The 126,854-nt window shown below is 41.8% G+C and overlaps 2 protein-coding genes across 4 annotated transcripts; both read left to right on the top strand.

The window, feature by feature from the left end:
* Window positions 1-21,777: 21,777 nt before the first annotated feature.
* On the top strand, window positions 21,778-23,190 carry and2 (actinodin2). The gene is made up of 3 exons (XM_060919081.1): window positions 21,778-22,002; window positions 22,120-22,273; window positions 22,418-23,190. The coding sequence occupies exons 1-3, from the start codon at window positions 21,778-21,780 to the stop codon at window positions 23,188-23,190; spliced, it is 1,152 nt and encodes a 383-aa protein (XP_060775064.1).
* A 6,155-nt stretch (window positions 23,191-29,345) lies between these two features.
* Window positions 29,346-119,312, top strand: lrrcc1 (leucine rich repeat and coiled-coil centrosomal protein 1). 3 transcript variants are annotated; one of them, XM_060932234.1, is made up of 21 exons: window positions 29,367-29,398; window positions 44,739-44,796; window positions 47,632-47,748; window positions 53,104-53,309; window positions 53,433-53,498; window positions 53,580-53,747; window positions 58,012-58,181; window positions 62,614-62,793; window positions 63,480-63,667; window positions 79,661-79,826; window positions 79,988-80,136; window positions 88,592-88,796; window positions 90,756-90,895; window positions 91,271-91,472; window positions 95,749-95,934; window positions 98,148-98,322; window positions 100,687-100,850; window positions 100,930-101,138; window positions 111,765-111,902; window positions 111,992-112,127; window positions 119,160-119,312. In XM_060932234.1, the coding sequence occupies exons 3-21, from the start codon at window positions 47,702-47,704 to the stop codon at window positions 119,268-119,270; spliced, it is 3,006 nt and encodes a 1,001-aa protein (XP_060788217.1). In that variant the 5' UTR covers window positions 29,367-29,398; window positions 44,739-44,796; window positions 47,632-47,701; the 3' UTR covers window positions 119,271-119,312. The 3 variants fall into 3 exon arrangements, with proteins under 3 accessions (XP_060788227.1, XP_060788217.1, XP_060788234.1); XM_060932244.1 differs by lacking the exon at window positions 47,632-47,748 and having other exon boundaries at window positions 29,346-29,398; XM_060932251.1 differs by lacking the exon at window positions 47,632-47,748 and having other exon boundaries at window positions 29,383-29,398; window positions 44,736-44,796.
* Window positions 119,313-126,854: the final 7,542 nt, after the last annotated feature.

Raw genomic sequence — 126,854 nt, 5'->3', positions numbered from 1 at the left:
GCTTGACAAATCAAAGAGATTTTCAATCTAGACTAAAAGACTGAGACTGTATTTGAGCCCTTAGCACAAATGAAAGTTTTTCCATAGCTGGGGGGCTTTAAAGGAAAAAGCTCTGCCTCCTGCTGTAGTCTTCATTATACCATATGTTCTAATAAACAGTCTACACCTTTTGATCAATGTAGGCATCGCAGATCATAATAGGCTAATGTTTCTCCCACATAATTGGTTGCCAGACCATTTAGTGCTTTTTTTGGTCATTATTAGTATTTTATTATCAGTCTAAAATTTTACTTGGCGCTAGTGCAATGAAGTTAAGACAGGGGTGATATGATCATTTTTGACCTTTGATCCTTTGGCAGGCTAAAAAACTGAAATTCACCAAGAGTGATGAATTATGCAGACACATTTCTATTTTTAATATAGAAACATTTCATTGTGGCACTTTAATTAAATTTAAGGTGAGGTCAGGCTTCCTATGTTGTCTTAAAGCAATTGCCTGTGGGGTGCATGCTTGCAGAGGACTTCCAACCAGATTTCATAGTGATGTATAATAATCACTATAAATACCACCATCATACAGTCACTTCCTTTCTCTGCATGTAAGTCTACATTTACACAGTACGCAGCTATCTGGTTTGGAACTACAGATGTCCTGTCCTCCACTTTTCTTCTGGACATTCAAAGCATTCCTAACAGAACACCTACTTCACAGGGTTGGGGGTAGTGTGGTGGCACAGGAGAACTGGAAGTGATGGTGTTGCATCAAGTCCTGAAGCTCGTCTTGTCAGTTCTCATAAGTTGCTACATGCTGGTCCCAGAGAACATCGTCGTCGGCTGTCCATCACTAGTGATGATGACTGCTTCATTAGGATGTGTAGAAATGCAGATGGGCCGTGAGGCCCGCACCAGAGTGACAGAGTTGCCTGCAGCAGTGGTACGAACGGCCCGGCCAAGCTGCCACAGAATGTCTGGCCTCGTGAGTTTTCACATACTATTCTCCTCTCCTAACGAAGTGCCTTGCACAGTAAGGTAAGACAAACAATGTCATGCTCCCATCGTGTTGTCTCTCTGGACCACCAGACCTGATGCCAAGGGGTGAACAAAAGTGCCACAGACCTGATGGATATGGAAGTTGCCCGGCAGTGACAACTGACTTGCCAAGTGATGCCATCCGTTAGCCATTTAAGTGGCTCTTCCACATGTCATCTGGTGGTGTGCCATTGACCCTGTTGGGTTCATCTGCCACATTGCACCAAAAAGCGCCCTGCTGCCAGTGCCTTATTAGTGATGTACTATTTAACCCACAACTGGAACCCAGGCAGGTGCTACCACTCCAGGCCAGAGTGGATCTGGGAGCAATGGTAATTAAGGGGTAACTCCACTTTCCCCAATACTCAAGTCCTCCCGGACCTGAGACTCACCACTGGTTGCAGTTTAAAGACATACCCAGGACTACCCAGAGAACATGATCAGCTACTGTAGATCAACCATCAGGGCAGCATGAGGTTGAGTGACCCTCTCTGCTATCCACTGAATCCTCTCAGGTGGATCACCCATGACCTGCCTCCCTGAGAGCAACTCATCTGCTGGACAGGGAGAAGAATGGGACAGGATGCCCTGGTAAAAAGCTGGCTTCATCACTTGTTTTATGTTTTTCATTCTCTATGGTGGGGCGGCACGGTGGTGTAGTGGTTAGTGCTGTCGCCTCACAGCAAGAAGGTCCTGGGTTCGAGCCCCGGGGCCGGCGAGGGCCTTTCTGTGTGGAGTTTGCATGTTCTCCCCGTGTCCGTGTGGGTTTCCTCCGGGTGCTCCGGTTTCCCCCACAGTCCAAAGACATGCAGGTTAGGTTGACTGGTGACTCTAAATTGACCGTAGGTGTGAGTGTGAATGGTTGTCTGTGTCTATGTGTCAGCCCTGTGATGACCTGGCGACTTGTCCAGGGTGTACCCCGCCTTTCGCCCGTAGTCAGCTGGGATAGGCTCCAGCTTGCCTGCGACCCTGTAGAAGGATAAAGCGGCTAGAGATAATGAGATGAGATTAGATTCTCTATGGTTGGTTTCCTCTTCCCACTCTATGCAGGATTCAGCAACTATTCCACACAGTCATATTTGTGGCCCCCAAACCTTGGTTCATACCAAGGTTTCAAGCTTTCTTTCAAAAGCTTTCACCAGCTTTTGAAAGACCTTGGTGGCTTCCTCCCTGAACAAATCTGCTGAACCAGTTGGATGGTGAAATTTGGTCAGCTCATTCAACACATGATTCAAACTCAGAAAAACTCACAGAAATACTAAAAAAAATGGTATCAAATCCTTAAAAGCATTCTGAATGTTTTTGTTTTACAATATCATGAGAATTAAGAATTGATCCATCTATTATCTACACCACTTATCCATGATGGTCGTGGGGGAAGCTGGAGCCAGTTCCAGCTGACTTCAGGCGAGAGTCTGGGTACACCCTGGGCAGGTTGCCAATCTATCACAGAGCTAACATGGAGAAGAACAACGATTCACATTCACGCCTATGGGCAAGTTAGAGTAGCCAGTTGATCAGAGCACCTGGAGGAAACCCATGCAGGCACATGGAGAACATGCAAACTTCAGACAGACTCAGACCCCCCAGTTGGCTGTGAGGTTCAAACCCAGAACCATCTTGCTGTGAGGTGACAATGCTAACCACTGCATCATCATGCTGCTGAGAATTGATCCTTATTTTATGATTTCTACATTATTGAGTTAACTGCGAGTCGGCCTAGTGGTTAGTGTGTCCACCTCTTGATCGGGAGATCGCGAGTTCTACTCGTGGTTGGGTCATACCAAAGACCATCATAAAAATGCCACCTGCTGCCATCTGGCAAGGCACGCTGCAATACAGATGTGAGTGGGGGGTCAAACTCTTGTGGTTACTAGAGGACCGGACCCCCATTGTAACCCTAGCTATGTAATAGGCAAAAGGCCAAGGGCTACAGAGATTGGCGCCACCTTATGCACCATACGGTGCAGGAAGGACTTTAGCCTTAGACATTATCGAATTAAAACATTTTAGAGTTCCAAATGTTCATTTTCCAGCACAAAATTAAATGTTACAGAAAAAAAATTTGTATCTGAGCAGCATATTACATAAGAGCACACTTTTCAGATTAAAAAAGAAAACATAATGAAGGCTGCTGGGTTTCGCTGCAAAATGAAGAAGCAAGTGTGACAGTCAAAGTGTCCAGAAGAACTGTGGCTGGTTCTGTAAGATGCTCAGTAAAACCTACAGCTCATTTCCTTATAAAACTGCACTCATTGTATCTGATACTACTATTTTTATTTTAAAGCAAAGGATCGCCTCACAGCAAACACTGACTTTGTTTCATTTATTATGGCTTACTGCTGTTTATAGTATTTTTTTAATGTTGAAATATTTCATTTCATTATTTTTTAATCCACTTTTGGTCTCCAGCATTTCTTTACATGTGCCTAAGACTTTTACACAGTACTGTATGTATTACCTTCAACCTCACAATTAAAAAACAGACATGCCATAAACATACTGTGAGGGAGCCTACAGAAACCAACTTTTATTAGTGGGACCTTTCTGACTCGCTGCTCCTGCCTTTGACTTTACACAAGAATCCAGCAGTTGAAGGATCGTCAAAGTGTCCAGAACTGTGGCTCTTTTACATAAATCTTTGAGGACACAGAAATAAGTGTTTGGTTTCATAGAATATGCATAGAAAACTGCACATTGAAATTCTTATGGTAGCTCCTGTGATAAAGACTGGACATGCGTACTGTATATTAACAAATAACATCTCCTAAACAAAATATACAAATGTAAACATACCAATGTAAATGCAATATCATGTGTTAAAGAATATTTGTATAAAAAAATCCACTGGATGTGCAATTACTGCATTACTGCTTGTAGAAGAAGTTTATTTATCACGCATACACTTAAGCACAGTGAAATTCAATTACATCACACAATCCTAGTTTTGGTTCTTGCATATTTTTGTCGGCGAAGCTGCCTAATTGTTATGAGTTAAATGTATAAATTCAGGGAGACACAAAGAAAGCTGTTCATGCTTGTTTGAAGTACAACCCTGTAAATGTTCCCTACGTGTGGGTGGAGCACAGAGGACGGCAGGACAGAGATCGGGGTAAATAACGGCTTTATTGCCAACTTTTCAGTCTAACAATACTTTTAACACACACATAGACACACGCACTAGCGTCTCGTTCAGGGAACAGCTCTCCTCTGCTCTCAGCTCTCCCTCTTAAATCGGGTGCGGTCACTGGGAAGACACACAAACACAGGTTAATTGCTCTCAGGTGTAGTGATTCTGCCACTTACCTTCCCTGACTCCGCCCTCCTGTCCCAGACCGGCGCTTGACCACGCCCCTGCTGCCACATACCCCCACCGCCCGACTCAGGCCAGGCGGCCGTCCGGCCTGCAGCCGCCCCCCCCCCCCCCGACGGTTGACGGGAGAGGAAGTCTGCCACGACCATCTGCGCCCCCGGCCTGTGGACCACCTTGAAATTAAAGGGTTGGAGTGCCAGATACCAACGGGTGATCCGCGCGTTGGCATCTTTCATGCAGTGGAGCCACTGGAGGGGCGCGTGGTCCGAACAGAGGGTGAAAGGGCGCCCCAGCAGGTAATAACGGAGGGCGAGGACCACCCACTTGATCGCCAGACACTCCTTTTCAATGGTGCTGTAGCGCCCCTCACGCACTGACAGCTTCCTACTGATGTAGAGGACAGGGCGGTCCTCCCCCTCCACCTCCTGGGACAAAACTGCCCCCAGCCCTCTGTCCGACGCATCGGTCTGTAACACAAAGGGGAGAGAAAAGTCAGGGGAGTGTAAAAGTGGCCCCCCACACAGTGCAGCCTTTACCTCTGAGAAAGCCCGCTGGCATTGCTCCGTCCACTGGACCGGATCTGGTGCCCCCTTTTTAGTGAGATCAGTCGGCGGGCTGGTGACGTCCGAATAATTAGGTATAAACCTACGGTAATAGCCGGCCAGCCCCAGGAACTGTCTCACCCCCTTTTTGGTCTTGGGCCTCGGGCAGGCCGCAATCGCTGCCGTCTTATTAATTTGGGGACGCACCTGCCCGTTGCCCAAGTGGAAGCCCGGATACCGTACTTCCACCCGCCCAATCGCACACTTCTTTGGGTTGGCTGTGAGCCCCGCTCGCCTCAGCAACCTAAGGACGGCCCTCAGATGTTCCAGGTGCCTCGGCCAGTCATTACTATAGATAATTATATCATCTAGATATGCGGCCACATAAGTGGCGTGGGGGCGGAGGACTCGATCCATCAGCCGCTGAAACGTCGCGGGTGCCCCAAACAGCCCAAACGGAAGTGTGACGAATTGGTGTAAACCAAACGGTGTGGAAAAGGCCGTTTTTTCTCGGGATAGCGGAGTCAAGGGGATCTGCCAATATCCCTTCGTCAAATCCAGTGTTGAATAAAAGCGAGCCGTGCCGAGTCGATCAAGCAACTCATCAATACGAGGCATTGGGTACGCGTCAAATTTAGACACCGCGTTGACTTTTCTATAGTCCACATAGAACCGGACCGACCCGTCGGCCTTGGGTACCAAGACCACCGGGCTGCTCCAGTCACTGTGGGACTCCTCGACGATGCCCATTTCGAGCATAGTCTCAAGTTCTTCCCGAACGACCTTTTTTTTGTGTTCAGGTAGCCTGTAAGGGCGGCTACGCACTACCACCCCCGGGGGCATCTCTATGTGGTGCTCTATGAGGTTAGTGTGGCCGGGCAGGGGCGAGAACACATCCGAAAACTCGGTCTGCAACTGGGCAACCTCCGCGAGTTGTGTTGGGGAGAGGTGGTCTCCACAGGGGACCGGAGAGGTACGTGATGCCAATGCCCCTTTTTGAACCTCTGGCCCCAGCTCCGCCTTCTCCGGAACCACCGACACCAACGCCACGGGGACCTCCTCATTCCAGAGTTTAAGCAGATTGAGGTGGTAAATCTGTAGCGCCCCACCCCTGTCCGTTCGCCTCACCTCATAGTCGATGTCCCCGACTCGCCGTGTGACCTCAAAGGGTCCTTGCCACTTGGCGATCAATTTGGAGCTCGACGTGAGCAACAGTACGAGTACCTTATCTCCCGGTGTGAACTCTCTAAGGCGCGTACCCTTGTTGTACAGGCGGGCTTGCCGTTCCTGGGCCTGCCGCAAATTCTCCTGAGTTAGGTGGGTGAGCGTGTGGAGTTTTGCGCGCAGGTCCATAACGTACTGAATTTCGTTCTTGCTTTGTGAAGGTCCCTCCTCCCAATTTTCCCACAGCACATCTAGGATGCCGCACGGCTTACGCCCATATAATAATTCGAACGGGGAGAACCCCGTGGAGGCTTGGGGGACCTCTTGCACTGAGAACAACAAGGGTTCGAGCCACTTATCCCAATTACGTGCGTCCTCACTTACGAATTTTTTAATAATATTTTTGAGGGTGCGGTTGAACCATTCCACTAAACCGTCCGTTTGTGGGTGATACACGCTGGTGCGGATCGGCTTAATCCCCAATAACCCATACAGTTCGCGCAGTGTTCGTGACATAAACGTAGTGCCTTGATCAGTCAGAATCTCTTTCGGGATTCCAACTCCGGAGATGACGCGGAAGAGCGCCTCTGCAATACTGCGTGCTGAGATATTGCGCAGAGGCACTGCTTCTGGGTATCGCGTTGCATAGTCCACCAGAACTAATATAAAGCGGTACCCTCATGCTGACCGATCTAATGGCCCGATGAGATCCATCCCAATTCTCTCAAATGGGGTCTCGATTAATGGAAGAGGGCGCAAAGGCGCTTTTGGAATGGCCGCTGAATTTACTAACTGGCATTCGCGGCATGCTGTACACCACCTACGGACATCGCCACGAATCCCCGGCCAATAGAATCGGGCCATTATTCGGGCTAGTGTTTTATCCTGCCCCAAGTGTCCAGCCATGGGATTAAAGTGAGCCGCCTGGAATACCAATTCCCGGCGGCTCTTCGGAATTAAAAGCTGCGTGACTCGCTCTTTAGTTTGAGTGTCCTGCGTCACTCGGTATAATCTATCCTTCATAATCGCGAAGTAGGGGAAGGACGGGGTGGCGTTCGGCGGGAGCGTTTGACCATTGATTACTCTCACTTGGTCAAACGCATGCCGCAGAGTCTCGTCTCGCGACTGCTCTAATGGGAAATCCGCGATGGATTCCCCAATAGAGAGAGGAGGAGCTGGCGGCTCCTCACCCTGACGCGGAGATGACTTAGACGGCTCTGTGACAGCTGCTCCTGCCAAAGCGACACCAGGACCTCCCCCTGTCAAATGGCAGGACCCACTCTTTACTAGGCGTGTCATTAAACCCCGAAATCCCGGCCAATCAGTCCCCAAAATTAAAGAGTGGCTAAGGCGAGGATTAACCGCCGCCTTCACTATAAATCTTTCCCCTCTGAAAATAATGTGGACCGACACCAAAGGGTAGCGGTGAACATCCCCATGCACACACAACACCTTCACCCCTTGTGCTCCCCCCAATGCCTCGTTTTGAACCAGGCTTTGGCGAATTGAGGTCTGATTACAACCAGAATCCACCAACGCCTGATATGTAGCCCCTTGGATACTCACCGGTATGCGATACGCTCCGGCCCGATCGAGGGCGGCCTCTGGCGCGTTGGGGATCCGAACCACCGCGCCCACTTCCATTGCCGTGCACTGCTGTTGAAGATGGCCCGGCTCCCCGCAGCGCCAGCAAACCGGCCCGGGCTTTCCCTCTGCACCGGTGTTCTGGGGCTCACTCACCTGAGGTGGGGGAGAGACAGACACAGAAGGGAGAAACGGGAGGGCACCGCGGGTGCGGCGGGCCGGCTGGGGTGGCACCGGCCCCCGTCTCCGTGGTGGGGGAATGGGGCAAGGACGGGACACAGAAGGAGGGGGAGAGAGAGAGAGAGAGAAGAGGAGAGAAGAGAAGACGCCATCTGCTGTCCTGCTGCTGGAACAGCCGCCAAATGATCCTCCGCCAGCTCAACTGCCTGATCCAGCGACGCCGGGTGGTGGCACTGGACCCACTCCGCGGTTCCTGCTGGTAAGCAGGCGATGAATTGTTCCAGCACCACCTGGTCGATGATCCCCTCGGCGTCGCGGTCGTTGGCCCTCAGCCACCGCCAGCAGGCGTCCCGGAGCTGCTGGCCGAACGCGAACGGCCAGCCGACTTCCTCCAATCGCAGAGCGTGGAAGCGCTGGCGCTGTTGCTCCGGCGTGCACCCCACACGCTGGAGGACGGCCCGGCGGAGGTCTGCGTAGGCCAGCCGGCGGTCGGCGGCGAGCTGTAGCGCGGCCAGCTGTGCCTCTCCCATTAGGAGGGGGAGGAGGCACGCCGCTCCATCGGCCACCCCGAGGCTTCTGCGACCTGTTCAAACAGCGTGATGAATGCCTCGGGGTCATCCTGCGGGCCCATCTTGGTGACGGTGAGGGGGGACGGGCCCATGGCCGGAGCACTGTGGACCCCGCCGACACGAGGAGGTGCCGGAACGCCTCGCGGTCTTCCTGCTGGGCCAGCACCAGGGCTTTGAAGCGCCGCTCTTGTTCCTTCCGGAGCGTGACGAGCGCCTGGTGCTGGCTTTGCTGGGCTGTGGCGAGGGCGTGGACCAGGTCGGCGAATGGGGAGGATTCCATGGGGCTGCTAGGTTGGTGCTCCACTCTGGATCCCGGGTTTCAGCACCACTGTAAATGTTCCCTACGTGTGGGTGGAGCACAGAGGACGGCAGGACAGAGATCGGGGTAAATAAAGGCTTTATTGCCAACTTTTCAGTCTAACAATACTTTTAACACACACACAGACACACACGCACTAGCATCTCGTTCAGGGAACAGCTCTCCTCTGCTCTCAGCTCTCCCTCTTAAATCGGGTGCGGTCACTGGGAAGACACACAAACACAGGTTAATTGCTCTCAGGTGTAGTGATTCTGCCACTTACCTTCCCTGACTCCGCCCTCCTGTCCCAGACCGGCGCTTGACCACGCCCCCGCTGCCACAAACCCCAATTACAAAAAAGTTGGGATGCTGTGTAAACTGTAAATAAAGACAGAATGCGATAATTTTCAAATCATGGAAAGCCTATATTTCATTGAAAATAGTACAAAGACAACATTTCACATGTTGAAACTGAGAAATTTTATTGTTTTTTTGAAAAATATATGCTCATTTTGCGGCACGGTGGTGTAGTGGTTAGCGCTGTCGCCTCACAGCAAGAAGGTCCGGGTTCGAGCCCCGTGGCCGGCGAGGGCCTTTCTGTGCGGAGTTTGCATGTTCTCCCCGTGTCCGCGTGGGTTTCCTCCGGGTGCTCCGGTTTCCCCCACAGTCCAAAGACATGCAGGTTAGGTTAACTGGCGACTCTAAATTGACCGTAGGTGTGAATGTGAGTGTGAATGGTTGTCTGTGTCTATGTGTCAGCCCTGTGATGACCTGGCGACTTGTCCAGGGTGTACCCCGCCTTTCGCCCGTAGTCAGCTGGGATAGGCTCCAGCTTGCCTGCGACCCTGTAGAACAGGATAAAGCAGCTAGAGATAATGAGATGAGATGAGATGCTCATTTTGAATTTGATGTTAGCAACACGTTTCAGAAAAGTTGGGACAAGGGCATGCTTACCACTGTGTTGCATCACCTCTACTTTTAACAACACTCTGTAAATGTTTGGGAACTGAGGAGACCCATTGCTATAGTTTTGAAAGAGAAATGTTGTCATGTTTTTGCCTGACATACAATTTCGGTTGCTCAACAGTTCAGGATTTCCTTAGTCATAGTTTCTGTTTCATAATACACCAAATGTTTTAAATGGGAGACAGGTCTGGACTGCTGGCAGGCCAGTTTAGCACTTGGACTCTTTTATGACAGAGCCATGCAGTTTTAAGATGTGCAGAAAGCGGTTTGGCATTGTCTTGTTGAAAGAAGGAAGGCCTTCCCTGAAAACGATTTTATCTGGTTGGCAGCATATTACTCTGAAACATGTATATATTATTCAGCATTATATGCCTTCCCAGTTGTACAAGCTACCCATGTCATGTGCACTAATGCACCATCATACCATCACAGATGCTAGTTTTTGAATTGTGCACTGATAACAAGCTGGATGGTCCCTCTCCTCTTTAGCCTGGAGGACGTGGTGTCCATGATATCAAAAAAGAATTTCTACTTTTGATTCATCAGACCTCGGGATAATTTTCCACTTTGCCTCAGTCCATCGTAACAGAGCTCGGACCCAGAGAAGGTGGCAGTGTTTTTGGATATTGTTCATATCTGGTTTTAACTTGCATGTGTGGATGCAGTAATGAACTGTTTTCACAGACAATGGCTTTCTGAAGTGTTCCTGAGCCCATTCAGTGATTTCCACTCCAGACACGTGTCTGCTTTTAATGCAGTGTCCCCTGAGGGCCTGAAGATCACAGGCATCCAATGTCAGTTTTCAGCCTTGTCTCTTGCATACAGAGGTTTCTCCAGATTCTTTGCATATTTTAATGATATTATGTACCATAGATGATGTGATCCCCAAATTCTTTACAATTTTATATTGAGGAATGTTATTCTTAAATTGTTGAACTGTTTGCCCATGCAGTCTTTCACAGAGTGGTGAACCCCTCCCCATCTTTACTTCTGAGAGACTCCACCTTTCTGGGATGCTCTTTTTATACCCAATCATGTTACTGACCTGTTGCCAATTAAGCAAATTAGTTTTTTTTAGCATTACACAAAGTTTTCAATCTTTTGTTGCCCCTGTCCCAACTTTTCTGAAACGTGTTGCTGACTTCAAATTAAAAATTAGCATATATTTTTCAAAAAACAATAAAATTTCTCAGTTTCATCATTTGATATGTTGTCTTTGTACTATTTTCAATGAAATGTAGGGTTTCCATGATTTGCAAATCTTCACATTCTGTTTTTATTTATGTTTTACACAGTGTCTCAACGTTTTTGGAAAATGGGGTTGACAGATACATTCTTAAGGTTGGTACATTGATGAACTTTATCCTTGTGAGAATTAGTGTCTGGGTGTGGGTTTGTCTCCTCAGGGTTGTGGGGTGTGGATGTTGGAGTACAAGTTATTGACTGACTATGTTATTCCCCCTCACTTTCAAAATGGCAGCTATGGTCCTGTCTACCAACTTTCATTTGTTTTTGCATTGTACTTTGTACAGCCAGAACTTCATCTAGCACAGACACTTCACGGTGGAAGGGCAGCACATTGGTGTAGTGGTTAGCACTGTCGCCTCACAACAAGAAGGTTCTGGCTTCGAGCCCAGTGGCCGATGGAGGTCTTTCTGTATGGAGTTTGCATGTTCTCCCTGCGTCTGTGTGGGTTTCCTCTGGGTGCTCCAGTTGCCCCCAAAGACATGCAGGTTAGGCTAACTGGTGGCTCTAAATTGACTGTAGGTGTGAATGGTTGTGTGTCTCTATGTGTCAGCCCTGTGATGATCTTGTCCAGGGCATACCCCGCCTCTCACCCATAGTCAGCTGGGATAGGCTCCAGTTTGTTATAGTCATGTTGTCTGTTGTTGCCCAAATGAGGATGGGTTCCCTTTTGAATCTATCCCTGCACAGGATAACTGGTTACGGATAATGGATGGATGGATTTCATGGTGGAAGCTAATATTTCTTTAAACAAATCAAATGACATGTTCAGAAGCCAAGAGATTAATAATGTAGAAATGCTTTGCTTTGTCAAGTCAAGTTTATTTGTATAGCACTTTTAACAATAAACATTGTCGCAAAGCAGCTTTACAGAATTTGAACAACTTAAAATATGAGCTAATTTTATCCCTAATCTATCCCCAATGAGCACACCTGTGGTGACGGTGGCAAGGAAAAACTCCCTCAGACGACATGAGGAAGAACCCTTGAGAGGAACCAGACTCAAAAGGGAACCCATCCTCATTTCGGCAACAACAGACAACATGACTATAACATTAACAGTCCTAACATAAAGTCAGCTTCATTGATGCTATAAACCCCCCACCGACGGAAACCCGAGCGCAAAACCGTTCACGACAACCGCAGTCCCAAAGTCAGTAAGTCAACTGCAGTCCTAAAGTCAGCAAGTCAACTGCAGTCCCCAGCCACAAAAGCACCACTGCAAGAGTCCAGAGTGTCCTCCAGGCGCGACCCCCAACTGTCCACATGGGGCCGCCCTCTACAGGAGCGATGTGATGAGACTACAACCAGACACAGGGCACCAGGATGGATCAGGCAGGTCCAAGGAGCAGAAGAGGTCAGCATCTCGATCCCAGGACCGACATGTAACTCAGAGGGACAGATTGGGGGGGGGGGAGGAAAAAAAACACAGGTTGTTAGGTATGCCCAATGTCACCTGAATAAGTAGGAACAGTATACATATTGCACTGAGTACAAGCAGGGACTCCGGCAACTAACTATGACAGCATAACTAAAAGGGGAGAGCCAGAAGGTAACACAGGCATGAGGGAGCCCCGGGACATAAAGCAGCCAGCCACTACACCGTCAACAAACTCGAGTGAGCAAGTGAGTGGGGGACTGACAGCATCCATACATCCCAGTTTACCAAAACTCTCTATGTCTGAGGACCCTCCAGATCTACACCTTTATCTCATAAACACCATTAACAAAAGGCTTGACTAAACAGATATGTTTTCAGCCTAGACTTAAACACTGAGATTGTGTCTGATTCCTGAACACTACTTGGAAGGCTGTTCCATAACTGTGGGGCTTTGTAAGAAAAGGCTCTGCCCCCTGATGTAGCCTTCACTATACGAGGTACCAGCAGATAGCCTGCACCTTTTGATCTAAGTAGGCGTGATGGGTCATAGATGACCAGAAGTTCACTCAGGTACTGTGGTGCGAGACCATTCAGTGCTTTAAAGGTCATTAGTTGTATTTTATAATCAATACGATCACTTGATCACTTAGTCTTCAAGTGTTCTTGGGTTCCAGATGTTTCACAGCTCTGAGAATCTTTGGCATTTCATTTCATGAGCGATGTTAAAATTATGAGCCTACATTATCTTTCTGCATTTGACTGCTTCCAGGCTGGATTACAGGTTTGCATTCTGGACAAAACACCTGTTTTCTGCATATATTGTAGTATAATTACCGGTATATATGGAATAGCAGAGCAGCTGGTCCAACTTTCAAGAAATGCAAAAATGATGACATTTGATGAATGGGTCTTCAGCAAAATTTACGTAAAGTGTCCTCTTACAAGACAGAAAAAAAACAGCCCTGGGTTCCTCTTGCTCTACACAAAAATCTCCACGTGTCTAAGATTTACAGTGTCACATTTGAATGTTTAACCTGTTGTTCCATGAAGTATTCCTATATGATACAGTATATAGTATGTTGATTCAAAAAATATTTGTACAACCCCGATTCCAAAAAAGTTGGGACAAAGTACAAATTGTAAATAAAAACGGAATGCAATAATTTACAAATCTCAAACTGATACTGTATTCACAGTAGAACATAGACAACATATCAAATGTCGAAAGTGAGACATTTTGAAATTTCATGCCAAATATTGGCTCATTTGAAATTTCATGACAGCAACACATCTCAAAAAAGTTGGGACGGGGCAATAAGAGGCTGGAAAAGTTAAAGGTACAAAAAAGGAACAGCTGGAGGACCAAATTGCAACTCATTAGGTCAATTGCCAATAGGTCATTAACATGACTGGGTATAAAAAGAGCATCTTGGAGTGGCAGCGGCTCTCAGAAGTAAAGATGGGAAGAGGATCACCAATCCCCCTAATTCTGCCCCGACAAATAGTGGAGCAATATCAGAAAGGAGTTCGACAGTGTAAAATTGCAAAGAGTTTGAACATATCATCTACAGTGCATAATATCATCAAAAGATTCAGAGAATCTGGAAGAATATCTGTGCGTAAGGGTCAAGGCCGGAAAACCATACTGGGTGCCTGTGATCTTCGGGCCCTTAGACGGCACTGCATCACATACAGGCATGCTTCTGTATTGGAAATCACAAAATGGGCTCAGGAATATGCACCAAATTCGAGTGTTTTTTTTTTAATTAAAGAAGTATGCTGTACATTCTGCCATATATATATATATATATATATATATATATATATATATATATATATATATATATATTGTTGTTCAGTATTCTCCTGATGGTGGACTCATGAACATTAACATTAGCCAATGTGAGAGAGGCCTTCAGTTGCTTGGAAGTTGCCCTGGGGTCCTTTAATGGCCTCGCCGACTATTACACGCCTTGCTCTCGGAGTGATCTTTGTTCGTCGACCACTCCTGGGGACGGTAACAATGGTCTTGAATTTCCTCCATTTGTACACAATCTGTCTGACTGTGGATTGGTGGAGTCCAAACTCTTTAGAGATGGTTTTGCCATCTTTTCTAGCCTGATGAGCATCAACACTTTTTCTGAGGTCCTTAGAAATCTCCTTTGTTCATCCCATGATACACTTCCACAAACATGTGTTGTGAAGATCAGACTTTGATAGATCCCTGTTCTTTAAATAAAACAGGGTGCCCACTCACACCTGATTGTCATCCCATTGATTGAAAACACCTGACTCTATTTTCACCTTGAAATCACTGGTTCATCCTAGAGGTTCACATACTTTTGCCACTCACAGATATGTAATATTGGATCATTTTCCTCAATAAATAAATGACCAAGCATAATATTTTGTCTCATTTGTTTAACTGGGTTCTCTTTATCTACTTTTAGGATTTGTGTGAAAATCTGATGATGTTTTAGATCATATTTATGCAGAAATATAGAAAATTCTAAAGGGTTCACAAACTTTCAAGCACCACTGTATATACACATACACACACACCCTGGTGAAAAAAAAAATGTACTTTATTGTATTTAAAGTATATTCATATTTTCAATAGTATATTGAAAATGTACTTACACAAATTGTACTTTTTGTAAATATATAAAAAGGATACTAACATCACGCTTTCACGCAAACACTTTTAACACACTTTAAAATAATTATACTATATTACACTTTATAGAAATGTATTATACTAAAATATACTTTAAGTGATAGTTATGTGTAATTTCTAAAGTGTACTAATTTTTAAGGTACTTATAATACAAACAAAGTACTAATTAAGCATATATTAGTATATATAAAGTCATATACTTAAAGTATACAAAATATACTTTAAGTTGTTCCACTTTAGCACATAAAAGTACACTAAATACACTTCAAGTTGCACTTTTCTACAATTTAATTACAATTAAAATATATTTAATACAAAATTAGTTGTTCCAAAATAGCATGCCTAAAGTTAACTAATCATAAACACCCGAAGTATATTGATGATTAGTGTGGCTTCAAGTACACAAAAGTATGCTAAATTTTAGTACACTTAGTACATTTATTTTTCACCAGGGTGTGTGTGTAATATATATATATATATATATATATATATATATATATTAGTGCTGTCAAAAATGTCGCGTTATTAACGCGTTAACTTGACTCAATTTTCATCTCATCTCATTATCTCTAGCCGCTTTATCCTTCTACAGGGTCGCAGGCAAGCTGGAGCCTATCCCAGCTGACTACGGGCAAAAGGCGGGGTACACCCTGGACAAGTCGCCAGGTCATCACAGGGCTGACACATAGACACAGACAACCATTCACACTCACATTTGACTCAATTTTAACGGCGATAATTTTTTTATCGCGAGATTAACGCTCTGTGACATGATGCCACGCCCCGCACAGCCAGAGTCCTCTGCCCTCCCCCGAAGAGCCACGGTGCTCGGCTTAGGTTTCGTTTTCCCATCGGCGGCTCCAGCCCGACTTTGCAGTGGCTGTGACAAGACGTGTTATGCTCTGCAATAAAAAAAAAACATTGGTACAACCAGTGTTCGAACTATGCCGATATTTTCGGGGGGTCCCTTTTTTTTCCCTTGGGGGGGGTGCTTGCACTTGTCTCAGAGCGCGGATCTCCATCGCGCGCTCACTTCGGATATGCAAATGCTTCCCGTTACACACGATTGCTGTGTCAATAAACATCATTTTGCCAATATTTTAGAGACCCCCCAACATTTCCCAAATCATGTTTTCAAGGGATCTCATGTCTGTTTCAGGGGATCTCGGATCCCCCGAGTACCCCCGTAGTTCGAACGGTGAGCAAGCCCATTCACTTTTTTATGCTGATAAGAGAATTACAATGGTTTTTCATGTGACAAAAATGTGCGATTAAATTGCGATTAATCGCGAGTTAACTATGACAGTCGCGACATTAATCGCGATTAAATATTTTAATCGCTTGACAGCACTAATATATATATATAGTGGGGCAAAAAAGTATTTAGTCAGCCACCAATTGTGCAAGTTCTCCCACTTCAAAAGATGAGAGAGGCCTGTGATTTTCATCATAGGTACACTTCAACTATGAGAGACAGAATGGGGGGAAAGAATCCAGGAAATCACACTATAGGATTTTTAATGAATTAATTGGTAAATTCCTCGGTAAAATAAGTATTTGGTCACCTACAAACAAGCAAGATTTCTGGCTCTCACAGACCTGTAACTTCTTCTTTAAGATGCTCCTCTGTCCTCCACTTGTTACCTGTATTAATGGCACCTGTTTGAACTCGTTATCAGTATAAAAGACACCTGTCTACAACCTCAAACAGTCACACTCCAAACTCCACTATGGCCAAGACCAAAGAGCTGTCAAAGGACACCAGAAACAAAATTGTAGACCTGCACCAAGCTGGGAAGACTGAATCTGTAATAGGTAAGCAGCTTGGTGTGAAGAAATCAACTGTGGGAGCAATTATTAGAAAATGGAAGACATACAAGACCACTGATAATCTCCCTCGATCTGGGGCTCCACGCAAGATCTCACCCCGTGGGGTCAAAATGATCACAAGAACGGTGAGCAAAAATCTCAGAACCACACGGGGGGGACGTAGTGAATGACCTACAGAGAGCTGGGACCAAAGTAACAAAGGCTACCATCAGTAACACACTACGCCGCCAGGGACTCAAATTCTGCAGTGCCAGACGTGTCCCCCTGCTTAAGCCAGTACATGTCCAGGCCCGTCTGAAGTTTGCTAGAGAGCATTTGGATGATCCAGAAGAGGATTGGGAGAATGTCATATGGTCAGATGAAACCAAAATAGAACTTTTTGGTAAAAACTCAACTTGTCGTGTTTGGAGGAGAAAGAATGCTGAGTTGCATCCAAAGAACACCATACCTACTGTGAAGCATGGGGGTGGAAACATCATGCTTTGGGACTGTTTTTCTGCAAAGGGACCAGGACGACTGATCCGTGTAAAGGAAAGAATGAATGGGGCCATGTATCGTGAGATTTTGAGTGAAAACCTCTTTCCATTAGCAAGGGCATTGAAGATGAAACGTGGCTGGGTCTTTCAGCATGACAATGATCCCAAACACACCGCCCGGGCAACGAAGGAGTGGCTTCGTAAGAAGCATTTCAAGGTCCTGGAGTGGCCTAGCCAGTCTCCAGATCTCAACCCCATAGAAAATCTTTGGAGGGAGTTGAAAGTCCGTGTTACCCAGTGACAGCCCCAAAACATCACTGCTCTAGAGGAGATCTGCATGGAGGAATGGGCCAAAATACCAGCAACAGTGTGTGAAAACCTTGTGAAGACTTACAGAAAACGTTTGACCTCTGTCATTGCCAACAAAGGGTATATAACAAAGTATTGAGATGAACTTTTGTTATTGACCAAATACTTATTTTCCACTATAATTTGCAAATAAATTCTTTAAAAATCAGACAATGTGATTTTTTTCTGGATTTTTTTTTCTCATTTTGTCTCTCATAGTTGAGGTATACCTATGATGAAAATTACAGGCCTCTCTCATCTTTTTAAGTGGGAGAACTTGCACAATTGGTGACTGACTAAATACTATTTTGCTCCACTGTATATATAATTAATTAGATACGGATAAAACAAGCAATACACAATCTGAGCTATTGTGCAACAAAATATGATTGCTTTAGAAATACTTCAGTGGTATAATAATACCCAAACAGAAGTACATCAAGGAACCTTCTCCATAGGATACAAGTGGTGAAACCCACAAAATAAATGGTTCACATGTTGTAGTATTTAACTATTTTTATCTTCAGAGAGGAAATTCATGATTACTGAGAGATCAACCATGCTGTTGACTCAGTGTAACATGAGTCATACACATGAATTATTACTTAACCACAACTAACAAATTGCTTTTGGTACAACAACAGTTAACAGGCATTTTTGAAATCATCTAATCTTTCATTTTTGTGAAGTTGCAACATACAGAAGAGGTCCAGATTGTCACACAAGGCAAGGCACTCCTGGAAGAAGGACTGTGCTAATAATAATCTACATATAGGAAATCTGACCATGTAATAAATCTTTATTAGAGCCCCACTTCATGAGTTTACACAGCAACAGAAGACGTGGCATGTCTAAACAACAAACAATTCATCAAACTGGCCTTTTTTCTATTATTTTTATGCACTTTCAGTGTTGCCAGGTAGCGTTACAGCACCTGGATTGGTTGCTGAGTCTGTTTTGTGTGAGCCAATCCCACTGAGGATAGAGGCAAGCCCCTACCATATGCCATGCCTTTCTGATTTTTAATGATCATGGACCTCTTTAAAAATGCTGCTCTCCACTGCCCATAGGTTCTTTAGGGGAGAAAAGAGATTGGATATAGAGGTGATTACGTTCCCCCTGCCTGCCAGAAACATCAACCACTTGGGCTGAACCAGGTAAGAATGCAGTCTCCACAGCTTTTAATGAGGTACAAGCATTTAATGCATTCTGTAAGAAATCTGAATTACTATGACAAATATCTATGACTGATTTGCAAATAAAATTTCACTACAGCTGTTTGCACAGATAGATAACAAAAATCAAGGTTTTTGCATTGGTTTTGCAAAACAATTTTGCAGTTAGATTCTTTATATTACTGCATAAACTGATGCCAATGAACTAAATATATTTTCAGATGGACTCAATACAACTATTGCCAAACACTTACCAAAGAAGCATAATCTAGACATCCAGTCAATCATTTTACGCTATAATATAGATATTTATGATCTCCTTCAATAATATTCATTCATATTCTTCATACTACTTCTGGAATTTATTGTTGTTTTTAACACTATCAATCAAATTATACACTATGCTCAAATAATCTTGGAAACGTGACTGGTGTCTCGAACTTTCTTAAATTGATATATATTGAACTTAAAGGCATAATATTGTTTATGGTGCGTCACAGGGCTCTGTACTTGGACCATACTTTTCTTGTTACATATCGACAACAAATTATAGTCAAATTATTGCAAACTTGTGTTGCCGTACCATAGTCATATATCTGTAGTGGCTGATGATACTAGTGCTTTCAATCAGCCACTAATTCGTCCCACTAGTTTTGTAGTTATATTTGATGTGAAAATAGAAACTCTTAGGTGGTGTAGTGGTTAGCACTGTCGCCTCACAGCAAGAAGGTCCGGGTTCGAGCCCCGTGGCCGGCGAGGGCCTTTCTGTGTGGAGTTTGCATGTTCTCCCCATGTCTGCGTGGGTTTCCTCCAGGTGCTCCGGTTTCCCCCACAGTCCAAAGACATGCAGGTTAGGTTAACTGGTGGCTCTAAATTGACTGTAGGTGTGAATGTGAGTGTGAATGGTTGTTTGTCTCTATGTGTCAGCCCTGCAATGATCTGGTGACTTGTCCAGGGTGTACCCCGTCTTTCTCCCGTAGTCAGCTGGGATAGGCTCCAGCTTGCCTGCGACCCTGCACAGGATAAGCGGTTATATTAGGTTATAAGTTATAAGTCAGGTTAACGTGGGGCGGCCTTGGGCTGAAGTGCCCTTGAGCAAGGTACTGAACCCCTGACTGCTCCCTGGGCGCTGTGTGTCGCTGCCCACTGCTCTGGGTGTGTGTGCGCATGTGTTCACTGCTTCAGATGGGTTAAATGCAGAGGATGAATTTCACTGTGCTTGAAGTGTGCATGTGACAAATAAAGGTTTCTTCTCTATGGATGGATGGATGGAATAGAAACTCTTCCTACTGTTAATGAGCACGGTTAGAAAATGGGAATAAATGAATAAACCTCAGATTCCACATTTATACATTCCAGGCATTTAACAAATGCTCTTATCCAGAGCAATGTATAACATATCCGGAGCAGTTGGCGTGCTTTTGCTCAAGGGCACTTCAGCCATTCCTGCTGGTCCAGGGAATCAAACCAGCAACCTTTTGGTCCCAAAGCTGCTTCTCTCAACATCAGGCCATGGCTTTCCCTACTGTTGCTTAATTTCACTGTACAACTCATCTCATCTCATTATCTGTAGCCGCTTTATCCTGTTCTACAGGGTCGCAGGCAAGCTGGAGCCTATCCCAGCTGACTACGGGCGAAAGGCGGGGTACACCCTGGACAAGTCACCAGGTCATCACAGGGCTGACACATAGACACAGACAACCATTCACACTCACATTCACACCTACGCTCAATTTAGAGTCACCAGTTAACCTAACCTGCATGTCTTTGGACTGTGGGGGAAACCGGAGCACCCGGAGGAAACCCACGTGGACACGGGGAGAACATGCAAACTTCGCACAGAAAGGCCCTCGCCGGCCACGGGGCTCGAACCCGGACCTTCTTGCTGTGAGGCGACAGCGCTAACCACTGCACCACCGTGCCGCCCCTTCACTGTACAACTAAATATGTAAATATGTACTTTCTTCATGCGCTCTAATTCTGGGGTGAAATGGTAATATTTAGATAGTAAGTATTTGACTCTTTTCACATTTTCTGCACGTTTCACATTGTCATAATAACCTCCCGGTTATTATCAGTGAAATACTGTATGAACACTTAGTCCAGATGATCGACACCTTCAGAAGGTTTTCTTCTTTTCTGTATTCATCACTTCATGGACTCCAAATGGTTCATTCCTAGGAGCTGTAAACATGGCCAGAATCAAGTTGTCTTTGCTGTTTTCTGGTATTGTGCTTGCAATCATCTTAATGCCAGGTAAGGACAAACCTCATCGTAATGTATCTTTCATTAATGATATTATTCAGCACTTCATATTTAGCCAATTGTTTTAAGCCGATTGCTTAAAACACATTTTGTCATATCAGATGATATTCATGTGTAGTACACATGCACTTCTTTACTGTACTGAAACAACAGGCCCCAGAAGTCTTCTCATGATCAGCTGACTGTGCTTTTCCCCAAGCCATAAAGATCTAAAGGGACCAACTGGGGGTGCAGATGCATGGCACACATAATGTCATAATGTTAACTGTCAAGACCATTTTGATCCCCTTCATCTTCTTTTACAACAGCATGGCAATTAAAGTCGCAGCTTTCAGGAGCACAGCCTGTGCTCTTTGTAGTTTAACAGGTGCCGTGTAGGGAGCCACAGTTGCAATAAGCCCCTTCTGACAGTGCTAAAAGCCTCCTGCATAGGGGAATAGAACATTAATCTGTAGGACATGGCTCAGCCTCCACAAGCAGGGAAAGTTCTTGCATTTAAGTGCTTATTAATGGATCAGCATTTTCCCTCTTTTGAGACATGGCACATCTGGTTCTTGACAAATACATTTTATTTTTAATGATTATCAGATTTTCTTTGGGCTGGTCCAGTGAGGCACCCAGAAAAGGAAGAAGGTGAGTGGCTATTTTAAAGCTAAATGTGGACTCATTAGTGACTGATCACAATCCTTATATAGAAATATATTAGATACAAGATCATGTTTTATCCCAAACATCATGGATGCTGTCACTGCCATCATATTTGCATTTGATGCCAACGTGATGAATCATTTAATGAACAATATCTTTGTGGGTTCAGTAGCTGAGCTTGCTGAAGAGAAGCCAGCCAGCTCATTAGCCCTGAAGAAGCTGACACGTAATAAGAGGAACGCTGTTGCACACTACCAACGCTTGCCTGAATCCTGGTACAAGTACTACGTGGATACCCACAACCAGGAAGGAGTGAGTAATCACATACAATACATAAATCAACTGATATGGCTGGAGTTGAAAGATTACTGTCAGGCACAAATCACTCTCACCCTTAAGAGCCATTCATCTCTGTTTTCACGTCTACAGATTGAGAGTTTAGATCAGCTCTACTTGATCTACCTGCAGAATAAGCGCCAGGCTGAGGGGGACAATTCCTACAAGCATTACCTCGCCCGCCTGAGTGAAGTCTACAAGACCTGTGCTAAATCAGATGACCCTGACTGCATTCCAGAATATACCAGTAAGCCTACAGCTAAGATTGTTTTGCCTGCTGCCATGAAGCAAGCCGCAGTTACTGTGTGCAACCCATACCTTGATCCCTACTGTACCTTTTCTGTTGATCTTCAAGCAGCACCTGAGGACCCTCTTCCTGTTTCTATTTCAGGTAAATCTCCTAGTCCCATTCTACTCCCAATGCGTATAAAATCTCCATCTGGATACCATTATTATGCCCCAGCACTGGAGTCTTTTCTCTCAAATGAACAGAGAGCTGAGCTGCTCCGGATCTGTAGCCCTTCTGATGTCGAATGCTTGCAGTATCACTTGCGTGCTGCTTATGGTTATAGACCTGCTCTTACCCCAGTGCCTTCCTATGCCTACCTGGGATGTGACCCCTATAAAGACCCTCATTGCACGCCCACAATGATAGCCCAGACTCCATCAGGTCTGTATCATGTATACCCTCATTGTAACCCCACTGTTGACCCTCTCTGTGTCAGTAATATAGCCCCAGCTGCCCAAAGTGCAGTGGACGCTCCTAAGGAGCAGTACTGCAACCCGCTATTTGAAAAAGGATGCAACCCGCTCACTGCTAACAGACTGGTCACACGTAAGACTCCTGTGCTGCAGTATGCCACGCCAAAATGCCATCCATATGATCCCAACTGTAGCAAGTTTTCCCCTCCGGCTTCCGTTGAGGCAGTCAAGAACACACAGGATGGCATTATCTTCCCCCATCCTGACTGTGATCCTGAGATTGACTACAATTGCCGTCTGCGCCGTGCAGAACAACAAACAAAAGCCAACAAAAAGACAGCTGAGGAACCCAAGGATGAACTGGAAAGTGGTGATACCAGAAAGACCAAAGCAGCACCACAGTACCAGTTCCCACGATTTGAGGATTTCCTGAGGGGATACCTGGGTCACTATAAGAAATAAGAGGACATGCCATGATCTGAAAAGCTTTAAATACTCAACCCAGTTGTAGTGCTTCAAAAGGAACTAAAAAAAAAAAAATACTAAAGTGTTCAGGTCAACAGAGACCTCCTGGTAATGAAGCTAGAACTCACACTTCAGAACAGGTGAAGTGGCCTGTGCTTTATAGGGATCATTTCAAATCAGTACTTTCTGAATTTAGGTGTACAGCAACATCAGAAGAGTTTATTTAAACATGAGCGATACACTTTGATTTTCTAGTCATACTCGTATTTTTCTGTTTTGTACATTGTAATTCTAAGTCCGTGCTCCCCACAATGAAGTGTAAGATTGGCTCGTCAGAACTGGAATTCTGTTTATTCCTTCAGAATTTTTGCACAACCAATGTTTGAATTGTGAATAATACTTCATTACAACACTTTGAAAATGCTCTTTTAAAAAAATATCACTTCCTGCATGAATAAAATTATTAAATCAATATGGTGTGGTTGCTGATAAAAATGTTTTCAGTTTTGTACCGTATAAAGGACCTGGTTGAAAAATATACTCATGTCAGTATTTTCATCTGTGACATATCCTTTTGAACATCGTTCATTCTAAAATAAAATTGGACATAAAGGTATAAAGAAATAATTTCTCAGCAAATAATACAGTGTCCGTCAATTTTAGTTGCACACATGACAAGAAGTTAGCAATACTGGAGTGTTATGCAAATATTAACATTCATGACAAAATCTCAGTCCTCCAAAACTATCACACAATTCTTCTAATCATTTAGTATTTTTGCTAATTCTGTCTCTAACATGCTCATGGATCCCCTGAATTCATAAAATAACACATATAACTTTTTAAGGTACTAAGAAGTGTTGATCATGATTCCATTCAGCTAGCATGATCTTGAACGAATTGAACACGAAAAGCCAGCCAATATATTATAGATACACACTCTCTTCATATCAGCATTCTCAAAGGCCAACGCTAGCTTACCTGCAACTCGACGCTGTTAATGCGGCAGTCCCTTTACCTTCCAGCCGGTGTAGCAGTAATGTTATCAAAAGCCAACGCTAGCTTACCCGCTACTCGGTGCTGTTAGCGTGGCAGTCCTTTTACCTTCCAGCTGGTGTAGTGTTAGTGAAGGCCAGTGCTAGCGCAGTCAAGCCAAATATTATTATTATTATTATTATTATTAGGGGCGGCACGGTAGTGTAGTGGTTAGCGCTGTCGCCTCACAGCAAGAAGGTCCGGGTTCGAGCCCCATGGCCGGTGAGGGCCTTTCTGTGCGGAGTTTGCATGTTGTCCGCGTGGGTTTCCTCCGGGTGTTCCGGTTTCCCCCACAGTCCAAAGACATGCAGGTTAGGTTAACTGGTGACTCTAAATTGACCGTAGGTGTGAATGTGAGTGTGAATGGTTGTCTGTGTCTATGTGTCAGCCCTGTGATGACCTGGCGACTTGTCCAGGGTGTACCCCGCCTTTCGCCCGTAGTCAGCTGGGATAGGCTCCAGCTTGCCTGTGACCCTGTAGAACAGCATAAAGTGGCTAGAGATGATGAGATGAGATTATTATCTCATTATTATTATTATTATTATTTTCCCTGTGTAATTTAGTTAGTTAATTTTAAAATCAACATCGACAACTACACACAACAGAGCGACCTGGCAGCCAAAATTCTCTCAAAATCTTCTGTATTTAACAAAGCAAACCTGGCGGCCATGTTTGCTTACAAAGTGTCACAGTCACTAGCTAGCATGAAAGTTTTACATCTCCGACGTGTCTCTTCCAGTTTTTCGATGTCTGTTGGTATGTTTTTCTCTTGTAAATATGCGTGAAGAATATCTAATGAAGTTTTGGTAGCCTTTTGGGTGTTCAGTGCATCTTCGGTTTCAGTTTTTAGTTTATTTATTTAGTGCTTAATCCGAGCAGTAGCATTGGATTAGCCTTGTCTTCTTTCTTTCCTGGCGGACAAAGAAATGATTCTGTGCATGCACAGCAGAAAAGTTTTGTCATTGGATATTCACATGAGCTCTGACATGTGATGTCGTGTTGTCTTGACAATGTGCAATATTGTAACAATATTGCACACTCAGTCTCCATTGGGGAGAGCGGCGTAATACATGGAGGATAAGTGATATGATAATATTGCATGCTATCAATAAACCCACTAGAAGGGAATAGAATGCATGTTTTTATTCCATTGAAAAAAGTGTCCTGTATTATATTATATTCCACTTGAATGTGCACTGCATGCTCAGATTAGTAGGCCTGTGTCTACACCAGCGTTTCTCAACCTTTTTTCAGTCGTGGCACCCTTCAGAAGTATGCAAATTCTCAAGGCACCGCCATATAAAATATACGCAGTCATGCTGACCATACGCTGACCCCGGCAGTGACGTTGTGACATGGGAAAGGGGGCCGTGAGACAAATTTTGATGATGCATGAAGCAGCGATGATCTGCATTAGTGTAACTGTCGTTTTTTGGAATTTTAATTCATTTTATTTATTTCAGTGTTAGAATATATAATTTTTTGACGGCACCCCTAACGAAGCCAGATGGCACCCCAGGGTGCTGCGGCACCCCAGTTGATAAAGGCTGGTCTACACCATTCCACCACCTCACTCTACTTAAAGGGGTCGACTCACCCTTCCCACAAGCTTCTGAACCAAGTGGTGAGTCACCATTTTCGGATCCATGGATATTTCAATGTTTGAAAAACAATCTGCAACAATCCGGCAACATCTTAATCAAATCAAATCAAATCAAGTTTATTTGTACAGCGCTTTTAACAATAAACATTGTCGCAAAGCAGCTTTACAGAATTTGAACGACTTAAAACATGAGCTAATTTTATCCCTAATCTATCCCCAATGAGCAAGCCTGTGGCGACGGTGGCAAGGAAAAACTCCCTCAGACGACATGAGGAAGAAACCTCGAGAGGAACCAGACTCAAAAGGGAACCCATCCTCATTTGGGCAACAACAGACAGCCTGACTATAATATTAACAGTTTTAACAGGTATAACCCTCAACTGTCCTCATGGGGCCGTCCTTCACAGGAGTGGGGCGATAAAACTCCGACCAGACACAGGGCACCAGGATGGATCAAGCAGGTCCGAGGGGCAGAAGAGGCCAGCATCTCAATCCCAGGATCAACATGTAACTCAGAGGGACAGATGGGGGGGGGGGGGGGAGAGAGAAAGAAAACACGTTGTTAGGTATGCCCTAAAAAGCCATTAAAAAGCCCTTAAGCCATAGGTCAAAAATTGTAATGTGAAATTTTAAAAATAAAAACACATGAGATTCTATATAAAATCAAGAAGTTTGGCCCAGTCTATTAGGGCTGTAATGTTCACATCAGAGGCAATTTTAAAACATTTGATTAGAGATAGATTTATTTCAGCTTTAATTCACTAGATCATAATTTCAGTTCATTGACATACACTAAAAGTCTGAAAGACTCCAGAAATTGATGTAATGTGATAAAGGTAAAGGAACCCATTCGTTACGTGACAAGCCTGAAGTTTTTTACTCAAGCTCCTCTTTTCACATTAAATGATTACAGACACAACACATCACCTGTAGAGGGCACTCATTCCTTCCGTCTTCTCTCTCTCTGGACAAGTTGCCAAGTCATCGCAGGGCCACAGAGAGACAAACAACCATTCACACTTACGGTCAACTTAAAGCCACCAATTAGCCTAACCTGCATGTCTTTGGACTGTAGGGGAAACCGGAGCACCTGGAGGAAACCCACACAGATACGGGGAGAACATGCAAACTCCACACAGAAAGGCCCTCGTCAGCCACTGGGCTCGAACCCAGAACCTTCATGCTGTGAGGCGACAGTGCTAACCACTACACTACCATGCTGCCCACATATTGCTGTCTATATTGTGATATTAACACCTTTGTTTCCATCCATTCATTATCTGTAGCCGCTTTATCCTGTTCTACAGGGTCGCAGGCAAGCTGGAGCCTATCCCAGCTGACTATGGGCGAAAGGCGGGGTACACCCTGGACAAGTCGCCAGGTCATCACAGGGCTGACACATAGACACAGACAACCATTCACACTCACATTCACACCTACGGTCAATTTAGAGTCACCAATTAGCCTAACCTGCATGTCTTTGGACTGTCGGGGAAACCGGAGCACCCGGAGGAAACCCATGCAGATACAGGGAGAACATGCAAACTCCACACAGAAAGGCCCTCGTCAGCCACTAGGCTCAAACCCAGGACCACCTTGCTGTGAGGTGACAGTGCTAACTAGGGCTGCGTACCTAAACGTAACATCAGGTACAGGTACCGGTACAGAGGTTTAGGTACAGGTCTGGACCTGTACCTGAACAATTTGACAAATTAACATGTGTTCTTCTGAACTTCTTCAATAATGACAGAAACATTAATAAACTGTTGACAACTTGTCAGTATCTTTATTCAAAGAAAACTGAACATAACTAGGTTTCCTGCCTCACTTCTCAGTCACCCTCTCAGTCTCACACTTAGTTAACTTTGGACAAAAAGTCATAAGTTGTCTCACAGCAAGACAACTTGCGTTGTGGCCCCCTGAAAGCTTTGTTACGTGATCCCAGACCTTACTGGTCTTCCCATGTGGCATGACAAACAAATTCACTCCGCGCAGTCCGCGGCCTTTAACTTCTCATCTCACTATCTCTAGCCGCTTTATCCTGTTCTACAGGGTCGCAGGCAAGCTGGAGCCTATCCCAGCTGACTATGGGCGAGAGGCAGCGTACACCCTGGACAAGTCGCCGGGTCATCACAGGGCTGACACATAGACACAGACAACCATTCACACTCACATTCACACCTACAGTCAATTTAGAGTCACCAGTTGACCTAACCTGCATGTCTTTGGACTGTGGGGGAAACCGGAGCACCCGGAGGAAACCCACGCGGACACGGGGAGAACATACAAACTCCGCACAGAAAGGCCCTTGCCAGCCACGGGGCTCGAACCCGGACCTTCTTGCTGTGAGGCGACAGCATTAACCACTACACCACCGTGCCGCCAGCCTTTAACTTACGCGGCAAAATTACACAAAGCAACAAAGGCCGCCAATGCCAGCAAAGGAAAAAATGGCTGACCTCCTTTTGAGTCTTTTTGACCAATCAGAACGCTGGATCAGCCAAGCTCTCGCAATGTCTCGTGAGACTGTGGCGAGAGGATCTCAAATCAAAGATGGATCTGCTTTCAAGTTTCAGCGTGGCATTTTACGTCTTTTCCAGTGCTAAATTTTCGCCTTTGTGGTAGGATTTACACATCTTCAGTCACAAAATAAGCATATACTTGGTGTAAATTTATATTGGTACAGTCCCGGTACTTCATGATCCGGTATTTTGGACCTGTACCGAATCGATTTTCACGGTACAGTACCGGTACACAGCCCTAGTGCTAACCACTACACCACCGTGCCACCCCTAACACCTTTGTATTTAAAAAAATAAATAAATACAAACTAAATGAAATTGAATGGCACCAAATGATGTTCAAAATCCTTTTGAAATTGTATTATTTCAGTGTTCGAATGTAACTTTTGTAGTTTAACCTTTCTTCATTTATATCGGTTTAATGCAGCACTCCTATTTTTTTCCAGCAGTTTGTTAACTAAATTATATATCGCAAATTACATTTTACATATCATACAAATGGGTGGCACGGTGGTGTAGTGGTTAGCGCTGTCGCCTCACAGCAAGAAGGTCCTGGGTTCAAGCCCCGGGGCCGGCGAGGGCCTTTCTGTGTGGAGTTTGCATGTTCTCCCCGTGTCCGCGTGGGTTTCCTCCGGGTGCTCCGGTTTCCCCCACAGTCCAAAGACATGCAGGTTAGGTTAACTGGTGACTCTAAATTGACCGTAGGTGTGAATGTGAGTGTGAATGGTTGTCTGTGTCTATGTGTCGGCCCTGTGATGACCTGCCGACTTGTCCAGGGTGTACCCCGCCTTTCGCCCATAGTCAGCTGGGATAGGCTCCAGATTGCCTGCGACCCTGTGGAAGGATAAAGCGGCTAGAGATAATGAGATGGGATGAGATATCGTACAAATGTTTTCAAATATCGCGATATGATTGTTTTGTCGTATCGCCCAGCTCTATCACCGTATATCGAGTTAAAAAGCTGAACCGGAAGTGACGCTTTCTACAGCCCAAAGCGGGTGGTTCAAAGTAAGATGGCGATACGTGTGTAGCAAAGTACAGCAGGGTAGGTTTCATTACACCTGTTCACAGCACTGAAATGCATATATTTACTTGCTAATGTTATCATAATTGTATGAGTATAGTTTATTAATGGTATATCATATATTAATACAGCTTGCACGTATAGTAAAGTAGCGGGTTGGAGAGTTGTAGCTAAGCTAAGCTAAGCTAGCAGCATTCACAGCTACAGCTGACTGAACAACATGGAGAGCAGTAAAGATGCTAGCTGGCTCTGCACAGAGAGACTATGAACAACACAAAGACTGACTATAATTCTTAAAAACAAGTCCATATGTGATTTAAATGTATGAAATAAATGGCTAGTTATCTAACAGTAAACACAGCACAGACCTGCTGCACCATGGAAACGGCTCAGTATGTTGCTCATAAACACTGATGCTTTCACAGTAGAGCTTTACTGGAGCTAAAATGTTTCCAAAATCATCTAGTCTGCTAATCAACATTCATATAATTATAAACTACCTGACCTCGATCCTTCCAGAGCTTCTTCATATAGCTTCACAATATGATCAACAAGTATTTAATCAGCTCATCAAACCTGCCTGCCCGCCCATATATACAGGTGCTGGTCATATAATTAGAATATCATGAAAAAGTTGATTTATTTCAGTAATTCTATTCAAAAAGTGAAACTTGTGTATGAGTGATTCCACGCTTATGGGTACTGAAATGGGGACATGAACTTATTTTTAAAAATTCACCTAAAACCATTTCTTTTTTTACCATCAGGTCACAAAACATGTAATCTTTAATGAATGATATGTTAAAAGATGACTTTAATTTTCTGAGATGTAATAAAAACATATTTATATGCCAAAGTCAGAACGTAACAGAAGTGTTGTGGACATATATATTCTCAATTTTAACAATATAATATAATGAATAAACATGTGTAGTAGAATAAACGTACACATTCTTTCAATAAGATTAACATGGTATATAGCTAGATTGTAATTAATTTGTAACAGACGCGAGATGGACAATCGTAACAGAAGTAATGTAACAGACATCGTTTTGGAACTCATAGGCTTGACTTTGGCATATAAATATGTTTTTATTACATCTCAGAAAATTGAAGTTATCTTTTAACATATCATTCATTAAAGATTACATGTTTTGTGACCTGATGGTAAAAAAAGAAATGGTTTTAGGTGAATAAGTTCATGTCCCCATTTCAGTACCCATAAGCGTGGAATCACTCATATTATATTCATTCATTACACACAGACTGATATATTTCAGGTGTTTATTTCTTTTAATTTTGATGATTATAACTGACAACTAATGAAAACCCCAAATTCAGTATCTCAGAAAATTAGAATATCGTGAAAAGGTTCAATATTGAAGACGCCTGGTGCCGCACTCTAATCAGCTAATTAACTCAAAACAACTGCAAAGGCCTTTAAATGGTCTCTCAGTCGAGTTCTGTAGGCGACACAATCATGGGGAAGACTGCTGACTTGACAGTTGTCCAAAAGACGACCATTGACACCTTGCACAAGGAGGGCAAGACACAAACACTACGTTCACACTGCAGGCTGAAGTGACTCAAATCCGATTTTTTCGCCCATGTGTGACCTGTATCCGATCTTTTATTGACAATATGAACGACACAGATCCGATTTTTTCAAATCCGACCCAGGCCGTTTGGATATGTGGTCCTAATTCCGATTCCTATCCGATCTTTTCATATGCGACTTCAGTCTGAACCGCCAGGTCGCATTCATCCGACTTACACGTCATCAACAAGCCACAAACGTCACTATTCTGCGCTGAAGTAGGCGGCGGGTCTCTCAAAAAAGTTACAACAACATGGCTTTGATGTTCCTTTGAACGGAGGTTGCAGTCACTACCCCACAGAACGCCTGAGCCAAAACCCTTGCCCTCTTCCTTCTCAACCTCCTCCTTAACATCAGGCTATTGTGCATGTTCTGGCTCCGTCGCAACAACAACTGCATCATCGCCAGGTACTCCATGCTGGCTACTGTCATACACAGGAAACTTTAGGTTACTTCCGTAAACGCTGGCCATGCTCACTGCGTGTGACGTCGTCGTATCCTGCAATGCGCATGCGGAACACTTTTAGTTCGCTTTTCGTTCATACTGAGGATCACATACAAGTCGCGTATATTTGTTAATGTGAACGACCTCACAAAAAAATCGGATTTCACAAAAAAATCGGAATTGAGCATTAAGCCTTGCAGTGTGAACGTAGTGTAAAGGTCATTGCTAAAGAGGCTGGCTGTTCACAGAGCTCTGTGTCCAAGCACATTAATAGAGAGGCAAAGGGAAGGAAAAGATGTGGTAGAAAAAAGTGTACGAGCAATAGGGATAACCGCACCCTGGAGAGGATTGTGAAACAAAACCCATTCAAAAATGTGGGGGAGATTCACAAAGAGTGGACTGCAGCTGGAGTCGGTGCTTCAAGAACCACCACGCACAGACGTATATGCAAGACATGGGTTTCAGCTGTCGCATTCCTTGTGTCAAGCCACTCTTGAACAAGAGACAGCGTCAGAAGCGTCTCACTTGGGCTAAAGACAAAAAGGACTGGACTGCTGCTGAGTTGTCCAAAGTTGTGTTCTCTGATGAAAGTAAATTTTGCATTTCCTTTGGAAATCAAGGCCCCAGAGTCTGGAGGAAGAGAGGAGAGGCACAGAATCCACATTGCTTGAGATCCAGTGTAAAGTTTCCACAGTCAGTGATGGTTTGGGGTGCCATGTCATCTGCTGGTGTTGGTCCACTGTGTTTTCTGAGGTCCAAGGTCAACGCAGCCGTCTACCAGGAAGTTTTAGAGCACTTCATGCTTCCTGCTGCTGACCAACTTTATGGAGATGCAGATTTCATTTTCCAACAGGACTTGGCACCTGCACACAGTGCCAAAGCTACCAGTACCTGGTTTAAAGTGCTGATGACACGTTTTTGACATCTTTGGCGATGTTTTATAACATAAAAAGTAATTCCCGATGATCCATATATTAATTCACGAAGGCGCCTATTTTACAAGTTATGATAAACGCGGCTATTTGGGCAAATTTGACGGGGCTGCAGCACCCAGGAGACGAAAGAGGAGGAGGAGCTATATGACGTCAGCGAAAGAACCTTCCTCCTAACTTACCAGTTTGTTGTTGATGCGACAGGTGTTCAGTTTGTCATTATTAGTATTATTATTATACATTATTATTATATATATATATATATATATATATATATATATATATATATATATATATATATATATAGTTATTATGCCTTCGCGTTGTGTTGCCGGCTTTTGCTCCAAAACCTACAAGGATGGGGTAAGTTTATTCAAGTTTCCCAGAGATCCCGAGCTGCATGCGAAGTGGGTGAAGCAAGTCAGGCGCACTCGTGACAAGTGGGAGCCCTCACCAACATCCGTCCTGTGCTCTGAACACTTCGATTTGGATTGTTTTGACACCCTTCCCAGCTTAAAAGAATCTCTTGGGTGTTCAGTTCAGCACAAACGTGTGTTACTACCATCAGCAGTGCCGACACAGTGTTGCCAGATTGGGAGGTTTCCCGCCCAGTTGAGCGGTTTCAAGTGCGTTTTGGTGGGTTTTGAACATATTTTGGGCTGGAAAACGTCAGCAGTATCTGGCAACAGATACAGCTGAAGTTTTCCAGCCCAAAATATGTTCACAATGCACTTGAAACCACCCATTCTGGGCGGGATTCCTCCCAATCTGGCAACACTGCCAGTATTCCGGAGGGGGTCTACTAGTAGCTATGCCGGATCCAAAGACAGTCCTCCTGTCAGAACATGTGTTGTGAAATGACATAAGATAAAGGTACGTAGAGCTATAGATTCTACATGATAATCATAAATGTAATCATAAAGTCGGCGTGATATCAGTCATGTATTTGCTTGTGAAAGCTTGCAGCTTTCATGTAACTGCCGCCTAGCAACGAGAGGCAAAGGGTAAAGAGGGTAGGCTATCATAGATTCTGTTCGGAAGAGATCAACACAATTCTAGACTCCCAGAAGAGGAAGAGCTAGCACTAGAGAGTTCACCGGCGTTTTCATGCACCATTTCCATTGAGTAGAACAGCCAGTGAACCGCAGCGTGTTCTCCCGCTGACGTCACAACATGGCCGCGAGCCACGGACCCAGTTTTCTTGCGCTGTGCAATTAAAAGTTGGATATTCGCGTAACAACAGCTTCTTTTCACGTAATTATAACAGAAATCTAACATGTTTGCCATGCTGTATAGTTTATTTAAGAAATTGCATAGAGTCATGTTCGTGTCATCAGCACTTTAAGGACCATGGTATCCCTGTTCTTAATTGGCTAGCAAACTCGCCTGACCTTAACCCCATAGAAAATCTATGGGGTATAGAGATCTTGCAGTCATGTGACCGGAAAGTACACAACCCCCATCTTGTCGGTCAAAAACACAGCTGAATACTGCTGCACTCGTGTACAGAATGGATCAATTTCAACCGACGGACTACACGGCTCATTTTTCTAATGAACAGATAACTAGATATATGTCTAAAATAAACGATCTACAGATTTGTGACCCTTATGGCTTTCCGGACGGAGTTTTCACGACCGGATTTTGAACTGCCAGCGGAATACCCGGACGTGTATAATTACCTCATTAACTTTCCCTTGCTGTTCAGTGGTGAAGCACTGCGTGCTTATAAATCTCTGGACAGTTTTCTTTACAGAAATTCAGGATTTGTCAGCGACTCAGATGTGGCATCTTGTAAACAAGAAAATAATCCTCATTGGACGGGTGAGTCACTTAAGTATTGAGTATAGCACTGACCAGCCGATTATAGAATAGAATAAGGTAATTCCAAATTGTCCGTCTTGTTTACATGGATCTGGCGTTGGAGAGGTAGAGGCTTGGCAGTGGAGGTTTGAGTAGCTGTTTTCTGAGCTTAGTCAACAGGCCGGCTCTGCCTGCAGCCTCGCTTTTGCTTCCGCTCCCGGCGCCGCCTCCTTCGCTTTGCTTCCGATAACAATCCACGGAGACCCCGCTGGTCTCGCTGTCTCGTCCGGAATGTTATTATTATTTTTTTTCTCATCCGGAATGTTGTGCATGCGATGGAAATCGCTACAAACCGTCATTTTCTGCTGGAAACCAATGTCCAGTAAGTCCATACGGTTGTAGTGGATATTGAAGTCCGGTACAGACGAACAACACGCAAAAATACACACAAAAAACATAAAAAACGTGCACAGGTAGGGAGAGCTTGTAGCCGCAGCCGTTGTAGTAGAATTGTATATAGTAGGGTTTTCCAGAAGAGAAGGTAGAAGTAAAAGTAGAAGTAGAAGGCGGAATATGGCGTTTGACCGACACGATGGCGTCTGTCACAATCTGGATCGGCTGTGACGTCACATGCAAGTGCTCCATTGTGAAGAGGAAGATGCGATACGCCAGACCCAACAATGCAGAAGAGCTGAAGGCCACTATCGGAGCACCCTGGGCTCTCATAACACCTGAGCAGTGCCACAGACTGATCGACTCCATGCCACGCCGCATTGCTGCAGTAATTCAGGCAAAAGGAGCCCCAACTAAGTATTGAGTGCTGTACATGCTCATACTTTTCATGTTCATACTTTTCAGTTGGCCAACATTTCTAAAAATCCTTTTTTTGTATTGGTCTTAAGTAATATTCTAATTTTCTGAGATACTGAATTTGGGATTTTCATTAGTTGTCAGTTATAATCATCAACATTAAAAGAAATAAACATTTGAAATATATCAGTCGGTGTGTAATGAATGAATATAATGTACAAGTTTCACTTTTTGAATGGAATTACTGAAATAAATCAACTTTTTCGTGATATTCTAATTATATGACCAGCACCTGTATGTCTTCTTCTTTTGGCTGCTCCTGATTAGGGGTCGCCACAGCGGATCTTTCGTCTCCATTGCTCCCTGTCCTCCGCATCCTTCTCTACCACTTTCACGTCCTCTCTCACCACATCCATGTATCTCCTCTTTGGCCTTCCTCGTTTTCGTTTGCCTGGCAGCTCCATCCTCAACATTCTCCTTCCCACATGCTCTGCATCTCTTCTCAGGATGTTCCCAGACCATCTCAGTCTCATCTCTCTCAGCTTCATTCCCAAGCTCTCCACATGTGCTGTCCCTCTGATGTGCTCGTTCCTTATCCTGTCCAACCGGCAGACAGTGCTGCTAAAGGAGCCCTGAATGAAGACATTTCTCAATGCCAAATCCCTGTCTCTGACATTAAAGGGGAACAGAGGGCAATATATAGAGTAAATATAACAATAAAACACACATTAACGAACCTTATTCAAGACTTACAAAAGTTTTTTGTTCTAAGGTTGGAAAGTTATAGTGTTTTGAAAGTAGCTCGAGCAAACTATTTCCGCAGTTTGAACAGCCCGCCATGATATTAATTTTATCCAATCAGAATGCACGTTCATTTTCTCTGCATAACACTCATGACGTATGTATGTGCCCAGTTGTGTTGGCTCATTGAGGTTGGGAATAGCACGTGTGAATCGGAAAGTAGGATGAATTGTAAGTGACCGGCTACACAATGCCACAGTGTGTTGCTTTCGGGTGTAATAACAGGACCGATGGAAAGCATAACGATCCTCCAGACGTGTCTTTTCACTCGTTTCCGCTGAAAAACACCAAGCGAGTTCGAGCTTTCTTCTCTTCTTTCGTCATCACCGGAGTCGAGAGTACCTCTCCTAGGTTCAAACTGGTACCCTTCTAAGCCATAGCCTGCTTGCAGTGTGTCTTGCGGGATCTCTTCGTACGATTCGACAGAGCTGTCGCTTTCACTTGATGCGCCCGACGCCATGATTACACGCTTCTCTCCTAGTGCAGTGGGTAGCGCTGACGTCACGGTCTTTTAAAAATGGCGACTCTTGTGCCGTTTAGCGTACCGACTATTATATTTACAATTACCAAGATATTTCGTTGTTTTCTAGTATATAAATTTGATAGAATACTTAAGAATACGTTACTTTGTCACATCAGCAACTGTATATACTATTTGGTACCCCTTTAAACCTGTGCTTTGTTCTTACATAAGTGATATATGGCAAGCCGAATGGGATGAATGTGCTGGAAATAAGCTGCATGACACATGTGAAACAAGTGATAACCCAGTCATTTTCATGCAGACATGATCATGTTGTGTACACAAGGTGTAGAATTGGACATTCTTGACTCACCCATGTTTTTTTATTAACTGGAGGTGAACCCCCCCCCTTTGTGATCTTTGTGGTAGTCTCTTATCAATTAAGCATATTTTATCTTGCTCTGCCCTTAGAGTAAAAAGACAGACATTTTTTAAAGAAGATACTATATTTGAGATTTTTAATAAGGTCCCACCTTTAAAGGTTTTAAACTTTTTAAAGTGTATTGATGTGAATAAACTTCTCATCTCATTATCTGTAGCCGCTTTATCCTGTTCTACAGGGTCGCAGGCAAGCTGGAGCCTATCCCAGCTGACTACGGGCGAAAGGCGGGGTACACCCTGGACAAGTCGCCAGGTCATCACAGGGCTGACACATAGACACAGACAACCATTCACACTCACATTCACACCTACGCTCAATTTAGAGTCACCAGTTAACCTAACCTGCATGTCTTTGGACTGTGGGGGAAACCGGAGCACCCGGAGGAAACCCACGCGGACACAGGGAGAACATGCAAACTCCGCACAGAAAGGCCCTCGCCGGCCACGGGACTCAAACCCGGACCTTCTTGCTGTGAGGCGACAGCGCTAACCACTACACCACCGTGCCGCCGTGAACAAACTTATTTAATGTGTTTATTTATTTGATTGTTGGTTTTGAATATGTCAAGTTAAATTTATTAAGGACTCCCTAAAGTGAATGACGCATGAAATGGAATGACGAATGACAGGTAGTAAATTTGAACAATAAATGGTCCCTTGTCATTCAGGTTCTTACAAATGGAATAACGATTTAAATCTTTAGTTTTAGACCTCCCTAGGATAAGATAAATGGGTGCTTGGTGGGATATCAGCTTTTACAAATGGAATGACAGGGTTTCTATATGTATTGACTTACTTTGAGCTAATGTTGTCAGTGATCTCACCTTTTACAAATGGAATGATAAGGTTTCTAGGTGGAATGACATACTTTGAGGCAATGTTATCAGTGATATCAAATTAACAAATGGAATGACATTGTTTCTAGGGTTAGGGTTAGGTTATAGGTGATATCACTGATAACATTGCCTCAAAGTATGTCATTCCACCTAAAAACACTGTCATTCCATTTGTAAAAGGGGATATCACTGATAACCTAAAAGTATGTCATTCCACTTAGAAACAATGTCATTCCATTTCATGAGCTGAAAGCATGTCATTCCACCTACATTTCAATCGTTATTCCATTTATAAGAATCTGAATGACAAGGGACCATTTATTGTTCAAATCACTAGCTGTCACTCGTCATTCCATTTCATGCGTCATTCACTTTAGGGAGTCCCGTTTATTACCTGTATTTGCCATGAAATAGCCACAGCTGCTTAACTGGCAATAAACGAAAACAAACAAACAAAAAATCCTGTCCAACCTCCCATCGCAAACCTTAACGTCCTCAACTCCGCCACCTCCAACTTTGCCTCCTGTCTCTTCGTTAAGGGTACGGTCTCCAATCCATACATCACAGCTGGTCTCACTACTGTCTTATACATCTTACCTTTCACTTTTGCTGGGACTTTCCTATCACAAATGACTCCCGAACTCCTTCTCCAACTGCTCCACCCTGCCTGCACTCTTTCTCACCTCACTATCGCAGCTCCCATTTTCCTACACAGTTGATCCCAGGTACTTGAATTCACCAACTTCCTTTACATCTCCTCCTTGCATCTTCACTACACTCTCATCCCCGTTCTCAGTGATGCACATGTATTCTGTTTTGCTCCTGCTCACCTTCATTCCTCTTCGTTCCAATGCATACCTCCATCTCTCCAAACCCAACTCAACCTCCTTTCTACTTTCACAGTCCTCAGCATAAATGAGTATACCTCCTTTGAAAAGATTAGATTAGATAAAACTATTGATCCCTTTGGGAGGGTTCCCTCAGGGAAATTAAGATTCCAGCAGCATCATTACAGGATAAACAGAGACTAGAAAATAGAGAAAAAACTTCTAGATAAATTAAATTAAGTATTTGCATATAGAAAGGGAACAAGATATGGGGCAGAGAGGAAGGGGGGCAGCAGGAGAGATATTGCACTTTATATTACACATAATATTGCACATTGTCCGGTATTGCTTATTGTCAGGCTAGGCTACTGCTCCTTCCCGTCCTCTGTCCTCCTGCCCCCCCCCCCCCCCCCCCAGAGAGGAGTTGTACAGTCTGATGGTGTGAGGTACAAAGGAGTTTTTAAGTCTGTTAGTCCTGCACTTGGGAAGGAGCATTCTGTCACTGAACAGACTCCTCTGGTTGCTGATGACGGTGTGCAGAGGGTGACGGGCATCGTCCATGATGTTCAATAGTTTGTCCATAGACCTCTTCTCTGCCACCATCACCAGAGAGTCCAGCTTCATGCCGACCACAGAGCCGGCCTGCCTGATCAGTTTGTCCAGCCTGGATGTGTCCTTCTTGGATGTGCTGCCCCCCCAGCGCACCACGGTGTAAAACAGGACACTGGCGACCACGGACTGATAGAACATCCACAGGAGTTTCCTGCAGATGTTAAAGGACCGCAGCCTCCTCAGGAAGTACAGCCTGCTCTGTCCTTTCCTATATAAGTGTTTGGTGTTACAAGTCCAGTCCAGCTTGCTGTCCAGCCACAGCCCGAGGTACTTGTAGGAATCCACAGCCTCCACCTCGACTCCCTCGATCAGAACTGGTCGTGACCTTGGTCTGGACCTCCCAAGGTCAATGACCAGCTCCTCGGTCTTCGAGGTGTTGAGCTGCAGATGGTTCCTGTTGCACCACACAGCAAAGTCCCTCACCAGGCTCCGATACTCCTCCTCTCTATCGTCACTGATACACCCAACGATGGCTGTGTCACTGGCAAAAAGTAACATTTTGAACAATATCTCAATGAACACAATTTCCAAAATGTTGAAAAGACAAAGTTTAATATCACATCTGTTTAACTTATAACGGGAAAGTAAGGTTAATAATATAACTTAGATTACACGTTTTTCAGTTTTACTCAAATTCGGGTGGTGCAAAAATGAGTACACCCCACAACAAAAACTACATCTAGTACTTTGTATGGCCTCCATGATTTTTAATGACAGCACCAAGTCTTCTAGGCATGGAATGAGCAAGTTGGCGACATTTTGCAACATCGATCTTTTTCCATTCTTCAAGATGATCAGCAAAGCTTTACTTATCAGTCAGAATACTGTCGCAAAAGTGGTACAAAAATTTAAGAAATATGGAACTGCAACCATCTCACAGAGACGTCCAGGTCGTCCACGGAAGTTAACACCGACAGGAGCGTCTTCTGATGAGAAGGGTTGAAGAAAATCAGCATGCAAGTTCACTGCAGTTATCTAAAGAAGTAGAAAGCCAAACTGGGGTGACTATTTCCCGTGACTCAATACGGCGTACACTGCAGAGGAATGGCATGCTTGGATGCCATCCACAAAAGAAGCCTCTCCTAAAGCCCAGGCGCAATAAAGCCCACCTAGAGTTTGCCAGGACCCATGCTGACAAAGATGAAGACTACTGGGACTCTATACTCTGGAGTGATGAGACCAAGATAAATGTTTTTGGAACTGATGGCTTCAAAACTGTATGGCGTCGCAAAGGTGAGGAATCCAAAGAAAAATGCATGGTGCCTACAGTGAAACATGGTGGTGGCAGTGTCCTTATGTGGGGCTGCATGAGTGCTGCTGGTGTCGGGGAGCTGCATTTCATTGATGGCATCATGAATTCACAGACGTATTGCTCTATACTGAAAGAGAAGATGCTACCATCACTCCGTGCCCTTGGTCGTCATGCACTTTTCCAACATGACTAAACACACATCTAAAGGCCAATTTATGCTGACAACGCAGTCCTCTCAGATGGCATCTGTGAAGCCCCCCCCCCTTCGCAGACGCTCTGCGCGCACCTCCCAAAAATTGTGACCACCGCAGACAGCGTCGCAGACAAGAGGGCTCTGATTGGTTCACTCTACATCCGCTGTACACGCACTTCCGCTTCCCTACTTTCCCGGTTTGTTTTGTTTTCACGACCGCCATTTTTAAAAACACGAGCGAAGATGGAGCAGCACGAAGAGCGGTTGATCGAGGAAGTGAGGAAGTATGTACATCTATACGACTCCAGTTCTAGTCATTATAAGTAACCGGAGGATAAACACTCCACTAACCACACCCACCAACTACTCCTAGCGATTTCACGACTTCGCGCCCCCTTTGCGTTGTGGCGGTGAATAACATCGCACACGCCTATTACTCCCCGCTCAACGATAAATTACAACTGTCTGCGAAAGCTATTTGCGAAAGCCTTGTCGCAAGAGCATGCAGAGGCCCTAAGGCCACTGTTGGATTTCTGAAGAAGAACCGGGTGAAAGTGATTCAGTGGCCAAGTATGTCTCCTGATCTGAACCCAATCGAACACCTATGGGGAATTCTGAAGAGACAAGTTAAGCATCACTCTCCATCCAGCATCCAGTCACTAAAAGAGGTCATTGTTGAAGAATGGAAAAAAGATTGATGTTGCAAAATGTCGCCAACTTGTTCATTCCACGCCTAGAAGACTTGGTGCGGTCATTAAAAATCATGGAGGCCATACAAAGTACTAGATGTAGTAGTTTTTGTTGTGGGGTGTACTCATTTTTGCACCACCCTTATTTGAGTAAAACTGAAAAATGTGTAATCTAAGTTAGATTATTAACCTTACTTTCACGTTATAAGTTAAACAGATGTGATATTAAACTTTGTCTTGACAACATTTTGGAAATTGTGTTCATTGAGATATTGATTTAAAATGGTACTTTTCAAAGGGGGTGCACTCATTTACGCTCAGCACTGTGTGTGTGTGTGTGTGTGTGTGTGTGTGTGTGAGAGAGAGATATATATACACAACCCCAATTCCAAAAAAGTTGGGACGCTGTGTAAACTGTAGATAGTCAGAATGCGATAATTTGCAAAACATGGAAACCCTATTTTTCATTGAACATAGTACAAAGACAACATTTCACATGTTGAAACAGAAATTTCATTGTTTTTTGCAATATATGCGCTCATTTTGAATTTGATGTCAGCAACACATTTCAAAAAAGTTGGGACAGGGGCACGTTTACCACTGTGTTGCATCACATCTACTTTTAACAACACCCGGTAAATGTTTGGGAACTGAGGAGACCAATTGCTGTAGTTTTGAAAGAGAAATGTTGTTCCATTCTTGCCTGATGTACAATTTCAGTTGCTCAACAGTTCGGGGTCTCCTTTGTCTTATTTTGCACTTCATAATTCACCAAATGTTTCAATGGGAGACAGGTCTGGACTGCAGGCAGGCCAGTTTAGCACCTGGACTCTTAATACAGAGCCATGCAGTTTTAATATGTGCAGAAAGCGGTTTAGCATTGTCTTGCTGATAGAAGGAAGGCCTTCCCTGAAAAAGATTTTATCTGGATGGCAGCATATTGTTCTGAAACATGTATATATCATTCAGCATTAATGATGCCTTCCCAGATGTACAAGTTACCCATGCCATGTGCACTAATGCACCGTCATACTATCACAGATGCTGGCTTTTGAACTGTGCACTGGTAACAAGCTGGATGGTCCCTCTCCTCTTTAGTCTGGAAGACGTGGTGTCCATGATTTCTAAAAAGAATTTCTACTTTTGATTCGTCAGACCTCGGGACAAGTTTCCACTTTGCCTCAGTCCATCGTAAAAGAGCTTGGGCCCAGAGAAGGCGCTGGTGTTTCTGGATATTGTTTATATCTGGTTTTAACTGGACGCAGTAATGAACTGTTTTCACAGAAAATGGTTTTCTGAAGTGTTCCTGAGCCCATCCAGTGATTTCCACTACAGACACGTGTCTGCTTTTAATGCAGTGTCCCCTGAGGGCCTGAAGATCACAGGCATCCAGTGTCAGTTTTCAGCCTTGTCTCTTGCATACAGAGATTTCTCCAGATTCTCTGAATCTTTTAATGATATTATGTACCATAGATGATGTGATCCCCAAATTCTTTACAATTTTACATTGAGGAACGTTATTCTTAAATTGTTGCACTGTTTGCCCACGCAGTCTTTCACAGAGCAGTGAACTCCTCCCCATCTTTACTTCTGAGAGACTCCGCCTCTCTGGGATGCTCTTTTTATACCCAATCATGTTACTGACCTGTTGCCAATAAACCTAATTAGTTTTTTTTTTTTTAGCATTATACAACTTTTTCAGTCATCTGTTGCCTCTGTCCCAGCTTTTCTGAAACATGTTGCTGATATCAAATTCAAAATGAGCATATATTTTTCAAAACCAATAAAATTTCTCAGTTTCAACATTTGACATGTTGTTCTTGTCCTATTTTCAATGAAATATAGGCTTTCCATGATTTACAAATCTTCACGTTCTACAGTATCCCAACTTTTTTGGAATTGGGGTTCTGTGTGTGTGTGTGTGTGTGTTTGTTTGTTTTATATATATATAAATATGTAATACACATATGGGTCCGTCTCAGAAACTGGTCTCTCATTTGGGACATAATGGTCAAAAAATAAATTTTCTAATTTTTTTTTTTTGCATTTATCAAACACTCAATGTTTCTTTTGTCATGTTTAATAAGAATAAAGATAGCATCTTGCTTTGTCTGGCCTCCACTGTGGAACATTTTTTGATTACAGTTCAAATGCTTTTGTAAAATTAATTTCCACATAAAATAACTCCATCATGAAGAATTAAAGCCCCTCCTTCACAGATGAGTGAAAATATTGAATAAATTTCCTCTTTTTGATTGCTTGGGTTAAAAATGGCAAGTTATGATGACTGAATTGATTATTCACTTAAATATGAATAATATGATACATTTTGGGGATTTGATATGGCGAAATAGGACACAATGGAAAAATCAAGAACACACCGGAAAGATGAGAATAACGGCGCTGGTAAAAGAAGAGCGACTGTACCGGCTGAAGGTCGCGTGGGTCTCTGCTGCGGCGCGCGAGCAACGGGACATCACTACCGCACCGGACGGAGCGCGAGGCGGGGGCGGGGCAAAACGACTGGCTGTAGATTCTATCAAAAGTTCGATCTAAATTGACCATGGTTGCAAAATATTGGCCAAAAATACGCAAACACTACGAAATATGAAAGTAAGATGAAAAAGAAACATTCTATTGCCTTATACTGCAAGACTAAAACAAAATAAAACCGTCAAAACTCCCCTTTTCAGTGATAACGTCCGAACAGATCACCCGCGTAACAGAAAGACCGCAAATGGAAGCACAATCAACTTCTAACTGTTGGAGTGGAAAATTCCATTCTACACATGCAAATTGTTAATGTGTGTCCTTCCCCGCACACAAATAACACGCTACGGTAAAAAATAGACCACAACTCATTTTATAGCTCAGAAATTCATACAAGACCAGCTACCATCGTAACATATTCTGTAAGAAACATATTCTATACCGAACTTTCAGCTTCCGTTTTAAAAAACAAAATCGCAGATTTATAACTAAATGTTTATATGGCGTAGTGATTTTAAGTTCCTACTTTTGGTGAGGTAGTGACCTTGACCCTGAGGCTTTCCGTTTAGATCAAAACACACGATCGTATTGGTTTTGGGTCTGCGGAAAATGGAGTTACGACGGTGATCAAGTATTTTGCATGATGTCTTATTGCGGTTATGATTATTCTGTGAGCGCACCAATCCTTACGTGTATAAAGTTACAACTTAAAATATAATTAGTGATAACTGTAGACTTTTCAGTGGACTACAACCTTTTTAAGGGAATGGGATGGAGTCAACCATTTATCATGTCCCAGATCAAGCCGCCATTTTTCCACAAATTTGCAGAATTTTTGCCAAATTCTGAATAGAGTATTCACATCAAAGATTTAGTTTTATCTGTATTATTTCTTTCATCATTTTATTTCAAATTAAAACCAACATCACCATTCAAAACCGTATAGTTTATTGACTGTGAGTATATGTGAGTATATTTCTTAATTTCCCTGAGGGAACTTGCCCAAAGGGATCAATAAAGTTCTATCTAATCTAATCTAATCTAGTGGGGTACCCCCACAGTACCCAGTTTCTGAGACAGACCCATTTAAAATAATAGTCAATAATGTAAACTGATGGTTTGGTGTCTGTTTATGCATGTCATGAAGTTGTCCGTTGTTCTTTCAAGCAGGTGATGAACAGGTCATGGCTGATGGAGAGCTGAGTTTGATTGATAAAAACATTTCAAGGTAATTTCATGTTAATGTCATTTAATTTCACTATTACTGCCTTTGTAATACATAGGGCCAAATCACTCAATTCTGACTGGTCAATCAAGGAGGGCTTTTTTCCTTAACACGGGGCCGTATTTCTGAAATGCTATTGGCTAGTTGGTTGCTTGGTTACAGTTACAAAAATTAGCAAATTTTGTCAACAAAATGGCTTTTGTAAAGAAGTTCCAATAAATTTTTGTAAACCACTTTCAAAATCGTCGTGTCGTGTCGCCGTGCCATGATGAAAGACGCTTTAGAAACTGATTCAAACGTGCAAGATAGTCTTGTGCCCTGATTGGTTCAGAAAACGTGAATGACAAATGTTGTGAACTTGAATGGCTTCCAAAGTATGAATTTGGCCCGATGTATTATAAACAAGTAATCGTATGGTTCCTCGTAAAATTAAGGATCAGTTTCACTCATGATTTTCAAAACTTCGAAATCACTCGTGAAATTAATCCTTAATTTTACTCTGCCCCATCCGATTACCTATACATATTTGTGCTTTCTCTTCTCTTCTGATTGTTGCACTGCAATTATAATTTCCAACATCCTTTACTTCTAAATGCATTTCAAGATTCAAAGCGTTTGTCATATGCACAGTAAGGACATGCCCACGTGCACAATGAGATTCTTAGTTTACTGTCCACCATGAATGGCAGTTACAAATAAATAAATAGGCGGAAGAAGAAAAAGGCAATATAGTGCAAAAATAAAAGCAAAGAAAGCAACAAAAACAAAACACCCAGTATAGGAAAAAAAAAAAGGTAAATGTAGTGCAAAATAGGTAGTGTAATACAAAAAATAAGGCAATGATCCGACATAGCAGCAGAACGGCAGTAGTGTGCAAATGGGCAAACAATTTAACCACATGTAAACAGTCAAGGAACGGCAGCAAAAAGGGCAGTAATGTGTAAGCAGATCTAAATTTGAATGTTAGTTAAATATATATGTCTTGACGATATATATATATATATATATATATATATATATATATATATATATATATGAGTGATTCCACGCTTATGGGTACTGAAATGGGGACATGAACTTATTTTTAAAAATTCACCTAAAACCATTTCTTTTTTTACCATCAGGTCACAAAACATGTAATCTTTAATGAATGATATGTTAAAAGATAACTTTAATTTTCTGAGATGTAATAAAAACATATTTATATGCCAAAGTCAGAACGTAACAGAAGTGTTGTGGACATATATATTCTCAATTTTAACAATGTAGAATTACTTTTTGAAACATAGGAAGGTGATGTTTTAGCAAATATAATTAATAAACATGTGTAGTAGAATAAACATACACAATAAGATCTTTCAATAAGATTAACATGGTATATAGCTAGATTGTAATTAATTTGTAACAGACGCGAGATGGACAATCGTAACAGAAGTAATGTAACAGACATCATTTTGGAACTCATAGGCTTGACTTTGGCATATAAATATGTTTTTTTATTACATCTCAGAAAATTGAAGTTATCTTTTAACATATCATTCATTAAAGATTACATGTTTTGTGACCTGATGGTAAAAAAAAGAAATGGTTTTAGGTGAATAAGTTCATGTCCCTATTTCAGTACCCATAAGCGTGGAATATATATATATATAGTGGCAGCTACAATTATAGACACCTTAACGATCTTTTGGCTGTTGCAAAAGTAGAAAAGACTTTCAATGCGTAAATTGTGCATGAATAATTACTCAAACTTCCACTGGAAAAAGTGAGTTGATTCCTGATTACTTAGCGTATCAGATCACTTGACACCATACCACAATTATCGACACCTTTGTCCACAGTTATTGTCATCCAGGTGATTTATTTATTTTAAAAAATAATCTGTATATGGTATTAAAGGTCATAGGCAAGGGTTGGAGGTGGAACGTAGAATATCAACTTGATTGTCTAGAAGAACGACCCAGAAAGTGAATTCAATCTTCCTGGTGCCTAATTTGCACCCTAAAATTAAATAAAACGGTTAAAATATACTGGTTTGCGCGAGTTCCGAAGGTTTGTTTACATCTCACTTATGCGCACTTTCACCGTCAGGGGGCCGTCATCGTGACGTCATTCAAGGCAAACAGACCGGGAGCAGCTTTGTGTTTACTTGCGAACTGAGCACACGTGTACGGACTCTGGTCGTGAGAGGTTGTGTAAAATGTCTGAAAGCGATAGCGATTTTGAAGTAGGAACTCTCCAAATTGAATATCGAGAGGTGAAACCATACTGTACATGTATGAACCTATGGCCGTTGCGAAGCAATCGGTGAATGTGGCTCACTGGTTTGACCGTGCGGCCTCGGAATCGGACAGCGACTCGGCCGACTCTGATCGCGGTGACCCCGGACCTCAACAAGACTCGCGCCCAAACGATTTATCCTGGTAGTTATGATGAAGTCCTACTTTCGTCGTAATACTAAATAAGAGCCCTTTTGAAGAATAATTAAACCACACGGACGCGCACACACAATCCCTATAATATAATGTGGATTAGTTTATATTGCTAATATAATATATTGCTCATAGTAATACAAGCATTATACTATTTCTAGCCTACTCTAAGTGAGGAAATATCCCTTTGTCTTATTTCCACAATGATTGTACAGGATCCCTCAGGATTCTTGACCTGTCAATTGCAAGCAAAAGTAAAAATGTTTACCTCCGATCTTCTCCTTTTTGCTTGAGCGTTGCTGCTCCGTTTCTTCTTTGACTGCTTGATTTTGTGTTCGAATTTTGTCGGGACAGCGTCAGGTTTGAGCCTTTCCTCTCTGACACTGATACCTAAACTCTCCAACAGATGGGGATTCTTCAAAAAGTGATCGGAGCATGGAGTGGCGTATTTACCCAGCTGCCAACCCTCTCGCTTCATGCGCGCAATCCGCTCTCTCTGCCTCTTCTCCTCTCTCAGTAAAAGGTAAAAACTTCTTCCTGAACCGGTCCCGTTGTTACAGTTCACTGCACAACAATAAGGCACGGATTTTCTTTGGAAATTCCCGAACGCATGTCTGCACTCAAGCTGAACGGCAATGCAAATAAACGGAAGTGGACTCAACTCGAGCAATTTGTTTGCCATGAATGACGTCACACGCCGAGTGGTCACGGAAATCGCCGAACAGAAATTCGCCGCGATCCGCGCTAACTTATTCTAACTTATTTTAATTATTACTTATTAACAATACTTCTTGGGACCAGAAGAAAATTAGAGGGTTTTTTAACATATAAAGTTTCAAATGTGCCTAAATTGCAAACCTTTTGCTTATGACCTTTAAGTTAACAAATCAAAATCAAAGTCCTTCCCACGCCATGTGGCGCATAGGGCGGCGCCGATCTCAGTTTCCATAGCCCTCGGCCTCTTGCGTATTACATAGCTAGGGTTACAGTGGGGGGCTAGTCCTCTGGTAACCGCGAGAGTTTGACTCCCCACTCGCTTCTGTATTGCAGCGTGCCTTGCCAGACGGCAGTAGGTACCATTTTTATGAGGGTCTTTGGTATGACCCGACTGTGAGTAGAACTCGCGATCTCCCGATCTAGAGGCGGATACACTAACCACTACCCGGTGATTAAGTTAACAAAACGTAGTTTTTCTTTAAAATTTGTTTTACATAGACTTATATTTAGTACAAAAATATCTTTTCCCACACTGAACTACTGCTTTTCACAATATTTTGTTGAAAACTCGTGTCAGATGTGATTGTACAGGTAAACATGACCAAAATGATGATAGTGTTAAAAGCTCAAAAACATGAAAATCCATGCTAAGAAAGCGGTTACTTGTCAAATATGATCGAATGTACTTATTTCGCACTAAATCAATGTTCACTGTGAAGCACCTGCTTTGTACGTCTGTACAGAGACTTTCAAGGCGCTCCTGTACCAGGAAAGCTGTTGCAATGCACTCCAAGACACAAAGTATGTTCTCCCACGCTGAACAACTGCTTTTCACATAGGGCTGGGTATCACCAGATACCTCACGATACGATACTATGGCGATATTTTGCCCACGATAACGATAATATCACGGTACAGCGATTCTGCGATAATCGATATATTGCAAGAAATTTCAACCACATCACAATATCTGTGTCACTGAAGAAAATCAGAATTTATTGACCACTGTAAAATTACATTTCACATACATAACTACACACTTTTGCCAGACATATATTTGTCTCTATTCCACTGCTGGCAAAACCAAGAGTTGCTTCACTACAACTTACAGAAAATTCCCATTTCTGTGCTAGTATTCTCAACTTTTCTGTAAGCATGGACACATCAGTGCTGCTTAACAAGCAGAATCAAATTGTTTTATGAAAACTTAAAACTTGCACTGCAGACTGCACATACATTTCAGTGCTAACACTAATATCAATTTGTTCTTTGTAAACTTGAGAACATATACCGGAGAACATTTAACTTGTGCTTATTTTGCAGGAACAACACACTGTCTGGAACACATTGAAAAGTGCAGTGGGCATCTTAATTTAATTGGAGAGAAACAGGTTTTGCAAAGTGCGTACTCTTTGTCCGGCTCACTGTTTTTTTTCTCCTTTCCTTTGGAATCCAAAGTGCCTCCAAACATCTGCCTTAAAGTTCGGCGGCGTCTCTAGGTTTACGTTAACAGCCATGCTTGCCTGTTTTTTTTCCTCACTGCAACCGCCGGGGAAAAAAGAGAAGACGAAGAGTGCCTTGCAGTGAGGTAGCGGCACAGCGACACCTCGTGGATCGGAGGTGCGGAAGTCGTACTGGATTTACAACCCGTCTGAAACATGATTTATTATTTGAAAAAATATCGATATTCAAATTTTGAGTATCAATATTGAATCGGAAGACAAAGTATCGCGATATATCGCCGTATCGATATTTTTGCACACCCCTATTTTCACAGTATTTTATTGAAAACTCGAGTCTGATGTGTGGTATTAAGTTAACAGAACAGTTTTTATTTAAAATTTGTTTTACATAGACTTATATTTATTACAAAATATCTTTTATATAAATATATCGATGTCGGTGCTTACGTCCATGACGAAGTAATTCTAATGTTTGTAAGCAAAGGAACTGATGTTTAACCTGTCAGAAAATCTTTTTGTTCCACTTTCTAAGTATTTTCGTAGATCGCATTTTGCTAATCATTCGGCGTTGTTTGTATTAATTTCTAGTTTTGTAGTTTACCAATAAATGTCAACAGGCAATTGATATTGTAACCACATGAACATCTAGGTCAAAGGTTGCATGTCATTCCTCCAGCCAAAATATAAAATGTCTACTGATATTGTAATATGTGGTAGATATTTACAACAAACTGGGGAAAAAAAATTCTCAATGGAATAGAAAAACCTAAATAATTTAAGCATGTTCTTTTTTTTAATATGCTAGGAATTTAATTCTGGTCGAATTCTATTTATTGCAATAGGATTCCAGGGCTCGACATTAAGCGCTGCCCGATTGCCCAGGGCAAGTGAAACATGCATTCGGGCAAGTGGGATATGTCCCCGACATGCCCAACCGGGCAAGTTGGAATGAGCATATTTTACGAACTAGCACCACAAAAATGAGGCTTTTTGATCTTTTATTATTTCAGTTCCTAAAAGCGTCCCTCACTACGTATCCAGCATTACGTCTTGGCTGTTTTCTTAGTCTCGGTTTCATTTACTACTTTGCAAGTTATTTTCTATATCCCCGCTGGTGTAGTCTGGTACGCGTACTGTTTATAGACCCCTTGTGCATGACGTCACACATTATGTGATAATTACAGCTGGGGTCAGACAGACACCGTCTTTCATGCAAGCAGCTTAATCCGTCTTCAATATGGTTAATTTTTGCGCTGTGTTTGCTTCTTGAAACAGAGAAATAGATAAAAGGCGTTACCGTCTCCCCGCTATCAAGAAAAATGTTAACAAATAGAAGCGAATGCTTCAAGAACAACGAGGAAATGAGCGGTTAAAGAATACGAGGAGAGGAGCTCAGCCTGAAAACTCCAGAGAAATTCATGACTGTATTTATGATGTGTTTTACAAAAACAAAGTCGGAAGTGAGGATGGAAGAGTTTGCTTAAGAATCTCGTTTCATTTTTTTCTGCTCGCATTCGAGTCAGCTCCTTCATGAAAGTGTTTGATTTTCTCACAGGTGAAGCCGCTTCCTTATTCGACACAGAAAACCCAGATTGGTTTCAAACAACTCGGGCATAAAAAACTCAACAAGGAGCGACATGCGCGATAAATCCTGAAAGAACAGAACAGATTAAGAGCAGAGAGAGCTGGAGCTTTGTTTCTGTTATCAGAGGAACACAGTCCTGGGCAAAATATATTATATATAATTTTTTTTTGTTGTTATATCATCCACCTCTCGGTTAAAAAAAAAACAAAACATGCTGGATCATGACAGACTGGCTGCACTAATTCAGTTACAGGTTGCCAGGTCTGTATAAAACACCCACAAACTACACACTAAACAATTTTAAAGTCAAACATTGTCCTGTCTGTCATGACACAGCACTGTATTTTATTTATTTATTTTTTAAATCTAGAGGTGGATGATATAACAGGAAAAAAAAAAAGATGTATATAGTTTCTCAATCACAGTACTGTTCAAAAGTATTGGCACCCTATTGTTTTCTTCATACAAACTTTGTTATAGATTTCTATTTTATGATTTCTACATTATCGAGTAATAAACCTACAGTCTGAGAGAGTTCTACACAAACACGCTGAACTTTACTACAGCTGCATGCATGTGAAATGGAAATAAATCAACTAAGGCAAGAAAAACTATTTTGGATAAAATTATTGTCGTCCGTTAAAAGTAAAAAAGTAGCCAATATCCGAACTTAATAATAAACTTAATCAATAACCAAACTTCAACTCAATGTGTGATCTTCATTTTATGTTGCAATTCACAACTATTCTATGGTTTTCTTAAAAAAAAAAGTAGTGCTCGCAAAATAGGGGGCAAGTGATAATATTGGGGGGCAAGTGGAAATTAACCCCCACAGTTTAATAGAGTTTAAAAGTTAATGTCGATCCCTGGATTCCAAACACTTTATAAACATTCCATTCTGTTATGAAACAAAAAAAAATTATAAATCACAGCACTTTAAAAAAATAAAAGTACTTCATCTACTTCAACAATGTTACACAAAGATCGATCCATAACAGTTGTAAATGTCCCTTAATTCCACAGGGTGTCGATAATGGTGGACACCGGTGAAAGTGATCACTGTTATCGACACCTCACGTGATTCTCAAACGCGCGTTTAGATGCAAAATGGCGACTGTCAAATGAAAGAGTAAGAAACAAAGTAGGTTTCGACAAGGAGATCATGAAATATCGGCGAATTTGAGAAGTAAAAACACGTCCATGATCTTTCCACCATGCTTACCTGCGATGATAATGTCCGGGTTTTCCTTAAATTGCTGATCATGCTAAAAAAAATTCCATCTCTGGTAACTAGCTGTGTCATCAGACCACAAGATCAAAGGGTGGGGGTCTTCCGGTTGATTAATTAACCGATAATAACTGTTGTAACTGAAATTCACGTTTGTAAAATAGTTTTTTTATTGGTAAATCTGAAAAGGTTTCGATAATTGTAGCCGCCGCTATTAGGGTACATCAGTTGCCCTCACTTTCATAAAATCTGATGCATTTTTGTTTGGGTGTTCCTTTTCACCAATAAAGACATCCTGTAAAATGTTTTGACCATATTTAAAAGTCTAATGGTGGCACCATGAGGTTCATTTTTTGCCAAAAAACGCTTATTTTATGTTTTCGCGTAAGGTTTGAATCACAATGTTGGGCTCCATTTATTGATTTCTTGTGAGCCAGAGATCATGTTAAGAACCTTTGCAAGGGATTGAGAAGCATTAATGTGATTCATAATACATTTGTATTGTTTAAAAGTAGTTGAACAATGATTCAGTGAACAGCTAAAACTCAAACTGTGCTTGATAATATATTTAGAATATTTACTAAAAATGTGTATCTAAGATATTTGGTATACTCTATAAGGTGCCATAATGTTTCATGAAAAGTGATTGAAATTGTCATAAAAGTCATAAAATAGCAGCTTTTTCCATAACTTTGAGCTCCTGGTGCCACCATTAAACTTTTGAATTTTGTCAAAATATTTCACCCAGTGTGGTTTCTTACCAAAAGGAACATAAAAACAGAAATGCATCATGATCGGAGGAACTTTTCATTTTTAGGGAGCAACTGATGCACCCTAGCCACTATTATAGAAATCATTCCATTGTGATTTTGTTCTACTCTGCAGTTTATTTGAGGTTCCACTGAAGCCCGCTATCACATCTTTAAACCTCCACTGTAATCGACTGTCAAAGATTGAAGGGTTGACAACAGCATGGCATCTGCGGCATCTGGACCTTTCATCAAATCACATTACACATATCGAGGGCCTTGGTGGCCTTTCTTCATTGCGTACTTTGAACCTGTCTTGCAACAGCATCACCAAGGTGGAAGGTAAAGTCCAAAGAGAGTCAGTGAGTCAGTGCCCTGTATATCTGTGAATGTCAGATACATTGAAACGTCATATTTAATGTCATGTCTCATGACCGGGTTTGTTTATTTATTTATTTTTTTTAGGTCTTAATGGACTTGTAAACCTTACAAGGCTTAACTTGGCTTATAATCAAATAAACGACCTCACTGGTAGGTTCACAGGTTCCATTGTATTTTATGACGTTTTATATGTTTGATGTCGTGTTGTTAGATGATACTGTGTCCTCGTAGGTCTCTTATATCTGCATGGGACCGAATACAAATTGAAACACCTCCAGCTTCATAGCAATCGACTGGACAGCATGAACCATGTGCTGCAGTGCATGGTGGGACTGCACAATCTGAGAGATGTCACTCTCCGTATGGATGGTGCTGATAATCCTGTGTGCCGTCTACCAGGTTCGCAAATGAACTTTTCTCCGACTATTCGTAAAAAGCGGGTCTCGCACCTATTCAGCAAACCTTACGTGAGTAATTGAAGACTTGCACAGTATTCCTAACCTCATCTTCTTACACTAATGGTCTTTAGTGTACTTAGATGGGAATCCCTCAGATTTCCATGCATTTAAACCATTTTCTAGCTGGCTAGTATGTTGGGAGAGATGAGTGACTCAACTGGCTCGTCCTCCCAGCGAAGATCAGCTGCATCATCTAAGATTGCACAAGGAGCAACTGAATAATGACGTATTAGTATGAATACACAGGTGGTTATAGGAAATCGCGCGCACTGATTGGCCGAGAAGTTCGGATTATTTCTCGGTAATCTCCCTAAGCGACTCGGCAAAATGGCCCAATCGCATCGTCACCGTAAGTGAGGAAGAATTACCAATGATGAAAGAAAACGCTGTTCCTAAAAGCATTAAAGATGTGACAAAGTTTGGTTTAAAACTATTCAAACGTAAGATGGAACTGTGATTTATTTTATCGATTTCAAAACAAAGTATTTTATGCGACTTGGCATGGATAAGTGAGACAAGTCTGTGCGCCATTATTACATTTGCATGCCGCTTTCGATGTTTGAAATTATTTTTTTTAAATAATCACCTGTGTATTTATACTAAAACAGTTATTTACCTCAGGCTCGGTGAATAATAACCAAGACGAACTTACTATTAATTGTTAAATAATTGTTAAATAAAAGTTGGCCATTAATTGTCAGATAATGCACCAGTGCTACGTCATTTGAAACATACTCGGTAAAAAGCTTGAGTGAATTTTTAGATTTTTTAAAAATTCAAAGCCATCTCCTGTTTTGTGAATCCTCATTGCTTTATACACCTGTATCTGTTTTTTATTTTTAACATGTACAATTTAAATCCAGTTTTCTTTGCTTAAAGCAGATACGCAGAGCCATGGCCTCACTTTCGTTTATAAATGCCTTGAGACCTCAAGAATGGCACAGGAATAGTTTTAAGCATTAACAATAAATCTAATATAGTCATTTTTATGAATAAAGTGATTTATATAGGTAGTGGTCTGAGTGAATGACCTTGACGTCCGTAACGTCACAGCAGGAAGTCTATCGGTCTCATTGCCATTTCCGCTATACTAAAACACAGAGCTGACTGCAACTCCGATCCTCCATTTTGAGCCAGTTTATCGCCATGCCACGTAGATGTGTTGCTGGCCGGTGCAGCAACACGACAGAAGGTGGATTTCCGTTGCATTCATGGCCCAAGAATGTTCAAACTGCAAAGATTTGGATGCATTTTGCGAGAAGTTCACGGGCACGTTGGGCGCCTACGAAGTGGTCTCTCCTCTGCTCTGCACATTTTACTGAAGACTCGTACAAGACCTCTGATCTGTTGAGGAGCGTTGGCTATAAGCCCGTACTGAAAGAGGGTGCAGTACCAACAATTAAAGGAAAAGAAAACTTTTTTTTTTTTTAAGTGAGTTCAGTTGCACCAGTCATCCTGGAGCGTGAGCCGAGGGTTGTTGCTAAAACATGGAGCGGGACGGGACATATCGCTGGGGCAGTGACCTTCCTGCGGTTGTTGCTAAAACCAGTGACGTCCCTTTCCGTCCCGGGTTTTAGTAATCGCCTGAGCCGTGCAGTAATGGCGGAGTACACAGTATGGAGAGAATGAGTGGAGCAGCCGTGTGATTTCTAAACTGGATATTGCTGCCATCTCGCCCTTACGTGGAAGAAGCGAATGAACAGAGACCTGAACGAACAGCTGAAAGTCAGATTGTTTCAAAAGAATCAGCCACAAGGTCGGCCTTCAAGAAGCGAGAACACAGACGGGTAAGCTCCGACTCTCATTTGGAAACAAAACAACACATTGTTTACCTGCATTTAGATTAATCCATGTAACTTGTATTGTGTGTTTAAGTTAGTGGTATAAGATTATTTAATTTGCTTCAGAATGTGATCGTCTCAGTTCATCTGATTATTTAATTCGCCTTTTACGTTTTATCAGTGAAAATTCATGCATGTACATTGCATAAGTTATAACACCCATCCTGTTTTAACCCTTTGATGCAAAACATATGCACACCCCTTCTAATGCACAACATGGGTCAAAAATGACCCGCATTCATTTTCCAGGTTATTTCATGCTGACTGAGTTTTTCTTTGCTCTATCTTTTGAAATCAATTTATTTTATTATTGAATATTCCAAGTATTCTTTAAATATCTTGTTTTTAATTACCACAAATCATTAATTTAATTTTTTCCTTCCTACTTTATGAACAAAAATACTTTTTATATTACTACACATGGGTCATCCAAGTGTGATTTAAAATTAAATGTCTTAATACTATAATAATAATTTGTTTCAAGTAATTACTTTAGCAGTGAATGGGGCCAGTTATTTATTTATTAACTATGTAGTTAGCTAAGCCAGCTACAATAAAACTAGATAACTAAAGTAGAATATGTCAACAGCTAGGTAGCTAATAGTAATTACTTGTAACTTTCTGACGAGTAATCTAGTCACTCTCAAGGGAACCTAAACATAATCAATTTTTTTTCTAAGGTAATGTTAGAACAATTGAAAAACATTACTTGCATGTATTAGATGGGCAAAGGGCGCTGTGCTGTGCTGAGCTGTGAAATGTCTGACACAAGCACAATTCACAGTTCCCACCAAACGCTGTAGTAAATGCATGCGGGTCGGTTCTGACCCATGTGTGTAAACTTGATGTAGAATTACAAAAGCTGTGCTTGAGAAAGGAAAAATAAAAATGATGATTTGTGCTAAACAAAAACAAGATATTTACTTCATATTTGGAAAAGTAAATGACAAAATGAATTGATTTCAAAAGTATATCATAGAAACACTCAGCCATACATGAAATAACCTGGAAAATGAATGCAGGTCGTTTTTGACCCATGTTGTGCATTAGAAGGGTAGTGATACAAAAAGGGTTTTTATTCAAAAAGTAAGAAAGGAAAAAATAAAATAAGGATGTATGATGATCAAAAACAAGTTAATTGAGGAATACCTTGAATACTGAATGATGGAATTAATTTCTTGCAAAGATATAGAAGATAAAAACTCAGCCAGGTCACTTTTGACCCATGTTTTGCATCAAAGGGTTAATGAGAGTCAAATCAGTCTTAGTTGAGCGAGTCAGTAACGCTATTTCTTACTTTCAGCATAAATTTTTATTTATATGACTTTGGTCTATAGCTATAAAAGGCCTCGGCCTTAAAACTGGTTCCCGCTGTGACGTCACGCACTCAGGGCTGGCTGGCTCAGCGGGGCAGCTCCAATGCCAACTCTGCTGTCGATTTTAAAGGAACAGTCCACCGTATTTCCATAATGAAATATGCTCTTATCTGAATTGAGACGAGCTGCTCCGTACCTCTCCGAGCTTTGTGCGACCTCCCAGTCAGTCAGACGCAGTCAGACGCGCTGTCACTCCTGTTAGCAATGTAGCTAGGCTCAGTATGGCCAATGGTATTTTTTGGGGCTGTAGTTAGATGCGACCAAACTCTTCCGCGTTTTTCCTGTTTACATAGGTTTATATGACCAGTGATATGAAACAAGTTCAGTTACACAAATTGAAACGTAGCGATTTTCTATGCTATGGAAAGTCCGCACTATAATGACAGGCGTACTAACACCTTCTGCGCGCTTCAGCAGCGCATTGATACGGAGCTCCGTGACAGCGCGTCTGACTGACTGGGAGATCGCGCAAAGCTCGGAGAGGTACGGATCAGCTCGTCTCAATTCAGATAAGAGCATATTTCATTATGGAAATACGGTGGACTGTTCCTTTAACTCTCAAAAATATATATTTTTATTCTTATTTATGCAGTATACAAGAGTCAAGGATGGAGATACTATCCACTCAGAAATGTATTTAAAAATAAAGGTTCTGCGTATCTGCTTTAAACAAACACATAGGTACATAATCATAATACCGTACATTTGTTTATTATTTATGGAAGCGGTCGCATACAGCATGTCAGGCCTTTTAAAATACTCTGGAAGATTTGGCTGTACTGTCATTGTGAAATATTCACACTGTGCTTTTGATTGCCTCATCTCATTCTTTATGCATTACAGACACATACAGTTCAAAATAAATAATCGTACAAACAGCGGCATAAGTGCTCATACACATGCACTCCGACTCAGTGTCCATAGTGCAACTTGCATGTTTTTTTTTTTTTAAATTTATCTTGTGTTACGCATGTTATCTCTTCCATAGGCTACAGGGATCTGGTGCTGCAGCCTTTGCAACAAATCTCTACTCTGGATGGAGAAAATAGGTTCGGAAAACCCACTCTGTCAGGGGATGAGAGCCCAATGGACGTCCCAGGCCTGGAAGACTTTCTGGAGTTTCTGATTTCAACAGACACTTGTGTTGCTGCCGAGCCGGTGAACATTTTTTTTTTCTTTTAAGTAAATCTCAGAGGATGTTCTTTAGCCTCGGTCACAACCAGCCGTACGTGCTCATATGGCCAGTCTACGTGCAACAACCGCAAGAAACGCACGGAGGGCGCGCGTGTGACGTGCTGATTTTCGAGCCGCAGACCGGCCGCAGAGGTTCTTTGTCATGTCAAACAAACTCCACGGGTGCTTACGTTTTTTTCAGGTTGCAAGACAAACTTATGGCCAACGTGCGTCTTTCTCCATGAACAAAAAAAACACAGCGATTTGGGAAACGCCAAAAATCGCACGGCCAAAAAATCGTACGTCCAGTTGTGACCTGGGCTTTTGGTACAGTGTTTCGGTTTGGGGTGTGGAGATACACCGGAATGATGCAGTGCTGCGTGAATGAAATCTGAAGTCGATGTAAGCAATATCACAAAAGAATTCCACTTTAAAAAAAAAAAAAAATACTACACACCTTTTGAAAGAGAAAATGTATATTTCTGTTTTAACCTCCTAGGGCCTAGCGGTCACACATGTGGACAGCACTTTTTAGAAATTCAGAACAAGAATCCACATATGTGGACATACTTTTTCTCAAAAAGTACATCTTATCAAAGATGATGCTTAGTTTTTATTCTAATCAGGTTCTAATTAGCCCAAATAGCAAAAAGAAATAAAAAATGCATGTAAAAAAAAACAGCTTGGGTCTTAGGAGGTTAATTCAACAAACTATGAAAAGCCAAGAATGCTCCATCTACAGCAGGCATCACCAAATGGCGGACCTCGGTCCGGATCCGGACCCAGTGATGGTTCTGTCCGGACCCGTGACCAATGGTAAATTCATGAGATCAAGTAATTTTCATGAAGCATTATTTTGGATGGTTGTGGCTATTGACAGCGGGCGCTGCTACTCCAGTTAATATGACAACAGCTTCACTCAGTTGAGCCAATAAAATCGTTAGTTTACCCAGCACGCCACAGCAACAAGCAGAGAGGAAGAGAGTTAAGTTCAGAGACAACATGGCTTGCTCCAAAAGGTGGCGGAAAGTAGACAAGAAAAATCGTTGTTTTAAAGATGAACGGACGGAGAAATATATGTTCATTCTTCCGGCGAGCAGTTCAAAACCAGTGTGCCTCATATGCTCTGAAAACGTGGCATTAATTAAAAGCGGCAACATGAAGCGCCACTACGAAACGAAGCACAGCTCTTTTGAGCAAAGTTATCCCCTGAAGTCCGAGCTGAGGGCCGCAAAATAACCCAACTGCAAGCACAGTATGACAGGTCTACCCGACTCATCACACATACACTTACAGCCCAGCAACGTGCGAACGAATGTTCCTTAAAAGTAGCGTGGATTCTGGGGCAACATAAACACATTGGAGTGTGTTCCCTGGTCTAATCAAAGGAGCACTGCACACCTTGACTATGTTTGGATCGACTTACAGCTGCGAGTCAGCTTTTTCCACTATGAACATTGTCAAAACCAAGTACCATTCTAGGCTCAACAATGAACACCTACATATCTGCATGAGAATGGCACTCCAACCAAGATTTAAATTACTGGCAGGTCAGCCACATGCCTGTTTTTCTCATTAAGAAGAGTAAAAGAAGAATTAAACGAGAAAAGTTCAAAGAAAAATGTTCTGTTTGCATTTCCCCCCCAAAAAGCCACTTGTTTTCTGAAGATGTGGACTTTTTTTTTCTTGAAAAGTAGGCCCTCATTTTTTTTAGGCTGGGACCTCCTTATTTTAAGAACAAAGAAGAGAAAATGTGAAGTCAATGCTCTGTTTGCACTTTTTAGTTAATGTTTTCTGTGTTGACTTTTTTACTTGAAGTGTAGGCCTTCAATTCTTCAGGTTGGGACCGCTTTAATTTAAGAGAAAAAGGCAAGGCAAGTTTATTTATATAGCACATTTCATACACAATGGCAGTTCAATGTGCTTTACAGAAGTAAAAACAAAAACAGTAAACAATAGAGAAATAAAATTACATGAAATAATTTTATTTTTATTCTAAAACAATTAATTAAAAGAAAATAAGAATTAAACAATAGTAAAAATAAAATAATAAAATTAAACCCAGTTAATTAAAAAAAACCCAGCAGAATAGAATAAAGAATAAAACAGGATAAAGTTAAAGTAAATTTAAAACATGCAGAGAAGTAAAGATTATAAAGAATGTAAAGAAGACAATATTAATTATTTAACAGAAAGCATCTGAAAACAGCTTGGTCTTTAACCTAGATTTGAAGCTGCCAACAGCAGGAGCATTTTTGCCCATGTTTACATTAGACCGTATCAGCGGATCATCAGATTAACGTTTTTAAAACGATTAGTGTGCACACAGCAACACCAATACACGATTCGCGTGCACACAGCAATACCAATACACGGATACGCTCGGCTCCGCAGGCATCCTGCGCTCCAAATCACTCCGCCCTGAACAGCGAGTGCCCTCTGGAGGGTGCGCACTCCGGCCCTGCGCCGCTCACAGAGCGCGCGAGTGTAGTGCACAAGCTGTGATTCGGGACTGAGCCGCTGTGTGTGTGATCCCAGCGCATATCACTTACCACTTGCAAGTGGAAGGATGGCAAGCCTAAAGACAATCATAACTACACAATGGGCAGTATTTGCATCAGTATTTGCAGTATTTTCATACTTTTATACTCTTTAATGAAAGGTGATACAAGGTGGAAGTCCGCGCCGTTTTTCAGCAGTCGCGTCACATAACCAACGCCAGCGAATCAGGAAGGTGGATGTCACAGTGACGTTGTCCAATAACGGCGTCAGCTAGAGCTCAGCACAGCGTATCCGCGTATTCTGAATGTTTACACAGCACCGGAGCTGACACGATCTGGATTGAATACATGGACCCTGGCGGATTCCCGTTTCCAGGCGTTTCCAGGCGGTTTAATGTAAACGGACAGTGCATCCGCGAAGAAAACGAGACACATACGGTCTAATGTAAACGTAGCCATAAATGTCCTCTGGCAGTTGGTTCCATAGCTGTACTGCATAGTAGCTAAAAGCTGCTTCACCACACTTTGTTTTAACAACTGGTTTTAATAGTAAATTTTTCTGTTTTGATCTGGTAGATCTGATTAGGTTAGGCCGCTGCAACATATCAGAGAGGTAATTGGGCCCTGTACCATTTAGAGATTTGTACACCAGCAGCAATGCTTTAAAGTCAATTCTGTAGCTTACTGGAAGCCAGTGAAGGGACCTTAGAATTGGAGTAATGTGCTCTGTTCTTTTTGTTCGTGTGAGAAAAAGGAGTTATTCCACTCTGTCTGCACTTTTTTATTTATTTTATTCTGAGGTTTCTGTTTTCTTTAATCTGAAATAAAGGCCTTGAATTTATTTTCCTGGGACTACTTTTATTTATGGTAAAAGAGAGAGATAGTTGTGCACTCAGTTTATTTCCTGCATTGGAAATGAACAATAAATATTGTTGAAACCATATGAAAATGTGGACATACAGTAGGGGAAGGCTATAAGACACAAGCTGGACTTCGGTTCGGACCTTCTACTTGGACAAAATTTAATAACTGGACCTCAGTGACTTTTAATTGAATACCCCTGATCTACAGGGTCCTCTTTAAAATATTCTATTAGTTTCTGTAACCAAATAACTAAAAAGCATACGATTCTGATAATTATGACATTAGTTTAACACTCTTGAATACTGTTACTAGGGCTGGGTTCAAAAGATCGATCCACGATCCGATATCGATTCACGTTCAAAAAATACGAGATCGATTCAAAAATGTGTGGATCGATCTCTTCCAGGTGGCTATAGGCACTATTTTCTCGACCGCGCAAGGACCCGGCAAACAAAACCGAAACTTAAGAATGCGAGATGGCTGAAGCTGCACAGCTAAAATCACCTCCTGGCCTGAAAGCTGATGTATGGCATTACTTTGGATTCAAACGTTACGAGGACAGAGACGAACTCGACAGAACAAAAGCAGTGTGCAAACTGTGCCACGTTTACACAATTGCTGTGGTTGCTGAGGTGCTTTTTTTTCTTTGTGGTCAGAAACCCTGCCATGGGTATGTTATTCAATCAAAAGAGGGCCACCGAATGTCATGGTTTTGATTTAGAATTCAAATAAAACCTGGATTTTTTTTCATTCCAAAATAAATCCTTTAAATCCTTGACTCTTCTCTCTCTGTGTGTCCCTCTTACACATACACAGATACATGTACAAACACATACGGGGCTGTTCCTCTCAATAGGGACAGTTTTTACTTTAAAGTGACAATCCAGCAATATCTAAGTAGATCGATATCGGATCGTGACCTTATGAATCGGAATCGAGTCGATCCAGGAAATCTGGATCGATTCCCAGCCCTAACTGTTACACGTTTAGTTTAAGTATACACTTGTGGTGAGAATAGCGTAATAAATACATTTTTTTTTCTTTTTCCAAAGATCCAGACAGATGCTCCTCTCCCCACGCCCCGGATTGACGAGGTTCTGACACAGTTTCGGCGTCACAATCAAGTTTTGAACGCACCTGCCGAAACCCCAGGAGATTCAGCCACAGGGAACCAGATAAATGAGCTTCGTATTAAAAACTTGGAGCAGCAGGTGTCTCAACTCTTCCAGAAGGTACAACGGCATCCTATAGAAGTGTTCATTTAAATTTTGTGAGCTTTTTATACCCCCGTTCCAAACTCCAAAGGGGGCGGGAGATTTATACTGGTTGACCTCTGTCTGTCCGAAACACCGTTTTTCTCGGCAACCAGAAATCATAGCCACTTGATATTTGGTACCGAGCTTCAGCTTGGGGTTCTATACCGTGTATACCGTTTTCAGGTCTGTCGCACATCAACTTCCTGTTTACTGACTTGAATGTATTAACGAAACATATAGGGTGGATTTATACAATTTTCGTAACATTTTTCTCAGCAACTGCTTGTTATTTGGTACCAATCTTCAGGTTGGGGTTCTGTACCGTGTATACCGTTTTCAGGTCTGTCGCATATCGACTTCCTGTTTACTGGCAATGTATTTACGGAACATATAGGGTGGATTTTGACGCTATTTCAAGAAGGTAAAATGCTGTTTCAAAATGACAGTTTACCAGGATGCTATTTGAAATCCCTGGGGAGAGACACTGCTCTTTACTTACTTGTTTCAGGGTTCATTATTTGTTGAAGTTAACATTCATAATAAGCGTCCTATTCCTTCGATTGCTTGCATTCTGATATAAGCGAGAGCGGGGGGGATACGTAAGTGAGCAGTAGCGCACAGTTGATCTTGTTAATTTTGTACTGTTTGTCTGCTTGTCCTAGCCTGCAGTGGCTGATGGCGCTAGTGCGAGCGCTGCTTTGCAGTCTGTGGTACAGAAGGCAAAAAGGGACACGGATCTCACATCCGAGAGCGAATATGACAGTGCGAAAGAGAATCTGCGACACTCCAGAGTCCGCCGACCCAAAATCACAACAGCGAAGAAGCTGGTGAAAGGCAAACACTCTGACAGGTAACCATCATTTACAGTGTAGCTTGCTACAGTGTTGGTTTGATTAAGGCCATTATTAAAAAATGTTCTGTTTCCGGTCCACCGGCCGGGTGAGTGCCGTTTGTGCGGTTGAAATTTTTTTTTTTAACGCTGGTTTTTCGACATTTTTTTTGGGTTCGTAAATCTAAAATCGAACTCGACATTTCCGCATTCCCAGGGCTTTCCACTAAGGCTCATACTAGCCAGCCATGACAAATAAGTAGCCGGGGGGGGGAGTAAGCACAAAATAAACTCCTGTGCACGCAGTTCCCAGGATTAAGTGTATTTTCCACAGACCATTTATTTATTCACTTTACTCAAATACAAAGTAAAATGGCAGTAAATCTTCTTTCTTTTCTTGCGTATTGCATCATGAGGCGTTCCTGGCTTGTAAATCTCTTATTTTCGGTGCATGACACATTCACGCAGCTGAGCATGCTATGAATTAACAACGACAACGGTCTGCAGTGGGGCTACACAATTACACACTCAGCGAACATTTCTCCATTTGTGTATGCAAATACACTCCAACCACTCAGTTTGGGTTCATTTACAACCAACGGTGTCTTTTGATGCCAGCACGTAATTGAACGAGAGAAGACTGGTTTACCGGAGACAAAATAAGCGTCATCTCTGCTTCTGTTCCCTCCGACACACTACTGCCTCCGCCGAGTGCGCGCGCACTCTGAACTGAATCAGCTCTGCGCATGCGCCCTGCGGCACAAAAAAATGGCAGCCACCATGAAGGAAGGAGATCCGGAGTTTTCAAACATTTGCTTAAGTGTGAAATCGCAAAATGGTATTCTAGCAAACAACAAAATAGTAAAGATTCAGAAAAACAAATCATTCAGTGATCATTTTAATAGCGTAATTTCATCCGAACTCGGCCTAACGCTCGATTTAGAACGACAAAAAGTCCGTGTGTCGGACATTTTAAGTACCTTTTGTAAAAGTTTTGCAAATGTTGCAGTCAGCATTTAAAATGCTAACTTAAAGTTTTTGTACAAGTTTCAGTTGATTAAACTGTCATATTTTATTAAATGTGTCTGCTTTTGTAATAAAGTACTGAAAGAAAAAGCAAACAGCATTGCGATTTCTTATCCATCCAAATAGTAAAAAAAAAAATCCCTCCCTCCCGACTGAAAATTTTTTTGCTCACCCGGTGAACAGGAAACGGATTTTTTTTTAAGGATGGCCTAAAGTTATTTCTGAAATTTTGGGAAAAGAAAAACCAAACTGTTGTGCACGTTCAAAACTACTGCTTTGTGAACATTCTGAAAAGGACACAAGATGATGGCAGTTAGCTCACCACACACAGACATGCACATTGAACATGTGCTTGCTGTGGTGTAATTCATAATAAAAATATGTCCAGAAACGAGTTTGAACAGTTTTCATGTGTGTGCGCATTTCCAGTTTAGGATCTTACTCGTTCGACTATTATCAGTATTATCAGTGGACCTCATTTATCAAGCTGGATATGAAATTTTTTTTTTTATTCAGGAAATAAAGTTCATATCCTACTCATGGTCCTGAGTGGATGTACATTTACTCATAAGAAGACAAACTAACTTAAACCTCGACTTGATTGACTTCAAATCATACACTCTATGGCCAAAAGTATGTGGACACCTGCCCAGCACACCCTACGCGGTTCTTCTCGAAACAATTGCATATAATGCGTTTTTGTGCTGTAGGATTACAATTTCCCTTCACTGGAACTAACACTACGTTCAGACTGCAACCTGAAACGACCCATATCCGATTTGTTGTGAAATCCGATTTTTTTGTTAGGCCGTTCACATTACCAATTATATGAGACTTGTATGCGATCTCCAATATGAACGGAAAACGACCCAAAAGTGTCCCGCATGCGCAAATTGACACGTAATAAGCACATCTACGTAATACGTAAACAAAAAAAGCGCACTCTTCAAGTTTGCAAGTAAAGCATGGAGATGAGGCGAGACCTGGCGATATGGTTTTTGTGGCGGCGGCGGAACTCACACAATAATCTGGTATTGTGGAGGCGATTGAGATTGTTGTTGTTTTCCACCAAAGAGGCGGGATTAGCCAACGCAGAATAGTGACGTTTGTCTCTTGTTGATGACGTGTAGGTCGCATGAATGCGACCTGTCCGGTTAGACTGCAGTCGCATGTGAAAATAATGGATATGCATCGGAATTAGGACCACATATCCAAGCGGCCTGGGTCGCATGTGAAAAAAATCGGATCTGTGTTGTTCAGATTGTCAATAACAAATCGGATACAGGTCGCATATGGGCAAAAAAATCGGATATGGGTCGTTTCAGGGTGCAGTCTGAACATAGTCTAAGGGGCCCAAACATGTTCCAGTGTAGGGGTGTTCACACGGCAACTTTTACTCCAGTGTAGCACCGGGGCTGCCCTGGTAGAGTGTTCACACGATACAAAGTTATACTGGTGTAGCCCCTGAAAGCTGCTTAAACCGGTGCAAATCTAACCCTGCTTGGGAGGTGGTTTAAGAAATTTACTCCGGAGTAAATGCTAGTTTGCGGGGCAGCACCGATTATAAAATGCAGGGATGAGAGTGGGTGGTCACCAAAAAAGCAGAAAACAAGATGGTGCCTGAAGCCGGGGGTCTGGGAGGGATACTCCCCCAGGAAAATTTTGAAAAATAAGGCCTTACAAACCACTTTTCCTGCAATCTGAGCTGTAGTAGATAAAAAATCTGTTGTCTTTTTTTATATATTGACATGAAAATATGTTTCAAATCAATAGGAGTATTGTTTGAATTCAAAATAAAATCGCATTCTACATTCAAGGGTATGGTTATAATTCATGATCAACAAAAACGACAAACTAAATTCACATTAAACGTAAGTTTTATTAATTATCAAAATGTTCATATATTAAATACAATTTCTTAGGGAGAAAAGGTCAGTCACCCTATGTCCTCATTAGTTGCATATGATTTCAAAGTCTTTTGAAATATTTAAGTTTTCAAAACTGTCAGCATTAATTCAGATTTACTGACTATCATATACATGTTCAATGTAGTAAACGAATGCTAAGTTTATGGGATAATGTCTATGTACACTTTAGACAATTATTTATAGTTCACAGTCACTTCTCATTTTCATTTGATCATTTCGACTTCTTCAGCTTTTTGGCCAAAGACAAGAGCTTGTCAGTCCTCTCTCTGTTTTTTATACCAGCACCGATTTCACGTACCTTCGCTTCATCTCGCTTGTCAATTGTATTCGGCATTTTGAGTAAAAAAGCCAATACGAAAGAGAAACGTATTTTTGAAGCGCAGCGACGATGAACATGTGCAAGTTTCGATAAAATGGAACAGATGCGGGTACTTTTGTAAGAACTGTTATGATTGGCTTTTGTTCTCTCCCACACTCTTGTAATAACTGTTATGATTGGCTATCATGCTCTCGCCAGCGATGTTTTGGCCAATTACATTGTAGATAACACGTATTCTACCGCGAGACTAAAGATGGCGAAAATGTAAACATGTAACATCGTCGTACACTTGAGTATCATGAAGGAACATACCCCAACCCCCCTCAATGGAAAAAAAAATCTCAACGGATTTGGCATAATATCGATTTTTGCTCAGAAAAAGCGGAAAACTCTCTTGGGGCGTCGTGGCTCAGGTGGATAAGGTGCCATACCATAAATCCGGGGACCCGGGTTCGATTCCGACCCGAGGTCATTTCCCGATCCCTCCCTGTCTCTCTCCCACTCATTTCCTGTCTCTACACTGTCCTATCCAATAAAGGTGAAAAAAGCCCAAAAAAAAATCTTAAAAAAAAAAAAAAGTGTTTAGAAAAAGGCGAAAACTCTCATCCCTGAAAATGGGACGTCTGAACGCTACAGGGGTAGACTCGCTACGCGTGAGGAGAGTTGATTACATACGGGCATTGCATAATTTGCATCCTGGTATTTTGCGCTTCCAAAATGGCGAATATCAACAACAACAGAACTGCGTGTCTTCATCCACGTTGTTTTCCCGGCGCTTGGTGATGCCATGACAACCGGGAAAAGGAAGTACATTTTCATGCATGCGCATATTTCATTTCCGCATTATTACTATCGTATAGCACGGTCGCAAAAACTGCCGTGTGAACGCAAGTGGGGCTGCACCGGTGCTAACACGCTTCTCTCTAGGAAGCAGGTTTGTGATGTGTGAACGCTCTACAAAATTTACACTGGTGTAAGAGATATATCGCAACAAAATACATCGGTGCAGCATCAATGCAAATATGTGCCGTGTGAACACCCCTTATGACAAAGCGAGCTCCATGAAATCATGGTTTGCCAAAGTTGGTGTGGAAAAACTTGGGTGGCCTGCACAGAAGCCTGACCTCAAACCTGTTACGAGTGCCTGACCTTACTTGAATGCTGTTGTGGTTGAATGGGAAAATCCCTACAACCACATTCTAAAGTCTAGTGGAAAGCCTTTCCAAAAGAGTGGAAGTTGTTCTAAGAGCAAAAATCTGGAAAGGGATTTTCAAAAAGCACATATGGTCAGGTGTCAACAAATGTTTGGCCATATAGTGTCTAATTTACATGGATTACTGCAAATTAACCCTTTCTACTCCAGGGGGTGCTGTGTATCGTGTCTGACCCTTCGCTTTGGCTCCAACTTCCGAATAATTTCTCTGTGCTTTAATGTATATGTGACAAATAAAGGCTTCTCTTTCTTTATCTACAGCCCCAATTCCAAAAAAGTTGGGACAAAGTACAAATTGTAAATAAAAATGGAATCCAATAATTTACAAATCTCAAAAACTGATATTGTATTCACAATAGAACATAGACAACATATCAAATGTCGAAAGTGAGACATTTTGAAATTTCATGCCAAATATTGGCTCATTTGAAATTTCATGACAGCGACACATCTCAAAAAAGTTGGGACAGGGGCAATAAGAGGCTGGAAAAGTTAAAGGTACAAAAAAGGAACAGCTGGAGGACCAAATTGCAACTCATTAGGTCAATTGGCAATAGGTCATTAACATGACTGGGTATAAAAAGAGCATCTTGGAGTGGCAGCGGCTCTCAGAAGTAAAGATGGGAAGAGGATCACCAATCCCCCTAATTCTGCACCGACAAATAGTGGAGCAATATCAGAAAGGAGTTCGACAGTGTAAAATTGCAAAGAGTTTGAACATATCATCATCTACAGTGCATAATATCATCAAAAGATTCAGAGAATCTGGAAGAATCTCTGTGCGTAAGGGTCAAGGCCGGAAAACCATACTGGGTGCCCGTGATCTTCGGGCCCTTAGACGGCACTGCATCACATACAGGCATGCTTCTGTATTGGAAATCACAAAATGGGCTCAGGAATATTTCCAGAGAACATTATCTGTGAACACAATTCACCGTGCCATCCACCATTGCCAGCTAAAACTCTATAGTTCAAAGAAGAAGCCGTATCTAAACATGATCCAGAAGCGCAGATGTCTTCTCTGGGCCAAGGCTCATTTAAAATGGACTGTGGCAAAGTGGAAAACTCTTCTGTGGTCAGACGAATCAAAATTTGAAGTTCTTTATGGAAATCAGGGACGCCGTGTCATTCGGACTAAAGAGGAGAAGGACGACCCAAGTTGTTATCAGCGCTCAGTTCAGAAGCCTGCATCTCTGATGGTATGGGGTTGCATTAGTGCGTGTGGCATGGGCAGCTTACACATCTGGAAAGACACCATCAATGCTGAAAGGTATATCCAGGTTCTAGAGCAACATATGCTCCCATCCAGACGACGTCTCTTTCAGGGAAGACCTTGCATTTTCCAACATGACAATGCCAAACCACATACTGCATCAATTACAGCATCATGGCTGTGTAGAAGAAGGGTCCGGGTACTGAACTGGCCAGCCTGCAGTCCAGATCTTTCACCCATAGAAAACATTTGGCACATCATAAAACGGAAGATACGACAAAAAAGACCTAAGACAGTTGAGCAACTAGAATCCTACATTAGACAAGAATGGGTTAACATTCCTATCCCTAAACTTGAGCAACTTGTCTCCTCAGTCCCCAGACGTTTACAGACTGTTGTAAAGAGAAAAGGGGATGTCTCACAGTGGTAAACATGGCCTTGTCCCAACTTTTTTGAGATGTGTTGTTGTCATGAAATTTAAAATCACCTAATTTTTCTCTTTAAATGATACATTTTCTCAGTTTAAACATTTGATATGTCATCTATGTTCTATTCTGATTAAAATATGGAATTTTGAAACTTCCACATCATTGCATTCCGTTTTTATTTACAATTTGCACTTTGTCCCAACTTTTTTGGAATCGGGGTTGTATAACGACAACAGTGCCTGAGTGATAGAAATATTATCATGGTTCTTGCGCGGCTGATAAAGAACTTTTGTCTAAAATGTCCTCTTTCTTTTCAAATTTTGTGCAATACCACTCTTTACCCTGTTTATAAACCGACCCCTGCCTTCATGGCATGTAGGAGACACTCTTATCCAGAGCGATGTACAACGTACCCAGAGCAGCCTCTGGGGTTCGAGGCCTTCCTCAAGGGCACTTCGGCCATTCCTGCTGGTGCAGGGACTCAAACTGGCGACCCTTTGGTCCCAAAGCTGCTTCTCTAACCATTAGGCCATGGCTTCACCCAGATGGCATTTGTGCATTTGGGTGGTGAACTGTTCTCAGCACACTAGCAACAGTGCTATGGCATTTTAGTGGGTGTTGAGCTGATATTTTCAGTATGTTAGCTGCATAAAGCTTATAAAGCACGGTTATCGAGCTAAAATTTCTAAAGGTCCAGTTACATTACATTCCTTGCTTAGGAAGGATCAGAGTATCAGCCAGAATGCTCAACTGTTAGTGATTAGTTTATGGTTATAAATAAGACAATGTGACTTTTGTTCTTGGCCACTTTTGACTAGCGCTATTGATTGTGAACAGATGAGACATCGGTTTTGAATCTGACGCAAAGAAAATAAATGGACACTTCTTTGTCCAATCATCTTTAAATATTTAGTTTTACCGTTAATTTTTCTTTAACCAAGCTGTGTCTTACATTTGCTAATCAAACTAGAGAGGGCAAATAAAAAGAAAATCTGTCAAATATCCCGAAGTCACAACAGTGAAATCTGCTCGAGAAGCCACAATAGTTCATGTTCAGAAATCTAGTTACTGAACGATGACCTGGGTATTTATTTATTTCAATATTTTTATACTGAATAGGTTCATTAGTTTATTACTGAAAAAAATTCTTTGCTGGGTCCTGAATTTCTCTGGAGTTTTCAGGCTGAGCTCCTCTCCTCGTGTTCTTTAACCACTCATTTCCTTGTTGTTCTTGAAGCATTTGCTTCTATTTGTTAACATTTTTCTTGATAGTGGGGAGACGGTAATGCCTTTTATGTACAGGTAGTCGCCGACTTACGACCTATGCGACTTGCGACCGATCGACTTTACGACCGTCTGGTTATGACTGGCAAGTGTTTCCTAGCTGAGCATACGACAGTTTCCGCCTCAGCTCCCGGCAGCGCCTCTCGCCGCGTACGACAGTTTCCGCCCCAGCTCCAGGCACATGCGCAGTCTCTCTCGCACTCCCTCGCGCACTCCGTCATACAGTTTCCGCCCCAGCTCCTGGTTTATGAAACGAGCAAATGCTCCCGCCAGCCTGAGAGCTGCAACAGCTGATGACGTAGACGACCCACAGCCAAGCACCAGTGATGCCAGCGGTCACTAAATTTTGTATTTTGCTATGTTTTACATTTGTATTTTGGTATGTTTCAAACTAAAATGTTTTCTATTTTTCACACCTGTATTTCGTATCTTTTGTTTTGTACATATTAAACGAATTGTACTGTACGCAGTGTAGTATGCAGTGTTTGACTTAAACCAAATAATGAGCCAAGGTAATGAAATAAGAAAATGTTGATAAAATAAGACTTTAAGATGATTACAGTATCATTACACATCACAATATACTTACGTTCATTTAACATAGGCCGACTTACGACCAGATCGGTTTACGACCGCTCATTTGTAACCAAACGCAGTCGTAAGTCGACGACTGCCTGTATTTCTCTGTTTGAAGAAGCAAACACAGCGCAAAATTTAACCATATTGAAGACAGATTGAGCCTTGCTTACGTGAAAGACGGTGTCTGTCTGACCCCAGCTGTAATTATCACGTGATGCGTGACGTCATGTACACAGGGTCGATAAACAGTACATGTACCAGACTACAACAGCGGGGGTATATAAAATAACTTGCAAAGCAGTAAATGAAACCGAGACTAAGAAAACAGCTAAGACATAATGGCGGATACGTAGTGAGGGACGCTTTTAGGAACTGAAATAATAAAAGATCAAAAAGCCTCATTTTTGTGGTGCTAGCTCATTCCAAGTTGCCCGGTCGGGCATTTCAGAGACATGTCACTTCCTGTTTCCTGAGTTGTTCGCGCCGAGTCCTTTTTCCCGCGAGTGCCGGCGTTAATTACTAATCCTTTTTAAACTTTTTTTCTATAAATAAATTTCCAGTATCGTCTTCATTTTTATTATACTGTCGCTTTCATTTTTGTACTTTTCACTTTCGCTTTCCTTTTTCCGTTTTTTTTTTCCGGTTTTTTCTCTTTCTTTTTTCGGAAGAACGCCGAGACCGGAAGCTTTCTTTTTCTCTCCTCCTGTGTAAAGTCCACAAGCGGAGGCCATCTGATCTGCTTTAATTAATATCAACAGATCTTCATTTAAGGTACGTGAATCTTTTCATCATGGCACACCTTCAGCCTGTTCAGTGTGCTGAGTGCAGGATGTTTAGTCATTCTTCCTCCGTCACTAGCGATAGCTCTATTAGCTTTACTTGTGATAAGTGCAGATTAGTTAGCTCTCTGACGGAGAAGATTTCAGTGCTAGAAGCGCGTGTCCAGGCTTTAGAGCAGGTTAGTGAGAGTGAGAACAGTGTAGTTTCTCTTAGGGAAAGTCTGGACGCCCTAGGTGGAGTTAGCAATCCCCCAACTCCGGCATTAGAGCCCTTACAGCGGGGCGAATGGGTGACGGCTTGGCGGCATAAGCGTAGAGCCAAAGCTACTGCTGAGGCTCGCCCACGGGAGCACCACTCCTCTCCGCGTCACGTGTCGAACAGGTTTGCTGTCCTTAGTGATGCACCCACTGAGAAACCTGAAAGAGCTCGGGTTATAGGGGACTCTATCATACGGCACGTGAAATTAGCTCAGCCTTTAGGGGCACCAGCAGCTTTAGTCAGGTGTATACCGGGAGCCAGGGCGCCGGACATAGCAGGTAATCTTAGGGTCCTAGGCAAGCACAGGTTCTCAAAGATAGTTATCCACGCAGGAGCTAATGATATACGCCTTCGTCAGTCTGAGGTTACTAAGAGTAACTTTGTAGAGGTGTTTAAATTAGCGAAGGCGATGTCCGATGCTGTAGTATGCTCTGGCCCCATCCCAATGCGGCGTGGCGATGCAGCTTACAGCAGGTTATGGTCGCTGAACTGCTGGCTGTCCAGGTGGTGCTCTGAAAACAGTGTGGGCTTTATAGATAATTGGGCTAATTTTGAGGGCACTGCTGGCCTGTTAGGGCGGGACGGTATCCATCCCACTCGGGAAGGTGCTGCTCTCATTTCCTGCAGCATAGGTCATAGTCTCAGAACAGGCCTAGTTAATTTCTGACAATCCAGAGCCAAGGCCAGGGAGCAGACGAACAGGCTAAACCGACTGTCTGCTAGCTGCACAGAGTCGTCACTCAGGGCCCACTACATCGAGACTGTGTCTGTTCCCCGAGCTCAACAAAAAGGTAGAAATTTTCAGAGAGTTTGTTCCAGTAACCTAATCAATATAAAATTAGATCAGACTGACTGTACAGCTGCTGCCAGCACCTTTGATCTAAAGGTGGGGCTATTAAATATTAGATCTCTTACATCTAAAGCACTAATGGTTAATGAACTCATTACTGATCAGGAGTTTAATGTAATTTGTTTAACAGAAACATGGATTAAGCCAAATGAATATATAGCATTAAATGAAGCGAGTCCTCCTGGATACAGTTATATACACCAGCCTCGTCTAACTGGCAGAGGAGGAGGCGTCGCGGTTATTTATAACGATTATCTAGGTGTAACACACAAACCTGGTTATAAATTTAATACATTTGAAGTTCTTCATACTCATATAATGTATGTAGCCTCGAAAAATAAGTCTACCCAGTTAATTCCATTGCTTATTATTTACAGGCCCCCGGGGCCATATTCTGAGTTTCTTTCTGAATTTGCAGATTTTATCTCAGATTTGGTTATTTCCTTAGACAAAGCTTTAGTTGTCGGAGATTTTAATATTCACTTTGATAACCCAGAAGACCCTTTAAAAACAGCGTTTGTGTCCATCTTAGATTCAGTCGGGATTAAGCAGAATGTCATAGGACCGACCCATAATGGTGGTCACACCCTTGATCTAATACTAACATTCAGATTAAACGTAGACAATATAGTCATACTTCCACAGTCTGAAGTTATCTCAGATCATTGTCTCATCTCATTCAAAATATGTCTGAGTAATAATATATGCACCTCACCACGCTACTGTATTAAACGTACTTTCACGTCAACTACTGCACAGAGCTTTATAAATGATCTCCCAGAGCTGTCAACTTTGATTGGGTCACTGTCAGCCCCTGCAGAACTCGATCAGGCAACTGAATGCTTAGAGTCAACATTCCGCCATACTTTAGATAATGTAGCTCCTCTAAAAAGGAAAATGGTCAGAGACAAAAAATTAGCACCCTGGTATAATGATGACACTCGCACTTTAAAACAGACCACTCGAAAATTGGAACGTAAATGGCGTCAAACAAAATTGGTAGTGTTCAAATTAGCTTGGAAGGAAAGCTTCCTGAAGTATAGAAAAGCTCTTAGTGCTGCGAGATCAACATATTTCTCCTCCCTAATAGAAGATAACAAAAATAATCCTAGATTCCTATTTAATACTGTAGCAAAATTAACCAGGAATAAGTCCACTATCAACACATGCACACCTGCAGTATGTAGTAGCAACGACTTCATGAATTTTTTTAATGACAAAATTGAGAATATCCGACAAAAAATTCAAACTACTAATTTAAGGTTAGACAATGAAAGTGACCTTGTAGTTAACAATATAACTGTATCAGATCATCAGTTAGAATGTTTTACTCCCCTAAAAGAAACTGAATTACTTTCATTAATCTCTACATCAAAAGCCTCAACTTGCGTACTAGATCCCTTACCGACACATCTATTCAAACAGATAATGCCTGGAGTAATTGAACCGCTTCTAAAAATAATAAATTCTTCTCTTATGATTGGCTATGTACCCAAATCCTTTAAACTAGCAGTTATCAAACCCCTGATTAAAAAACCTGACCTTGATCCTTGTCAGCTGTCCAATTATCGGCCAATATCAAACCTCCCCTTTATCTCCAAGATCCTTGAAAAAGCTGTGGCACAGCAGTTATGCTCATATTTACATAGGAATAACATCCATGAAATGTATCAGTCAGGATTTAGACCTCATCATAGCACAGAGACAGCACTGGTTAAAGTAGTAAACGACCTACTGTTGGCGTCTGATCAGGGCTGCGTCTCGCTACTTGTGTTGCTTGACCTTAGTGCAGCATTTGATACCATTGATCATTCCATTCTTCTGGATAGACTAGAAAATGTTGTGGGAGTTAAGGGAATGGCCCTCTCCTGGCTCAGGTCTTATCTAACTGATCGTTATCAGTATGTTGATATAAATGGTGATATTTCTAGACGTACCGAGGTAAAGTTTGGTGTTCCACAAGGTTCTGTCTTGGGTCCACTGCTTTTTTCTCTATATATGTTACCTCTGGGCGATATTATTCATAAACATTGTATTAGTTTCCACTGTTATGCTGATGACACACAGTTGTATGTCTCTGCAAAACCTGATGAGAGACACCAGCTTAATAGAATTGAGGAATGTGTTAAGGACATTAGACACTGGATGCTTATAAATTTCCTTCTGCTTAACTCTGACAAGACTGAAGTACTTGTGCTAGGACCACACACAGCTAGAAGTAAGTTTTCTGATTACACAGTAACTCTGGATGGCCTTTCTGTTTCTTCACGTGCAGCAGTAAAAGACCTCGGAGTGATTATTGACCCCAGTCTTTCATTCGAAACTCACATTGATAACATCACCCGGATAGCTTTCTTTCATCTCAGAAATATTGCAAAGATAAGAAATTTAATGTCATTGCATGATGCAGAAAAACTAGTCCATGCTTTCGTTACCTCCAGGTTGGATTATTGTAATGCCTTACTGTCTGGATGTTCAAATAAGTGCATAAACAAGCTCCAGTTAGTTCAAAATGCCGCAGCAAGAGTCCTTACTAGAACTAGAAAATATGACCACATCACGCCTGTCTTATCCACACTGCATTGGCTCCCAATCAAATTTCGTATTGATTATAAAATACTACTATTGACCTTTAAAGCACTAAATGGTCTCGCACCACAGTACCTGAGTGAACTTCTGCTCCTCTATGGCCCGCCATGCCTACTTAGATCAAAAGGTGCAGGCTATCTGCTGGTACCTCGTATAGTGAAGGCTACATCAGGGGGCAGAGCCTTTTCTTACAAAGCCCCACTGTTATGGAACAGCCTTCCAAGTAATGTTCGGGAATCAGACACAGTCTCAGCATTTAAGTCTAGGCTGAAAACATATCTGTTTCGTCAAGCCTTTTATTAATGGTGTTTATGAGGTAAAGGAGTAGATCTGGAGGGTCCTCAGACATAGAGTGTTTTGGTAAACTGGGATGTATGGATGCTGTCAGTCCCCACTCGCTTGCTCACTCGAGTTTGTTGACGGTGTAGTGGCTGCTGCTTTATGTCCCGGGGCTCCCTCATGCCTGTGTTACCTTCTGGCTCTCTCCTTTTAGTTATGCTGTCATAGTCAGTTGCCGGAGTCCCTGCTTGTACTCGGTGCAATATGTATACTGTTCCTACTTATTCAGGTGACATTGGGCATACCTAACCACCTGTGTTTTCTTTCCCTCCCCCCTACCCCAAATCTGTCCCTCTGAGTTACATGGAGTCAACAGGAAATCTTTTGGTGGAGACGGTGGGGACCTCGACTGGCTATCGTAGCCTGCAGGGAATCGGCCGTCAGACATTCTGTCGCATGTCCCAGACCCGGTGAAATGTAATTGAATTGTCTTGGCCAGGCCTAAGGGTCCCATCTGCATCTCATCATTGCTGAGGAGTGTGCTCCCATCACCCAATCAAGCATCCAGCCAGAGCAGGTCATGATATATTTTTTTTACCATATTAACATGCCATTGTGTGTCATGCCTGATGTAAAGACTCTCGTCTCTGCGAGCCTACCACACAGATTTAATACTTGTCATTTTTAGGGCATACCTAACAACATGTTTTCTCCCCCCCCCCCCCCCCCCCCCCCCCCCCCCCCATCTGTCCCTCTGAGTTACATGTTGATCCTGGGATTGAGATGCTGGCCTCTTCTGCCCCTCGGACCTGCTTGATCCATCCTGGTGCCCTGTGTCTGGTCGGAGTTTTATCGCCCCACTCCTGTGAAGGACGGCCCCATGAGGACAGTTGAGGGTTATACCTGTTAAAACTGTTAAGATTATAGTCAGGCTGTCTGTTGTTGCCCAAATGAGGATGGGTTCCCTTTTGAGTCTGGTTCCTCTCGAGGTTTCTTCCTCATGTCGTCTGAGGGAGTTTTTCCTTGCCACCGTCGCCACAGGCTTGCTCATTGGGGATAGATTAGGGATAAAATTAGCTCATGTTTTAAGTCGTTCAAATTCTGTAAAGCTGCTTTGCGACAATGTTTATTGTTAAAAGCGCTGTACAAATAAACTTGATTTGATTTGATTTGATATCCCACTTGCCCGAATGCATGTTTCGCTTGCCCCGGGCAATCAGGCAGTCGTTAATGTCGAGCCCTGTGTCTTAGATGCAGTGTGTCCATGTGAATTAACTCTGGTTCTGTTGAGTAGTTTATTTCATATACAAATCATAAGAAACTGGCTTCTTTGCACAGAGACATGAAGGCTTTGATTTCAGTCATTAATCAAGTTAAGTAATTAACATAACTCCTCCCATTTTAAGATTCGCCCAAAAACATGAGCGATTACGCTGCCAACATGCTTGTTTGGCTTCATTGACGCAAACATAGTGACACTTGCACTCTTTTTGCATTTTAATAATGATTTATTGGGGCTGTGAAAATGCATTTCTCCTTAACCTCAGCGTCATTGTTCAAATCTAATTCCTCACATAAACTACATCTGGAATTAGACAAAGTGGTCATTGTTAAGTTTAGTTAGGTTTGCACAGTCTTTTATAATTGCGTATGAGCGAGAGTGCTGTTGTACTGAATATTAGCATGCCTGTGATTTGGCCGTAATCACGAAGCCACAGGTATCACAGCCTGCTGATATTCAGTACAACAGCGTGATTGTGTGTGCAATATTGTTTTTATACATTAAAGTGACTGCCATTTCGGACACAATATGGCATCCGCCTCATTAGTTATTCAGAACTTTAGCTGGTGGTCTACCAAAGCTCAGTTAACAAAGCGTTTGTATGGAGAAGGTGCGTTGCTCGCATGAAAAATGCCTTACGCTTGCGTTGTTCGAATCGATCAAACCGTGAAACTGATCAAAGTTTCTTCAGGGTTCCTCGTGAACTAATAAAAAAGGGTGAACGAACACAGGATTTCACAAAAAGACGTGGAGAAAGTTGGCTTTTGAACCTCTCACTGAAATCGAAGGGAGCCGAGTCGAAGCATGCTCGAGTTTGCAGTGATCACTTGGTGAAAGGTTTGTATCTCCCTCTCAGCTGTCCTTAGTGTTTTCCAAGTACTTTTCTTGCTATGTGTTGTTATTTTACGGTACTTTTTTTAGCCCCGAAGCGCTGAAGTTCCCAGCTGTTTCTTTATTTACTCCTCACAAAGTCTATATGCATGAAGGTCGCGACAAAATTCTTCCCCAGCCGTACAGTTACAATGCGCCGTGATCACTTCTCCGTCCTGTTTAACTAAGATCCAGGTCTTTAAAGGGGTTTCTGATGATCTTTGTGAATGATTTACCTGAGAGATAAGAGCCAACACAAGTGAGAATCGATCCAACTGCTGTTTGTTTACACTTCAACTTGCAGTGCTTCGCTGTAAAGATGCGAACAAAAAGCTTAAAAAAACACTTACATGGGCAAAAACAAAACAGGATTCATTGGGCAGCGACTTGATAGCGAGGTCCTTTACCCAGCCACATACAAAACACTTGTAAGCCTCCATACTCTTCCACGCTTTCATCCGTTTTGCGGGGTAGAAGGACGTCTGCAACACCAGATAGTTCGAGATGTCGGGGAACTCGACTGAAGGGTCGTTTTCGAGATCGTATGATAAATCCTTCTTTCCCAGACTGTAGGGGTCGATTCCATTGCACATAGCAATCTTCTGAATAGATCTAAAGCCAGCGGTGGCTTCTAGATTACGAGCGTACTCTGATAACTTATCACTAGTTGTTTGCACTATGGCAGCCATTTAGACCACCAGCTATTTCACTTCTGGTAAAACCGCTAAGAAAAGTGACATGACTGAAACCCAACAATATAAAGTGTTGTATGTTGCCATGGCAATGCACAGACCGACTGACAGCCCATAATAAGTATAGTAACAGTTTCTCTTGCTAGAATTGGAAATTTATGTAGTGAACATGGACTAGCAAAACAGTCAAATGTGCCAGTGTTGCTATAATAAATATCAGCACGATTGGAACACCACTTGTCCAGTGAAATTAGTGGACTGTAACTAACTGTTGTGGAAAAAAGTTCTATGTCTTCTGCTGTATTGGCAAAGACGGTTAGGAGCTTTTGTCTTGTTTGTGAAAGCATCTTTACTAGGCCATGTTTGGCTTTTGTAGCTGTTATTATGACAGATTTGTTCAGAATAATGTCTGTATTCACTGCAGTGAAGCAAGCACACAAAAGCACAGGAGTTTAAAGCTGACCGCTGGCTCTGGGCAGAGGGCAGCAGTCCAAACTGTGGGGTCGACAGAAACAGCCAAGAAAGGCCTCAGAGCACGCCAGACCACTCCAGACAAAATCTCCAATCACACACAACAGGAGACCTATAGGGTATGCAGATTAGTGTGGGCAATTCAGTGTTCTTTAAAGATTACAAAATTATCAGCAATGTAAAAGGAATTTTGAAGTGAAAAGCTACGATTTCTCTCTCTCTCTCTCTCTCTCTCTCTCTCTCTCTCTCTCTCTCTCTCTCTGTGTTTGTGTGTGTGTAGGTGATACTGGAGGAGCGGGATCAGGAGCGGGAACGGCGCTGGAAGGCAGAGCAGGCTGTGAAGAAGCTTACAGATCAGGTGAAGGGGCTGCAAACACAGGCCACAGAGGAGAAAGAACTCCAGAGCCTGGCCTTGCACACAACTGATAGGTGAGCAGGAAGCGGTTTTCCACTTTTCCACGAACAGGGAATGAGAAGACGGTGTAACCCCTGACTCCATATAATGGTGTTTGTAAATGTAGGTTCATATGCCAGAGTGTTATAGGTTACATCTTAATTTCAAATCTGTGCTTCACAAAAGGGACCAGAAAAATTAGGCATATAATGATCTATTGTGCGACGATGAATCGCGATACGTATTTATGACAATTCAAATTGATGAAACAAAAAAAATGAATGACGATTATCATCAGGCTGCATAATCTCTTAACTGTGATCGCGTTTTTTAGACAGCAGAGGGCATAGTAATGTACAGTAGCAGGAATACACATGACTTCACTCTAGGCAGAAGTAACACAGTTCTAAAGCCACGAAAACACACACTCAAGACTGAAAATGGGCAGATCAGGTGGAAGTCCAAATTGCTTGAAATGGCTGTCATTGAATTCAGAACTTAAATGCTAAGCAACACACTTTTACAGATTTAAAAATACATGTATCCGTTCTTGAGATATTACATATCAAAGATTGAAAAAACAGCTTAATTTTTAGAAAACCACCGTAATATTATGTCTGAGGATCACATGGTCCAAAATGGGCCTCATTAACCAATGAGATCAATTTTTTTTTTTCCTTAATAAATTTTGTTTTTCAAGATATTTACATGGAAATTGTCAGGCCCATAGATGGTTGTATACTGAATACAAAGTTTTTTGAACAATTATAAAAAAAAAAAAAAATTACGCAAATTAGTATTTAATTAGTATTAGTTATGCTAATTAGGTAAAAACGTTAAATCGGTACACTGTCCTTCAAAATTGCATCAAATTGCTTTATTTGTGCAATACAAAGCTGATCTTAACTCTCATTTATACATCACAAAGAAGGAGAAATCAACGTTAATTATAAAATGTGCATAAACAAGCACTGAAGGCCATTCACATCTACCATTCTCTATCAAAAGAAAAAGTAATAAAAGATTATTTCTAATACCCTCTTTGTGCTCTGCAGGCCTTTGTATTTCTAAGTAGGGCCTACTAGTGTTTTATATGAAAAAATATAAATGATTATTTTGATTAATATTCACAGCTTTCAAAGCAAACCTTGTAAAAACTGTGTTCTCCACATCCAATAAACAATTCTAATTAATTGAATTGAAATTGGCACTCGCGTTTCTGACTTCTGGGTTTGTTGGTTTTTAAATCTCATTCCGACCACTAGGATCTCAGTATTTTTCATCAAAACAACTACAGTTATATTCTAAAATAGTTATTTATTTACACGAATCAGTTTGAATTGAGAAAATAAGTAGGTAAAGCTCTGAAAACTCACCTCAAATCTCCCGTGAATCATAACATCAGAACTAGCTAGCTAGAAATTTTGCGGAATATTTCATCAGAACCAGTGAGTGCGAGAGAACATCCCTATAAAAGCTATCTGATTGATATTCACGAGTAATCCAGTCAGAAACCAATCAGAAGAGAGAGCGCCTGAGCACTTTCCTGTGACTCAAAACACACCAGCAGTTTCCCCGACATCTTGTGAGCAGAGTATTTTTACTCTGTTGTACCAACTTCAACCTGCCGTTACTCCCAAAGTACTGAACAGATCTTAACCAGATAGATTTCTTTGGAAAGCAGAGATTAGGTTTTTAATGAGAGTCTTCATGATAGAAAATATTCAAGAGTTAAGCAGTGACAGATTTGGAAACTCAGACGAGCGTCTGCATGTATAATTTTCACAGCACGGCCAGCGAGCGTCTGATACGCCTACCTAAATTGGAAAAGAGCTGTTGTGCAATTGACTGTACAAATAGTTTCAACAAGAAATCGGAGCTGTCTTTTTACAGACTGCTGAAAGTGAAAGAAAGTGGGGGGGAAGGAGGTAGTTAAAGTTTTATTAACTTTCCTAAATGTTCTTAAGGCCACACCAATTTAATTAGTTGGTTCTCGGATTTTTTCAGGAAAAATATGAAGCGAGCGTGCGAAATAAAAATAAAATAAAAAAATGCTCTGATGGTAAAATTAGTGGTGGAAATATATGGAATCAATTTTGTGCCAAAATGTTCATACAATACTTTTGAAATATCAAACAAAAACGACAAATCAAAATACAAAAAAAAAAGTCAATTTTTTTTAGACTGGCAAACAAATTATACATGTAATCGTGCAAAATATCAGTCTATCACTCTTCAGAAAACTTTTATTTTTGTTCCGCGGCTTTCTCAGTTTTGTTTCACGTCATTTATTTTGGTTGCGATTCCAGCTTTCTCGTTTGCGCTCCCTGACTTTTTGCTTGCAGTTTTGGCACAAACTTCACGTGTGGGTGGGCTGTCCAGGAACGCATTCCCATTGGCTAACTTGTGTTTGACTGACAGCTACGCTCAGCCATTCCCTACTCGGATTCTGGCGGACTGTTTGACGAGTGACCGATCCATTGACGGTAAACAAGGATCGAGTGGACTTCATTGGCGACTATGATATTGAATTAATTCAACAAAGTGTAAGTGCGGGATAAGTGTGTTGTACGTGTTGCAGTAGTACACATTATGCAGGCGTGTTTAACGTTAGCAAGACAGCTATTATATTGGGTAGTGGAGCTAAGTCTAACATTTGACTTGCCACGAAACACCTGCATAATGTGCACTACTGCAACACATACAACACACTTGTCCCGCACTTACACTTTGTTGAATTAATTCAGTATCATAGTCGCCACTGAAGTCCACTCGATCCTTGTTTACCGTCAATGGATCGGTCACTCGTCAAACAGTCCGCCAGAATCCGAGTAGGGAATGGCTGAGCGTAGCTGTCAGTCAAACACAAGTTAGCCAATGGGAATGCGTTCCTGGACAGCCCACCCACACGTGAAGTTTGTGCCAAAACTGCAAGCAAAAAGTCCGGGAGCGCAAACGAGAAAGCTGGAATCGCAACCACAATAAATTACGTCAAACAAAACTGAGAAAGACGCGGAACAAAAATAAAAGCTTTCTGAAAAGTGATACTGATATTTTGCATGATTACACGAATAATTTGTTTGCCAGTCTAAAAAAAAAATACTTTTTTTTGTATTTTGATTTATCGTTTTTGTTTGATATTTCAAAAGTATTGTATGAACATTTTGGCACAAAATTGATTCCATAGAAATCGAGGGCTTTCATAATAGAGAAACAAAACAAAGACAATACATTATTGTTACACATTTCACATGGCTCTTTTAATAGCTTATCTTATTTCCACACATATGCATTAAGGGCTAGCTCTGGCTGCACGTCTTTTATCAGGCAAACCAGTAAACAGAGAGGCTAAATAAACGATTGAATTACAGTCAATTGAACATCTACAATGCACAGAAAAAAAGATTTGACCCGCAGTAGGCTACTTCTGATGGCTAAATACTTCGAATGATTTTTTTGTTTGCCCCTCACATCAATCAATGAAATATATAAATCAAACCCACCTCCACAGAGTTGTTGTCCAAGTTGGCACATCGCAGGGTAACAATCTCACGGCATCTTGAGTACAACTGTGCAAAGTTTTCCCCCTCTTGAATTTCAACACACCTGTCAAAGATTTTACGCTTCTGTTCGCTGAATATCCTAACAATCACAAACAGGCTTTGCAGGATTCCCCTCCACAGGCATGTTTCTTCCACAAGTCTTTATCTAAAGCAGGGGTGTCAAACTCATTTTGGTTCAGGGGCCACATACAACCCATCTGATCTCAAGTGGGCCGGACCAGTAAAATAATTGCAAAATAACCTTTGTCAACTCCAAATCTTTAGCATTGTTATTTCAGTAGGCTATGCTTTATGCTTCAGCCTCCATTTGTAGCCTACATAATCACTGACCACAAGGGATCTAGATTATTACACATTTATTCACAGAGAGGCCAATGGATTTGAAATAAAATGCATTTCACTCTCAAACAACTGGTTTATTTTTATATAGTTGAGTGAATACATTTTTACAGCTGACAACCTGAACCAACTCTCCACACTAATGCTGGCAAAGGCAGATTGCTTTTCAGGGCACACGACTTCTGCAGCCTTCAGCATGCATTTTTTCCACAAGTTCACCATCGGAAAATGGCTTGGATGCTTTCACTGCTCCATCACTGACCTCACGGCTGCGAGTAAACGCAGACTGCTGTTTCTTCAGACCAGCTAACAATTTGTTTATCTTCTCTTTTCTTAATTGTCCTTACAAATTGTGAAATTTTTCTTTATGATGAGTCTCATAGTGGCGCCGAATATTATATTCTTTGAGCACTGCAACCTGTTGATTACATACCAAGCACACTGGTTTTGTATTCACCTCTGTGAATAAATAATACTCAGTCCGTTTTTCCTGGAAAACTCTGCACTCTACGTCAACTTTTCTTCTTTTTGACAAAGACATTTTGGTAATGGGGGTATCACTCTTGATAATTTTGATAGCAACTTAATAGTGGTGAGGCAAGACTGCCATTCATGGAATCAGACAGCATATCTGGGCCCGTTGCTAAAATGTGCTGTTTATTTCCTGATCTCTTATGTCAGTGCTGCTTTTTTTTTTTTTTTGGCTGCCCCTAGTGGCTGAATTGAGCATTTCGGTTATTTCTTGAAAGGTCCCATGGCATGAAATTTTCACTTTGAGTTTTTTTAACGTTAAAATGAGTTCCTCTGACCTTCTTAAGTCACCCCAGTGGCTAGAAATGTCATAATGTGTAAACCAAACTATGCCCACCCTTTGTCAACATTTGAGAATGGCGCGTCAAAATGGCGCGTTGATAGGCTCTTCCCTTTACTACGTCAGCAAGGGAGATGATCTCCACGCCCCCCCTCTGGATTCCCACCCACTGTATGGATTGCCCGCCCAGCTCAAAAGTTGCCACCAAACATGGAAGTTGCGCTGTACATGGATGTGACAACACAGAAAGGAGTCTGTTTTTACTGCCGACGGGAGAGCCCCTGAAGACGCAGTGGCTTAATTTTATTTACTCCAATAATACGCCGTCGAGTCTACCTAAGACGGTGTATGTTTATCGGAAGCATTTTCCTGATGAATGTTTCCACAGCTTGGGACAGTACAGGGCAGGTTTTGCACAGCAACTGTCACTGAAGCCTGGGTCTGTGCCAAGCATCCCTGCCGCATCAGCTACAAACAGCGAACAAGTAAGTGTATAACTGTTAAGTCGTTTTGCCGTGTTTTAAAATCGGTGCCACGTTAGCCTTGCAATGGCTACATTAGCTGTGCAGCTAACCGCTTCCTGCAGTTAGCCAGGTATTCTGCGCTACAAAACCAAAAAGCATGCAGCATGCTCTGTTATAATAGCCAATCAAAACAGTTTTTACAAAGACACCCACATTTTTTTTTAAGTCACTCGTTCATTTTATTTGTTTGTTTGTTCAGTAAAAACCCAAACATTTGTTGAATTTTTCTTTCCTCGCGTCGCACCTTAATGACGTCAGCACGCGGTATTTTTCCCTTCGCGGTTTGTTCCTTCTCTCTTGCCATAGTAAGACACCCACATCCGCTTGTTCTGACCCACTGGAGGTAGCGTCACAGTGCTGTTAGCCAATCAGAGGTAACACGTTTACATGTCATGAATATTAATGATGGCTGAAATCCTGTCGCTCTCCCGCCACCTGCTCCTCCACCAAACTAGAACAGCCTGAAACAGGAGAACCACAGCATTTTTTTCACCAAAACCAGCTCACAGGGCATTCATTCATACTAGAGACCACCACACAATTAATGAAAAAACGATGCCATGGGACCTTTAAAAATTCATAAGTCATCACAGGAATGGGCTAGAGATTTACTTTTTTTTTTTTTGACATCCTTAGAAATGTTTTCTCTACAAGCCTAGGGCCGGATTAAACCATCTAGCGGGCCGGATCCGGCCCGTGGGCCGTATGTTTGACACCCCTGATCTAAAGTGAAAGAGGCGATTTGATTGGTTTTCGACGTCACATGACCTCAACCTGCAGTCGATTTCGTTTTTTTTTTTTTTTTCCATTTTGCATTTTCTTCAAGCGGCGATTCCGAGAACCAACTAATCAAATTGGTGTGGCCTAAAGGTTCTTAACATTTTTCTTTTTTAATAAAGGGAATGTTTTAATGAATAGGCTATTCCAAGCGACTAGGTCTACTATCAGTGCACCTCATTTACCAAACTGGATATGAATAGATTTATTTACTATTATTTATTTAATTAGTTAGTTACTATCATCACAAGATCAGCTATATTGTGACATGCCTGTAGTTTTTTATCCCTCGCTGGCCGAAACACCCGAAGGGGGATCATGTCATGGCGATCTCTGTCCGTCCGTCTGTCCCAGGAAGGGTGCTCACCTTCTGAAATCAGCTCCTCTCACAATTTTTGGAAGAATTTCACGAAACTTGGCAGGATTCTTTGTTATATGCCGATAATATGCATATTGTAATTTCGTTAAATTCGGTCACATTTTACCAGAGTTACAGCCCTTGTTGAACAAAATTATAATTTGACAATTTCATGAGAGTGTGTTTTCCTTCTGAAATCAACTTCTCTCACAATTGTTGGAGGAATTTCACCAAACTTGGCAAAAGGCCTTGTTTTATGTCGGTAGTACGCATATTCTTATTTTGTTCAATTTGGTCGCATTTTACCAGAGTTGTGGCTCTTGATTAACAGCCTTGTACTTTGACAATTTCATGAAGGTGTGTTTGCCTTCTGACATCAACTCCTCTCACAATTTTTGGACGAATTTCTCGAAGCTTGGCAAAAGGCCTTGTTCTATGACAGTAATATGCATATTGTGATTTAATTTAGTTTGTGAAAATTTTACCAGAGTTTTGACCCTTGATTAAATAACTTTGACAATTTCATGAGGGTGTACGTTCTTCTGAAATCAGCTCCTCTCTCAATTTGTAGAGGAATTTCACCAAACTTGGCAAAAGGCTTTGTTATATGACAGTTATATGCAGATTGAAATTTCGTTTAATTTGGGCAAATTTAACCAGAGTTATGCCCTTGATTATGAACAAACTTGTATTTTGGCAATTTCATCAAGGCGTGCTTGCTTTCTGAAATCAACTTCCCTCACAATTTTTATCCCCCGCTGGCTGAAAGGTACAAAGGGGGATTATCTTGTAGCGATGTCTGTCCCGGGAAGGGTACTCGCCTTCTGAAATCATCTCCTCTCGCAATTTTTGGAGGAATTTCATGAAACTTGGCAGGATTCTTTGTTATATGTCGGTAATACGCATATTGTAATTTCGTTCAATTCAGTCACATTTTACCACAGTTATGGCCTAGTCGCCAGCGGGGGATATTGCACTCTCAGAGCACTCTTGTTTAGTAATTTAATTAGATGGATAACAATAAATAGGTATCGGATGGATGATTTGGTTCTTGTGATGATGAATCATAATTAAGAGAGAGATTAAAGGTGTGTTAAAGAGCATGTGGCTGTAGTCGACCATCCATCAAAACGTAACTCCCACCTCTGCAGCATTCTTCTGCTAATGAGTCTGAGTTTATGAGCCTTTTGCCTTTGTCTCAAACCAGAATAATAATAAGATTTTGTCACATACGCTTGCTTGTGTAAAACATAATTTGATACTTTAAAGGGCATATCCTGGACCAAATTCGTTTTTTTTTTTTTTAATATGAAAGTATGTCCCTTTACACACTCATCCAGGAGGGTCATTTTGCACAAGGCCATCTGTCTGCAGCAGAAAAAAATAAAATAACAAAACGTGTCTGGAAAAATCCCAAGGGAGTCTGGAGCCAGATTTGTGACGTCACCTGCGGAAGCACCAGCAGGCTGCGAGAGCTTTGCACGGTTTCAGTGCACAGCCTGTGTAGACCAAGCGCTCCCATTTCTCTCTCATTGTCCGGTCTTTTGGGAAACGATGAGTACTAATCCCATCAAGATTGGTGTTGCTACACCCTCCTACGATACATCTGTTAACCATTTTAATAATTACGCGATAACGTTGAAGAAATTTGCAGAAAACCACCAGGTCGTTTTCTCATAAACAAACCAGCGCTGACGTAGGATTCAGAGAGAGGCGTCCCACACGCGACGTCACGAAAATCAATGTTTGCCGGGAAATCCAAATGCCAAGTTTTTTCAGAGGCGGACCAATTCGCCTCAAACGGCTTGATTTCAACTGAATTTTTCTGGTATTGCGCAAGGTAAAAAAATTGTGCAAAATGTGACGGATATTTGACCAAATTTTAATATAAAATAGGAGAATTACATTGATCTTGCTCCTGAATTTACCGGTGATATGCACTTTAAGCTTTATTTGCTGTGAGTATCGGGGACCTGCCTAAACGTACTCGTCTGCTTTCAGGTTCCTAAACATGCGTATAGAGTTTGCACTAACCATCCCTTTAACCTCATGAGGAAAAAGAAATCGGATCTAACAATCGTTCTTTACCACCATCACCAATGTTTTGTTTGCTCCCAGGCTGAAGCAGTTGTTGCTGAAGGAGCGCACGGAGCGGACAGCACTGCAGGCTCGAGCGGAGGAGCTGGAGGAACGATGTGCAAATGCAGCACAACAGCTGCAGCAGCAGCACAGCCATGAGGCGAAATACAAGGAAGCACTGCACAGTTTACAGGAGAGCGTCTCCCAGCAAGAGACCCTCAGGGCCAGTCAGCAGGTGGAGGAGGTAATATTGCTCTGAAAGTTATCCAGAGCAGTTTCCGTCTAAATGGGACTCGGAGGCAAAAATGTGGTTTTTGATTTAACCAAACCACCATGGAGTGACCGAACACGTCCTTGAAACTTTGCGTTAACCTAAAGGATTTGGTCCCATAACCATTACTGTGCCAGTATGTCAGCTTTATCCAAGGTTAGGGTGTTTTTGTCCAGCAACATAAGACGTCTAAATGCACGAGTCCTCTTCCAGAGCATCTTATGGGTATTAGAGATATCAGTCACTGCCATGGAAAAGGATCAGATGTTTAGAAGTTGCTTGTGTGAGGACTTCATAGTACAGTGTTGAGCGTAAATGAGTGCACCCCCTTTGAAAAGTAACATTTTAAACAATCTCTCAATGAACACAAACAGTTTCCAAAATGTTGTCAAGACAAAGTTTAATATAACATCTGTTTAACTTATAACGGGAAAGTAAGGTTAATAATATAACTTAGATTACACATTTTTCAGTTTTACTCAAATTATGGTGGTGCAAAAATGAGTACACCCCACAACAAAAACTACTACATCTAGTACTTTGTATGGCCTCCATGATTTTTAATGACAGCACCAAGTCTTCTAGGCATAGAATGAACAAGTTGGTGACATTTTGCAACATCAATCTTTTTCCATTCTTCAACAATGACCTCTTTTAGTGGCTGGATGGAGAGTGATGCTCAACTTGTCTCTTCAGAATTCCCCAAAGAAAATAATTTCTTTCCACCACAAAGGTGAAGGCTACAAGAAGATCAGCAAAGCTTTACTTATCAGTCAGAATACTGTAGCAAAAGTGGTACAAAAATTTAAGAAAGATGGAACTGCAACCATCTCACAGAGACATCCAGGTCGTCCACGGAAGTTAACGCCTCGACAGGAGCGTCTTCTGATGAGAAGGGCTGAAGAAAATCGGGATGCAAGTTCACTGCAGTTATCTAAAGAAGTAGAAAGCCAAACTGGGGTGACTATTTCCCGTGGCACAATACGGCGTACACTGCAGAGGAATGGCATGCATGGATGCCGTCCACGAAAGAAGCCTCTCCTAAAGCCCAGGCACAGAAAAGCCCGCCTAGAGTTTGCCAGGGCCCATGCTGACAAAGATGAAGACTACTGGGACTCTATACTCTGGAGTGATGAGACCAAGATAAATGTTTTTGGAACTGATGGCTTCAAAACTGTATGGCGTCGCAAAGGTGAGGAATCCAAAGAAAAATGCATGGTGCCTACAGTGAAGCATGGTGGTGGCAGTGTCCTTATGTGGGGCTGCATGAGTGCTGCTGGTGTCGGGGAGCTGCATTTCATTGATGGCATCATGAATTCACGGACGTATTGCTCTATACTGAAAGAGACGATGCTACCATCACTCCGTGCCCTTGGTCGTCGTGCACTTTTCCAACATGACTAAACACACATCTAAGGCCACTGTTGGATTTCTGAAGAAGAACAGGGTGAAAGTGATTCAGTGGCCAAGTACGTCTCCTGATCTGAACCCAATCGAACACCTATGGGGAATTCTGAAGGGACAAGTTGAGCATCGCTCTCCATCCAGTCACTAAAAGAGGTCATTGTTGAAGAATGGAGAAAGATTGATGTTGCAAAATGCCGCCAACTTGTTCATTCCATGCCTAGAAGACTTGGTGCTGTCATTAAAAATCATGGAGGCCATACAAAGTACTAGATGTAGTAGTTTTTGTTGTGGGGTGTACTCATTTTTGCACCACCCTAATTTGAGTAAAACTGAAAAATGTGTAATCTAAGTTATATTATTAACCTTACTTTCCCGTTATAAGTTAAACAGATGTGATATTAAACTTTGTCTTGTCAACATTTTGTAAATTGTTTGTGTTCATTGAGATGCTTAAAATGTTACTTTTCAAAGGGGGTGCACTCATTTACGCTCAGCACTGTATATGACCTCCATTTCTCTGTACAGATGAAGAGGAAGCAGGAGCTGGAGAACAAATGCGCTGTTCTAAAGCGAGAAGTGGAAATACTCAGAGCATCAGTGCGGCAACAGAAAGATAAGCTACAGCAACTACATGAGCTGCTGACCTCCAGAGAAGAAGCGCACAGGTGTGTATTCCAGCATCTTATATTGAAACTTGCTGCTGTGCACATTCTGAAAAGCCTGGCCAAATTTGCCTGTTGTTTCACACAGATTTCAGTGGAGGTGAAGACCTTTTTAGTTTTTGGGGGTTTTTTTTGCACATTTTCTGAACCTTTTCTTCAGGCCCAAGATGTGAATCAGTGTGCCGCCTTACTTACAGGATTTCTGATTTGACTAGTTGTTCACTTAGATATAGCTGTTCATTTGGTGAAACATGTAGTTTTGCAGGTTTTTTTTTTAATTTAAATTCCCACGGGGTGTGTGTGTGTGTAACTCCTGTATTGTCTGTCTTATCATCGTTATAACGAGAAAGTCGGCTTGACTTTAACTGTGTGTTTCAGGAAGGAGCTGGCTTCACGGCTCATTCCTGGTGGCGCTGAGTTTCGTGAAGCCGTGGCGAAGGAAGTGGGGGCTGTCGAGCAGAGACACACTCAGAGACATAGCGAGATGGAGCAGAAACTGGTCGATGCCCGACACCAGTATGCCACCCTGGAGGATGAGTTCCGCATGGCTCTCACCATCGAAGCCAGTCGCTTCTCTGAGGTAGGGGCCAGGGCAATCTGTGAGTTTAATTCATGGTTCATGTAGGTTATAGATTTATCTAATCTTATCATAAACATCAAATGCTATTATTAGCTCACCGGCCATAGGGTGATGAGCTCTTGTCATCACGCAGCGTCCGTCTGTCCACAATTCGCAAAAATTGCGACTCCTCCCTGAGTTTTCGATGAATTTTGATTCTGGTTGTTTTGTTTGGAAGATCTAATCAGTCTGCACAAAATTTAAATTATTTCCTTTTTTGATTAAGCATAGTCCCTGTTTGCCTTTCCTTGAGGACAGGCAATTTTATTTTCAAAATATCCTCATTAATAGGTATATACGGCGGCACGGTGGTGTAGTGGTTAGCGCTGTCGCCTCACAGCAAGAAGGTCCTGGGTTCGAGCCCCGTGGCCGGCGAGGGCCTTTCTGTGCGGAGTTTGCATGTTCTCCCCGTGTCCGCGTGGGTTTCCTCCGGGTGCTCCGGTTTCCCCCACAGTCCAAAGACATGCAGGTTAGGTTAACTGGTGACTCTAAATTGACCGTAGGTGTGAATGTGAGTGTGAATGGTTGTCTGTGTCTATGTGTCAGCCCTGTGATGACCTGGCAACTTGTCCAGGGTGTACCCCGCCTTTCGCCCGTAGTCAGCTGGGATAGGCTCCAGCTTGCCTGCGACCCTGTAGAAGGATAAAGCGGTTAGAGATAATGAGATAAGATGAGATATTTATATCGACATTTAAATTTTGTACGATTTTGTGCAAGAGTGTCACACCTGCACGCCTTGGCGCATGGATCAGATAGACTCTGGGGCGCGCTCCGGACAGCGCACGCACCAAGCGGACTCTTGCGCACGCTGTAAACGACTCGCGCCTGCACAGGATTAAGGCGCAATCAGGGCGCCTATATAAAAACTGTGAAAACACACTTACTTTGCGAAGTATTGAGTTTCGTTGCTGACACATTACCGAGCCTTATTTCCTTGTTTGGTTTCCTGATCCTTGATTTCCTGTTTCTCGTCTTTGATTCTGCCGAGTCTATGATAGCCTGTTTGTGCCTCGCTTGACCTATTGCCTGTTTTACGATTTTGCCTGCCATTCTAGATTGTTTACCGTCTTCACTTGTATTAATAAACACACCTTCTGCACTTGCATCTGTCTCCCAACCATCTCTGCAGGGCTCGACATTAACTTTTAAACCCACTTGCCCTGGGGGGCAAATGGGGGTTAATACTTGCCTCCTATTTTGCGAGTAGCCATTTATTTATTTATTTATTTATTTATTTTTAGGAAAACCATAGAAATAGTTGCGAATTGCAACATAAAATGAAGATCACACATTGAGTTGAAGTTGGTTATTGATTAAGTTTATTATTAAGTTTGGTTATTGGTTACTTTTTACTTGTAACGGACAATGACAATTTTATCCAAAATAGTTTTTCCTGCCTTAGTCGATTTGTTTCCATTTCACATGCATGCAGCTGTTGTAAAGTTCAGTGTGTTTTGCGTAGAACTCTCTCAGACTGTAGGTTCATTACTCGATAATGTAGAAATTAGTGCTGTCAAGCGATTAAAATATTTAATCACGATTAATGTCGCAACTGTCATAGTTAACTCGCGATTAATCGCAATTTAATCGCACATTTTTGTCACATGAAAAACCATTGTAATTCTCTTATCAGCATAAAGTGAATGGGCTTGCTTTGTACCAATGTTTTTTTTTTTTTTTTATTGCAGAGCATAACATGTCTTGTCACAGCCATTGACATCCATAACTTCCATATTAGATGAGAAAACCAAGGGATGAAAAATAAAGTGCATATCACTGTGAAAATAAAAAAAAAAATTTATTTTACTCATTAGTTTCTTTTGAAGAGAAGTATTTGCCATAAAAGAAGAAAAAAACAGATAACAAAAATAAAAACATTCATCATACGTTCAAAAATGTTCATTATAGTGTGGCACTAATGCTCACTGCTTATAACTACACCTACCCGGTGGAGATGAGCTGGGAAACTGAAGACTGAAGGAACAATATTGAAAAGTATTTTTCTAGTCTCACCTGTGAAAGGTAATCCCATGTGATCTCGTTTGGATGGTAAACCTGTTGGTACAGTTAAACGCAGCACATGAATGAGGCATCTTTATTCTCCACTTTGCCCCATCCAATATGGTGGCGAGGATGTTTATATGTCTATGCCTTTCTCCATCACTCACACGTACTCTTATTGAAGCAGCGCGTGACAAGCCTCAACAGGAACTACGGGTGACTCGCAGGGCCAAATTAGAATTTGCGTTAACGGCACTATTTTTTAAAATCGCGTTAAATTGAGATCGCGTTAACGCGTTATTGCGTTAACTTTGACAGCACTAGTAGAAATCATAAAATAGAAATCTATAACAAAGTTTGTATGAAGAAAACAATAGGGTGCCAAGACTTTTGAACAGTACTGTGTTTGAGAATATTTATATATTGTTATCATCATCCACCTCGAGGTTTAAAAAAACAAAAAATAAACCAGTGCTGTGTCATGACAGACAGGGCAATGTTTGACACTTAAAATTGTTTAGTGTGTAGGTTGTAGGTGTTTTATACAGACCTGGCAACCTGTAACTGAATCAGTGCAGCCAGTCTGTCATGATGCAGAGCGGGGTGTTGTTGTTTTTTTTTTTTAAATAAACCCAGAGGTGGATGATGTTAACCCTCCTAGGGCTTAGCGGTCACATGCGTGGACAGCACTTTATGTAAATTCGGAACAAGAATCCACAAATGTGGACATACTTTTTCTCTAAAAGTACATCTTATCAAAAGATGATGCTTAGTTTTTATTCTAATCAGGTTCTAATAAGCCCAAATAGCAAAGAGAAATAAAAAATGCATGTAAAAAAACAGCTTGGGCCTTAGGAGGTTAAAGAAAAACAGATATATAAATATTTTGCCCAGGACTGTGTTCCTCTGATAACAGAAACAAAGCTCCAGCTCTCTCTGCTCTTAATCTGTTCTGTTCTTTCAGGATTTATCGCGCATGTCGCTCCTTGTTGAGTTTTTTATGCCCGAGTTGTTTGAAACCAATCTGGGTTTTCTGTGTTGAATAAGGAAGCGGCTTCACCTGTGAGAAAATCAAACACTTTCATGAAGGAGCTGACTCGAATGCGAGCAGAAAAAAATGAAACGAGATTCTTAAGCAAACTCTTCCATCCTCACTTCCGTCTTTCTGTTTTTGTAAAACATATCATAAATACAGTCATGAATTTCTCTGGAGTTTTCAGGCTGAGCTCCTCTCCTCGTATTCTTTAACCGCTCATTTCCTCGTTGTTCTTGAAACATTTACTTCCATTTGTTAATATTTTTCTTGATAGCGGGGAGACGGTAACGCCTTTTATCTATTTCTCTGCTTCAAGAAGCAAACACAGCGCAAAAATTAACCATATTGAAGACAGATGAAGCCGTGCTTGCATGAAAGACGGTGTCTGTCTGACCCCAGCTGTAATTATCACGTGACGTCTTGCACAAGGGGTCTATAAATAGTACGCGTACCGTACTACACCAGCGGGGGTATAGAGAATAACTTGCAAAGCAGTAAATGAAACCGAGACTAAGAAAACAGCCAAGATGTCATGCTGGATACGTAGTGAGGGACGCTTTTAGGAACTGAAATAATAAAAGATCAAAAAGCTTCATTTTTGTAGTGCTAGTTTGTAATATATGCTCATTCCAACTTGCCCGGCTGGGCATGTCAGGGACATATCCCACTTACCCAAATGCATGTTTCACTTGCCCCGGGCAATCGGGCAGCGCTTAATGTCGAGCCGTGCTCTGACAGAATACTTCACACTCCCTGACAAAGAGAATGCACATTCATCTGTTCGTACGTCACGTTCAGGAACAAACTAACGTTAATAGCGCTGAAACAGCCACCGTCTTGGTGCGGTCGCAGTCTTGGACTTGACTCGGATCAATAGTGGACTTGGACTTGACTCGTTTTTTTTTTTTTTGGCTTGGACTTGAACACTGGGGATCCGAGGCTGGACTCGGACTCGAGCTTTCGTGACTTTACAACACTGCGATGTGTCTCTGTGTGTATAAATAAATAATATAAAAATATATATAAAACTATCCCATTGCTGTCTTTGGACTTTAACCACAAATTGGAGTCATTTCACTTGTAGTCCAGTTAACTACAACACCCATCAAATATATTGATAAACCAAAGCAGGTCACTTTGTCTGTAGTCTGTAATATCCCATTGTTGTGCCTAAGTGCATTATCTTTTGCATGTGATCAGGTGAAAGAGAGCTTTGAGCAGGTGTCTGCTGAGCTTGCTGAGGTGAAGATAGCGTTGACCGCGTCTCAGCAGAGAGAGAAGCAGTCAGGCTCTCTGGTGCAAGAGCTCACAGCTATGGTGAAGGAGCAGAAAACTCGCATAGCTGAACTCCTCAGAGCCAAACGTGATGCTGTAACAGAATTAAAGGTAAGGGCCTGTGTACAGTAGTTTATTTCACCAATTTATAACACCGTATGAATGCTTTTAGAATGAACAGATCCTGCATACCCGGTTCAGTTGTGGAATGCAGATGTTTCATTTTAAAAGATTACTTGTTAAGGATAAACAAAATACAGTGCCAGTCAAGTTTGGGCACACCTACTCGATCATAGGTTTTTCTGTATTTCGACGATTGAAAATATGAGAACTATGAAATAACGTGGAATTGTGTGGTAAACAAAAAAGTGTTAAAAAAAATAAAACGTTTCATAGTTTCGATTCTTTAAAGTAGCCAGCGTTTACCTTGATGACGCTTTACACACTCATGGCATTATCTTAACCACCTTCATGAGGTAGTCACCTGGAATGCTTTTCAATTATCAGGTGCCTCGTCAAAAGTTAATTAGTGCAATTTCTTGCCTTCTTAATGTGTTTGAGATCAAACAGTAAATAGTAAATAATAAACAGAGTAAATAGCCCGATTCCACAACTGTAGTAATCCATATTATGTCAAGAACCGCTCAACTAAGTGGTCATTTATTTATTGAGGAAAATGATCCAGTATTACATATCTGTGAGTGGCAAAAGTATGTGAACCTTTGCTTTCAGTATCTGGTGTGACCCCCTTGTGCAGCAATAACTGCAACTAAACGTTTGCGGTAACTGTTGATCAGTCCTGCACACCGGCTTGGAGGAATTTTAGCCCATTCCTCTGTACAGAACAGCTTCAACTCTGGGATGTTGGTGGGTTTCCTCACATGAACTGCTCGCTTCAGGTCCTTCCACAACATTTCGAATGGATTAAGATCAGGGCTTTGACTTGGCCATTCCAAAACATTAACTTTATTCTTCTTTAACCATTCTTTGGTAGAACGACTTGTGTGCTTAGGGTCGTTGTCTTGCTGCATGACCCACCTTCTCTTGAGATTCAGTTCATGGACAGATGTCCTGACATTTTCCTTTAGAATTCGCTGGTATAATTCAGAATTCATTGTTCCATCAACGATGGCAAGCCGTCCTGGGGCCAGATGCAGCAAAACAGGCCCAAACCATGATACTACCACCACCATGTTTCACAGATGGGATAAGGTTCTTATGCTGGAATGCAGTGTTTTCCTTTCTCCAAACATAACGCTTCTCATTTAAACCAAAAAGTTCTATTTTGATCTTATCCGTCCACAAAATATTTTTCCAATAGCCTTCTGGCCTGTTCACGTGATTTTTAGCAAACTGCAGTCAAGCAGCAATGTTCTTTTTGGAGAGCGGTGGCTTTCTCCTTGCAACCCTGCCATGCACACCATTGTTGTTCAGTGTTCTCCTGATGGTGGACTCATGATCATTAACATTAGCCAATGTGAGAGAGGCCTTCAGTTGCTTAGAAGTTACCCTGGGATCCTTTGTGACCTCGCCGACTATTACACGCCTTGCTCTTGGAGTGATCTTTGTTGGTCGACCACTCCTGGGGAGGGTAACAATGGTCTTGAATTTCCTCCATTTGTACACAATCTGTCTGACTGTGGATTGGTGGAGTCCAAACTCTTTAGAGATGGTTTTGTAACCTTTTCCAGCCTGATGAACATCAACAACGCTTTTTCTGAGGTCCTCAGAAATCTCCTTTGTTCGTGCCATGATACACTTCCACAAACACGTGTTATGAAGATCAGACTTTGATAGATCCCTGTTCTTTAAATAAAACAGGGTGCCCACTCACACCTGATTGTCATCCCATTGATTGAAAACACCTGACTCTAATTTCACCTTCAAATGAACTGCTAATCCTAGAGATTCACATACTTTTGCCACTCACAGATATGTAATATTGGCTCATTTTCCTCAATAAATAAATGACCAAGTATAATATTTTTGTCTCATTTGTTTAACTGGGTTCTCTTTATCTGCTTTTAGGACTTGTGGGAAAATCTGATGATGGTTTAGGTCATATTTATGCAGAAATATAGAAAATTCTAAAGGGTTCACAAACTTTCAAGCACCACTGTATGCTAGTCTACCAGTAGAAAATTACTTTTGTTTAAAAACAGAAATGATTGAAGTAATAGATAATGCAAAAATGTTCAGAGAATTTGCTGGAGTTCCTCTTTTCAGAGACCTCTCATGAGTTCAGTAGATAGAGAAAGTGTTAAAGTGCGAAAAAAACAACAACATAGAACTGGATTAGAGAAAAATGTGGTTGTGGGTTTTAGGCACGAGTGCGGACTCTGGAGGCAGGAGCAGAGGAGGACAGGCGACTAAGTGTGCAACTGGAACTTCTGAAGAAGGACAAATCCAAACTGCTTTCACAGCTCATTGCACAGGAGACTGTTATAGAAGGGCTCCGAGCAGAGAGAAGGCTTTGGGGACAGGAGCTCGCCCAGCAAGGTACCAGACACACTTGCTACCGAGCTTAGACTTGCTTTTAACTTGGTTTTCGCTATATATATTTTAATCTTTTTTGTGAATTTAGGTTTAGTGTAGTCATTAGGCAGATACTATTATCAAAAGCAATTTACAAGAAATGCATAATCCTATACAAGCATATAGCTGAGCTCATGAGAGTTAAGAGTTTTACTCTAGGGCCCAACAGTGGCCCTTGTGGGATTCAGCCATTATGGGATTTGGACTCAAAGTTTCCTAATCACAAAACCTTACTGACTGATCTACCACAGGATCCACCACCTATCAACCATTTTATAGGCCTTAAAGTGCATATCACGGGTAAATTCAGGAGCAAGATCAATGTAATTCTCCTATTTTATATTAAACTTTGGTCAAATATCCGTCACATTTTGCGCAAATTTTTTTACCTTGTGCAATACCAGAAAAATTCAGTTGAAATCAAGCCATTTGAGGCGAATTGGTCCGCCTCTGAAAAAACTTGGCATTTGGATTTCCCGGCAAACATTGATTTTCGTGACGTCGCGTGCGGGACGCCTCCCTCTGAATCCTATGTCAGCGCTGGTTTGTTTATGAGAAAACGACCTGGTGGTTTTCTGCAAATTTCTTCAACGTTATCGCGTAATTATTAAAATGGCTAACAGATGTATCGTAGGAGGGTGTAGCAACACCAATCTTGATGGGATTAGTACTCATCGTTTCCCAAAAGACCGGACAATGAGAGAGAAATGTGAGCGCTTCGTGCGAGGCACCCGGAAAAATTGGCTACATGCTACAGACTGCAGCATTATTTGCAGTGCTCACTTCACAAGGCCCGACGACTTTGAGAACTATTTGCAGTGTGAAATGGGCTTCGCGAGGCAAGTTGATCTGAAAAAAGACGCAGTTCCATCTGTCAGAATGCCCAAAGCAACACCGTCTCCATCTGTGTCAGCGCCACCAAAGGAGCCAGCCGTGTTCGTCTCCCCTGACAGAAGGCGAAGTGCCGCATCCACTGAGGCCCTCGAAGCCGAGGACCAAGCAGAGCCGAGAAAAAGACCAAGAAAATCGGCAATTCACAAGTTGACTGTTGCCAGGGTAAGAAATAATTCTGATATCTCATTATATTCTTCATCCAAAGGTGAAGTAACATTGCGCTCAGGCGACAATTCCATATTCCAGTGCAAAATCACCAGCTGCTAAACTTGGTCTACACAGGCTGTGCACTGAAACCGTGAAAGCTCGTGCAGCCTGCTGGTGCTTCCGCAGATGACGTCACGGATCTGGCTCCAGACTCTCTTGGGATTTTTCCAGATGCATTTTATTTTTTTTTTCCTGCTGTAGACAGATGGCCTTGTGCAAAATTACCCTTCTGGATGAGTGTGTAAAGGGACATACTTTCATATTTAAAAAAAAAAAAAGAAATTGGTCCAGGATATGCACTTTAAAGGAACAGTCCACCGTACTTCCATAATGAAATATGTTCTTTTCTGAATTGAGACGAGCTGATCCGTACCTCTCCGAGCTTTGCGCGACCTCCCAGTCAGTCAGAAGCGCTGTTACTCCTGTTTACTCCTGTTAGCAATGTAGCTAGGCTCAGTATGGCCAACGGTATTTTTTGGGGCTGTAGTTAGACGCGACCAAACTCTTCCACGTTTTTCCTGTTTACATAGGTTTATATGACCAGTGACATGAAACAAAGTTCAGTTACACAAATTGAAACGTGGCGATTTTCTATGCTATGGAAAGTCCGCACTATAATGACAGGCGTACTAACACCTTCTGCGCGCTTCGACAGCGCATTGATACCGTCACTCCTGAGTGCAGGTATCAATGCGCTGTCGAAGCGCGCAGAAGGTGTTAGTACGCCTGTCATTATAGAGCGGACTTTCCATAGCATAGAAAATCGCCACGTTTCAATTTGTGTAACTGAACTTTGTTTCATGTCACTGGTCATATAAACCTATGTAAACAGGAAAAACGTGGAAGAGTTTGGTCGCGTCTAACTACAGCCCCAAAAAATACCGTTGGCCATACTGAGCCTAGCTACATTGCTAACAGGAGTAAACAGGAGTAACAGCGCGTCTGACTGACTGGGAGGTCGCGCAAAGCTCGGAGAGGTACGGATCAGCTCGTCTCAATTCAGAAAAGAACATATTTCATTATGGAAGTACGGTGGACTGTTCCTTTAATGGGCTTTTTTAATCATGACTACCAAAGACCATTTGTACTTTTTTTTTTTTAAATTTCATCTCAGTCTTTTTGGGAAATGAGTAAGTTTATTATTGCACTGAGGAATAATTTGATATGAAATCAAAACAAGTTCTACAGTTCATTAACATGTCAAGTACTGATGGCTTTTTGCGTTAGGAGCTTCTCTTGCCCAGGACCGAGGTCGCTTGGAGGCCAAAATCGAGGTCCTGACTACTGAGCTGGAGAGCCAGAAAAAACAGAATCAGAGAGACAACGACTCACTAAAGATTAAAACAAAGATAGTGGATGATCAAACGGAGACAATCCGGAAGCTAAAAGAGGTGACTACCCTTCTAGTTTTTAAGGTGGTCAATGTAACCTGTCTTCAGAAACTGCATCAGCTTGTTGTTACCATATTAGGCAGTGCAGGAAAGGGATGAGCAGCTGCGTGCTCTGCGCGAGGAAAACCTGCAGGTTCAGAGAAAGTGCCAGAAGGAGCTGGAGGATGAGATGGTCTCAGCAGCAGAGCTCCGCGATGCCGTGGACAAACTAAGCCTCAGAAAAGATGAGCTCAAGCAACAGCTCCTTGACAAGGAGGCTGAGCTGGATGAGCTCAGAGATACCTACAGGTACTTACACGGTCTAGTATTAGAACGTCATATTACCTAGTTTATTATGTGTTCTGTAGATAACAGACAACAGGTAGCCCTTTTACGATCCCAATTCCAAAAAAGTTGGGACGCTGTGTAAACTGTAAATAAAAACAGAATACGATAGTTCGCAAATCATGGAAACCCTATCTTTCATTGAAAATAGCACAAAGACAGCATATCAAATGTTGAAACTGAGAAATTTTGTTTTTTGGAAAATATATGCTCATTTTGAATTTGATGTCAGCAGCACGTTTCAGAAAAGTTAGGACGGGGCATGTTTACCACTGTGTTGCATCACCTCTACTTTTATCAACACACTGTAAACATTTGGGAACTGAGGAGACCAGTTACTGGAGTTTTGAAAGAGAAATGTTGTCCCATTCTTGCCTGATATCCAATTTCTTTTGCTCAACTGTTCAGGGTCTCCTTTGTCATATTTCACGCTTCATAATTCACCAAATGTTTCAATGGGAGACAGGTCTGGACTGCAGGCAGGCCAGTTTAGCATCTGGACTCTTAATACAGAGCCATGCAGTTTTAATATGTGCTGAAAGCAGTTTGGCATTGTCATGCTGAAAGAAGGAAGGCCTTCCTGAAAAAGATTTTGTCTGGATGGCAGCATATTGCTCTGAAACATGTATATATCATTCAGCATTAATGATGCCTTCCCAGATGTACAAGTTACCCATGTCATGTGCACTAATGCACCGTCATACTATCACAGATGCTGGCTTTTGAACTGTGTACTGGTAACAAGCTGGATGGTCCCTCTCCTCTTTAGCCTGGAGGACATGGTGTCCACGATTTCTAAAAAGAATTTCTACTTTTCAGTCGTCATTCCTCGCGACAATTTTCTACTTCACCTCAGTCCATCATAAAAGAGCTCAGGCCCAGAGGTGGTGGTGGTGTTTTTGGATATTGTTTGTATCTGGTTTTAAATTGCATTTGTGGATGCAGTAATGAACTGTTTTCAGAAAACCATTGTCTGTGAAGTGTTCCTGAGCCCATCCAGTGATTTCCACTACAGACACGTGTCTGCTTTTAATGCAGTGTCTCTTGAGGGCCTGAAGATCACAGGCATCCAGTGTCAGTTTTCAGCCTTGTCTCTTGCATGCAGAGATTTCTCCAGATTCTCTGAATCTTTTAATGATATTATGTACCATAGATGATGTGATCCCCAAATTCTTTGCAATTTTGCATCGAGGAACGTTATTCTTAAATTGTTGAACTGTTTGCCCATGTAGTCCTTCACAGAGCGGTGAACCCCTCCCCATCTTTACTTCTGAGAGACTCCGCCTCTCTGGGATGCTCTTTTTATACCCGGTCATGTTACTGACCTGTTGCCAATAAACCTATTTTTTTTTTAAGCATTACACAACTTTTTCAGTCTTTTGTTACCCTGTCCTAACTTTTCTGAAACGTGTTGCTGACATCAAATTCAAAATGAGCATCTATTTTTCAGAAAACAATAAAATTTCTCAGTTTCAACATTTGGTACCCGGTATGTTGTCTTTGTACCATTTTCAATGAAATATAGGCTTTCCATGATTTTGCAAATTATCACATTTTGTTTTTATTTACAGTTTACACAGCGTGCTGACTTTTTTGGGATTGGGGTCGTAATAAAGGTACATAATTTGACTGCATACTAATTTCAGAACCTTATGCCAATTGTGAAACATGTAAAGTACAGTTGATGTAGTGCTCGAATGCCATATTTGGTGTGACCGAAACCTGAAGACACCTGACTTTGTCATTTGTCTTCGAGGGCAGCGATTTGACGACTGTAAACATGCCTGTAAGTAAACCAAGCTGGGTTCACTTTAAAGGCAGCATATATCACCACATTTACAAGTTAATGACATGTGCCTTAAGGTGGCAGTAATTGGTAGAAGTCTTCAGAAATCCAACTGCCAGTTCCACACTGCCCAGACAGTAACTGACAAGACAGAATTTTGTTGCCTACTTTTTCTTATTTATTTGACATGGACAAAGTGGAGGGCTTGTCAAATATGGTCAAAATAGTCATGGTCTGTCTGGCCTATCTTGCTTTTTCAATTCCAATGTTATGTCGAGCTAACATTACTAATGATTCATTACATGAAACCTGAGACATTCATAACGTTAAGTCGTACTGTATTCAGGTAACGGTAAGCTGTTTTGCAATAAAATAACATCGTGAGAGAAGCCAGCAAGCTTGCTAGCCAACAGCTTACTCACCAGAGGTCTCCAGTTTCTCCATGATGTATTTCAGCGGGTTTATCTTGCTGTCCTTCACATGCCACAAGGTACATCAGACGCCGCCGATCTCTGTTTCTGTAGCCTTCAGCCTCTCGCCTATTACTGTACATAGCTGGAGTTACAGTGGGGGGGTGGGGCGGGGCTGGTCCTCTGCTACTGTGAGAGTTTGACTCCCTACTCACATCTGTATTGCGGCGTCTCACCAGATGGCAGTAGATACCATTTTTTTAATAACGGTCTTTGGTATGACCTCCCGGTCAAAAGGCGGACATGCTAACCGCTAGGCCAACTTGCGGTTATCTTGCTGTGGTGGTTGGACAATGCCTGGGTCCTTATATCGTAGATTTGGGGTTTCTCTTCCCATATCTCAAGCAGGCATTCTTTACATTCCTGGGTCTAGAAACCAGCCATTTTAAATATAAAATCTGTGACCACGTTGAATAACGGACATCTAGTGAACATGACATCAAAGAAAATGATCACGTTGACTTGACATTCCGCACACAAGTATACGCTCCGATATCAAGGGAACATGCTCTCAGAATGTCGTGGTTTGTTGGAAAACAGTGCACGTCGGTCAAACTTTCCACAACGCCACCAAACCTGACTGGACACAAACCGTGTGCGTACGCTGATCCAACAGTTGGTGTCGGTTGGAGGTGTTCAACGTTTTGTGTAGACAATGTACAGCCACCTTTAATGTTGGTTTTACTTAATAGACTCATATCTGTGAAGAATCTCAGTCATCCAGGTGCATAGTAATCTGTGATTGGTAGAAGAGAGCAACTGGACTTGCTTGAAGATTCTTGAAAACGTTTCGCCTCTCATCCTAAAGGCATCCTCAGTTCTGTCTGACTAATAGGGAGTATCCAGTATTTATCCTCTCATGGATCATCATAGAATCCGAATCAGAATGCTGATGGCTGCATTGTAGGTGGCTGATAGATGTCATAGACACCCACCTCTGTTCAGTGATGGTCGTTCCAGGTTGACAAAAATGAACGATCCTCTCTGGCCAAGATGTCTGCCAGTTTTCTGGAAGTCCTCTCATACTCCCGCACCAGTCGAAGGGATCTCATCCCAAAGTGCGTAGAAACATATCTGTGAAGATATTCAGTCGTCCAGGTACATAGTAATCTGTGATTGGTAGAAGAGAGCAACTGGACTTGCTATGTACCTGGATGACTGAGAATCTTCACAGACATGTTTCTACGCACTTTGGGATGAGATCCCTTCGACTGGTGCGGGAGTATGAGAGGACTTCCAGAAAACTGGCAGACATCTTGGCCAGAGAGGATCGTTCATTTTTGTCAACCTGGAACGACCATCATTGAACAGAGGTGGGTGTCTATGACATCTATCAGCCACCTACAATGCAGCCATCAGCATTCTGATTCGGATTCTATGATGATCCATGAGAGGATAAATACTGGATACTCCCTATTAGACAGACAGAACTGAGGATGCCTTTAGGATGAGAGGCGAAACGTTTTCAAGAATCTTCAAGCAAGTTCAGTTGCTCTCTTCTACCAACCACAGATTACTTAATAGACTCATACTTAGCTACCTGAGCCAAACAGGATCGTACACTGACTGGTAAATGTTCTCGAAAAAGAGGAATCTAGCATAAACTAATATGAGCTTTTACATTTCCATTCCTATGCCACTGTAATATTCATACAAATTTAGTTGAAATATATCTTTTATTTCCTTTTCAGATGGTACTGCATACTGCCATATAGTTATGACTTTGATGTTTCTGTAAATGTTCTGTAGACAAAGCGTTTTCCAAAATATTATTTGTGAGCCTTTGAATGTAATTTCTTCTATAATAATCATTCAGGGTAATGATTGTTTTTATATTATTTTTCAGTGGGTTAATCAGTGGCGGCTCCTGAATTTTTTTTCAGGGGGGGCAGTTTTCCCCCGTTATGTCTACACGGACCGTAAATGTCCACAGGACTGAAGTAAATTGACCTAGGTAGCAAATCAATTGGCTGAACTTGTTTTTGCCTGGTAAATTCAGATATCAATATAGACAATATCTCTTCTCTCCACTAGGTGGCAACACTAAACAAGTTAAAGGTGGCAAACTAGACCCACCCGCCTAGTGCCAAAAATATTTTTGCCTACGAGTGGCAAATATTCACATTTAGTCTGGCTTGCCAGGCTAAAACTAAGGAAGATTCATTGTGAAGCCTTCAAAGCAAAACATTTGGCATCACAATCAATTAATATTACATTACTCATTTATTTTCTCATATTATTCCAGTATTCTATAATAAGTAGACACAAATTCTTAATTATAAACATTCTAATTTCTTCAATTCTAAAGAATGCAATTAAAGTGGCAGGATATAAATCCAAAACAAGTGTTTATTTAAGTTTTGAAAAAGATGAAGAAAAGCATAACCATCAAACAAATGTTCAGCTTATGTGTTTTTTATATGGAATTGCACCATTTTAACAACAAATAATTCTAAATAAATTCTGCAGTTTTTTTCCCAAGAATTCCTCCAGAAAGCCATGCCTTAAAAGGAAATTTCAAGTATTACAAGCATGTCAATGAACACAAAAGGCTTTAGTTATTTAGCTATACACACACAAGGTTACACAAGGTTTTGTAGTCAGTGCAACTTGGCTTAACAAGTTGGAAAAAAGGTAAGGTGCTGCTGGCTCCAATGAACACGTACTGTACGATATATAAAAACTGAAAATATGCTTAATTTACACCAAGTCAGAGAGAACTTGAGGCTACTGAAATATTCCAAGCATGGCAATGTTAAACTGCCATTGGTAAAACAAAAACATGGCAATGTTAAACTGCCATTGGTAACACACACACACAAACAACTTTTGCCTAGTAAATTCAAATATCAGATATCACTGTACCGTCTGCTGTGCTACTTCCAGGGTGGAAGAGAACGCAAGGGGAGCAAAAAAGAGCATTGACTACATCACAGCCAGCTAGCCAAGTTTTCCGGTGGTACCAGTTCTTGTTAAAACCTCTTGAGCAGGTCTTCTCCCCCTTCGTAGACACTTGCTTGATGTTTAAATTCGGTCTAGGAGGTCCTAGCTGTTTGATTGCCGTTTTCTCCTCATTGGTACGACGACTAAAGGGAACTTCTTTCAGAGACGCTATCGTATTGTTGCACTCAACACTCGCCGCCATCTTCATAGAATGTTCACACATTTCCCGTGCAAGTTGCGTTTTCCAGCCCAAAATTATGTTCAAAACCCGCCAAAATGCACTTAAAACCAATCTGGCAACACTTGCGCGGTGCAACAGGCGTATGACGTAAGCACGCTGCTTGTTCGAGCACATAAAACCTAATAGAAAATGCATTGGGAGCGTGATTTTCGAAAAAAACGTACGTACCATTACTGTCAATGGGAGATTTTGGGGCAAATCTGAACCTGACAGAAATCGCCCCAAAAGGGCGTGGCTACACCAGGTGCGACCTTAGCCTGATTGGACAATGACATTACTGTTGGTAGTAGGAGTAGATAAAAAAAAAAAATCTCCCTCCCTGTTTGGGAGTGCGTCGCCCAAATCGCCCCTATTAACGAGCCGCCAGTGGGGTTAATATAGTGTTCAGCTGTCCTATAACTAGAGCTGGTCAACTTTAGATTAATTACCTTTACTTTATTCCAGTTTCAATCACTTAGACTGCTGTCAAACTCAAGTCACAGAGTTCCTGGTTTCAAACTTGATTGAAAAGTACAATGCGCATGTCTCCGCTAATAGAGTGGCGGCTACAATTATCGACACCTTAACGACCTTTGGGCCGTTGCAAAAGTAGAAAAGCCTTTCAGTACGTAAATTGTGCATGAATAGTTACTCAAACTTCCACTGGGAAAAAAACGAGTTGATTCCTGATTACTTAGCGTATCAGATCACGTGACACCGTTCCACAGTCATCGACACCTTTGTCCAGAGTTATCGACACCGTTCAACATCCAGATGATTATTTATTTAAAAAAAATTACTTGGTATGTGGTATTAAATTACCAAAACATAGTTTTTATTTAAAATTTCTTTTACATAGACTTATATTTAGTACAAAATATCTTTTATATAAATATATTGTCGGTGCTTTATGTAAACAAGGAAGTAATTATGATGCTTGTAAACAAATGAACTGATAATGTTTAACCTGTCAGAAAATCTTTTTGTTCCACTTTCTAAGTATTTTTGTAGATCACATTTTGTTAATCATTCGTCGTTGTTTGTATTAATTTCTAGTTTTGTTGTTTACCAATAAATGCCAACAGGCAATTGATATTGTAACCACATGAACATCCAGGTCAAAGGTCGCAGGTCATTCCTCGACCCAAAACTGTATGAAATGTCGACTGATATTGTAATATGTGGTAGATATTTACAATAAACTGGAAAAAAAAAAGTGCTGAATGGAATAGAAAAATCTGAATATTTCAAGCATGTAATATTTTTATATGCTAGGAATTTAATTCTGGTCGAATTCTGTTTATTGCAACAGGATTCCAAACACACTATAAACATTCCATTCTGTTCTGAATCAGAAAAAAAAAAATCACAGCACTTTTTTTTTTTTTTAAAGTACTTCATCTACTTCAACAACGTTACACAAAGGTCGATCCATAACAGCTGTAAATGTCCCTTAATTCCACAGGGTGTCGATAATGGTGGACACCGGTGAAAGTGATCACTGTTATCGGCACCTCACGTGATTCTCAAACGCGCGTTTAGATACAAAATGGCGACTGTCAAATGAAAGAGTAAGAAACAAAGTAGGTTTCGACAAGGAGATCATGAAATATCGGCGAATTTGAGAAGTAAAAACACGTCCATGATCTTTCCACCATGCTTACCTGCGATGATAACGCCAGGGTTTTCCTCAAATTGCTGATCGTGCTAAAAAAAAAATTCCATCTCGGGTAATGAGCTGTGTCATCAGACCACAAGATCAAAGGGTGAAGGGGGTCTTCCGGTTGATTAATTAACCAATAATAACTGTTGTAACTGAAACTCACCTTTTGTAAAATTATTTTTTTATTGATAAATCTGAGGGCGGCACGGTGGTGTAGTGGTTAGCACTGTCGCCTCACAGCAAGAAGGTCCGGGTTCGAGCCCCGTGGCCGGCGAGGGCCTTTCTGTGCGGAGTTTGCATGTTCTCCCCGTGTCCACGTGGGTTTCCTCCGGGTGCTCCGGTTTCCCCCACAGTCCAAAGACATGCAGGTTAGGTTAACTGGTGACTCTAAATTGACCGTAGGTGTGAATGTGAGTGTGAATGGTTGTCTGTGTCTATTGCCGCTTTTCCACTACAAACGTGGCTGAGCCGTGCCGTGCTGAGTCGAGCTGAGTGGGGCTGTTGGAGTTGCATTTCGACTACAACCGCGCTGAACCGTGCTGGCTGGAAGTGGGTGGACACATTGGGTGGAGTTAGCGAAAGTGGGTGGACGTCACGTGATGTCGTTAGGCGGCGCAAACAGTGACATCAGTGAGCTTTTAAGCGGCAGTCTCACGACCCGGATAGTAAACAATAAACATGGAGGACATGGAGTCGTTAGTGTTGCTGGTCTTGGTGCTGTGGCTTGTCGTCACCGACAACGCCAACAGATACTGGCAAGAGCGTATAGATGAGGCGAGGCGCATAAGGCTTCAGAAATTCTCGTAATTCGTAATTCTTCTTCTTCCGGGTTTGCGGTGTTTACAGATCCCAGCGTGCTCGTGGGGCGTGTGTGGGCATGTGAGGACACTCCTCCTCACCAATCAGTGCACAGGGGAGTGTCTCCTCACGCCCCTAGCCCCACTCGGCTCGGTTTGGCTCGCTTCAGCCCCACTCCAAAATCGTGCGAGTTTTGGGTGCTGAGTAAGGCTGAAGCGAGCTGAGTCGTGCTGCTCTGAGGTAGTCGAAATGCAAGCCGTGTCGGGCTGAAGTGAGCTGAAAAAGGGTAGTGGAAAAGGGCCATATGTGTCAGCCCTGTGATGACCTGGCGACTTGTCCAGGGTGTACCCCGCCTTTCGCCCGTAGTCAGCTGGGATAGGCTCCAGCTTGCCCGCGACCCTGTAGAACAGGATAAAGTGGCTACAGATAATGAGATGAGATGGTAACTCTGAAAAGGTGTTGATAATTGTAGCCGCTGCTCTAGCATGAATATTGTATTTTGTAGTGTTTCTAGCTAGAGACAACATCCGTGTTGTAAATAGCCCACAGCAGGAATGAACCCAAGTGAACCAGCAACAGTACTTGCATTTTAAAATGAGCTTGCCACTTGAAATTTCAAGTGTAATCGAGGTGACGTTAGAGAAGAGTTATACAAGTGTTGTGCTCCAATCAAGCTCTGAGAAAAGACCCTTCAAATTCTTGAAGTACGTGTCCAAATAAATCTTTTCCACTTAATAATGCGACTGTGTATAATTTTTCTCAGATGAGGTCACGGCAAAAATGGCAACATCCTCAACTCGGTCAGCGTGCTGTCATTGATTTGAATGAACAATAACAAAATGTGCACTTTCACATATCATGCCATGCTGTTTACTACACATGAGCTTGCTGAAAGACTGTTAAAACTCTGTGCTTTCTGAAGTTTATTTTGGATGGCTCTTAGTAAATAGCTTTTCTTATTTTGTTTTGCTTTGTGTCGATACCAAAAAGTACTTCTTGAATTGTCGTGTGAGCACATACTGTATCATGAAAACCACTGATATTTTCAATAGCCATACTACAGTGGTGCTTGAAAGTTTGTGAACCCTTTAGAATTTTCTATATTTCTGCATATGACCTAAAACGTCATCAGATTTTCACACAAGTCCTAAAAGTAGATAAAGAGAACCCAGTTAAACAAATGAGACAAAATATTATACTTGGTCATTTGTTTATTGAGGAAAATGATCCAATATTACATATCTGTGAGTGGCAAAAGTATGTGAACCTCTAGGATTAGCAGTTAATTTGAAGGTGAAATTAGTCTCAGGTGTTTTCAATCAATGGGATGACAATCAGGTGTGAGTGGGCACCCTGTTTTATTTAAAGAACAGGGATCTATCAAAGTCTGATCTTCACAACACGTGTTTGTGGAAGTGTATCATGGCACGAGCAAAGGAGATTTCTGAGGACCTCAGAAAAAGTGTTGTTGATGCTCATCAGGCTGGAAAAGGTTACAAAACCATCTCTAAAGAGTTTGGACTCCGCCAATCCACAGTCAGACAGATTGTGTACAAATGGAGGAAATTCAAGACCATTGTTCCCCTCCCCAGGAGTGGTCGACCAACAAAGATCACTCCAAGAGCAAGGTGTGTAATAGTCAGTGAGGTCACAAAGGACCCCAGGGTAACTTCTAAGCAACTGAAGGCCTCTCTCACATTGGCTAATGTTAATGTTCATGAGTCCACCATCAGGAGAACACTGAACAACAATGGTGTGGATGGCAGGGTTGCAAGGAGAAAGCCACTGCTCTCCAAAAAGAACATTGCTGCTCATCTGCAGTTTGCTAAAGATCACGTGGACAAGCCAGAAGGCTATTGGAAAAATGTTTTGTGGACAGATGAGACCAAAATGGAACTTTTTGGTTTAAATGAGAAGCGTTGTTTGGAGAAAGGAAAACACTGCATTCCAGCATAAGAACCTTATCCTATCTGTGAAACATGGTGGTGGTAGTATCATGGTTTGGGCCTGTTTTGCTGCATCTGGTCCAGGACGGCTTGCCATCATTGATGGAACCATGAATTCTGAATGATACCAGTGAATTCTAAAGGAAAATGTCAGGACATCTGTCCATGAACTGAATCTCAAGAGAAGGTGGGTCATGCAGCAAGACAACGACCCTAAGCACACAAGTCATTCTACCAAAGAATGGTTAAAGAAGAATAAAGTTAATGTTTTGGAATGTCCAAGTCAAAGTCCTGACCTTAATCCAATGGAAATGCTCTGGAAGGACCTGAAGCGAGCAGTTCACATGAGGAAACCCACCAACATCCCAGAGTTGAAGCTGTTCTGTACGGAGGAATGGGCTAAAATTCCTCCAAGCCGGTGTGCAGGACTGATCAACAGTTACTGGAAGCGTTTAGTTGCAGTTATTGCTGCACAAGGGGGGTCACACCAGATACTGAAAGCAAAGGTTCACATACTTTTGCCACTCACAGATATGTAATATTGGATCATTTTCTTCAATAAATAAATGACCAAGTATAATATTTTTGTCTCATTTGTTTAACTGGGTTCTCTTTATCTACTTTTAGGGCTTGTGTGAAAATCTGATGATGTTTTAGGTCATATTTATGCAGAAATATAGACAATTCTAAAGGGCTCACAAACTTTCAAGCACCACTGTATAACAATAGCACTAACAGCAGCTGTTTTCTTCAAACCATGTCAGTGCCTCGAGTCACAAGTGGCAGGAAAAAGCGGACCTGCTGACCAAACTGGAGTGCCAGGTGAAGCGTATGAAGGAGGGCTTCGATGCCAAAGAGAAAGCGCTACTAGAAGAAAGGGATAAAACCACCCGAGCACACAAGTAAGACCAAAGAGATGAGTGACAGTTACACAATAAAGTCCGTATCCCCAGAGTACTGTTCTGACAACTTATCAATTGTTTCCATTCAGGGCAGCAGTTGAGAAACTTCATTGTGTGGACGACGCTTTCCGTAGACAGCTGGAGTCCCTGCAGGCTTCCCATCAGGCTGAGCTGCTCCGACTGGCTAATGACAAACAGAAACAAATAGAACAGGCCAATCAGAGGGTATACAAGAACTTGTAAACATTTGTCAGCTATAAAGTGATTACTATTTAATTTCCAATCATATAATTCTCAGGGATGAGAGTTTTCCACTTTTCGGCGGATTTCCGCTTTTTCTGAGTAAAAAGCGACCTTTCTATATTATGCCAAATCCGTTGAGAAATTTTTTTTTTAAATTAATTTCGGGGGGTTGGGGTATGTTCCTTCATGCTGTTCAAACTTTAACTCCAACGATGTTTACACATTATTTGTAAGTCGCCATCTTTAGTCTCGTTTAATCTCATTGAATGTGATGTAAAATTCGTGTTATCTACATTATTGGTCAAAACATCGATGTCGAGACCATAATAGCCAATCAAAACAGTTTTTACAAAGACACCCACATCCGCTTTCTTTTATCAAAACTTACACGTTTGTGAGCTGCGTATCAAAAATACGCTCCTCTAATCAGTGTTTTTTCTCAAGATGCCAAATACGATTGACAAGCGAGATGAAGCGAAGGTACGTGAAATTGATGCTGGTATAAAAAACAAGTTTAGCAAAGCAAAAGGAACGCAAGAGAGGAGTGTGAGAGAGAGCCAGGTTAGAGCATGTAAAAACACAGGAGGAGCTGGCTAATGAAAGAAAAAGGGGAAAAAAGAGAGGACTGATGAGCTTTTGGCTTTGGCCAAGAAGCTGAAGTCTAAATGATCCAATGAAAATGTATTTCAAAAATAACTGGGAACTGTAAACAACTTAACTGTAATAAGTGTAAATAGACATTTTCCTTTTGAAGAAAACATACAAGTGATGTGGACAATAAGATAGACAGTCCCCATAAAATATGCATTTGTTTGATTCAGTACATTGAATATATAATAATTTGAATTATAGCTGACAGTGTTAACTGTATAACTTTAAAGTTTAAATAGACATTGTGAAGAAATCATATACAGTGGGGCAAAAAAGTATTTAGTCAGCCACCAATTGTGCAAGTTCTCCCACTTAAAAAGATGAGAGAGGCCTGTAATTTTCATCATAGGTACACTTCAACTATGAGAGACAGAATGGGGGAAAGAATCCAGGAAATCACATTGTAGGATTTTTAATGAATTAATTGGTAAATTCCTCGGTAAAATAAGTATTTGGTCACCTACAAACAAGCAAGATTTCTGGCTCTCACAGACCTGTAACTTCTTCTTTAAGAGGCTCCTCTGTCCTCCACTCGTTACCTGTATTAATGGCACCTGTTTGAACTCGTTATCAGTATAAAAGACACCTGTCCACAACCTCAAACAGTCACACTCCAAACTCCACTATGGCCAAGACCAAAGAGCTGTCAAAGGACACCAGAAACAAAATTGTAGACCTGCACCAGGCTGGGAAGACTGAATCTGCAATAGGTAAGCAGCTTGGTGTGAAGAAATCAACTGTGGGAGCAATTATTAGAAAATGGAAGACATACAAGACCACTGATAATCTCCCTCGATCTGGGGCTCCACGCAAGATCTCACCCCGTGGGGTCAAAATGATCACAAGAACGGTGAGCAAAAATCCCAGAACCACACGGGGGGACCTAGTGAATGACCTGCAGAGAGCTGGGACCAAAGTAACAAAGGCTACCATCAGTAACACACTATGCCGCCAGGGACTCAAATCCTGCAGTGCCAGACGTGTCCCCCTGCTTAAGCCAGTACATGTTCAGGCCCGTCTGAAGTTTGCTAGAGAGCATTTTGATGATCCAGAAGAGGATTGGGAGAATGTCATATGGTCAGATGAAACCAAAATAGAACTTTTTGGTAAAAACTCAACTTGTCGTGTTTGGAGGAGAAAGAATGCTGAATTGCATCCAAAGAACACCATACCTACTGTGAAGCATGGGGGTGGAAACATCATGCTTTGGGGCTGTTTTTCTGCAAAGGGACCAGGACAACTGATCCGTGTAAAGGAAAGAATGAATGGGGCCATGTATCGTGAGATTTTGAGTGAAAACCTCCTTCCATCAGCAAGGGCATTGAAGATGAAACGTGGCTGGGTCTTTCAGCATGACAATGATCCCAAACACACCGCCCGGGCAACGAAGGAGTGGCTTCGTAAGAAGCATTTCAAGGTCCTGGAGTGGCCTAGCCAGTCTCCAGATCTCAACCCCATAGAAAATCTTTGGAGGGAGTTGAAAGTCCGTGTTGCCCAGCGACAGCCCCAAAACATCACTGCTCTAGAGGAGATCTGCATGGAGGAATGGGCCAAAATACCAGCAACAGTGTGTGAAAACCTTGTGAAGACTTACAGGAAACATTTAACCTCTGTCATTGCCAACAAAGGGTATATAACAAAGTATTGAGATGAACTTTTGTTATTGACCAAATACTTATTTTCCACCATAATTTGCAAATAAATTCTTTAAAAATCAGACAATGTGATTTTCTGGATTTTTTTTTTCTCATTCTGTCTCTCATAGTTGAGGTATACCTATGATGAAAATTACAGGCCTCTCATCTTTTTAAGTGGGAGAACTTGCACAATTGATGACTGACTAAATACTTTTTTGCCCTACTGTACAAGTAATGTGGACATTAGGAAAAGGTCAGTTTCCATAACATATGAATGTTTTTATTTAATTCAATATATTGAATATATGAAAATTTGAATTATTAATGGAACTGTAAATAGCTATGGATTTTAATCGACATTTTTTAGAAAAACAAGTGATATTGACAGTGAGTAATAACCAGTCCCCATAAAATGTAGATATTATTTTGAATTAATGCAATGCACATATTGATTTTGATGCATATTGTTCTATATAATAGTGTTTTTATTTCAATAAGTATTAAAATAGGCATCAGGTGTTTTAATTAACTACTGCTCAGATTGCAGGAAATAGGGTGTGCAAGGTCTCATTTTGAAAAAAAATTCCCAGGGGGTGTCCCCCCGGACCCCCCCCCCCCCCCCCCCCATTACAGATTTTCTGCTTTTTTTCATCAGCACCCACTCTCATCCCTGAATTCTAGTTCTTCAGTGTATGGCAACATTAGGTAGATCTCAGGAATTATTTAGGGCACTTTCACATCTGCAGTGTTGAGTCTGTTTGAATCTGGTGGGTTTTTTTCCCCCCCCTCTTAGTGCAGGTTGTTGTAGGCAGGTGAAAACACAGCACTCTGACCAAAATAATTGGTCCAGAACTGTCCAAGAGGTCACGTCCTTGAAGTACCAGATCGACTCTAAATGGCTAAACTGAGATGTGAGGACAGAGCTGTAGTGCTGCAGAAATGCCATGTGTTCTGGAGATTTGGCTCAGCAAAGAAAAGGAGAGAATGCTGGACATGATACGAAATGGTTTATACTAGTTATTTATAACTAGTGCCAGTAATTTTCCTGTAGGTTTCCTCAGCGTTTCCGGGACACACGGGATCTATAGCGATCCGATCCAAGATAAAGCTGTTACTGAAAAAGGATGAATGAATTTAATTTGCGTCTGCAGCATGTTTTCTGTGCTCGGGTGATTTACTTGATTTCTACATGCAATTGGCGAAGATTTATTTAGCTTTCGGACCAGTGAATGAAAAAAATTTACAAGCATGTTTTCTGCAAGGGTATATATCCATTGTCCTTATTTACTCCTCTGCAAATAATTTTTTTGGTTTATGTCAGTAGTGTTGTCGAGTCACTAAACCTCGAGTCTGAGTCCAGTCTTGAGTCCCCAGTGTTCAAGTCTGAGTCATTTTGAGTCAAGTCTGAGAACAAGACTCCAACCGCACCATTTGACGGCGGCTGTTTCAGCACCATTAACATTAGTTTGTTCCTGAACATGACGTATGAACAGGTGAATGTGCTTCTCTTTATCAGGGAGTGCGAAGTATTCTGTCAGAGATGGTTGGGAGATGGATGTAAGTGCAGAAGGTGTTTATTAATACAAGTGAAGACGGTAAACAATCCAGAACGGCAGGCAAAATCGTAAAACAGTGAAACAGGCAATAGGTCGAGCGAGGCACAAACAGGCTACCGTAGACTCGGCAGAATCAAAGACGAGAAACAGGAAATCAGGGATCAGGAAACCAAACAAGGAAATAAGGCTGAATAATGTGTCAGCAATGCAACTCAATACTTCGCAAAGCAAGACTGTTTTTCTATATTGGCACGCTGATTGCGCCTTAATCCAGTACAGGCGCGAGTCATTTACAGCGCGCCCGAGAGTCTATCTGACTTCACGTGCCGATGTGCGCAGGTGTGACACTCTTGCACGAAATTGGTACAAAAATTAATGAAGATATAAATATTTTATGCCAAATTATTATGGCATGTTACAAAAAATAAAGAGAAAATCCGAGTCCTCGTCTCCAACTTACGAGTCCGAATGCAGTTAATGCACAAGTCCGAGTCATCAGTGCTCGAGTCCAAGTCAAGTCACGAGTCCTTAAAATTAGGGCACGAGTCAGACTCAATTCCGAGTTCTGGACTCAAAGTACTACAAGCCTGGTTGATGTACACTATATTGCCAAAAGTATTTGCTCACCTGCCTTGACTCACATATGAGCTTAAGTGACATCCCATTCCTAATCCATAGGGTTCAATATGACGGTCCACCCTTTGCAGCTAGAACAGCTTCAACTCTTCTGGGAAGGCTGTCCACAAGGTTTAGGAGTGTTTATATGGGAATTTTTGACCATTCTTCCAGAAGCGCATTTGTGAGGTCACACACTGATGTTGGACGAGAAGGCCTGGCTCTCAGTCTCCGCTCTAATTCATCCCAAAGGTGTTCTATCGGGTTGAGGTCAGGACTCTGTGCAGGCCAGTCAAGTTCATCCACACCAGACCCTGTCATCCACGTCTTTATGGACCTTGCTTTGTGCACTGGTGCACAGTCATGTTGGAAGAGGAAGGGGCAGCTCCAAACTGTAAAAACAGTCTGCATGCCGAGGTGCTTGATTTTATACACCTGTGGCCATGGAAGTGATTGGAACACCTGATTCTGATAATTTGGATGGGTGAGCAAATACTTTTGGCAATATAGTGTATTTATGCACAGTGTTCAACCAAATGGCAGATAAACCAAAAGGATCCATTTTATACTGATTCAGACTCTACAAATGGAACAATAGGTGTGAATGTGCCCTAGTTCAACAAGTGGATAAGTCAGAGTAGGCATGTTGATCTGAGGCAGAAGTAATGCTGATGCTGCATTTATAACCCTGAGATAATGATTAAGTGTGAAGTCCGGTCTGTTTTTGTATAAAAAATATACAGTGCTGAGCGTAAATGAGTGCACCCCCTTTGAAAAGTAACATTTTAAGCATCTCAATGAACACGAACAATTTACAAAATGCTGACAAGACAAAGTTTAATATCACATCTGTTTAACTTATAACGGGAAAGTAAGGTTAATAATATAACTTAGATTACACATTTTTCAGTTTTACTCAAATTAGGGTGGTGCAAAAATGAGTACACCCCACAACAAAAACTACTACATCTAGTACTTTGTATGGCCTCCATGATTTTTAATGACAGCACCAAGTCTTCGAGGCATGGAATGAACAAGTTGGCGACATTTTGCAACATCGATCTTTTTCCATTCTTCAACAATGACCTCTTTTAGTGACTGGATGCTGGATGGAGAGTGATGCTCAACTTGTCTCTTCAGAATTCCCCAAAGAAAATAATTTCTTTCCACCACAAAGGTGAAGGCTACAAGAAGATCAGCAAAGCTTTACTTATCAGTCAGAATACTGCAGCAAAAGTGGTACAAAAATTTAAAGATGGAACTGCAACCATCTCACAGAGACGTCCAGGTCGTCCACGGAAGTTAACACCTCGACAGGAGCGTCTTCTGATGAGAAGGGTTGAAGAAAATCGGCATGCAAGTTCACTGCAGTTATCTAAAGAAGTAGAAAGCCAAACTGGGGTGACTATTTCCCGTGACACAATACGGCGTACACTGCAGAGGAATGGCATGCATGGATGCCGTCCACGAAAGAAGCCTCTCCTAAAGCCCAGGTACAAAAAAGCCCGCCTAGAGTTTGCCAGGGCCCATGCTGACAAAGATGAAGACTACTGGGACTCTATACTCTGGAGTGATGAGACCAAGATAAATGTTTTTGGAACTGATGGCGTCAAAACTGTATGGCGTCGCAAAGGTGAGGAATCCAAAGAAAAATGCACGGTGCCTACAATGAAACATGGTGGTAGCAGTGTCCTTATGTGGGGCTGCATGAGTGCTGCTGGTGTCGGGGAGCTGCATTTCATTGACGGCATCATGAATTCACAGACGTATTGCTCTATACTGAAAGTGAAGATGCTACCATCACTCCGTGCCCTTGGTCGTCGTGCACTTTTCCAACATGACTAAACACACATCTAAGGCCACTGTTGGATTTCTGAAGAAGAACAGGGTGAAAGTGATTCAGTGGCCAAGTACGTCTCCTGATCTGAACCCAATCGAACACCTATGGGGAATTCTGAAGAGACAAGTTGAGCATCACTCTCCATCCAGCATCCAGTCACTAAAAGAGGTCATTGTTGAAGAATGGAAAAAGATTGATGTTGCAAAATGTCGCCAACTTGTTCATTCCATGCCTAGAAGACTTGGTGCTGTCATTAAAAATCATGGAGGCCATACAAAGTACTAGATGTAGTAGTTTTTTCTTGTGGGGTGTACTCATTTTTGCACCACCTGAATTTGAGTAAAACTGAAAAATGTGTAATCTAAGTTATATTATTAACCTTACTTTCCCGTTATAAGTTAAACAGATGTTATATTAAACTTTGTCCTGTCAACGTTTTGGAAATTGTGTTCATTGAGATGTTGTTTAAAATGTTACTTTTCAAAGGGGGTGCACTCATTTACGCTCAGAACTGTATGTATGTATATATTCAGGACTTGTGTGATCTTTTACTGTGCAGTGAGAACACAAGAAACAGATTAACTTAGTTTTGCTTCATTTGAAAGCGAGTTTGTAAGTTCACTTTAAATCTGGATCTTTTTACACTCCGATCTGATCAACTATTTATAGCCTACTTGTTAAATGTACTCTGCCCTCTTGATGTGTTTTTCCACAGGTGCTCCAGGTCGAGGATGAGATGAGGCAGCTGCTGGAAGAAACCGAGAGCAACAAAATGGCAATGGAGGAGAAAATAAGACGCCTCACCAGTGTGCTTAAAGACTTCTAACCAAATAATTCTCTTTTTAAAATAAACATTGTAAAATACGTACATCAGGACCCTTCTTGTCTGTTGGATATCTGAAGTATATCGTTTTAGAAAAAAGGGTACTATGCACTGTATAGTACTGTACCTCAGCACTGGGGTGACTCTCATAAGGGAACACCTTTTGTACCTTTATACTGTAGGTGTCTTTTATAGCTTTGCTCTAAAAAGTCATTAGGGCCCATTTAACAGTTTTTCCACGAAATTAACCTCCTAGGGCTTAGCGGTCACATGCGTGGACAGCACTTTATGGAAATTCGGAACAAGAATCCACATATGTGGACGTACTTTTTCTCTAAAAGTACATCTTATCAAAAGATGATGCTTAGTTTTTATTCTAATCAGGTTCTAATAAGCCCAAATAGCAAAGAGAAATAAAAAATGCATGTAAAAAAACAGCTTGGGCCTTAGGAGGTTAAAGCTGTGTTCACACTTATACCGGTACGATAGTGGTATAACTGTATCGATACAAAGTATACCGGTACAGTTTAGTGCATCTGTCCACACTAGCGAGAAACGTTTGCGGTTTTCTTTCACGGTAGTTGAAATGCGCGTGCGCGAAATGTTTCCGTGGTTACCAAGTAACTTCCTTCCGAGAATATGGCGGATGAAACAACGTGTGTGTGCTTTTTGTTGTCAATGTACAGTCTGTATTTCTGGTGGTCATTTATTCAGTCGAATCGTATAAAACGCGTGAGGCAGTTGAGAAAGAAACAAAGAAAACAAATCTCCATTCTTCACTAACTGTTCCTGGCATCGCTAGTCTCCCCAAAGCTCCAACAAACACATAACTTCGTCTTTGCTCCATGTAGCTCCACGGTCGTTTTGAGCCATTTTGACGTTTTATTTACAGCTGGAAAGCACGTGCGTATTGTATTGTATGAATAACCCAGAAGACGTAGGAATGGTTCATTGCGCATGCGCATTATATTTGTATCGATACAGAACCGCTTCATTTGTCCACACTACAGCGAAGCGCTACAGTACTGATACTGTACTGGTACGAAACCCATGTGGTTTCGTACTGATACAGTTATACCGCTACAGTACCGGTATAGTTGCTAGCGTGGACAGGTGTTGCGGTACGAAAGTAGTATCGTATCGGTACAAAATCCCTAGTGTGGACAGGGTATAAGTCGTATATGAGCTGGCAATAAGCCATGTACGACAAGATTGAGTGGAATAACTGTTTTATTCTATCCACATTCATTGGATTTTGAGAAACAGGATTTTATTTTTTGCAAATTCGATAAATAAAAACTATACGGAGCATCGAACAAAATCATTTCCGCTTAGAATTCAAAATTCAAAGTGTTTGTCATATGCACAGTAAGGGCATGTCCTCTTGCACAATGAAATTCTTAGTTTGCTGTCCACCATGAATGCCAATTACAAATAAATAAATAAATATGCGGAGGAAGTAATCCAAAGGAAAGGCAATATAGTGTGCAAAGAAAAGCAAAAAAAAAAACCTAGTATAGTACAAAATAAAGGTAAATGTAGTGCATGTAACATAAAGAACCTGGCGAAATCACAGTAGCAGTTTGTGAAAAATGCTATAATAATTCTCGAAAAATACGTTCTTACCATTTAAATACTTTTATTCCATGTTTTTTATGGTTTTGTTTTTGAGTCGAGCTTTATTTCGTCCCCGGTTGGTTCAGCGACACGCTCCGCCATATTGTTTTTCCTCTCGTGGTATATGAGCTGATATCCTCGTAGTAGAGTAGCCAATCAGAGCGTGCGGTTGCTCATATGGATAGAATAATTATTGATGTACATTAAATGATTTAAAGGTACATTTATATCCAAGTTTCTGGGCGAAAAAAGTAGTTTAGTGCCTTTTTTTTTTTTTGGTGCGTCTCGTTTTCTTTGCACACATTGCTAGTTTTCAATTCCGCAAATTATTTTAAAACTAGCAGTTTTAACTTGTAGCAGTCAGAGGTGGTCAAAGTACAGATCCCACTGCTCAAATGGTACTCCACTCCGATACAAGTGAAAGTTGTCCAGTCAAATTTTTACTTAAGTTAAAGCACTGAAGTACTTGCTTTTAAAAATACTTGAGTATTAAAAGTACATTTTCTGTCAACGCATTGCTGTATTATTGCCACAGCGCTTACAAAACCTAATGCCTCTGAAGCAACCGACTGGATTTACTGACTGACTAACTTGTAGAACCTGTCGAATAAATACCTGGTAGAATGTTACAAAATGAAAAAACTGGATTGGCAAAGATCCATTGCGATTTTTATTTTTTTTATTTTAACACACTTACCCACCCCCACAAAGCAGCATGGTAGTGCTCTGGCAGTGTCAGAATCGTCAGTAAGATGCTAGCTAGTTTTTCCTCTTTGGCTACTGGTAAAAAATACGTAGTAGCTATATTAATAATGCAAGGTCACAAAAGCTACAATGTTAACGTTACCAAAGACAGAAATGTGAATTCACAAAATGAGCGCATACTGTGCCATCATGGTGGTTTAACGTTAAGTTAGCTAGTCAGTGAAACTCCACCTGACATGCTAGCAAACTTATCAAACTTGAAATCATACTGGGTCGCTAACGCTACTAGAAAAGAAAGATTTCTACATTCTGTTTATTTAACAAGATTATGCTGAAACATATTTCTGAAAGGACTTCAGATAAGTTAACATTATTCATGTTAGCGTAACTCTGTTTTTACATGCTAACTAACAGCGTCCAAGTTAACTAGCTATGTGTTAACATTAGCCGTGGACAAGGCTACGGCAACTTGGTGGGCAAATCCATAGAAAGTCATTTGACTAACCAGACTGCATAGCTATTGCAATGTTATCGCTAGCTCTAAAAGCACAGACAACTTCGTTGCAAGCTTTCTCTTGGAATAAAACGTTTATATCCCTCAATATGCTTCCGCAGGTTGGACAGCGAGTTTTTGTAGGCCGTGATGTGGTTCGTTTTCAGCAAACAAAGCAATTTAAAACAAAATGAATCTTTAATCCTTTCAGCAAACTGAAACATGGGTTCTTGGTAAAGCCATGGGTGCGCGCGTTCTCCAGAAGAACCGCCTCCATCCATTCAGCCATCAACTGATCGTGTTCAAATAATGCTGCTGAGAAAATCACTGAACTTGATTTTATCCAGTCTATGGACGTGAAATGATCCTAGTGATTACTGATAGACTGTCTCGGTGTCACCTGTGGGGAAAAAAACAATCACATTTTAGAAAGGAAAAGAAAAAAAAACATCCACTTTCATACGTCAAGTTATACGGTTTCCCTGTATTTTGTACGGGAAAATTACGTTTTGTATCAGAGATTTTTTTCCGTTACTCCGAGAAAACTTTCTTAGCATCCACCATTTATTTTTTCAAACACATATGTCCAATGAAACAGAACTATTTTTGATTTATGTGGTTTTATAGTTGCACGTGGTTTTCTCGGTCATTTAAGTCCATCGGCTCGGACTGCCCAGACTTCTCTGATGGCTCCAGAAGTTATGTTCTGCCAATTTCTTGTTGAACACAACATCCCCCCGACTGTGGCAGACCATTTTTCACAGCTAGCGAAAAAAAAAGTTTCCCCGTAAGTATTTGTGTTAATGTTTGCATGTAGGAAAGCTTCCTCCATCTCATCTCATCTCATTATCTCTAGCCGCTTTATCCTGTTCTACAGGGTCGCAGGCAAGCTGGAGCCTATCCCAGCTGACTACGGGCGAGAGGCAGGGTACACCCTGGACAAGTCGCCAGGTCATCACAGGGCTGACACATAGACACAGACAACCATTCACACTCACATTCACACCTACGCTCAATTTAGAGTCACCAGTTAACCTAACCTGCATGTCTTTGGACTGTGGGGGAAACCGGAGCACCCAGAGGAAACCCACGCGGACACAGGGAGAACATGCAAACTCCGCACAGAAAGGCCCTCGCCGGCCACGGGGCTCGAACCCGGACCTTCCTGCTGTGAGGCAACAGCGCTAACCACTACACCACCGTGCCACCCAGCTTCCTCCATTATCATGATAATTTCAGGAGGCGATACTGGGTGTCGCTGTTGATACAACGGCAACTGTAGTTACCTGCCGATTTCTGGTTTCGCTTCCCTAAACATTTTAGTTGCTGATAGACATTATATGTAGACACAGATGACCAACACTTGTTACTACCATCAGTCGGCAGTAAACTGGAAAAGTATTGAATGAAGAGTAATGGTGGTAACGACCGTTGGTAACCTGTCTCTAAAATGTGTAGTAGGGGATGGAAGCAATTTAACACCATCTACATGTTTGCCGTGCTCTGATTTTCTTTTATTGACCAGGAAAATAATTGATGTATATTGGGGAAAGGTCTTGGATGTAGAAACTGCTCTGGGTGTTGCCAGGTTTCCAATGCTGAAACAACTTTTTACTGCTTTACTGTGCCTCCCACAGAGCAGTGCAGATAGCAAGAGGGCTTTTTCATTGGTTCGGAAAATTTATTCGGAGTCCAGAAAAAATCTGGCTGCAGACACATTAACTGCGTATCTGCAAATTAAAATGAGCTGGGATGAGGAGCTACAGCTGCTACACAAGCAGTGATATTATAGCTCGTGCCAAATCTGCAACATCTTTGTACAACACAGAACACTCCAAAAAGGAATAAGATTTAAATTCTTGTTATAAATTACCGATTGCACAGATTGCCAGTCCGCCCCTGAATGAGGGCAATTTCATCATTTATGATTACCAAAAGCTCAGCAGACAAAGTTACTGTCGCTGAATTACTGTAACAGCCACTTATCATGGTGTGTGACATGGTCATAGCTACCTGTCAACCGATTGTGGCAACAAAGTCAGTGCCAGGGGTGGACTGGCAATCTGTGCGTTCTGGAAAAGTCCAGAATGGCTGTCCGGTCTACGGCCATCGGCCCTGTTCAATAACCAAAATTTTCAGTCAATCATTATTCCATAGGCCTAAAAGCCAACAAAGAAGAGTAACGTTAGTGTCTGTCAACAGAAAGATGGCAAGCAGAAAACGTAAGGAGAAAGGTGGATGGGAAAAGTTAAAACAAAAAGTGAAGTCACTTGAAGATGCTTCAAAATGTAGAAAGCTCACAGAGCTTTTTAGCAGCAGCAGTAACGTTCATGTCACGTTATCACCAAGCAAGACAGAACCAGGTGGACATCCAACCTGACCAACCACATGCTGATGATAATAGTCATGATGAGGGGCAGGCAGTTGAGGGAATTTCACCGGAGGAGGAGCTACCGGTAAATGACAACGACATAAAACCATAGCATAAAACAGGTTACGTAAAGGCCACTCATAGACCCCTCTCATAGTAGGCCAATCTTCTCTTGACTGGATTTGCGGTGTGATGATGAGAAATACTAGTGCATCTAAAAAAATTAGAATACCATGAAAAAGTTACTTTTTTTCACAATTTAATTCACAAAGGTAAACTTTCATATATTCTATATTCATTACATGTAAAGTGAAATATTTAAAGCCTTTTTTGTTTTAATTTTGATGATTATGGATTATAGCTCATGAAAATCAGAAATCCAGTATCTCAAATTATTAGAATATTCCCTAAGATCAATCACAAAAAGGATTTACAATACAGAAATGTCCAACTTCTGAAAAGTATATTGATTTATACACTCAATACTTGGTTGGGGCTCCTTTTCCATGAATTACTGTATCAATGCGGTGTGGCATGGAGGTGATTAGTCTGTGGCACTGCTGAGGTGTTATTGAAGCCCAGGTTGCTTTGATAGTGGCCTTCAGCGTATCTGTATTTTTGGGTCGGGTGTTTCTCGTCTTCCTCTTGACAATACCTCATAGATTCTCTATGGGGTTCAGGTCAGGCAAGTTGGCTGGCCAATCAAACACAGTAATATCATGGTCAGCAAACCATTTGGTAGTAGTTTTGGCACTGTAGGTAGGTGCTAAGTCCTGCTGGAAAAGGAAATCAGCATATCCAAAAAGCTCGTCAGCAGATGGAAGCATGAAGTGCTCTAAAATCTGGTAGATGGCTGTGTTGACTTTGGATTTGATAAAATACAGTGGACCAACACCAGCAGATGACATGGCACCCCAAATCATCACAGACTGTGGAAACTTCACACTGGGCTTCAAACACCTTGGATTCTGTGCCTCTCCACTCTTCCTCCAGACTCTAGAACCGTGATTTCCAAATTAAATGCAAAATGTACTTTCATCTGAAAAGAGGACTTTGGACCACTGAGCAACAGTCCATTTCTTTCTCTCCTTAGCCCAGATAAGACACTTCTGACATTGTCTCTGGCTCAGGAGTAGCTTGATATTAGGAATGCGAAAGTTGTATCCCCTTTCTTGAAGATGTCTGTTCGTGATGGGTCTTGATACACTGACACCAGCCTCAGTCCACTCCTTGTGAAGTTCTCCCAAGTTCTTGAATCAACTTTTCTTGACAATCCTCTCAAGACTGCGGCCATCCCTGTTGCTTGTGCACCTTTTCCAGCCACCCTTTTCAGCAATGACCTTTTGTGGCTTACCCTCCTTGTGGAGGGCATCAGTGATCATCTTCTGGACAACAGTCAAGTCAGCAGTCTTCCCCATGATGGTGGTTGTGTGTACTGAACTAGACCGAGAGATACACTGTGTTCATACTGTTTTACTCAAACTCGAAATGAAATATTCTACAACCCCGATTCCAAAAAAGTTGGGACAAAGTACAAATTGTAAATAAAAACAGAATGCAATAATTTACAAATCTCAAAAACTGATATTGTATTCACAATAGAACATAGACAACATATCAAATGTCAAAAGTGAGACATTTTGAAATTTCATGCCAAATATTGGCTCATTTGAAATTTCATGACAGCAACACATCTCAAAAAAGTTGGGACGGGGCAATAAGAGGCTGGAAAAGTTAAAGGTACAAAAAAGGAACAGCTGGAGGACCAAATTGCAACTCATTAGGTCAATTGGCAATAGGTCATTAACATGACTGGGTATAAAAAGAGCATCTTGGAGTGGCAGCGGCTCTCAGAAGTAAAGATGGGAAGAGGATCACCAATCCCTCTAATTCTGCGCCGACAAATAGTGGAGCAATATCAGAAAGGAGTTCGACAGTGTAAAATTGCAAAGAGTTTGAACATATCATCATCTACAGTGCATAATATCATCAAAAGATTCAGAGAATCTGGAAGAATCTCTGTGCATAAGGGTCAAGGCCGGAAAACCATACTGGGTGCCCGTGATCTTCGGGCCCTTAGACGGCACTGCATCACATACTACAGGCATGCTTCTGTATTGGAAATCACAAAATGGGCTCAGGAATATTTCCAGAGAACATTATCTGTGAACACAATTCACCGTGCCATCCACCATTGCCAGCTAAAACTCTATAGTTCAAAGAAGAAGCCCTATCTAAACATGATCCAGAAGTGCAGACGTCTTCTCTGGGCCAAGCCTCATTTAAAGTGGTGATGACATGTTTTTGACATCTTTGGCAATGTTTTATAACATAAAAAGTAATTCCCGATGATCCATATATTAATTCACGAAGGCGCCTATTTTACAAGTTATGATAAAAA

This window comes from Neoarius graeffei, chromosome 1, assembly GCF_027579695.1.
Source record: "Neoarius graeffei isolate fNeoGra1 chromosome 1, fNeoGra1.pri, whole genome shotgun sequence".
NCBI classification, from domain to species: domain Eukaryota; kingdom Metazoa; phylum Chordata; class Actinopteri; order Siluriformes; family Ariidae; genus Neoarius; species Neoarius graeffei.
The sequence above is the reverse complement of the archived record's forward strand: the minus strand, read 5'-3'. Positions and strand labels throughout refer to the sequence as shown.

Coding starts and splice junctions, on each gene's coding strand:
- and2 (XM_060919081.1), top strand. CDS start 21,778: ATGGATGCTGTCACTGCCATCATATTTGCATTTGATGCCAACGTGATG. Junction 22,003..22,119: donor ATACCCACAACCAGGAAGGA/GTGAGTAATCAC, acceptor TCACGTCTACAG/ATTGAGAGTTTAGATCAGCT. Junction 22,274..22,417: donor CTGCATTCCAGAATATACCA/GTAAGCCTACAG, acceptor TTTCTATTTCAG/GTAAATCTCCTAGTCCCATT.
- lrrcc1 (XM_060932234.1), top strand. CDS start 47,702: ATGCGCGCAATCCGCTCTCTCTGCCTCTTCTCCTCTCTCAGTAAAAG. Junction 53,499..53,579: donor TCAAATAAACGACCTCACTG/GTAGGTTCACAG, acceptor GTGTCCTCGTAG/GTCTCTTATATCTGCATGGG. Junction 80,137..88,591: donor GCCTTGCACACAACTGATAG/GTGAGCAGGAAG, acceptor GTTTGCTCCCAG/GCTGAAGCAGTTGTTGCTGA.